The sequence below is a fragment of the Bufo bufo genome, chromosome 9 (assembly GCF_905171765.1).
Source record: "Bufo bufo chromosome 9, aBufBuf1.1, whole genome shotgun sequence".
Lineage (NCBI taxonomy): Eukaryota > Metazoa > Chordata > Amphibia > Anura > Bufonidae > Bufo > Bufo bufo.
In genome coordinates this window covers 228,466,237-228,610,415 of record NC_053397.1, presented here as the reverse complement: position 1 = coordinate 228,610,415, position 144,179 = coordinate 228,466,237, and the positions used below count along the sequence as shown (strand labels likewise).

Below are 144,179 nucleotides of genomic sequence, written 5' to 3'. Positions count from 1 at the left end.
TCCCTCTCTGTCCGCCTCCCTCTCTGTCCCCCTCCCTCTCTCGCTCTGTCCGCCTCCCTCGCTCTGTCCCCCTCCCTCTCTGTCCGCCTCCCTCTCTCTGTCCCCCTCCCTCTCTCGCTCTGTCCCCCCTCCCTCTCTCGCTCTGTCCCCCTCCCTCTCTGTCTCCCTCGCTCGCTCTGTCCCCCTCCCTCTCTGTCCCCCTCCCTCTCTGTCCCCCTCCTTCTCTGTCCCCCTCCCTCTCTGTCCCCCTCCCTCTCGCTCTGTCCCCCTCCCTCTCTGTCCGCCTCCCTCCCTCTCTCTGTCCCCCTCCCTCTCTCGCTCTGTCCCCCTCCCTCTCTGTCTCCCTCTCTCGCTCTGTCCCCCCCCTCTCTCGCTCTGTCCCCCTCCCTCTCCCTCTCTGTCCCCCTCCCTCTCCCTCTCTGTCCCCCTCCCTCTCTCTGTCCCCCTCCCTCTCTCTGTCCCCCTCCCTCTCTCTGTCCCCCTCCCTCTCTCTGTCCCCCTCCCTCTCTCTGTCCCCCTCCCTCGCTCCGCCTCCCTCCCTCCGCCTCTCTGTCCCCCTCCCTCTCTCGTTCTGTCCCCCTCCCTCTCTCTGTCCCCCTCCCTTGCCCTGTCCGCCTCCCTCGCTCTGTCCCCCTCCCTCTCTGTCCGCCTCCCTCTCGCTCTGTCCCCCTCCCTCTCTGTCCCCCTCCCTCTCTCGCTCTGTCCCCCTCCCTCGCTCTGTCCCCCTCCCTCCCTCTCTCTGTCCCCCTCCCTCTCTCGCTCTGTCCCCCTCCCTCTCTGTCTCCCTCGCTCGCTCTGTCCCCCTCCCTCTCTCACTCTGTCCCCCTCCCTTGCCCTGTCCGCCTCCCTCCCTTGCCCTGTCCGCCTCCCTCTCTCCGCCTCCCTCGCTCTGTCCCCCTCCCTCTCTGTCCGCCTCCCTCCCTCTCTGTCCCCCTCCCTCCCTCTCTGTCCCCCTCCCTCTCTCGCTCTGTCCGCCTCCCTCGCTCTGTCTGCCTCCCTCCCTCCCTCTGTCTTCCTCCCTCCCTCGCCCTGTCCCCCTCCCTCCCTCCCTCTGTCCCCCTCCCTCCCTCTGTCCCCCTCCCTCCCTCCCTCTGTCCCCCTCCCTCCCTCCCTCTGTCCCCCTCCCTCTGTCCCCCTCCCTCTCTCGCCCTGTCCCCCTCCCTCTCTCGCCCTGTCCCCCTCCCTCCCTCTCTGTCCGCCTCCCTCCCTCTCTCGCTCTGTCCGCCTCCCTCGCTCTGTCTGCCTCCCTCCCTCTGTCCCCCTCCCTCTCTCGCCCTGTCCCCCTCCCTCCCTCGCCCTGTCCCCCTCCCTCCCTCCCTCCCTCTGTCCCCCTCCCTCTCTCGCCCTGTCCCCCTCCCTCTCTCGCCCTGTCCCCCTCCCTCACCCTGTCCCCCTCCCTCTCTCGCCCTGTCCGCCTCTACATCCCCTTTTCTTTCTCATGCTTGAGAACAATCTTTCTTACCTGTATTGTATCAGTCATCTGTGGTGATCTTTCTCTTTATATTAAAATTGTGACGCGCTCCATTTTTGGGGCTTCCCGTTGTGGAATTGCCTTTTCTGTTGGTTTGTTTGTCTTTGTGGTAGTTGTGCCGATCCTTTCTCCGCTCTTAGGCCCCTTTCACACGGGCAAGTTTTCTGCGCGGGTACAATGCGTGAGGTGAACGCATTGCACCCGCAATGAATCCGGACCCATTCACTTCAATGGGGCTGTGCACATGAGCGGTGATTTTCACGCATGTTCTATATTCTGCATTTTTCATGCAACGCAGGCCCCATAGAAATGAATAGGGATGCTTGAAAATCGCAAGCAAGTGCGGATGCGGTGTGATTTTCACACATGGTTGCTAGGAGACGATGTAAGTAAATTGATAAAAGTCAATTCACTGTATTATTTTCCATGATATCATGGTTATAAAGGGACATAATAGCACTCTTAATACAGAACGCTTACTAAAATGTGGCTTTAGGGGTTCTGGAGGAGAGGTCATCTGCAGCTCATCTCATCCGACAGTAACCACTACTTATGTGTGTAATATACAAAATGACCACTAGAGGTCACGAGAGGAGTGCAGGATCTGCCACCGTGGGGCGTATTCACCATTGATGGCTCCTGTCTTTTGTACTGTTTTTCGGCAGCGCCTATGATGACCATAACACGTGAATACAGCGCGGTGTGCGTGAAGCTACAGGGCAGCACACATCCCCCCACAGGACATGCTATAGGCTCACTCTGGCGCTATGGCCCAGGGATATTTTCCATAATAGTAATGTTTTCTTAAAATTTGTCCTGGCCCAAACCAAGGACAACATCTGCAAGGAATTTGTATGTTCTCCCTGTGTTTGTATGCTTTACCTTAGCTTGTGAATTCCTGGGGGCAGAGTAATAAGAATATCTGTGGAATATGTCAGCGATATATAAGTGATGAGAATGTCTGTACAGCGCTGTGGAATATGTCAGTGATATATAAGTGATGAGAATGTCTGTACAGCGCTGTGGAATATGTCAGTGATATATAAGGGATGAGAATGTCTGTACAGCGCTGTGGAATATGTCAGTGATATATAAGGGATGAGAATGTCTGTACAGCGCTGTGGAATATGTCAGTGATATATAAGGGATGAGAATGTCTGTACAGCGCTGTGGAATATGTCAGTGATATATAAGTGATGAGAATGTCTGTACAGCGCTGTGGAATATGTCAGTGATATATAAGTGATGAGAATGTCTGTACAGCGCTGTGGAATATGTCAGTGATATATGGGTGATGAGAATGTCTGTACAGCGCTGTGGAATATGTCAGTGATATATAAGTGATAAGAATGTCTGTACAGCGCTGTGGAATATGTCAGTGATATATCAGTAATGAGAATGTCTGTACAGCGCTGTGGAATATGTCAGTGATATATCAGTAATGAGAATGTCTGTACAGCGCTGTGGAATATGTCAGTGATATATAAGGGATGAGAATGTCTGTACAGCGCTGTGGAATATGTCAGTGATATATAAGGGATGAGAATGTCTGTACAGCGCTGTGGAATATGTCAGCTCTATATAAGTAATGAGAATGTCTGTACAGCTCTGTGGAATATGTCAGTGATATATAAGGGATGAGAATGTCTGTACAGCGCTGTGGAATATGTCAGTGATATATAAGTGATGAGAATGTCTGTACAGCGCTGTGGAATATGTCAGTGATATATAAGTGATGAGAATGTCTGTACAGTGCTGTGGAATATGTCAGTGATATATAAGTGATGAGAATGTCTGTACAGCGCTGTGGAATATGTCAGTGATATATAAGTGATGAGAATGTCTGTACAGCGCTGTGGAATATGTCAGCTCTATATAAGTAATGAGAATGTCTGTACAGCTCTGTGGAATATGTCAGTGATATATAAGTAATGAGAATGTCTGTACAGCGCTGTGGAATATGTCAGTGATATATAAGTGATGAGAATGTCTGTACAGCGCTGTGGAATATGTCAGTGATATATAAGGGATGAGAATGTCTGTACAGCGCTGTGGAATATGTCAGTGATATATAAGGGATGAGAATGTCTGTACAGCGCTGTGGAATATGTCAGCTCTATATAAGTAATGAGAATGTCTGTACAGCTCTGTGGAATATGTCAGTGATATATAAGGGATGAGAATGTCTGTACAGCGCTGTGGAATATGTCAGTGATATATAAGTGATGAGAATGTCTGTACAGCGCTGTGGAATATGTCAGTGATATATAAGTGATGAGAATGTCTGTACAGTGCTGTGGAATATGTCAGTGATATATAAGTGATGAGAATGTCTGTACAGCGCTGTGGAATATGTCAGTGATATATAAGTGATAAGAATGTCTGTACAGCGCTGTGGAATATGTCAGTGATATATAAATGATATATAAGTGATGGGAAGGTCTGTACAGCGCTGTGGAATATGTCAGTGATATATAAGTGATGGGAATGTCTGTACAGCGCTGTGGAATATGTCAGTGATATATAAGGGATGAGAATGTCTGTACAGCGCTGTGGAATATGTCAGTGATATATAAGTGATGAGAATGTCTGTACAGCGCTGTGGAATATGTCAGTGATATATAAGTGATGAGAATGTCTGTACAGCGCTGTGGAATATGTCAGTGATATATAAGTGATGGGAATGTCTGTACAGCGCTGTGGAATATGTCAGTGATATATAAGTGATGGGAATGTCTGTACAGCGCTGTGGAATATGTCAGTGATATATAAGTGATGATAATGTCTGTACAGCGCTGTGGAATATGTCAGTGATATATAAGTGATAAGAATGTCTGTACAGCGCTGTGGAATATGTCAGTGATATATAAGGGATGAGAATGTCTGTACAGCGCTGTGGAATATGTCAGTGATATATAAGTGATGAGAATGTCTGTACAGCGCTGTGGAATATGTCAGTGATATACAGTCATGTGAAAAAATTAGGACACCCTTTGAAAGCATGTGGTTTTTTGTAACATTTTTAATAAATGGTTATTTCATCTCCGTTTCAACAATACAGAGAGATTAAAGTAATCCAACTAAACAAAGAAAACTGAAGAAAAGTCTTTTCAAGATCTTCTGTAAATGTCATTCTACAAAAATGCCTATTCTAACTGAGGAAAAAGATAGGACACCCTCACATGTATTCCCTCTTAAATTGGCTCAGATCTCACACAGGTATATCACACCAGGTGCACATAATTAGTAGATCATTACTCTGCATGTTGAATGAGGCTTGCCCTATTTAAACCTCAGACATTTAGTTTGGTGTGCTCCTGACTGTTGAAGTGAGAGTGAGCACCATGGTGAGAGCAAAAGAGCTGTCAGAGGACTTCAGAAAAAAGATTGTAGCAGCCTATGAGTCTGGGAAGGGATTTAAAAAGATCTCAAAAGATTTTGAAATCAGCCATTCCACTGTCCGGAAGATAGTCTACAAGTGGAGGGCTTTCAAAACAACTGCCAACATGCCCAGGACTGGTCGCCCCAGCAAGTTCACCCCAAGAGCAGACCGCAAGATGCTAAAAGAGGTATCCAAAAACCCTAAAGTGTCATCTCGAGAACTACAGCAGGCTCTGGCTACTGTTGATGTAGAAGTACATGCCTCTACAATCAGAAAGAGACTGTACAAGTTTAACTTGCATGGGAGGTGTGCAAGGAGGAAACCTTTGCTTTCCAAGAGAAACATCGAGGCCAGACTGACATTTGCCAGCGATAAAGTTGACAAAGACCAGGACTTCTGGAATAATGTTCTTTGGACAGATGAGTCCAAAATTGAATTATTTGGACACAACAGCAGAGGACATGTTTGGCGTAAACCAAACACAGCATTCCAAGAAAAGAACCTCATACCAACTGTGAAGCATGGAGGTGGAAGTGTCATGGTTTGGGGCTGCTTTGCTGCAGCAGGACCTGGTCAGCTCACCATCATAGAATCCACGATGAATTCTACTGTGTATCAGAAGGTGCTTGAAGAACATGTGAGACCATCAGTTAGAAAATTAAAGCTGAAGCGGAACTGGACCATGCAACATGACAATGACCCAAAACATACTAGTAAATCAACCAAAGATTGGCTGAAAAAGAAGAAATGGAGAGTCCTGGAATGGCCAAGTCAAAGTCCAGATTTGAATCCCATTGAGATGCTGTGGGGTGACTTGAAAAGGGCTGTACGTGCAAGAAACCCCTCAAACATCTCACAGCTGAAAAAGTTCTGCATTGAGGAGTGGGGTAAAATTTCCTCAGACCGATGTCGAAGACTGGTAGATGGCTACAAGAACCGTCTCACTGCAGTTATTTCAGCCAAAGGAGGTAACACTCGCTATTAGGGGCAAGGGTGTCCTATCTTTTTCCTCAGTTAGAATAGGCATTTTTGTAGAATGACATTTACAGAAGATCTTGAAAAGACTTTTCTTCAGTTTTCTTTGTTTAGTCGGATTACTTTAATCTCTCTGTATTGTTGAAACGGAGATGAAATAACCATTTATTAAAAATGTTACAAAAAACCACATGCTTTCAAAGGGTGTCCTAATTTTTTCACAGGACTGTATAAGTGATGAGAATGTCTGTACAGCGCTGTGGAATATGTCAGTGATATATAAGTGATGGGAATGTCTGTACAGCGCTGTGGAATATGTCAGTGATATATAAGTGATGAGAATGTCTGTACAGCGCTGTGGAATATGTCAGTGATATATAAGTGATGAGAATGTCTGTACAGCGCTGTGGAATATGTCAGTGATATATAAGTGATGAGAATGTCTGTACAGCGCTGTGGAATATGTCAGTGATATATAAGTGATGAGAATGTCTGTACAGCGCTGTGGAATATGTCAGTGATATATAAGTGATGGGAATGTCTGTACAGCGCTGTGGAATATGTCAGTGATATATAAGTGATGAGAATGTCTGTACAGCGCTGTGGAATATGTCAGTGATATATAAGTGATGAGAATGCCTGTACGGCGCTGTGGAATATGTCAGTGATATATAAGTGATGGGAATGTCTGTACAGCGCTGTGGAATATGTCAGTGATATATAAGTGATGAGAATGTCTGTACGGCGCTGTGGAATATGTCAGTGATATATCAGTGATGAGAATGTCTGTACGGCGCTGTGGAATATGTCAGTGATATATCAGTGATGAGAATGTCTGTACAGCACTGTGGAATATGTCAGTGATATATATGTGATGAGAATGTCTGTACAGCGCTGTGGAATATGTCAGTGATATATCAGTGATGAGAATGTCTGTACAGCGCTGTGGAATATGTCAGTGATATATCAGTGATGAGAATGTCTGTACAGCGCTGTGGAATATGTCAGTGATATATATGTGATGAGAATGTCTGTACAGCGCTGTGGAATATGTCAGTGATATATAAGGGATGAGAATGTCTGTACAGCGCTGTGGAATATGTCAGTGATATATAAGTGATGAGAATGTCTGTACAGCGCTGTGGAATATGTCAGTGATATATAAGGGATGAGAATGTCTGTACAGCGCTGTGGAATATGTCAGTGATATATAAGTGATGAGAATGTCTGTACAGCGCTGTGGAATATGTCAGTGATATATAAGTGATGGGAATGTCTGTACAGCGCTGTGGAATATGTCAGTGATATATAAGTGATGAGAATGTCTGTACGGCGCTGTGGAATATGTCAGTGATATATCAGTGATGAGAATGTCTGTACGGCACTGTGGAATATGTCAGTGATATATATGTGATGAGAATGTCTGTACGGCGCTGTGGAATATGTCAGTGATATATCAGTGATGAGAATGTCTGTACAGCACTGTGGAATATGTCAGTGATATATAAGTGATGAGAATGTCTGTACAGCGCTGTGGAATATGTCAGTGATATATCAGTGATGAGAATGTCTGTACAGCACTGTGGAATATGTCAGTGATATATATGTGATGAGAATGTCTGTACAGCGCTGTGGAATATGTCAGTGATATATAAGGGATGAGAATGTCTGTACAGCGCTGTGGAATATGTCAGTGATATATAAGTGATGAGAATGTCTGTACAGCGCTGTGGAATATGTCAGTGATATATAAGGGATGAGAATGTCTGTACAGCGCTGTGGAATATGTCAGTGATATATAAGTGATGAGAATGTCTGTACAGCGCTGTGGAATATGTCAGTGATATATAAGTGATGGGAATGTCTGTACAGCGCTGTGGAATATGTCAGTGATATACACTGCGTGCAGAATTATTAGGCAAATGAGTATTTTGACCACATCATCCTCTTTATGCATGTTGTCTTACTCCAAGCTGTATAGGCTCGAAAGCCTACTACCAATTAAGCATATTAGGTGATGTGCATCTCTGTAATGAGAAGGGGTGTGGTCTAATGACATCAACACCCTATATTAGGTGTGCATAATTATTAGGCAACTTCCTTTCCTTTGGCAAAATGGGTCAAAAGAAGGACTTGACAGGCTCAGAAAAGTCAAAAATAGTGAGATATCTTGCAGAGGGATGCAGCACTCTTAAAATTGCAAAGCTTCTGAAGCGTGATCATCGAACAATCAAGCGTTTCATTCAAAATAGTCAACAGGGTCGCAAGAAGCGTGTGGAAAAACCAAGGCGCAAAATAACTGCCCATGAACTGAGAAAAGTCAAGCGTGCAGCTGCCAAGATGCCACTTGCCACCAGTTTGGCCATATTTCAGAGCTGCAACATCACTGGAGTGCCCAAAAGCACAAGGTGTGCAATACTCAGAGACATGGCCAAGGTAAGAAAGGCTGAAAGACGACCACCACTGAACAAGACACACAAGCTGAAACGTCAAGACTGGGCCAAGAAATATCTCAAGACTGATTTTTCTAAGGTTTTATGGACTGATGAAATGAGAGTGAGTCTTGATGGGCCAGATGGATGGGCCCGTGGCTGGATTGGTAAAGGGCAGAGAGCTCCAGTCCGACTCAGACGCCAGCAAGGGGAGGTGGAGTACTGGTTTGGGCTGGTATCATCAAAGATGAGCTTGTGGGGCCTTTTCGGGTTGAGGATGGAGTCAAGCTCAACTCCCAGTTTCTGGAAGACACCTTCTTCAAGCAGTGGTACAGGAAGAAGTCTGCATCCTTCAAGAAAAACATGATTTTCATGCAGGACAATGCTCCATCACACGCGTCCAAGTACTCCACAGCGTGGCTGGCAAGAAAGGGTATAAAAGAAGAAAATCTAATGACATGGCCTCCTTGTTCACCTGATCTGAACCCCATTGAGAACCTGTGGTCCATTATCAAATGTGAGATTTACAAGGAGGGAAAACAGTACACCTCTCTGAACAGTGTCTGGGAGGCTGTGGTTGCTGCTGCACGCAATGTTGATGGTGAACAGATCAAAACACTGACAGAATCCATGGATGGCAGGCTTTTGAGTGTCCTTGCAAAGAAAGGTGGCTATATTGGTCACTGATTTGTTTTTGAATGTCAGAAATGTATATTTGTGAATGTTGAGATGTTATATTGGTTTCACTGGTAAAAATAAATAATTGAAATGGGTATATATTTGTTTTTTGTTAAGTTGCCTACTAATTATGCACAGTAATAGTCACCTGCACACACAGATATCCCCCTAAAATAGCTAAAACTAAAAACTACTTCCAAAAATATTCAGCTTTGATATTAATGAGTTTTTTGGGTTCATTGAGAACATGGTTGTTGTTCAATAATAAAATTAATCCTCAAAAATACAACTTGCCTAATAATTCTGCACTCCCTGTATAAGTGGTTAGAATGTCTGTACAGAGCTGTGGAATATGTCAGTGATATATAAGTGGTTAGAATGTCTGTACAGAGCTGTGGAATATGTCAGTGATATATAAGTGATGAGAATGTCTGTACAGTGCTGTGGAATATGTCAGTGATATATAAGTGATGAGAATGTCTGTACAGCGCTGTGGAATATGTCAGTGATATATCAGTGATGAGAATGTCTGTACAGCGCTGTGGAATATGTCAGTGATATATAAGTGATGAGAATGTCTGTACAGCGCTGTGGAATATGTCAGTGATATATAAGAGATGAGAATGTCTGTACAGCGCTGTGGAATATGTCAGTGATATATAAGTGATGAGAATGTCTGTACAGCGCTGTGGAATATGTCAGTGATATATAAGTGATGAGAATGTCTGTACAGCGCTGTGGAATATGTCAGTGATATATAAGTGATGAGAATGTCTGTACAGTGATGTGGAATATGTCAGTGATATATAAGTGATGAGAATGTCTGTACAGCGCTGTGGAATATGTCAGTGATATATCAGTGATGAGAATGTCTGTACAGCGCTGTGGAATATGTCAGTGATATATCAGTGATGAGAATGTCTGTACAGCGCTGTGGAATATGTCAGTGATATATAAGGGATGAGAATGTCTGTACAGCGCTGTGGAATATGTCAGTGATATATGGGTGATGAGAATGTCTGTACAGCGCTGTGGAATATGTCAGTGATATATAAGTGATGAGAATGTCTGTACAGCGCTGTGGAATATGTCAGTGATGTATAAGTGATGAGAATGTCTGTACAGAGCTGTGGAATATGTCAGTGATATATAAGTGATGAGAATGTCTGTACAGCGCTGTGGAATATGTCAGTGATATATAAGTGATGTGAATGTCTGTACAGAGCTGTGGAATATGTCAGTGATATATAAGTGATGAGAATGTCTGTACAGCGCTGTGGAATATGTCAGTGATATATAAGTGATGAGAATGTCTGTACAGCGCTGTGGAATATGTCAGTGATATATGAGTGATGAGAATGTCTGTACAGCGTTGTGGAATATGTCAGTGATGAGAATGTCTGTACAGCGTTGTGGAATATGTCAGTGATGAGAATGTCTGTACAGCGCTGTGGAATATGTCAGTGATATATCAGTGATGAGAATGTCTGTACAGCGTTGTGGAATATGTCAGTGATATACAGTTGTGTTCAAAATAATAGCAGTCAGACATCACTAACCTGATCAATCTCTGTTTTTGGTAGAAATTATATTTCTACATGGCAAATAATTTACTAGCAGGTGTAGTAGAGTAATAGAAACCCAACAGTCATGATATGCCTGCTGCTGATTCTGTGTAATTGAATCACTAATTGAAAGGGGCATGTTCAGAATAATAGCAGTGTGGGGTTCAATGAGTGAGGTCATTCATTCTTTGAAAAACAGGTGGCAATTATTGCCCTTATTTAAGGAAGGAAGGCAGCACATGTCGTACATGCCGGTTACAGTGCATTTCTCTCTGAAATTCTGAGGAATATGGGTCGTTCCAGACATTGTTCAGAAGAACAGCGTGCCTTGATTAAAAAGTTGATTGTAGAGGGGAAACATATAAAGTGCAGAAAATGATGGGCTGCTCAGCTAAAATGATCGCAAATGCTTTAAAATGGCAACCAAAACCTGAAAGACGTGGAAGAAAGCAAAAAACGAGAATTAGACTTACCAGTAATTTCAGTTTCCATGAATCCACCATGAAGACACATGAGAGATTGACCCCTGACCTCTGTAGGGGCAGGAACAGAGAAAGGTTAAATTGACCCCTCCCACCGCCATACACCAGTGAGTTTCAGATTACAGTGCTCCAACCCACTACGAGTGTAACATGCATATACATTTTTTATTTTTTTTGGTATTTCCTCATACCTTCTCTCATATTATATACACAGTACAGACCAAAAGTTTGGACACACCTTCTCATTCAAAGAGTTTTCTTTATTTTCATGACTATGAAAGCATCAAAACTATGAATTAACACATGTGGAATTATATACATGACAAACAAGTGTGAAACAACTGAAAATATGTCATATTCTAGGTTCTTCAAAGTAGCCACCTTTTGCTTTGATTACTGCTTTGCACACTCTTGGCATTCTCTTGATGAGCTTCAAGAGGTAGTCCCCTGAAATGGTCTTCACTTCACAGGTGTGCCCTGTCAGGTTTAATAAGTGGGATTTCTTGCCTTATAAATGGGGTTGGGACCATCAGTGGCGTTGAGGAGAAGTCAGGTGGATACACAGCTAATAGTCCTACTGAATAGACTGTTAGAATTTGTATTATGGCAAGAAAAAAGCAGCTAAGTAAAGAGAAACGAGTGGCCATCATTACTTTAAGAAATGAAGGTCAGTCAGTCAGCGGAAAAATTGGGAAGACTTTTAAAGTAAGGGTTATTTGACCATGAAAGAGAGTGATGGGGTGCTGCGCCAGATGACCTGGCCTCCACAGTCACCGGACCTGAACCCAATCGAGATGGTTTGGGGTGAGCTGGACCGCAGAGTGAAGGCAAAAGGGCCAACAAGTGCTAAGCATCTCTGGGAACTCCTTCAAGACTGTTGGAAGACCATTTCAGGGGACTACCTCTTGTAGCTCATCAAGAGAATGCCAAGAGTGTGCAAAGCAGTAATCAAAGCAAAAGGTGGCTACTTTGAAGAACCTAGAATATGACATATTTTCAGTTGTTTCACACTTGTTTGTTATGTATATAATTCCACATGTGTTAATTCATAGTTTTGATGCCTTCATAGTCATGAAAATAAAGAAAACTCTTTGAATGAGAAGGTGGGTCCAAACTTTTGGTCTGTACTGTATATATATATATATATATATATATATATATATTTATAAAATTTTTTTTTTTTTAGCGGAGGGGTTCCTTAAGAGAGCCTGGGAGTGCACTGGGGCAGCTTTTAAACCAAGCATAGCAGGTACCTCAGTGGCTAGGTCCACGATATTATGGATTGACCAGCTCTCACCAGACATCCAAAATGAGAGAGTTACTACTTGCCTCTCTTCCCACAATTAGGCAGGCAGCTGCTTTTTTGGCAGATTCTTCTTCTAATACCCTGATGCTGTCCGCTAGGGCTGCGGCCTTGGCTAACTCAGCTAGGCGGGCTCTATGGGTAAAGAACTGGCCAGAGGACCTCAGCTCCAAAAATAAATTGTGTGCCATACCATGTGAGGGCGAGTTACTTTTTGGTTCGGTCCTCACGGATTTATTAGAAAAAGCAGGGGATAAGAAGATAGATTTTCCTCTTCCTCAGTCCTCTAGGCAATATTGGTCCTTTCGTGCGAAGGGAAGGGGGCCAGGATAGAGGTAAAAGCCAGTCAGGCTTTAGATGGAGGGGTTCCCGAAAGGTAGCGGCTTTATGTTTAACCAGCCCTCCTCCTCCTCTAAAAAGCCCAGCCCCTAATGATAGGGGGGAACAGGGTCAGGGTTTCTATTCGACTCTCTTCCTTATAAAAAAAAGCCAAACGGGACTTTCAGAGTCATCATAAATCTGAAACCTCTGAATCGGTTTCTCACTTACCATCGGTTCAAGATGGAGACCCTGAAGTCAACAATAAATCTGTTAACAAAGTACTGTTATATGTCATTTCTAGACCTAAGAGACGCCTACCTCCATGTGACCATCCAAAGAGACTTCAAAAGTACCTAAGGTTGGCAGTTCATGTAAACTCCCATCTGTTGCACCTACAGTTCTGTGCCCTGCCATTCGGAATTGCCATCGCCCCAAGGATCTTCACAAAGATCATAGCCGAGGTGGCGGCCCACATCAGAGAGGGGGACGGCGTCTTCATCCCGTACTTCGACAACTTCCTGCTGGTGGCAGAGTCCAAGGGAAAGGTACAGGATTTCCTAGTTTATACACAAACAATTGTGGAAAAACTGGGTTGGGTAATTAACTGGGAAAAATTTTCTCCCCTTCCTACAAGACAGAAGTTTTTTTTGGGGAATCTTATTAGATTCTGGGGGTTCAAAAGTCCTTTTTTTCCCAGACAGAAATTTTTTTTTTTTTTTTTTCCTCTGCTCCCTTTATAACTATCAGGAAGGCTATGTCTCTGTTAGGTCTGTTTACTGCTGCTTTTCCTGCAGTTCCATGGGGTCAGCTGCATTCTAGGAGTTTACAATTACAGCTATTAGAGGATGGTTCTCAGTCAGACCTGGATAGGAAGATTAAGTTGTCTAAAGATGTTACCTCTTCCTTAGTTTGGTGGTTGCAGGAGGAAAACATATCCAGAGGTCTTGATTGGAACCCTCGATGTTCTGAGGTAAAAAACACAAATGCTAGCCCCCATGGGTGGGGGGCGCACATGGGGGAGATAAACTGCCAGGGGTCTTGGGAACCGGAGTTTCAGACTAGATCCTCAAATTACAAGGAAACTCTTGCAGTTTTTAAGGCCCTTCAATCCTTAGCTCCTTCTGGCAGGGGTGAAGATGTAAAAAATATTGTCCGATAATATTACTGTTTCCCTGATCAACAGACAAGGAACTACCAGATGTGCAAGTCTAATGTCATTGTCTTTTCAGTTTCTCTCTCTGGCAGAATCTCAACTAAATTTAATATCAGCGGTTCACTTAAGAGGAGACCTGAACCTGAGAACAGACTATCTCAGCAGACACCGGATTCGTCAAGGAGAGTGGAAGTTAAATCCAGAGGTGTTCCAGATCTTGGCCTTATGGTGCAAGCCTCAGGTAGATCTCTTTGCCATGAGAGCAAACAGGCAGGTCAGCAGATTCTACTCCCTATCTCCGGCAGACAGACCTCTAGCAGTGGACTCTATCTCAAAAATGGGATTGGGACCTAGCGTACGCTTTTCCCCCACTGGCGCTGGTCCCCAGAGTCATCAAGAACATAAAAGAAGAAAGGGCAAAAGTCATCCTGGTGGCTCCTTTTTGGCCTCGGAGGGCTTGGTTCTCCTAAGAGCCATGTCGCTGGGGGATCCCTGGGTCCTTCCGGAGCTTCCCAATCTACTCTTACAGGGCCCAGTATGTCGTCATCTGGAGGTTGGCTTTTGAGAGGTTAACTTTAAAAGCTAAGGGATTGTCTGATGCCATCATCTCCACTTTACAAGCCAGCAGGAAAGAGTTTACGTATAAGATTTGTCAGGATCTGGAGAAAATTTCTGTCCACGAATAACCTTGCTTCTTTTGACCCGGGAAAAACCAGCTTGGCGGACATTTTGGATTTTCTGCAGAAAGGTCTGGAGAAGGGTTTGAGAGTGGCCACTATCAAAGTTCAGGTTTCTGGCTTAGGGGCTTTGTTTGGCCAGAAGATTGCGGATCATCCCTGGATTATCAGATTCCTTAAGTCAGTCAAGAGACTACAGTTATCCGTACCGATACGATCACCGTCTTGGGACCTTTCAGTTGTTCTTCAGTCCTTATGTGTAGGTCCTTTTGAGCCCTTATCTGATGTTCTCTCAGACTGCTAGCTCAGAAGACCGCCCTCTTGGTCGCAGTAACATCGGCTCGTAGGGTAGGAGAATTAGAAGCCTTATCTGTCAGAGAGCCCTATACTCAGATCCTAGAAGACAGAATGATCTTTAAACCGGATCCAGCATTTCTGCCCAAAGTGGTCTCCGCTTTTCATATGTCCCAGGAGGTGGTGCTGCCCTCCTTCTGTGCTAATCCCTCTTCTGAGGGAGAAAGGCGTTTTCATATGTTGGATGTACGTAGATGTGTTCTGGAATACATAGACAGGACTAAGGACTCCAGGAAGTCCGATTGTCCCCTTTTATTTGGCCCTGACACCTGAATAAAGAGACTAAGTAAGAGGAGACACCATCTCTAGATGGATCAGGCAGGGCATTTATACGACTTTTGGCACAGGGAGACAGGGAAAGGAAAAACTCAGCGGCACTACGTGAGTACACTTTATATGCACATCCGTGTCAAATCCAGAGACAGCGGCCGTCTGTGGGGACCTTGCAGGTGGTGGTGCTCAGCGTGGTAAGTAATATAAGCAGTGAATATGTAGAGAGAGACGCGGCACTCACCAGAGGTCGTTGCTGGTTGCTTTTATTGCAAGTCGAGCGGCATGCTGCGCAGGCAGGGGAGCGGGATGGCCACAATGTGCGCCGCCAACGCACATTGTGGCCATCCCGCTCCCCTGCCTGCGCCGCTTGCTGCTCGACTTGCAATAAAAGCAACCAGCAACGACCTCTGGTGAGTGCCGCGTCTCTCTCTACATATTCACCATTTCTACGACTTATGTTTCTGCAGGTTTGTCTCCTCCGGATAATGTGAAGGCCTATTCTACTCGGGCGGTGATTTCTTCCTGGGCGGAAAGGAGAGGTGCCTCCATTGACCAGATTTGTAGGGCCGCTACCTGGTCGTCTCCACACACTTTCTTCCGTCACTATAGACTGGACGTGGGTTCCTTTTCTTCCTTAGCTTTTGGCCGTAAGGTGCTTCAGGCTGTGGTCCCACCCTCATTTCTTCTCTGGTAAAATCTCTAGTGGTGCTGTCATGACATGGTGGAAAGCCGGTAATTACTCACCGGTAATTCTGTTTCCTCATGGTCACGACAGCACCATGGGGCTTCCCACCCTTTTATCTTGATTGTGCACAATTGGTGTTCACAGGGTGTAGCAAAGAAAAAAAAGTGTTAACTTGTTCTTTAAGTTGTATGCATTATTTCAGATGTTAACTAACTGGAAGGCTTCCTAGATCTCTGTAATTCACGGATGTAGGGGACGGAAATGCTTCCTTTTGAGCTCTAGGTTTCCTGTCCCTGGGGGAGGAGTCCATCTCTCTGGTGGTGCTGTCGTGACCATGAGGAAACAGCATTACCGGTGAGTAATTACCGACTTTCTCCATATTTTGAGGTAAATAGAAGCGGTTACTTTTTTCCTACTTGCCTTGAGTGTAGATATAACCTTCTCAGAAAGGCCTTTGCGTCTTTGGATGTTGGATTCAGGATCCATGCCGTTAGCTTGAAGAGCTCCGGATGTGGATGTGAGATCGGGCCCTGGACCAAGGTATCCTTCCTGAGTGGAATTAATGGTTCCTGTGGAGATTCATTAGTATAGAGAACCAATTTCTCTTGGGCCAAAACAGGGTTATTAAGATTAGCCTTGCCCTCTCTTGCATGGCTTTCTGTAGAACTTTGGGTATTAGCTGGAATGGGGGAAAGGCGTAAGCGAGGTTTTGGGAAAACGCATTTATTGCCCATGGATTGTCTCTTGGGTTCAGGGAGCAAAATAATGGGACCTTTGCGTTTAGTTTGGATGTGAATAGGTCTATAGATGGAGGGCTCCACCTTTCTACCAACAGGTTGAATTTCTCTTTGTTTAAGGACCATTCTCCCTGATCTATGGTGGTCCTGCCCAGGAGAATATTTTTCCGGATAGATTCTGTAGTTTTACTGATATTGTATCCCCCTGATGTTTTAGGTAGGATACGGTTATTAGGTTGTCTGAGAAAAATTTTATGTGATTGTTCTCTATTTCTGCCGAGGCTGCCTTTAAGGTCTCCCAGACTGCTGAGTTCTCGATAGCTTGAGGACCGCTTTGCTATTTCTGTAGCCCAGATTCCCTGATAGAAGTTTGTGTTGACCTTTGCTCCCCATCTTGTGCCGCTTGAGTCGGTGTGGATAATTACCGATTGTGTTTTCTGCCAGTCTACACCTTTCATTAGATTTTTTGAATCCAACCACCAGAGAGTGGAGATTTTACGTGTCCTGGGATCTGAATCCTTTGGTCTAGTGATGTTTGGCGTTTGTCCCACTTCTTCAGAAGCCAAGCCTGGAGGGTTCTGTAGTGGACCGGACACCATGGAACTGCAACAATACAGGCTGTCATCTGCCCTAAGAGACTCATTGTCTCCCTGATAGAATAAAATCTCCTTTTTAAAAGAACTCTGATCGTTTTTTGTATAGTTCCTATCCTCTCTACTGGAAGGAAGGATGTTTGTTTTGTGGAATATAGAAGAACGCCCAGACGTTTCACCCTTGTTTTTGGTAATAGACAAGACTTGTTTAAGTTTATTACCCATCACAGATTTTTTAAAAGATCGCAAAACCTGTCCCGATCTGATTTTATCTGCTGTTCAGAGTCTGATATAATTAGGAAGTCGTCTAAGTAGGGGACAATAGTAAGGCCCCGAGTTCTCAAAAAGGCAATCATTTCTACTATTAATTTGGTAAATACCCTGGGGGCAGATGATATCCCGAAGGGGAGGGCGACCAATTGAAAATGGGCTAGGTTCCCCAGGGGGATCTTTTATGGCGAACCTTGGTATTTTTGAGACTGGGTTCGGATCGGGATGTGGTAGTACGCATCCTTTAGGTCGATTGTACACATCAGGGCGTTTCTTTTTATCAAAGGGATGGTGGAGCTCAGGGATTCCATTTAGAATTTCCTGTAGGTAACATGTTTGTTTGTTTGTTTATATCCTTTAAATGTATTATCATCCAATAAGCACCTCCAGTTTTTTTTTATTTTTTTACTAGGAACAGGTTTGAGTAGAAGCCCTGACCTTGTTGAGATGGGGAGACCAGAATTACTACTCCCAATTTTTGGAGGTCCTGAATCCCTTTCCAAGTTAAATTTAATTGCGCCGGATGATAAGAGATTCAGAATCCTTCTGGTGGGGAAGGGGGGAGGGGGTAAAACTCTATCCTGTAATCGTCCTTTATTGTGTTTAAAAGCCCAAGGATTTGAAGTTACAGAAACCCACTGATGGTAAAAGTTCTTTAGTCTTCCCCTATCCAGGACGGGCCCAAATACATACTCCCCAGAAAAGGCCATCGGACACAATTTCATTTTGGATGCTATATCTCGCGTCCAGAATTTCATCCAAAGGGCCCTTCTAGCAGCATTGGAAAAAGCAGCGTCTTTAGCTGAAAACCGGATAGTGTCTGCTGAGGTGTCTGCTAAGAAGCCTGTAGCTGATTTCAACAACGGAATTGAATCTAATATCTGTTCCTGAGAGGTTTCATTAATTAGAGGTTTCTCTAGTTCATTCAACCAGAGGTACATCGACCTAGCCACCGAGGTTGCCGTGATATTCGTCTTAAGGCTATACATTGCCGATTCCCAAGACTTCCTCAAAAGGCTATCTGCTTTCCTTTCGATGGTGTCTTTGAACTGGGAAGAGTCTTCAAAAAGGTAGCGAGTTTTTTTTATTTACCTTTGTTACCTGGATGTCAATTCTAGGTATCTCATCAAATACTTTAGATTCGGGGGGGGGGGGGGGGTGGGGGGATCGAATAATAACCTACTCTTAAATTCTCTAGAAATACCCAATTTCTTTTCGGGGTTCGCCCACTCATCCATAATCATTTCTCTAATGTTTGTTTATGGGAAACACTCCAGAGCATTTAGTTTTTAATCTCCCAAACATTTCCTCTTGTACCGAGTGAGATTTTTGGACATCTTCTACTCCCATAGTGTCTCTGACCGCCTTTAAAAGATCATTCATTTCCTCAGAGGAAAAAAAAGAATTTATTTGATTCATCTGTTATTTCCCCTTCAGATAAGGGACGCTCGTCTTCATCTCTTTTAGATGAAGAGGCCTCATCCTTTTAGATGAAGAGATGTCTCAGTTTTTGACGTTTTGGCGGGTGTACAGTAAGGCATTCTTTGCGAAATGACGGCTGTTCATCTCTCACAATTTTCGTAATACACTCTTTACAGAGTTTTTGTATATTTATCAGGAAGTTTAGCACAGCATTGGAGGCTTTTTATACTCTTCCTGGGCTTCTTCAAAGTCTGTTTAGAGACCTATTATAGAGAGCAGCTGTATCAATGCAGGATTCTATGTAGAGTACATCAAAATAGGTGCAGTATACATTAAAATGTGAGGTAACTTTGACCAAGGGGAGAACATTGCCATAGTAGGTATTCCTTCTAACACCTCCTATAGTCCCCAATATGGAACCTGAGTCTGCTGCCACTACAACAAATGTGGGCACTCACTGTTTGTAGCGCTGGAGCGTCATGCTCTTTCGGCTGCTGCGGCTCCGACATCCTGTCGGAGAGGCACAAAGTTTTAAGTCCGTGACGTGAGTTACAGAAGCAATTCCGGGTATACTCTTGACCCGGAAGTGACGTCAGGCGCCCGCAACATGTGTGGCCTCTTGCGTCTGGGCCAGCTGATCTCACTGGGAGATAGGAGGCCCATGGCAGCCTCCTGATTAAAAGGGAGCGTGACCCTGTTGTCTCCCTGTCAGCTTTGGCATGCACCTCCGGAGAGCAGAGGACGTACCCGGAACGAGTTCTCTGCAAGGGAAGCGCCGAACTCCCGATGTAGCTCCCAGGTACCGAAAAATAAAAGGGGTAGATATAAATAATACACTTCACCTCCCTGACTGGCAGAGGACTTTCTCTGTCCTGGCCACTGTAGGGGCAGGAACACACTGGTGTATGGCAGCAGGAGGGGTCAATTTAACCTTTCTCTGTTCCTGCCCCTACAGAGGTCAATCTCTCATGTGTGCCATCATGGTGGTGAAATGGAAAACTACCATTCGAATGGATAGAAGAATAGCCAAAATGGCGAGGACTCAGCCAACAATCAGCTCCAGGAAGATGAAAGAAGGTGTAAAGTTCCCTGTGAGTCCTGTTACAATGAGAAGACGCCGATGTGAGGCCGAGCGATCTGTAAGAAGCCCCCGCAAAGTCCCACCTGTTAAAAAAAAAAGACGTGTGCTGAAGAGATTACAATTTGCCTAAAGAGACATTTTGTGGACTGATGAAAGTAAGATGGTTCTTTTTGGGTCTAGTGGCCGGAGACAGTTTGTCAGACGACCCCCAAACACTGAATTCAGCCCCAGTAGACTGTGAAGACAGTAAAGCATGGTGGACAAGCATCATGATATGGGGATGTGTCTCAGACTACGGTGTTGGGCCTATTTATCGCAGACCAGGGATCATGGATCAGTCTGAATCCATCAGAAGACTGGAAGAGGTCATGCTGCCTTATGCTGAAGAGGAAATGCCCTTGAAATGGCTGTTCCAACAAGACAACGACCCCAAACACCAGTAAACGGGCAACATCTTGGCTCCAGACCAACAAGACTGACGTTATGGAGCGGCCGGCCCAATCCCCGGATCTTAATCCAATAGGAAACTTGTGGGTGACATCAAAAATGCAGTTTCTGAGGAAAAACCAAGAACTAGAGAAGAACAGTGGAATGTGGTCCGATCCTCCAGGGCTGGAGAACCTGGTCACAGGGGCCGAAGGTGGTGACTCCGAGCAGCACAGACGTCCAGCAGGTCTCAGAGACAGCGGTTATACAACTGAGTATTAGTGACGGGATTCAGAGGGAAGAAAAGCTTCAGACATTTCTCAGTTTATAGAGGGAATGTCTGAGTTTGTAAAGAAGAAGACAAACACTGCTATTTTTTTTTAACAGTCTAATATTCACTTTTCTTCAATGTGATATATTTTCCTTCATGTTTTGATTTGGAATAGAATGTGCAGTGTTCCCGATGCATCTGTGTGGATGGAAATAAAAGGTATTAGAAGGATTTTGAGCTTTATTTACTTCTTTAAACACTGCTATTATTTTGAACACAACTGTATAAGTGATGAGAGTGTTATTACAGCGCTGTGGAATATGTCAGTGATATATGAGTGCGGAAAATACATAACTGAACATGTCTATTGGAACAAAGCCAACAGAAAGCAGGACAAGAAATCACCCATAATATACCAAACTCTACTCACTGTCTCACCCATCTCACTCCTCCTGTGATGTCATCATCCTGACCATTGCTTAATCATTTACAGTGATTTCACTTGCAGTAGCCAGGTTTGGGGTGGCCCCAACGCTACACTGGGTCCCCCAGACACAGTCAAGGTGTCACTACGTGCTGCTGCTGCTCTCTGGAAGGTAAGGCTTGGTGCACGCCCATAGGAAATAAGCCCAGAGAGTCAGGGTCTGCAGTAACCAGGGGGCTTCTTTACTGGAGGGATTCAGGTTAAAAAATAAAATAAAAATTACAGGAGACACATAGGACCAGCTTCTCCAGTCTCCTCCGCTGAGACGAGGCATAGGGCCGGCTTCTCCAGTCTCCTCCCCTGAGACGAGGCATAGGGCCGGCTTCTCCAGTCTCCTCCCCTGAGACGAGGCATAGGGCCGGCTTCTCCAGTCTCCTCCCCTGAGACGAGGCATAGGGCCGGCTTCTCCAGTCTCCTCCCCTGAGACGAGGCATAGGGCTGGCTTCTCCAGTCTCCTCCCTGGCAGAATAAGCGTTTGATGCTGAGGAAAGGCCTGAGCTAGCTGTCCCTCTTTCTCTGAGGGCTGGTACCCTGGTCCAAGGCTGGTAATCCAGGGTCTGTGGCACAGTAGCCCTGTCCTCCTCTGGTCACTCAGTGGCAGAGTCCCCTCTTCCAAGCACTGGTCCCTAACTGCAGCACACTAGGGGCTCTGACTGCTCTCTTTATATACCAGTTTTTGCTGGACTAGAGCCTTCTAATGGGAGGGGTGGAGTGGAGAAACTCAGCACAAACAGATACAATGTTTCAGCTCCTGTCTGTCATAGACTTACATAAGACCTTCAATGATACTCAAGGGCAATGAGGCAGCAGTTTTTCCAGACAAAAACAAGTTTCCAGACATAATAAAAGAGCTAAAACCAGACATTCACAAGGTCAGTCTGTCTGGTTTTGATGCTCTTCTATAAACTCCATGGGAGCTATGGAAAATTACCAGCGTCTCATTCAAAGTCTCTCAGTATTCATTAACCCTTTCCACAGAGCTTTGCAAATACAGTGATAATGAACAGGGTATATATCACAACATACATACAAATACAGTAACAGTATTAAACATTGCAAGTTAAGCTTTTCAAGTGAAATAAAGTAAGAAGTTTGTCCACAAATGTCAAAGTACCCCCTGCTCCAGGGAACTACACACTCCTAATTTATGCTCAGAGAAGAACAAGGAGCCACCACCACAGTACAAGGAACATTCCTATAGTCAGTCACATTGAGCTATGGTTTAATATACACAGTGGAGTTCTATTATTCTAAACACTTTCTACTTTCAAGGACATCAGCATGTACCTCATGAAGGAAGTCACATGTGCTGGGCTCGAGGGGTGTAAAAGGTGTGTGATAGGCTGTCTGTACACATATCCCTCGGTGGTATATAAGGTGTGTGATAGGCTGTCTGTACACATATCCCTCGGTGGTATATAAGGTGTGATAAGCTGTCTGTACACATATCCCTCGGTGGTATATAAGGTGTGTGATAGGCTGTCTGTACACATATCCCTCGGTGGGTATACAAGGTGTGATAAGCTGTCTGTACACATATCCCTCAGTGGTATATAAGGTGTGTGATAGGCTGTCTGTACACATATCCCTCGGTGGGTATACCAGGTGTGATAAGCTGTCTGTACACATATCCCTCGGTGGTATATAAGGTGTGTGATAGGCTGTCTGTACACATATCCCTCGGTGGGTATACAAGGTGTGATAAGCTGTCTGTACACATATCCCTCAGTGGTATATAAGGTGTGTGATAGGCTGTCTGTACACATATCCCTCGGTGGGTATACCAGGTGTGATAAGCTGTCTGTACACATATCCCTCGGTGGTATATAAGGGGTGTGATAGGCTGTCTGCACACACATCCCTCGGTGGGTATACAAGGTGTGATAGGCTGTCTGCACACATATCCCTCGGTGGTATATAAGGGGTGTGATAGGCTGTCTGTACACATATCCCTCGGTGGGTATACAAGGTGTGATAAGCTGTCTGTACACATATCCCTCGGTGGTATATAAGGTGTGTGATAGGCTGTCTGTACACATATCCCTCGGTGGGTATACAAGGTGTGATAAGCTGTCTGTACACATATCCCTCAGTGGTATATAAGGTGTGTGATAGGCTGTCTGTACACATATCCCTCGGTGGGTATACCAGGTGTGATAAGCTGTCTGTACACATATCCCTCGGTGGTATATAAGGGGTGTGATAGGCTGTCTGCACACACATCCCTCGGTGGGTATACAAGGTGTGATAGGCTGTCTGCACACATATCCCTCGGTGGTATATAAGGGGTGTGATAGGCTACCTACACACATATCCCTCGGTGGGTATATAAGGTGTGATAGGCTGCCTGCACACATATCCCTCGGTGGTATATAAGGGGTGTGATAGGCTACCTACACACATATCCCTCGGTGGGTATATAAGGTGTGATAGGCTGTCTGCACACATATCCCTCGGTGGTATATAAGGGGTGTGATAGGCTACCTACACACATATCCCTCGGTGGGTATATAAGGTGTGATAGGCTGTCTGCACACATATCCCTCGGTGGTATATACGGGGTGCGATAGGCTGTCTGCACACATATCCATCCCTGCAGTCATGAGTAAAGGGGAGGATTTATCAGAGTTGCAGGAGGGATGATTGTTGGCTTTCGGCCCCAGCTGGCGGTATTTCTGACTGAGGGGAGGGACAGAAGAGGATTGGAAACAGCGAGGAAGAGGCAATAAATATCCTTCATATTCTATCCTCAGTCAGAAGGTGAACAGTGTGAACAGGTCATTCACATCGGCTACTTGTGCCAATGTAATAAGGTCAGACAACAGAGAGCAGAGGCAAAAATCAGTTTATTGGCTGCTGTAAATAGAGGCGATCACCAGAGGCCGGACATGACGCTTCCTCCACAGAATCCCCCTCAAAATAATTTCATCTTGGGTCTTTCTCAGGTGCCACATCTCTTGTGGGGGCTGTAACTGGGGGTGCTAGGACCTCATTCCACCCTCCCACCATCTCCCTGGTCTTGGCCAGATAAAGTGAATGAGAACTAACGAACGTCCAGATAGATGAGGGAGAAAACGATGCGACACCTGAAGGAAGACACGACCCGGAGGCCCATGAAGCTCTGGACCTTTATTGCCTTAGCATAGCCTGAGTGGTTTTCGGTGCCTCAGCTCCAGACCAGTCTCATCCACATGCTGTAAACATTAAATGGCGGAGGACAGAGATGGAACAGTGCAGCGTCCCGCTCTCCGGTGAAGGGTCTGAACACAAACACAGCAAACAGGTTAGGTACTATGCACATGAATATATTCTAATCATAGACATTTATCAGCAAGCTCCCGGGGTAATGAGACCTCCCGGCCGCACATGAAGACGTCACATGAGGAGCAGCGATCGTCACTCTATTAAATTGGAGAGTACCGTCTATATTAAAACCTTAAAAATGAGGCCAGGCTCTGGTGACCACACTGAACCATAAGAGGGCACCCTAGAGCTGAGCCCGGAACGTGTCGCAAGTCCTCGCATTCACAACAAATCGGGGTTCTCCAGACAATAAATCTATGAACATTTTCTACCTAGAAATGCTGAACCCAAACCCGCTGTGGTCCTCACAGGGAGCTGGGGTACGTACATCGCCCTAAATCTACACCAAACCTCAGGGGACTCGGACCCTGATCGCCCTGTGGCAGTAAACACCGAGTTATGCCTTCTTTGGAAAAAAAAATATAAAAAATTTTTTTTGCAAGAAGTTTTGAAATGTTCTGCTACAGGTGGCCCGGACACAGGGGCCCGCTGCTCTGTACCCTGTATCAACACAAGCAGCAGGTCAGAGCTGTAAACAGGGAGAATTGAGGCAAATGATCCTGGAAACACAGGAAAAGAAAGGTCCCAAGAGAAGTCTGACCAGAAGTCGAGAGAGTCCGGGAGTCCCCATGCTATGTTCTCCTCAGAGAGTCTGTATGCAAGGGTGGACAGTTCGGGGGGCTTCTTCTCTGGGCCTCACTCCCCTCTTTGTTCAGCCCGCTGCTAACAGACTGAGAGCAGGCTGCTGGCAGACTGTGGCCCTGGAACGGGCTTCTGACAGGTGGAGGACAGTCTATGTTCTGGGACACGGCAGCCATGGTACACTCATTCAGGGATGAGCATGTCCGGAACGTTCCCTCTGCACAAACCGACCTCATGTTCTCCTGCATGGACTCCGAGCGGGAAATCTCAGGCCTCTTCTGCCTTGCACGAACATCTCCACTTTCCTTTGTTCCAGGTATGTGTAGCTTTACTGGCCCCAAGACACTTTTGGCGACATTGCTGGGGCGAGAGGAGGCGGCAGCTTCTTCACTGAACCCTTTGGAGGAGGCGGCAGCTTCTTCACTGAGCCCTTTGGAGGAGGCGGCAGCTTCTTCACTGAACCCTTTGGAGGAGGCAGCAGCTTCTTCACTGAACCCTTTGGAGGAGGCAGCAGCTTCTTCACTGAGCCCTTTGGAGGAGGCGGCAGCTGCGCTGCCATTAGGACGAGCAGCTAAAGTGCATGGTGCGTGGTCGCTGACCGCAGAGTTATTCTGCACGTCGGCATCTGGAGCAGCTACAGGACAAAGGGCTGGCTGTGGTGGGGAGTGGCGGGTAGATCGCAGCACCTCTAAACTATCTGCACTGGATAGGTGGCAGCTGGTCCCAGGCTTGGCATCACCAGGCTGCTCACTGGCGCTTTCCTGGCTTCTCTCTTGGCTCAGTGCCAGGGCAGGTTTAGTGGGAGGCTCGGCTCCTTCACTTTTCACGTTATACTTTAGTGTTTGGAGGTGGGCAGCCGACTCAAAGCAAGTGTGAGAGAGTGTTCTAGACCTACAGGAGGCGGAGTCAGAAGAGAGTGCACAGGATGTAAATTTACTAGAGGCGGAGTCAGAGGCAGGCACACAGGAGGATAATTGACTGGAGGCGGGGCCTGGGATGAGTGCACAGGATGTAAAATTACTGGAGGCGGAGTCGGGGATGGGCACACAGGATAATTCACTGGAGGCGGGGTCTAGGATGAGTGCACAGGAAGTAAAATTACTGGAGGCGGGGTCAGGGATGGGCGCACACGGTGCTTTGGGTTCACTTCGACTCCTGGAGATGAGGGGCAGGAAGGAATAATCATCATCACTTCTGCTCTTGGGTCGTGCCTGGAAAGAGTCTTTCTCGTCACTAAAACCAGAACCAGAATCCTGGTCCCTTCTGAACTTAGACCTGTCCGGTCTCCTTCCTTCCTGACTGTCCTCGGAGCCATCATCGGTTTCATCCTCAGAAGAATCCACTTCTCGGATGGCCTCCTGTTTCTGCAAAGACTCGCGCCTCTCCACCCTGTCATGCCGGATGGCACCGAGTTTCCGAGAAGGTTTCTGCAAAGTTCCCTTTTCTGCAAGTCCGACCTTCCCCCCGGCACTCTCGCTCAGGGACTCCGGTAAACACTGCAGGTCTCTCTGGATCAGCTCCTTCTTGAAGTCTGAGTGGGAGATGTCCAGGCTGTGCTTACGAGAGGAAGGCAGCTTCTTCTCCGATGACAAAGAGCTGGACAGCTTCTCTGCAGACTGGACCCTCTTCAGCAGCGGAGACCGGGGTTCTGTGCTCTTTGGTCGGGAGATCTGTCGTGAAAGTGGTGGTGATGAATGCAGTTTAACTGGAAAGGACTGAAGGATGTTACAGCTGCCGAGGCCGTGTCCGGGTAATGGGGAGGGCGAGCGCTGAGGAGACGTGGACTGGGATGTAGGTGAAGGTGCATGTGCCAGAGGGGAGAGTGGTATATTACCGGCAGACTTCCTCCTCGGAGAGCGGTACTGCCGCTGAAGCTTTGGTGCCAGCCCATGCAGAGAGCTGGGCCGGATATGAGCCGAGCTGGCGGGGGAGTTGGGCACACTGGAGCTCGGAGAGCTGCTCTGGGAAGAATTTCCACCAACTGGAAAAAAAAAAAAAAAAAAAAGAAGTGTTATACTGGGAGAGGAACACTACACTGTGTACAACTGTTAGGCAGGCGAGTATTTTCACCATCTCTTCATATTTTCTAACGCCAAGCAGTATAAACATGAGGTGATGTGTAATGAGGGCTGCGGCCTAAGGTGATCAGGACTCTAGATCAAGGTGTGCCCACCATATTTAAAAGACCCTTCCAGAGCCATACATGTACAATGCTGGGAGCCTAAGGGTTAAAGGGGAGATTTACGGTCCACCTCTGGACAGCAGCTGGAGGTGGCGGTAACAGATGAGGAACCGGACAGGCTCCATGGATGGCAGTGAAAAGAAGGGCGGCGGTAGATGGGTGACAGAAACATTCTCCCGAGGAACCAAAACCTCACCTTTACTTCCTGAAATATTCAGGTTTGAGGTTTATTCACATTTTGGACTGACCGATGAATCCCCAAAGATACAACCTGCCTAATAATTGTGCACACGGAGAACAGCAGAGATAAGGAAGAAGACTTTATTTAGTCTATGATGTGGGAGCCCCCTAACCTCCAGCCCAATGGACCCCCCCCCCCTCCAGCCCAATGGACCCCCCCCCCCTCACCTCCAGCCCAATGGACCCCCCCCCCTCACCTCCAGCCCAATGGACCCCCCCCCCCCCTCACCTCCAGCCCAATGGACCCCCCCCCCCCTCACCTCCAGCCCAATGGACCCCCCCCCCCCCTCACCTCCAGCCCAATGGACCCCCCCCCCCTCACCTCCAGCCCAATGGACCCCCCCCCCCCCTCACCTCCAGCCCAATGGACCCCCCCCCCCCCCTCACCTCCAGCCCAATGGACCCCCCCCCCTCACCTCCAGCCCAATGGACCCCCCCCCCCCTCACCTCCAGCCCAATGGACCCCCCCCCCTCATCTCCAGCCCAATGGACCCCCCCCCCCCCTCACCTCCAGCCCAATGGCCCCCCCCCCCCTCACCTCCAGCCCAATGGACCCCCCCCCCTCACCTCCAGCCCAATGGCCCCCCCCCCCCTCACCTCCAGCCCAATGGATCCCCCCTCCCCCCGCAAAAATCAATCCCCCTAAACTCTAGAACAGGGTAGGCAACCTCCAGCAATCCAGCTGTTGTGAAACTACAACTCCTAGCATGCATTATTGCTCTGCTCAGAACTCCAATTAAATGGAGCATGCTGGGAATTGTAGTTTCACAACAGCTGGAGCGCTGAAGGTTGCCGACTCCGGCCCTAACCTCTAAAATAAAGCGTGGAGGTTTGGCACCAATATGGCTGCAGCACCAATACCCCTTTGGGCCTCATGCACACGGCAGTTGCCCGGCTGTGCCCGCAATATACGAGCACTGGCTGTGTGCACACTGCATCCACGCAGTGCTTCCCTGTGGGTTCTCTCTGTGCCTTTTTTGCAGTGCGGACGGATCACTAACCAATTCAAGATGAAAGGGTCTGGATCCGTCTGCGGCAGCCACACGGATGTTGCTTGTGCATTGGGGACTTGCAGAATGTCGGAGCAACGGCGGTGTGCATGGGACGTTCTGGGGCAGTCACCTCAGACTCGCACACCACCCATTTGTAAAGATGGCTGCACATGCGGAGTAGCTCACCTGAGTGTGCGGATTCTGGGGTGGACCTGTAGCTCTGGGTTGGAGAGCGGGGAGACAAGACGTGGGGGGGAGACCCCGGGACACTCTCACCAGACGACAGGGAGCGGTTGAGGGAGGACAGGCTGCGGCTGGTGTGGAGGAGCGATGCTTGTTTGGTGATCTTCCGGAACAAAGAACTCTTCTTCTTACTGCGAGACAAGTAGAAACTTCAGGACCCCCCCGTACGACCATCACTGGCTCCTGCCATGTGACGGACGGACGGCAGATTTATGCTTTTACTTACCTCTCCTGCCCGTCTTTGGTCTTGGTCTTTTTGTTGCGCCGCGCCATCTTCGACTTGTGACTCGCTTTTCGTGCCGGCCCAACTTTGATTGAAGTGTTTTCAAAAGGAGTGGTGGATATGGAGACCTTATTCCCGCTCTGTAAAGGAAACATGCATCATCCGACCACGAAGAAAAGAAAACCGCACAGAGCACTGCCAGAGGGCGAGAGAGAAACAGAGCGGGGATGTCCGGAGCAGCGCTATGTACTGCAACCTTCTGTCGCACCAGAACTCTAGGACTATTGCTCTTCCACTGCCCTATTCTTTACACTGCAGCTCTGCTTCTTGAGAGGGAGTACATGGAGAGCTGCATACGTTACAAGCTGACAAAGATTATAATTTACTACTGAGGGGAGAAAGACATTGGGGGGGGGGGGGGGCAATAATGGGGAGGAGGCTGAACAAGGGGGTGGGTCCTGGAGACCACCCTCAGGAAACACTTGTACGACAAAGGATTTTTACCAAGCCCAGTCCGCGAGAGCACGTTAACGATCAGAAGCAGGTGCGCCTCAACAGGTACCTTCAGGATGAGCTCCACCACCTCCGTATGGACCAGTCCATGGACAGCCTCTCCATTCACATGAGTGATCAGGTCGCCTTCCTGCAGGCCAGCCTCGTGAGCAGGACCATCCTCTTCCACATGCTGTGCAGCAGGGACAAGGTTTAGGAGTGAACATTCTGCAGACCATCATCTGCTAACCATAGAGAATACAACAGGCCGAGGACTTACCCAGACCATGTGGTGGACCGTGTAGACATCGCTCTCCCCCATGTAAACACGAATGGCTCTCAGAGTGAACCCGTACTTCTTTCCTGCCCGGAGAATGAGGATTGGCGGCTTCAGGTGGGAGATGGCAGGGGAGAAATCTCTGCTCGGAGAGGAGTCTCGGGATGATGGGTTGGAGGACATGGAGTGTGGAGACATGGGGCTGACCAGAGGGGAACACACATGGTGATCTGTGGAGAGTCACAAAGTGAACGCACTGGTAATAACACAGACGTAAAGCAAGCACACAGACATCTGCGCCATACCAGAGGGGATCATCAGCGACAGGGCCGTGGCTGAGGCCGACTTGATGACTTTATTGACCGGTCGAGAGGTCCGCTTTTCAATGGAGTCCCCTGAAAGCAGCCGGTGCCGGGCTCGCCTCACCGCCAAATCACTGATGGCTTTTGGAGTGCTGAAGTCGGAGGTGTCTGTGGTGGCGATGTGGCCGCTATGATCGGACACTGTGCTGCCAGCTGTGGATGAAAGCAGACAGTACTGTACCCGATGTGTGAACAGACACAGCTTACTGGAAATGCATGCGAGGGCGCAGCGGGGCTGCGAGAATTACCAGTCAATGTGGTGGAGCTGCTGGTGTTGCTGCTGGTGGATGACGGTGTAGTCGGCACTAACTCTTCATCCAGTTTCAGCTCCCTCTCCACCGGCTGCTGCAAAACGGATCCTTCCCGAAATAACGTTTGCGTGGATGAATTTTCCTGATGAAGTAGTTTCTTCTGTGCCAGTGGCTCCTCTTCTGTGGAGATGGCAAAGCGTGGCATGTCCACCAGACCTGAGCAGCGCCTGCGTACCGTGAGGGGGGGGCTGGAATCACTCTCTGTATGGGAGGACTCCGAGGCAGAGAGGCGCTTGCGGAGTCTGAATGAAGAAATTACGGTCATGGCTGGAAGAATGCAATCATCCATATTCAGAAGTGATCAGGAGAGCGGCGGCCACGTCATGAAGCCACACGCTCACAGCTGGGCTGAACAATCCGCCCCACCAGACACTTACATTTCGGGAGATCCGAGCACCCAGCTCCGGTCCCGGTTCTTCAGGCCTCCCAAGGCATCCAGTTTGTCATCCTTTTCGTCACTGAGACTGCGCTTGGCGGGCGGTGGGGTCTTCTCCTCGTGAATAGACAGCCGCTCCATGCTGCTGTAGACCTGGAGGAGAGCAAGGAGCCAGATTTCACCATTTGCAGCAGAAAGAAACTCATGTTACGTAAAAACAGATATGAGGGAAGTGAAACGGACGGATGTAGATGTCCTCAGATACACAAGCAAGCTCTAACCTGTGGCTCTACAGCTGTCGAGAACAACAACTCCCAACGTGTTCTGATAGCTAGACTTTGGAGACTATTCATCAGTGCCAAACATTAGGGTGCGTACCTTGCTGTATCTTGGGGAGCAGGAGGAGAACTGTCTGATCTCCACACAATCTTCATCATTGGTATCATCCTCCTCCTCCTCAGAGTCCACATGATGATAGCGCTCAGAGCGAGCTGCCGGAAGAAACACCAATCAGATTTCCTCAAAACATCTGATCAACAATATGGTGGAGCCCAGTGGAGGACACGGACCTCAGGTCAGACTCCAGAGACTATGAACATGAAGAAAGCAGGTCCTCATCCTATGGAGTCACATGGTTCGATCACATGACCCCTCTCAGCCAGTCTGAGGATGAGGATCATGTGACACACACACAGACACAGGACTGGCTGAGAGGCATCATGTGATTGCACAGAACCAGTGCTTTCCCAGTCCCCATGCTTGGCAGGCATTCCACCTGATGGGGGTATTACTCCCATCCTCTTACTTTGTCAGTTCCAGTTAATATGCAGAACTATTATAACTCATCCATTCTTCTTACTGTCAAAGTAACTGGTGTCGTCTTCAGATTCCAGCTGAGGAATGAATTCAGCCTTCTGCCGGAGCAGCCCATTCCAGTCCAGATCCTTGAAGAAGAGATGCTGCTTGACCTCGTACGCTCCTCCTGTAAAATGTCAGCGATCAGAGAGCAGGTCCATGCGTGCAGTTCTTATAAGGCACGAGCAGACGCATGCGCACCCGTTCCCATACGTTCCAGGGGGTTCTGGTGGAGAAGCTTGGAGATGAGATCCTGGGTGTCCGCTGGCAGAGCCTCCTCCCCGCCTGGCCATGCAATCTCATCTGGTGCCAGAAGAAAAGGGAAAAGTCACGTCAGTCTCTGCAGCAGGATGGGTCCGGGGGAAATGACCGCTCTGCTGTAAGGGACGCCCGGGACGTCTTGATCATGTGAAGCAGACACAGATTCACTAGTAACATGTGGCACTCCAGTTGTAGTTAAACTACAATTCCCAGCATGCTCCATTCACTTCCATGGGAGTGCAGAGAACAGGTGGGAGTTCTGGTTATACAACAGCTGGAGTGCCAGAGGAGGCCGACGACCCCTGCGCTGGTGTTTCAGATCACTCACTTGTAACACACCATGCACCAGTCAAGATGTAAACAAATTGTTCCATTCTGTGACAGCAAGAGGAGATGTTGAAGTGGTTGCAGAGCTTCTCAAAGTACAATGACTAAGGGGGTTCTCTCCCAAAATCTATGTACCCCCTATCCACAGGACATTTGCCCCCCCCATCCTGAGGACTAGGGGCTGTCATTGCATCGCTCCGTTCACTTCCACGGGATGGCAGGAGCACTGGCTGCTTCACACAATCGTTTTCCCGCAGTGTCCCTTACAGTTTGTCACTTTATGGCTGACCGCTACGTCACAACTTACCGCTGATCACCTGACCAAACAGCTCTTCTGGGGTATCCCCAAAGAAGGGGGCACAGCCAACCAAGAACTCATAGAGAATGATGCCCATTGCCCACCAGTCGACAGGTTTCCCATAGCCTTGCCTCAGGATGACCTCGGGGGCGATGTACTCCGGGGTACCACACACCTGCCGGGAAGACAAACTTGACACACATCACGAGTCATAAGAAGGGACGTCAGATGCGCGGTCTCCGCTCTACCCACCTGCTTGTCCAGAAACTCGCGGGTGTCCTTCTCAATGTGCCCCTCGTACAGATTAGTGGTCAGACTCATCAGCCCAATCTTCGAGAGACCAAAATCTGTTAGCTTGATGTGACCCATCGAGGTGATGAGAAGGCTGCAGGGAAGAAAGCAATTCTAAAAAGCTGTCCTCCCAAAAGCGCCATGCACATGCCCCCAGCTCAGTCACACATGATGGAGGGAGATAAGCGGGGGTGCAGGAGCAGCCCACCTCTGTGGACCCCGCAGTCTTCATATACAGCAGGGGCATCCTACAAACTACGACCTACTTGTCTGGCTTCAGGTCCCGATGGACAATCCCATAATTGTGGAGATATTCCAACGCCAGGACAGTTTCTGCAAAGTACATGCGTGCCATGTCCACAGGCAGAGCGCCAATATTCTTCAGGAGCGTGGCACAGTCCCCGCCTGAGGGGGAGAGCGTGTCATTAGGTGGAGATCGGCTGAGGAGGATACCCCCCGTGTAGTGTATGGGCAGCCACAGAGACTACAACACCCACCTTCCACATACTCCATGACCATGCACAAGTGGCGCTTGGTCTCAAATGAGCAGAACATGCTGACCACAAAAGGGTTCTCAGCGAAGGTGAGGATGTCCCTCTCCACAAACGCCTGCTGGATCTGGTTCCTCAAGATTAGGTTCTGCTTATTGATCTTCTTAATTGCGAACCTTTGCCGCGTTTCCTTGTGCCGGACTAAATAAACCGCCCTGGAGAAGACATGGCGCAGGATTTACAGCTCTGCAAGCGTCTGTGGGCGCGATCCATCAGCTCTGGCTTTTACACTCACCCGTAGGCTCCATTGCTGATCAGCTTGATGTTCTCAAACTCTTCTTCTGAGGGCGCCTTCTTAGCTGGTATGACAGCGGCGCTGCGTCCCTACAAGTACAGAGGGGTTTATCGGCTGCCCCCTAAACACTGGTAAAGAAGGATGAGGAGCGATTACCTCCACAGAGTCGTCCGTCTCGGGGGTGTCCGCGCTGCTGTCGTCATAGCTGTTCAGCTGGGCCATTTCTAAAGATGAAGTATCAGAGGGTGTCACAATGTTGTCGACAACTAGAACCATTAGGGGCGCATTACCGACCCCACAGCCCCCAGGGAGCCACTTACCCTCCAGGGGATCCCTATTGAGCCCCAGCTGGCTGATGATGTAGCGGGGGATGTCGGACTTAATGCCTTCTCCTTCCTTAGCATGGCCTTCTGCAGCCTCCAGGAGATGGTAGAACTCCTCGGGGTCAAATTCCTGGGGACAGAACACACATGATGGAAGCCGCCATCTACCGAGAGCTCTACCAGGCTGCACCCGTCAGTCAGGTTCTGGCAGAACCACAACTTCTCAACATTTATCACCGAGGTGCCGCTTTCATCAGTGTCTGCACTTTATAATACGTGCCCTTTGTCGGCCGACTCCCGCTCATTTTCAAGATCTCCGCTTTCTCTCACTGAACAAAAGCATCTATTGCTAAAACCCACCAAGTAGAAAAAAAAAATAACAGCTGAGGGTTTGTTACAATCTTTCAGTGTAGACCATACCTTGCGAGATAAGCACAGAACTTCCTAAATCTCTCCTGTCCTGATCACCTTTCCTACACCACTACACTGTGACGAAGTGATCAGCTGTGAGTGGAGGACAGAAGCTTTCAGATAAAATCTTCTCATTCTATGAGCATCACTTCCATTTAACCCTCCGAGCGCCACATTCCGAATTCTGCACTTTCCCCTATACAGCAGTCTCACACAGCAAGGTGACTACCATATAGTACAGCAGGTACGGCGATATAGGCTGTGTACACTGTATATATGTAGTACAGGTACGGCGATATAGGCTGTGTACACTGTATATATGTAGTACAGGTACGGCGATATAGGCTGTGTACACTGTATATATGCAGTACAGGTACGGCGATATAGGCTGTGTACACTGTATATATGTAGTACAGGTACGGCGATATAGGCTGTGTACACTGTATATATGTAGTACAGGTACGGCGATATAGGCTGTGTACACTGTATATATGTAGTACAGGTACGGTGATATAGGCTGTGTACACTGTAGATCTATGCGGTACAGGTACGGCGATATAGGCAGTGTACACTGTATATATGTAGTACAGGTACGGCGATATAGGCTGTGTACACTGTATATATGTAGTACAGGTACGGCGATATAGGCTGTGTACACTGTATATATGTAGTACAGGTACGGTGATATAGGCTGTGTACACTGTAGATCTATGCGGTACAGGTACGGTGATATAGGCTGTGTACACTGTATATATGTAGTACAGGTACGGCGATATAGGCTGTGTACACTGTATATATGTAGTACAGGTACGGCGATATAGGCTGTGTACACTGTATATATGTAGTACAGGTACGGCGATATAGGCTGTGTACACTGTATATATGTAGTACAGGTACGGCGATATAGGCAGTGTACACTGTATATATGTAGTACAGGTACGGCGATATAGGCTGTGTACACTGTATATATGTAGTACAGGTACGGCGATATAGGCTGTGTACACTGTATATATGTAGTACAGGTACGGCGATATAGGCTATGTACACTGTATATATGTAGTACAGGTACGGCGATATAGGCTGTGTACACTGTATATATGTAGTACAGGTACGGCGATATAGGCTGTGTACACTGTATATATGTAGTACAGGTACGGCGATATAGGCTGTGTACACTGTATATATGTAGTACAGGTACGGCGATATAGGCTGTGTACACTGTATATATGTAGTACAGGTACGGCGATATAGGCTGTGTACACTGTATATATGTAGTACAGGTACGGCGATATAGGCTGTGTACACTGTATATATGTAGTACAGGTACGGCGATATAGGCTGTGTACACTGTATATATGTAGTACAGGTACGGCGATATAGGCTGTGTACACTGTATATATGTAGTACAGGTACGGCGATATAGGCTGTGTACACTGTATATATGTAGTACAGGTACGGCGATATAGGCTGTGTACACTGTATATATGTAGTACAGGTACGGCGATATAGGCTGTGTACACTGTATATATGTAGTACAGGTACGGCGATATAGGCTGTGTACACTGTATATATGTAGTACAGGTACGGCGATATAGGCTGTGTACACTGTAGATATATGCAGTACAGGTACGGTGATATAGGCTGTGTACACTGTAGATATATGTGGTACAGGTACGGTGATATAGGCTGTGTACACTGTAGATATATGCAGTACAGGTACGGCGATATAGGCTGTGTACACTGTATATATGTAGTACAGGTACGGCGATATAGGCTGTGTACACTGTATATATGTAGTACAGGTACGGCGATATAGGCTGTGTACACTGTAGATATATGTAGTACAGGTACGGTGATATAGGCTGTGTACACTGTATATATGTAGTACAGGTACGGTGATATAGGCTGTGTACACTGTAGATCTATGCAGTACAGGTACAGTGATATAGGCTGTGTACACTGTAGATCTATGCAGTACAGGTACAGTGATATAGGCTGTGTACACTGTAGATCTATGCGGTACAGGTACGGTGATATAGGCTGTGTACACTGTATATATGTAGTACAGGTACGGCGATATAGGCTGTGTACACTGTAGAGATATGCAGTACAGGTACGGTGATATAGGCTGTGTACACTGTAGATCTATGCAGTACAGCAGGTATAGTACGGGTTATATAGGCTGTGTACACTGTAGATATATGCAGTACAGGTACGTTGATATAGGCTGTGTACACTGTAGATATATGCAGTACAGCACAGGTACGGTGATATAGGCTGTGTACACTGTAGATCTATGCAGTACAGCAGGTATAGTACGGGTTATATAGGCTGTGTACACTGTAGATATATGCAGTACAGGTACGTTGATATAGGCTGTGTACACTGTAGATATATGCAGTACAGCACAGGTACGGTGATATAGGCTGTGTACACTGTAGATATATGCAGCACAGGTACGGTGATATAGGCTGTGTACACTGTAGATCTATGCAGTACAGCCGGTATACTACGGGTTATGTAGGCTGTGTACACTTGCTGTATGTGCTCTTCACAGTTCATAGCCATGTTATTTTATGAGCAGGCTCATTTTCTGAGCTGTCACAATCAGCTGCGCAGTTCATTACTCAGGTGCCGACAGTGACAGGTGCGAGGACGCTCCACCGACTCCACTCACTTTTCTCTCAAGGCCAGAGATTCTGTAGTGAGCGGAACAATGACAAAATGACCCAATCGTTTGGGGGGAGGAACGAGATAAGGAAAAAGTGCGCTGTACTGGACAGAGTGGCAGTTTTTAGGTCAGAGACTGCAGAAGGACTATATAGATGCGGCAGCGATAGGGTCAGAGGTGCAGCGGTTTGTATAGAACGTTGTGTGCCCGTGGCCGTACTGCGGGTCCGCAATACATGGGCACCGGCCCATGTGCACTCAGCATCACGGATGCGGACCCATTCACCTGAATGGGTCCACAATCACAGAGATGCGGAACAGAAGCACGGATTGGAACCCCACGGAATCACTATGGAGTGCTTCCGTGGTGTTTGTCAGTGCCTCCGCACCGCAAAAAAGTAGAACTTTTTCTATTTTTTTGCGGTGCGGACGGATCACGGACTGTGGTGGAAATAACCTCGCCACTGGGTTTTGGAGGGGCCGGTTTGCCAGCCTCCTGCCTCAGGATTATGGCCCATATACTAACTTTGAAGGAGAAGGTAGACCGGCCGCACACCCTAAATCTGTGGAACTGTTTTGGGCAGGAAAGCCATGCTTGCAGTCGGTCAAATGTGACTTCCATGGAATTCGGGAACCCCTGCTCGGATCGGGGTGATTTTTGGATATGTTGTTCGCCCAGATCAGAGTTATCCAGGGATGTATAATTTATGGGGATATGTGGGGCGTTTTCTGCGTTTTGGGGAAAAATGTGTGTTTTCTGCTTGTGAGTGATTAAGTTAGCCCATTGTGTTTGTTAATTGTATCACAGGCAGAGCCCATTGTGTTTGTTAATTGTATCACAAGCAGGGAGGGGGGGGGGGGGTTGTGTACAATTGCTGGGAGTATTTTCTATACTGTAAATGCATGTGATTGGCTAATGTAAAAACTGTCTCAGTCTTCCACAAGGTCCCCTGGTGAAGCGTCCCTTGCTGGAAGACCTGTATATGCTGGATACTCCCCGGCTATAATCCCTGAGCTCTTTTAAGAGCTTGTTCCTGCATCGCTCTCTGAAGGAAGAGAGGTTCACCCACTGGAGCCTTGTAGTAGGTCCAGGGTGGGAAGGAGGCGGCGAGACCCCAACCAAGCTGCAGCGGTTCGTGGGGTCTGCAGTGCGTACGGTGTCAAGTGGAGTGCTTGGAGCTCTCAGAAAGCACTAGGAGCATACATCAACAGAGATACCCAGTCGGGGTGCCAGGAGATCCGTTACACAGACCCATTCAAGTCTCGATCCGTCCCGGACCACAAATTGCGGTCTGCAATGCACAGAACGGATGCACAACGTTCATGCGCAAGGGGCCTTATGGTCAGAGGTGCGGTGGTCTATAAAGAAGGACTGGACGGAGCGGCAGTGTTAGGGTCAGAGATGCGTCAGTCTGCAGAGGACTGGACGAAGCGGCATTGTTAGGGTCAGAGGTGCAGCAGTCTGCAGAGGACTAGACCGAGCGGTAGTGTTGGGGTCAGAGGCTGCGGGAGGAGGGATGGATGGATGGAGCGGCAGTGTTAGGGTTATAGGGGCTGCAGTCTGTAGAGGAGGACTGGATGGAGCGGCAGTGTTCGGGTCAGAGGCTGCGGGAGGAGGGATGGATGGATGGATGGAGCGGCAGTGTTAGGGTTATAGGGGCTGCAGTCTGCAGAGGACTGGACGGAGCGGCAGTGTTGGGGTCAGAGGCTGCGGGAGGAGGGATGGATGGATGGATGGAGCGGCAGTGTTAGGGTTATAGGGGCTGCAGTCTGTAGAGGAGGACTGGATGGAGCGGCAGAGGCACGGTGGTCTGTTGAGGAGTCGGGTATAATACATTGCTTTCCTTGGTAATTCTGTGGAAAAATTTTGCCTGAAAGATCCATATTACAGACATTGTGATCTGTGCACGCGCTCTTACCAAACACTCGAGGAGCCGGGCCGGCCGGGCGATAATGATCATCAGCTTCTTCACCAGCTGCGTGACAAATGCCACCTCAGAACTCTCCGAGCGCTCGTGGGCCTGTAAAATACAAACATGAAATACAAGTCTGTGCAGCGGGTGCCCTGCAGACTCCTACCCATCCTGACTCAGTCCCAGCCCTCCCTCCGGACCCTGTACCCACTCTGACCCAGCCCTCTCTACAGGCCTAATACCCATCCCAACCTGGTCCTAGATCTCCCTGCTGACCCCATACCCGTCCTAACCTGGTCCCAGTCCTCCCTGTAGATGCTGTATCCGTCCTAACCTGGTCCCAGTCCTCCCTGTAGATGCCGTATCCGTCCTAACCTGGTCCCAGTCCTCCCTGTAGATGCCGTATCCATCCTAACCTGGTCCCAGTCCTCCCTGTAGATGCCGTATCCGTCCTTACCTGGTCCCAGTCGTCCCTGTAGATGCCGTATCCGTCCTAACCTGGTCCCAGTCCTCCCTGTAGATGCCGTATCCATCCTTACCTGGTCCCAGTCCTCCCTGTAGATGCCGTATCCGTCCTAACCTGGTCCCAGTCGTCCCTGTAGATGCCGTATCCGTCCTAACCTGGTCCCAGTCCTCCCTGTAGATGCCGTATCCGTCCTTACCTGGTCCCAGCTCTCCCTGTAGATGCCGTATCCGTCCTAACCTGGTCCCAGTCCTCCCTGTAGATGCCGTATCCGTCCTAACCTGGTCCCAGTCCTCCCTGTAGATGCCGTATCCGTCCTAACCTGGTCCCAGTCCTCCCTGTAGATGCCGTATCCGTCCTAACCTGGTCCCAGTCGTCCCTGTAGATGCCGTATCCGTCCTAACCTGGTCCCAGTCCTCCCTGTAGATGCCGTATCCGTCCTTACCTGGTCCCAGCTCTCCCTGTAGATGCCGTATCCGTCCTAACCTGGTCCCAGTCCTCCCTGTAGATGCCGTATCCGTCCTAACCTGGTCCCAGTCCTCCCTGTAGATGCCGTATCCGTCCTAACCTGGTCCCAGTCCTCCCTGTAGATGCCGTATCCGTCCTAACCTGGTCCCAGTCCTCCCTGTAGATGCCGTATCCGTCCTAACCTGGTCCCAGTCCTCCCTGTAGATGCCGTATCCGTCCTAACCTGGTCCCAGTCCTCCCTGTAGATGCCGTATCCGTCCTTACCTGGTCCAAGTCCTCCCTGTAGATGCCGTATCCGTCCTAACCTGGTCCCAGTCCTCCCTGTAGATGCCGTATCCGTCCTAACCTGGTCCCAGTCCTCCCTGTAGATGCCGTATCCATCCTTACCTGGTCCCAGTCCTCCCTGTAGATGCCGTATCCGTCCTAACCTGGTCCCAGTCCTCCCTGTAGATGCCGTATCCGTCCTAACCTGGTCCTAGCTCTCCCTGTAGATGCCGTATCCGTCCTAACCTGGTCCCAGTCCTCCCTGTAGATGCCGTATCCGTCCTAACCTGGTCCTAGCTCTCCCTGTAGATGCCGTATCCGTCCTAACCTGGTCCCAGCTCTCCCTGTAGATGCCGTATCCGTCCTAACCTGGTCCCAGTCCTCCCTGTAGATGCCGTATCCGTCCTTACCTGGTCCCAGTCCTCCCTGTAGATGCCGTATCCGTCCTAACCTGGTCCTAGCTCTCCCTGTAGATGCCGTATCCGTCCTAACCTGGTCCCAGTCCTCCCTGTAGATGCCGTATCCGTCCTAACCTGGTCCCAGTCCTCCCTGTAGATGCCGTATCCGTCCTAACCTGGTCCCAGTCCTCCCTGTGGATGCCGTATCTATCCTAACCTGGTCCCAGTCCTCCCAGCGGACTCTGTACACAGAGGATGAAGATCCTCACAAGCTTCCTCCAGGAAAGTGTGAATACCGCCATGATTAGGGCATCAGGGGAGACATTCGGGGAGACCTGTGTGCAGCCTCAGGCACACTATTCCATCAGAGGGCTCATTAATCCCGCACGGCTTTATTTAACGTGCAGAAGGCGGCGGCGGCTTCAGCCGAGATTTCCCTTTTCTGCATAATTACTTGCTCTGGAGCCACTTGGGATTTAGCAGCTGCGTCTCCGGCCGAACTGCGAATCCATGAGAAACCGAAGTGCAGCAATAATGAGACGACGTCCAGGAGTCCGTATAGAGCGCTTACGAACGACTCACCGACTCACATTATGAGTAGGGCTGAGCGAATCAACTTCATATGAAACATCCGAAGTCGATTCGCCTATCCCCAATTATGAGCCCACACCCAGGAGGACGTAGAGACAACGTAAGGAGTCACAGGCTGGCACACCTGGCTAATCATGTGCCCCCTACACAGGTACATATAGACAATGTAAGGAGTCACAGGCTGGCACACCTGGCTAATCATGTGCCCCCTACACAGATACATATAGACAACGTAAGGAGTCACAGGCTGGCACACCTGGCTAATCATGTGCCCCCTACACAGGTACATATAGACAATGTAAGGAGTCACAGGCTGGCACACCTGGCTAATCATGTGCCCCCTACACAGATACATATAGACAACGTAAGGAGTCACAGGCTGGCACACCTGGCTAATCATGTGCCCCCTACACAGATACATATAGACAACGTAAGGAGTCACAGGCTGGCACACCTGGCTAATCATGTGCCCCCTACACAGATACATATAGACAACGTAAGGAGTCACAGGCTGGCACACCTGGCTAATCATGTGCCCCCTACACAGGTACATATAGACAACGTAAGGAGTCACAGGCTGGCACACCTGGCTAATCATGTGCCCCCTACACAGATACATATAGACAACGTAAGGAGTCACAGGCTGGCACACCTGGCTAATCATGTGCCCCCTACACAGATACATATAGACAACGTAAGGAGTCACAGGCTGGCACACCTGGGTAATCATGTGCCCCCTACACGGGTACATATAGACAATGTAAGGAGTCACAGGCTGGCACACCTGGTTAATCATGTGCCCCCTACAATGTAAGGCATCTTGCTTTCTATGGCGGAGCAGGAACCACATGTTCCACAGCCAAATACTAAATGAGACTGAAGCCTTAATGTGCAGCAGCTGGACGGAGCAGCAGAGCGCTGCAGCGGGCAGTTAATAATGCCGCCACTCACCTGCCCCCGATATCCTAGAAAATCAGAAAGACGACTAACTTGTAGAGGCCCCTCAGCCATAATCTGAGCGCAGCGCTGTGGATCCAACATCCTCAGGACACAGCTCCAGGACAGGACCAGCCGCCGGCAACAACCCTCCAACCACGACTAGTTTATGACGGTCCCACAAATTCAGCCTTATATAGTGAGCAGCCGCCACACGTGACGACCTGACACATGTCATCTAATTACCCATTCCTGGTGACGGCACGCCGCGCGGAGGGGGCTGCAGAGCACCTGCCATTCCTGCACATCGCAGAGCCCCATCACTCACTAATAGCAGCCACTGGGCCATGAAATTAATGTCAGCGCCCGCCCTCCAGGGATCGGTGCAGCCAACAACACAGGGAAACCGCCATAACACTGTAATCGAGCGAATACAGCCAGACACGGAGCAGAAGAATTCACACCCTGGTGCAGTACAGGGCAGCGGTCAGGGCTTAGGACGTCTCCAAAAGAAGAAATATATATACAAATGTCAAAAGGTCTGTAAAGTAACTACATTTATTGCATAAGTATTCATCTCCGCCATGCCTGCAGGTAGCAGGGGCTGCCGTCTGTGTGGAGCGGACATGCTGCACATTTTCCTCACTCTCCTTTGCTCGGTCCAGTTTCATGGAGTATGGGCATAAACAGACGGCGTGACCTGTCAGGATTCAGCCGCTCCGCATACACACGCCACCTTCCCAGGATCCCCAGACCCGATCTTATGGATGTCATGTGCACTGTACTACGGTGACCCTCCCAGAGACCCCACTGTGCCGACTGTCACTGCTACAAAGGATGAAGAGTCAGAAGACTCATGGCGGTGACGTCACATCGGCCACCACGGTCTACACTGGGAAATAAACAGGGAGATCGCCGACAGGTCCGCAGTCCCGCTCCTCCTCAGTCACACAGGTCGGCAGTCCCGCTCCTCCTCAGTCACACAGGTCGGCAGTCCCGCTCCTCCTCGCCCTGTCAGTCACACAGGTCGGCAGTCCCGCTCCTCCTCGCCCTGTCAGTCACACAGGTCGGCAGTCCCGCTCCTCCTCGCCCTGTCAGTCACACAGGTCGACAGTCCCGCTCCTCCTCGCCCTGTCAGTCACACAGGTCGGCAGTCCCGCTCCTCCTCGCCCTGTCAGTCACACAGGTCGGCAGTCCCGCTCCTCCTCGCCCTGTCAGTCACACAGGTCGGCAGTCCCGCTCCTCCTCGCCCTGTCAGTCACACAGGTCGGCAGTCCCGCTCCTCCTCGCCCTGTCAGTCACACAGGTCGGCAGTCCCGCTCCTCCTCGCCCTGTCAGTCACACAGGTCGGCAGTCCCGCTCCTCCTCGCCCTGTCAGTCACACAGGTCGGCAGTCACACAGGTCGGCAGTCACACAGGTCGGCAGTCACACAGGTCGGCAGTCACACAGGTCGGCAGTCACACAGGTCGGCAGTCACACAGGTCCGCAGTCACACAGGTCCGCAGTCACACAGGTCCGCAGTCACACAGGTCCGCAGTCACACAGGTCCGCAGTCACACAGGTCCGCAGTCCCGCTCCTCCTCGACCTGTCAGTCACACAGGTCCGCAGTCCCGCTCCTCCTTCCCCTGTCAGTCACACAGGTCCGCAGTCCCGCTCCTCCTCGCCCTGTCAGTCACACAGGTCGGCAGTCCCGCTCCTCCTCAGTCACACAGGTCGGCAGTCCCGCTCCTCCTCGCCCTGTCAGTCACACAGGTCGGCAGTCCCGCTCCTCCTCGCCCTGTCAGTCACACAGGTCGGCAGTCCCGCTCCTCCTCGCCCTGTCAGTCACACAGGTCGGCAGTCCCGCTCCTCCTCGCCCTGTCAGTCACACAGGTCGGCAGTCCCGCTCCTCCTCGCCCTGTCAGTCACACAGGTCGGCAGTCCCGCTCCTCCTCGCCCTGTCAGTCACACAGGTCGGCAGTCCCGCTCCTCCTCGCCCTGTCAGTCACACAGGTCGGCAGTCCCGCTCCTCCTCGCCCTGTCAGTCACACAGGTCGGCAGTCCCGCTCCTCCTCGCCCTGTCAGTCACACAGGTCCGCAGTCCCGCTCCTCCTCGCCCTGTCAGTCACACAGGTCGGCAGTCCCGCTCCTCCTCGCCCTGTCAGTCACACAGGTCGGCAGTCACACAGGTCGGCAGTCACACAGGTCGGCAGTCACACAGGTCGGCAGTCACACAGGTCGGCAGTCACACAGGTCGGCAGTCACACAGGTCGGCAGTCACACAGGTCCGCAGTCACACAGGTCCGCAGTCACACAGGTCCGCAGTCACACAGGTCCGCAGTCACACAGGTCCGCAGTCCCGCTCCTCCTCGACCTGTCAGTCACACAGGTCCGCAGTCCCGCTCCTCCTCGCCCTGTCAGTCACACAGGTCGGCAGTCCCGCTCCTCCTCGCCCTGTCAGTCACACAGGTCGGCAGTCCCGCTCCTCCTCCCCCTGTCAGTCACACAGGTCGGCAGTCCCGCTCCTCCTCGCCCTGTCAGTCACACAGGTCGGCAGTCCCGCTCCTCCTCGCCCTGTCAGTCACACAGGTCGGCAGTCCCGCTCCTCCTCGCCCTGTCAGTCACACAGGTCGGCAGTCCCGCTCCTCCTCGCCCTGTCAGTCACACAGGTCGGCAGTCCCGCTCCTCCTCGCCCTGTCAGTCACACAGGTCGGCAGTCCCGCTCCTCCTCGCCCTGTCAGTCACACAGGTCGGCAGTCCCGCTCCTCCTCGCCCTGTCAGTCACACAGGTCGGCAGTCCCGCTCCTCCTCGCCCTGTCAGTCACACAGGTCGGCAGTCCCGCTCCTCCTCGCCCTGTCAGTCACACAGGTCGGCAGTCCCGCTCCTCCTCGCCCTGTCAGTCACACAGGTCGGCAGTCCCGCTCCTCCTCGCCCTGTCAGTCACACAGGTCGGCAGTCACACAGGTCGGCAGTCACACAGGTCCGCAGTCACACAGGTCCGCAGTCCCGCTCCTCCTCGACCTGTCAGTCACACAGGTCGGCAGTCCCGCTCCTCCTCGCCCTGTCAGTCACACAGGTCGGCAGTCCCGCTCCTCCTCGCCCTGTCAGTCACACAGGTCGGCAGTCCCGCTCCTCCTCGCCCTGTCAGTCACACAGGTCGGCAGTCACACAGGTCGGCAGTCACACAGGTCGGCAGTCACACAGGTCCGCAGTCACACAGGTCCGCAGTCACACAGGTCCGCAGTCACACAGGTCCGCAGTCACACAGGTCCGCAGTCACACAGGTCCGCAGTCACACAGGTCCGCAGTCACACAGGTCCGCAGTCACACAGGTCCGCAGTCACACAGGTCGGCAGTCACACAGGTCGGCAGTCCCGCTCCTCCTCACCCTGTCAGTCACACAGGTCGGCAGTCCCGCTCCTCCTCGCCCTGTCAGTCACACAGGTCGGCAGTCCCGCTCCTCCTCCCCCTGTCAGTCACACAGGTCCGCAGTCCCGCTCCTCCTCCCCCTGTCAGTCACACAGGTCCGCAGTCCCGCTCCTCCTCGCCCTGTCAGTCACACAGGTCGGCAGTCCCGCTCCTCCTCGCCCTGTCAGTCACACAGGTCCGCAGTCCCGCTCCTCCTCCCCCTGTCAGTCACACAGGTCCGCAGTCCCGCTCCTCCTCGCCCTGTCAGTCACACAGGTCCGCAGTCCCGCTCCTCCTCGCCCTGTCAGTCACACAGGTCCGCAGTCCCGCTCCTCCTCGCCCTGTCAGTCACACAGGTCCGCAGTCCCGCTCCTCCTCGCCCTGTCAGTCACACAGGTCCGCAGTCCCGCTCCTCCTCGCCCTGTCAGTCACACAGGTTCGCAGTCCCGCTCCTCCTCGCCCTGTCAGTCACACAGGTCCGCAGTCCCGCTCCTCCTCGCCCTGTCAGTCACACAGGTTCGCAGTCCCGCTCCTCCTCGCCCTGTCAGTCACACAGGTCCGCAGTCCCGCTCCTCCTCGCCCTGTCAGTCACACAAGTCTCTGATTGCCATGTCCAGCACACACTACAACTTACGTTATAAACATACAGATGTGGAAAGAAACTGGATGAGATGGTGATGACTGAGGTGTGGCGGCAATGAGAACAGTCTGATCCTCTACACTAACAGACTCCGTGTCCTCACCATTTCAATACCTCTGCTTCCTGTGACATTGAGTATTCATACCCAGAGGATGTAGGATCTGATACAGTTATGTCCAGTCTGGACAATGCCCTGTGAGTCGAACGGCCTGGCCCCTTGACTGATACACTGTAACAAACTATTAGCACAGCAGAAACGGTTAAACTCAGAGGACTGCATGTATGTACCGACTGACTGAAAGCAAGCAGAGATTGTGAGCATGTTAAGTCCCCTAGAAAGTACTAGAGCTGCCCATTAATGGGGTAATGGTGCTGTACCCGGAGCGGCAGCGAGATACTCACATCCTGCAGCAGCTTCTCCAGGTTTTCCTGCAGCTCATAGAAGTAGCGGGAGGTGATCAGCCCATCCCGGGATTTGGCCAGGCAGTCACGAGCCAGCTCGATCACCTGGTGATGGATGAAGCTCAGGACCCCATCGCCCAGGGGCAGCACACTGTCAGGGGCATTGCCGTTGATGAAATCTGCCAGCCTCTCCTCCATCTGAGCGGTGGCCTTCAGGAAACAGACAAGAAGTAATACACACAGAAGGTACCGCCAAACATGGATGAAAAGCAGCCGCTCAAGCTGGCGGTTACAGACCCGCAATCACATAAGGGGCAAGATGCAGGAGGACGCCTCACCTTAGGGAACCGCTCCTTGTACACATGGTTCATCATTACAATCTCTCCATCGTATAAGACTGGCGATCGACCAGGACTGCAGGGAAGAAACCAGAAAGCTGCATCAGAGGAAGCACCCCGAGGAGGGGTACAGGGGGCGTACGGAGGGTCTAGGGAGTGCATGTGCAGGGGTACGGGGGGCACACAGAGAAGCGGACAGATCTACATCATGTCATCTATTTACACATCAGGCGCCCGCACACATTCTACTGCGGGGCATGTATTCCTATTTGCAGGTATACTCTGGCTGGACGGTGCGCTCAGCACTGCGCTGTTACTACACGTGTGCTGCACCGCTCGCTGGTGGCAGAATGAGCTCATCGCTGAGGGCACGCTCTTCATGTGCTGCAGATTAACCATCGCTCTGATGCAATCTAAGGGTAACACATGGGACTGACTGCTGGAACGGGTGCTGCATGCTAAGCAGAGGTGGCCATGTAATGCAATGACTCATCCCCCACTCCCAGAACCATGATGTCATCCAGACCATTACACCGCCGAGCAGATCCTACCCCTGAAATGATTTATGTGTAGAGGGGGAGAGTCGCTGAGGGCGCAGTGCGAGTGCTTCACTCCCAGAGACTCGGGGATGACCCCACTAATAAGCCATCACCAGAAACGGTGCCGTGAAGGATCCGAGTCATTTCTTCTGATAACGACGATTGCTCCAGTGGGGAAAGAAGACCCCAAAGACAAGCCTCTGCTGCCAGTTATTGTATACCCTGACTCTACACTGGGCAATTTGTGTAAAGAGCGGCATGACGCGTTTCACATGGTACGTGGATGTGTACATCTGGGTGGCGGGTGTCCAGCAGAAGATGACCCCCACCCCCAGCTCTTCAGTCCTGTGGATTATTAGGCTTATAATACTTTAATACAAACGAGCGTAGATAGCGGTGACGGCCGCACACGAGAAAAGCCTGTGGGAAAGCGTGTGTACCTCCTGAGGGGAGGCAATGTCTGCAGGCAGCGGGGCATGTGCGGGGTCCCGGGGGGCTCAGATTTACATGAATGAGCATGAGAGTAAATACGTCAAATGACTGCGTAATGCATGTCACCACGGCCGATGCTGCAGCCCAAGAAATTACACGGATAATCGGCTACCCATAAACATGGAGAGCGGCGGCGCCTGCGCTTATTAGGACGTTACAGGCAATGACACCGGGCGCAGCAGACGAGGATCCGTTAGCATCTCCGTAGCCTGACATCCTCTGTGGGTAAGACGCACGGATCCTGCACCCCGCAGTCACTAGGGGTACAGCCTCGGACATGAAAGATGGTGGGATCAGCGGAGCTCAGGCGGAGACCTCTACAGATCCTGTATCATTTCCGTTCTGGCCGGCTCATGAATTGGGATCATCTAGGATCAGAGGGGACCACAGGGTACTTGTGTGGTACCGCACCAGCGGGCAGTGACTCTTCCCCTTTATATCTGCAGTTTTCTTCATTTCCACAACATAGGGGGGTTTCCTATGGTAACACAGGGGGCATAATGGAAGGAAGGTGGTGGTGGAAGGAAGGTGCCGGCTCAAGGGGCGCTCTGTGTGATCGGGTATAACAGGCGGCACGTGCAGGTGAGGCTCACCTGAGGCTTCGGGATCGGGGGCGCATGGCTGGAGAGTGACGGCCTTCCTCGTCGGTGATGTTCTCGGTGCTGAAGTGCTTGGTCAGGAAGTGCAGCTCGTCGGCTGTCGGCTGAAATGGCAGCTGGTGCAGCTTCTCCTGAGATGAGCAGGATGACTGAGTGCAGAAAACACAGAAGAAAGAAAACACTGAAAGGCATGCATACGAGACAGAGCGACACGGGGGAGACACAGGGGCCACTGACCCGCCACTCGTACTGCAAACCATGGCGTCAACCATCTCAGGAAGTGACATCACGGTCTGTGACTAATACACCGGAACCAACGTGCGGCCATTACCTCAGAACACGTGGGGTGCGACCAGCTGCTGCACCATACCTGTCCGACATTAGGAGACGGCCGTGATCGGAGGCTCTCGCTCTGCCCCATTGACTCGTGGAGAACTGGATGGAGGGTTACACGTAGCCCTGACATTCCCGCCTCACGGAACGCACGAACCCGCAGGGAAGAGAAGCGCCCCTCTTCTCTGCTGTCTCACCAGGGCGGGGGTGGTCACTAAACATACAGACATCTCGGGGCCATGTCATGGGGGACACAGGGAGACAAAAGCCACACTTCTGGGGAGGATGCCACTCACACTTACGGAGACGGTTGAGCTCGGAGTGTTGGTTCCATATCCGGAAGATGGCAGCGATGCCAACGACCAGCGGCGCCCATCCGTCCTGAAACAAAGGAAAGAAACATTACAAACCCCATACCCAGGAGAGAAGATGACGCCTGACGTTAATGAGTGCAGACATATGTAGCACCACAGGGGGCGCCGCACTCACATACAGTGAAAAGCAGAGATGACCCCCAATCGCCTGATCAGACCCTGGCTGTACGTGGTGCACACGAGGAATCTACAGGGCGGGCCATTTATATGGGAATGGTTGGGGATATTAACTTCCTGTTTGTGGCACATTAGTATATGTGAGGGGGGAAACTTTTCAAAATGGCCGCCATGGTCACCACCCATCTTGAAAAGTTTCCCCCCTCACATATACTAATGTGCCACAAACAGGAAGTTAATATCACCAACCATTCCCATTTTATTAAGGTGTATCCATATAAATGGCCCACCCTGTAGTAGTGACCATGTGGTGGTGGGGGACGGGAAGAGTCCGAGGGGTCCGGCGGGGGACAACTGCTCCAGGCCATATACCCGCAGGTACGGCCGCAGAGGGTGTGACGCGGGCGTCTCCTTCCGTGCCTGCGATTCCCAGCCGTGATGATGAGCTGGACTGCACTGGGATTCCTGAAGGTCCTGGCCATCTAATGTCATGGGCAGAAGTGCCCGGGCACACCAGCTGCACACATGCTACTGGGAGGTGGCACTGCACAGTGTGTACAGCTTGCCATCACAGTCTGAGCCACAGCCGCCACCCCCAACACCTCCACCCCCGCTCATGTGCTATTCAGTGATCTGCTCCTGGGCTGACAACCTACAAGGCCACCATTACAGCGCCTACATGGGTTGTCACAGCCTGTGGTAACATACAGAGCACGTATAGCCCCACAACTCATGTGACACCTGCAGTCCTATGTAACACCACAGAGAACACAGTGATAACTCTCTGTGTACAGATAATGTAGTAGATGTCACCTGCAGTCCTATGTAACACCACAGAGAACACAGTGATAACTCTCTGAGCACAGATAATGTAGTAGATGTCACCTGCAGTCCTATGTAACACCACAGAGAACACAGTGATAACTCTCTGAGTACAGATAATGTAGTAGATGTCACCTGCAGTCCTATGTAACACCACAGAGAACACAGTGATAACTCTGTGTACAGATAATGTAATAGATGTCACCTGCAGTCCTATGTAACACCACAGATAACACAGTGATAACTCTCTGTGTACAGATAATGTAGTAGATGTCACCTGCAGTCCTATGTAACACCACAGAGAACACAGTGATAACTCTCTGAGCACAGATAATGTAGTAGATGTCACCTGCAGTCCTATGTAACACCACAGAGAACACAGTGATAACTCTCTGAGTACAGATAATGTAGTAGATGTCACCTGCAGTCCTATGTAACACCACAGAGAACACAGTGATAACTCTGTGTACAGATAATGTAATAGATGTCACCTGCAGTCCTATGTAACACCACAGATAACACAGTGATAACTCTCCGAGTACAGATAATGTAGTAGATGTCACCTGCAGTCCTATGTAACACCACAGATAACACAGTGATAACTCTCTGAGTACAGATAATGTAGTAGATGTCACCTGCAGTCCTATGTAACACCACAGAGAACACAGTGATAACTCTCTGAGTACAGATAATGTAGTAGATGTCTCCTGCAGTCCTATGTAACACCACAGATAACACAGTGATAACTGAGTACAGATAATGTAGTAGATGTCACCTGCAGTCCTATGTAACACCACAGATAACACAGTGATAACCCTCTGAGTACAGATAATGTAGTAGATGTCACCTGCAGTCCTATGTAACACCACAGAGAACACAGTGATAACTGAGTACAGATAATGTAGTAGATGTCACCTGCAGTCCTATGTAACACCACAGATAACACAGTGATAACCCTCTGAGTACAGATAATGTAGTAGATGTCACCTGCAGTCCTATGTAACACCACAGAGAACACACTGATAACCGAGTACAGATAATGTAGTAGATGTCACCTGCAGTCCTATGTAACACCACAGATAACACAGTGATAACCCTCTGAGTACAGATAATGTAGTAGATGTCACCTGCAGTCCTATGTAACACCACAGAGAACACACTGATAACCGAGTACAGATAATGTAGTAGATGTCACCTGCAGTCCTATGTAACACCACAGAGAACACACTGATAACTGAGTACAGATAATGTAGTAGATGTCACCTGCAGTCCTATGTAACACCACAGATAACACAGTGATAACTCTCTGAGTGCAGATAATGTAGTAGATGTCACCTGCAGTCCTATGTAACACCACAGATAACACAGTGATAACTGAGTACAGATAATGTAGTAGAAGTCACCTGCAGTCCTATGTAACACCACAGAGAACACAGTGATAACTCTCTGAGTACAGATAATGTGGTAGATGTCACCTGCAGTCCTATGTAACACATCAGAGAACACTGTGATAACTCTCTGTGTACAGATAATGTAGTAGATGTCACCTGCAGTCCTATGTAACACCACAGAGAACACACTGATAAGGCTACTTTCACACTGGTGTTTCTGGGTCGGCCTGTGAGATCCATTTCAGGGCTCCTCTCACAAGCGGCCCCAAACGGATCAGTTTAGCCCCAATGCATTCTGAATGGATAAGGATCCGTTCAGAATGCGTCAGTTCGCCTCCGTTCAGCCTCCATTCCGCTCTAGAGGCCGCTTGCAGCATTTCGGTGTCCACCTGACGAACCTGAGCCAAACAGATCCGTCCTGACTTAAGGTACTTTCACACTAGTGTTTTTCTTTTCCGGCATAGAGTTCATTTTGACTGATCAGGCAAAAGAGAAAACCGTAGCATGCTACGGTTTTATTTCCGTTGAAAAAAAACTGAACACTTGCCTGAATGCCAGAATTTTTTTCCATAGGGATGTCTTAGTGCCGGATCCGGCATTCAAATTGCCGCATTGACGGATCCGGTATTCCGGTCTGTGCATGCTCAGACCTTTAAAAATGTGAAAAAAATAAATACTGGATCCGTTTTGCCTGATGACACCGGAAAAACGGATCCGGTATTGCAATGCATTTTTCTGACTGATCAGGATCCTGATCCGTCTGAAAAATGTCTGGTCAGTCAGAAAAAATGACATGCGTTTGCATACAGTTCAGGCAACGGAACTGCCTGCCGGAATCAAACAACGCAAGTGTGAAAGTCAACGGGGACGGATCAGTTTTCGCTGACAATATGGCACAACAGAAAACGGATCCGTCCCCCATTGACTTTCAGTGTAAGTCAAAACGGATCCGTTTGCTTTTTTTTTTTGTTCATGGTAATGCAAACGGATCCGTTCTGAACGCAAGTGTGAAAGTAGCCTAATGTAGTAGAAGTCACCTGCAGTCCTATGTAACACCAGAGATAACAGAATACAGATAATGTAGTAGATGTCACCTGCAGTCCTATGTAACACCAGAGATAACAGAATACAGAAAATGTAGTAGATGTCACCTGCAGTCCTATGTAACACCAGAGATAACAGAATACAGATAATGTAGTAGATGTCACCTGCAGTCCTATGTAACACCAGAGATAACAGAATACAGATAATGTAGTAGATGTCACCTGCAGTCCTATGTAACACCAGAGATAACAGAATACAGATAATGTAGTGGATGTCACCTGCAGTCCTATGTAACGGCACAGAGAACACAGTGATAACAGAGTACAGACAATGTAGTGGATGTCACCTGCAGTCCTATGTAACACCAGAGATAACAGAATACAGATAATGTAGTGGATGTCACCTGCAGTCCTATGTAACACCAGAGATAACAGAATACAGATAATGTAGTAGATGTCACCTGCAGTCCTACGTAACACCACAGATACCAGTGATAAGTATATCAGTGACACACTCGGCTCTGCTACGTCAGCGCACTCACCTTCGCACAGGGACAAAGGAGAAGTGGGCGGCAGCATTAGGGGAGAAGTTGCGGGGCGAGTCCAGGGGGCTGCTTCCTGTGGAGGTAAAACGAGAAGTAAGATGAGAGATGTTAGAGGATAACCCCCACCATCCTCCTGAGCAGACACATTCTCAGTTTTTGGAGGCTTCTACGCCTCAGGATCCTAGAGATAAAGCTCCACCATACTCTAGTCACATCCAGAGCTGCAGCCCCTGGTCAGTAGCAGTGCAGGCAAGGCTACTTTCACACTAGCGTCCTTACTCGATCCGGCAGGGCTCAGCAGAACCGCTTCCGTTACCGATAATACGACCGTCTACATCCATCATGAACGATCCGGTTGCATTATCTGTAACATGGCCAAGACGGATCCGGCATTACCCCAATGCAAGTCAATGGGGACGGATCCGTTTTCTATTGTGTCAGAGAAAACGGATGCGTCCCCATTGACTTGCATTGGGGTAATGCCGGATCCGTTTTGCATCCACATCCCAGGACGGAAAGCAAAATACAACATGTTGCGGTTTGCTCTCCGGTCTGGGAACGCAACTAAACGGAGCGGAATGCATTTTGGAGCGCTCCGTTCAGTTCTGTCCCCATTGACAATGAACGGGGACAAAACGGAAGTGGAAAACGTAAACACTAGTGTGAAAGTCGCCTTACACGGTATTAGATGGATTGTCGGGTGATGGTTGTCAGATAACCGGCGCCTGTTCCATGTGTACGGAGACATAATACATCATACTCTAGTCACACCCAGAGCTGCAGCCTCAGTTACTAGAGAGCAGTGCATTGTGGGATGTCAAGTGAGACTGCAGCAGATCGTTACCTGTGGCTCTCACAAGATGAGATGCTCTGCAGAGCAGCCACCTCTAGGGGACCTGCAGCCTCCACACTGGGTGTTGCCCGAATAACCCAGAAATGGGGCGTAAAGAGAAGCGGCGCCTCCGGAGTAAAGCAGATGGGAGGCGCTGAGGGTCGGGGGTCTGCAGGCAGCAAGCAAAGATTTACATACTGATGGGATTTTCATATTAAGACTTAAAAGAATTAGGGCAGGAGCCGCAGCTCAGCCGTATCTCACCGGAAACAGGCGGCGGGGCCACGGGACACGGCTCCCTCCTCTAATCCAAGGGGTCCCAGCATTAGAAGGGTTAATGGGGTGACTTCTATTACAGCGTTCCATGAGCTGGCGCCGGTCTGGACCCTGCATGATATTTCGGTGTTTAGATCCTGGTGCAGATCCAGTATATGGCACTGAGCGCCAATATCAAGGCCCAGCACCCTGACCTCTGACCCCCCCCCCCCCCATTATTAATCTAAAGACCTGCCAGAGCAACATGGCGCCACATGAGCCTCACAGTGACCGCTCTACCCACAAAGGATCACGGCCAGGAGGCTCTGCACCGGGGACATGACAGGTCTCAGGAGAGAAGCGGCTGCCTGGGAGCAATGTCCACACCACTGGGGCTCTGCACCGGGGACATGACAGGTCTCAGGAGAGAAGCGGCTGCCCGGGAGCAATGTCCACACCACTGGGGCATGACAGGTCTCAGGAGAGAAGCGGCTGCTGGGGAGCAAAGTCCACACCACTGGGGCATGACAGGTCTCAGGAGAGAAGCGGCTGCCTGGGAGCAATGTCCACACCACTGGGGCTCTGCACCGGGGACATGACAGGTCTCAGGAGAGAAGCGGCTGCTCGGGAGCAATGTCCACACCACTGGGGCACTGCATCTGGGGGGGGCATGACTGGTCTCAGGAGAGAAGCGGCTGCTCGGGAGCAATGTCCACAACACTGGGGCACTGTACCGGGGGCATGACAGGTCTGAGGAGAGAAGCGGCTGCTCGGGAGCAATGTCCACAACACTGGGGATCTGCACCAAATGCATGACAGGTCTCAGGAGAGAAGCGGCTGCCTGGGAGCAATGTCCACACCACTGGGGCTCTGCACCGGGGGCATGACAGGTCTCAGGAGAGAAGCGGCTGCCTGGGAGCAATGTCCACACCACTGGGGCTCTGCACCGGGGGCATGACAGGTCTCAGGAGAGAAGCGGCTGCCTGGGAGCAATGTCCACACCACTGGGGATCTGCACCAAATGCATGACAGGTCTCAGGAGAGAAGCGGCTGCTGGGGAGCAATGTCCACACCACTGGGGATCTGCACCGGGGGCATGACAGGTCTCAGGAGAGAAGCGGCTGCCTGGGAGCAATGTCCACACCACTGGGGATCTGCACCGGGGGCATGACAGGTCTCAGGAGAGAAGCGGCTGCTGGGGAGCAATGTCCACACCCCTGGGGCTCTGCAGCGGGGATATGACAGGTCTCAGGAGAGAAGCAGCTGCCTGGGAGCAATGTCCACACCACTGGGGATCTGCACCAAATGCATGACAGGTCTCAGGAGAGAAGCCGTTGCTGGGGAGCAATGTCCACACCACTGGGGATCTGCACCGGGGGAATGATATACTGACGATTACTGGACCATACCATGAGCTGAACTGTGCTGGAGAATACTGGACCATACCATGAGCTCATCTCTGGGGGCCCGTACTCCCCGTACCTGTGTGTCCATGGAGCGGGGAGTGTGGCCGAGGCAGGGTGGGAGACGTGCTGGACGCTACGATCAGACTCTTGCGGTTGCTGGTGCGGCAGCTGCAGAAGAAATGAGAATAATTAGAGGGATGATGTGAGTTATAGGGGCACCACAGTGCTCAGCATGCAAGGTGGGGTCAGCGGGGGTCACAACAGGACCCATTCTACCCCTCTTCCCCTCCGCCAGGTCTGCACTGTATAGCTTCACCCTCATCACACACAGTGGGTCCACAACAAGCCCCCATATGGGGGTAAAACATATGGGGGGGGGGGGGGGATTAAAGGCTATGTACACCTTCAGAGGCAATTTTTGTTTATGACTGCAATTTACTCATTTTTGGGTAAAAATCATATTTTCAATTGGCCTTTATTAAAACTATTGAGTCGTTCTATCACAAAGGGTTAACAGTTTTTCTAGCCGTGTGACTGGTACTTTCACTTTATACCCCTGACCTCTAAACTACTGAGAGTCAAACACTTATCGGAGCCACATTCTTACCAGTAAGATGAGAACTGAGCTCTAATGATTGTGTATAATGTCAGAGAGCAGAGATAAGGAGCCCGTCAGCTCCCCAACTGACGGAAAAGAGAGAAAATCCACAGGCGGCTTCTACAGAATCTCAGCTCTGTACAGAGAAAAAGGCTCCATATTATTAATAAAGACCAATTGAAAAAATGATTTTTAGCTCAAAATAAGTACAACGCAATAAGAAAAAACTGCGCACAAAAGGTGAACAAAGCCTCTAATACAGACGGCGGGTGGCCTAGATTGTGGCATGTGGCACTGGTGGGATTTGTAGTCTAGTGTCAGGGGCAGATGCGGGGGTATCTGTCTGGTGCAATAGGCAGTGGGGTTCTCACAATTATCCCTGACTGAATCGCGCTGGCCATCTCCCGACACCAGCGTTCCGGACATGTGGACATCACTGGATAGAGGAGACGCGATACCGCAGGAGCTACACCTGAGGCCCCCGGCACAAGGGGAGCTAGACTCTGCACACTGGGCTCTTTCACTGCGGCAGTGCCAGTCAGCCTCCAGCAGGTGTCACCCTGGCTCAGAGCTTCCTTATAGAGTCACAGACTCAAATCTCTGTTTAACCATTTCTGATCTGGAGGCAGACTCTGGGGTCGTCATCCGGGTTTCCACACACCCTGAATAGTGGGTGAACCTGTACTGCTAAATCACGGTACATCTCCTACCCATGCTAATCGGCTTGGGTGTCAGTCTTTACTGTAGTTCTGATGTTGCATTCATGAAGCAGAAGTCTCAGGCTGCACAGGAGGACACAGATACAGTACACGCCGCACTGCATCTAATGTGTGCAACAGCAGGAGACCACATGGGAGAGGGGCCGCAGAGGCGGGAGCGATGCCAACAAATAAGCGGGCGGCTGCTCTGGTGGGTGCACAGTGATTGCAGCGGCCATATGGATTGTAAAATACTCCCCCAGGAGCAGGCGGCTGCACCGACACACGGGAACACTCCCCCAGGAGCGGGCGGCTGCACCGACACACGGGAACGCTCCCCCAGGAGCAGGCGGCTGCACCGAAACACGGGAACACTCCCCCAGGAGCAGGCGGCTGCACCGACACACGGGAACACTCCCCCAGGAGCAGGCGGCTGCACCGACACACGGGAACACTCCCCCAGGAGCAGGCGGCTGCACCGACACACGGGAACACTCCCCCAGGAGCAGGCGGCTGCACCGACACACGGGAACACTCCCCCAGGAGCAGGCGGCTGCACCGACACACGGGAACACTCCCCCAGGAGCAGGCGGCTGCACCGACACACGGGAACACTCCCCCAGGAGCAGGCGGCTGCACCGACACACGGGAACACTCCCCCAGGAGCAGGCGGCTGCACCGACACACGGGAACACTCCCCCAGGAGCAGGCGGCTGCACCGACACACGGGAACACTCCCCCAGGAGCAGGCGGCTGCACCGACACACGGGAACACTCCCCCAGGAGCAGGCGGCTGCACCGACACACGGGAACACTCCCCCAGGAGCAGGCGGCTGCACCGACACACGGGAACACTCCCCCAGGAGCAGGCGGCTGCACCGACACACGGGAACACTCCCCCAGGAGCAGGCGGCTGCACCGACACACGGGAACACTCCCCCAGGAGCAGGCGGCTGCACCGACACACGGGAACACTCCCCCAGGAGCAGGCGGCTGCACCGACACACGGGAACACTCCCCCAGGAGCAGGCGGCTGCACCGACACACGGGAACACTCCCCCAGGAGCAGGCGGCTGCACCGACACACGGGAACACTCCCCCAGGAGCAGGCGGCTGCACCGACACACGGGAACACTCCCCCAGGAGCAGGCGGCTGCACCGACACACGGGAACACTCCCCCAGGAGCAGGCGGCTGCACCGACACACGGGAACACTCCCCCAGGAGCAGGCGGCTGCACCGACACACTGGAACACTCGCCCAGGAGCAGGCGGCTGCACCGACACACGGGAACACTCCCCCAGGAGCAGGCGGCTGCACCGACACACGGGAACACTCCCCCAGGAGCAGGCGGCTGCACCGACACACGGGAACACTCCCCCAGGAGCAGGCGGCTGCACCGACACACGGGAACACTCCCCCAGGAGCAGGCGGCTGCACCGACACACGGGAACACTCCCCCAGGAGCAGGCGGCTGCACCGACACACGGGAACACTCCCCCAGGAGCAGGCGGCTGCACCGACACACGGGAACACTCCCCCAGGAGCAGGCGGCTGCACCGACACACGGGAACACTCCCCCAGGAGCAGGCGGCTGCACCGACACACGGGAACACTCCCCCAGGAGCAGGCGGCTGCACCGACACACGGGAACACTCCCCCAGGAGCAGGCGGCTGCACCGACACACGGGAACACTCCCCCAGGAGCAGGCGGCTGCACCGACACACGGGAACACTCCCCCAGGAGCAGGCGGCTGCACCGACACACGGGAACACTCCCCCAGGAGCAGGCGGCTGCACCGACACACGGGAACGCTCCCCCAGGAGCAGGCGGCTGCACCGACACACGGGAACACTCCCCCAGGAGCAGGCGGCTGCCGCATGGCGCTTCTTTTTTGAGGTTTCCCCCATTTCCATAATTTCATGAAAGAAGTTATTTTCATTGGAACGAGACTCAATGAGGAAGAAACAAACATTCGGGAGACGCTCGTCTGACAATCGCTGCGCTCACAATGGCGGCAGCTGCGCGGACAGCGACACAGGAGAGCTGGCGCTCTAATTACAGTCATTAGGAGATGATGTGAAAGGCGGAAAACAAAATGAGGCGACAATTAACTCCTGAAAGAGATGAGCGCCAACAAGCATCTGCTGCGCCATTATCAGCCCTGAGGAGCGGAGATACCGTGTCACATGACTGCGGAGCAGAGAAGCAGCAGTTTATCGGGGCCCCGCGCTCATCATGTATTACAACTGAAGTGAATAAAGCAGGAAGCGGTGGTGTACTGCTGGGACCGGCAGGGGCTGCAGAGGCCACCCCCCGGGGTCCACGGGCCGATCCTTTCTTCCTTCTCCGGTCACACTTGCGATGTAATTAAAGCTTTCACAGGACAGAGGCAGCTGAGGATCCCTCAATTATTAATACAGGAAGAGTCAGAAGGCACGCACCCAGAATCTCCAAGCTCATGTTCTCAGATAACCGCACCAGGCACAGCATGCCGAGATGATGGGAGTGATGCACAGTGTGAGAGGAGATTAGATTGTCAGCTTCTGCCAATGGCGTGTAAAGCGTAGCCCCGGCCAGACGACGTGTCAAAGGAGCGGATGATGGGTGTGATGTTGAGCGTCCGTCCCCGGATACATTCTGACTTGAGAAATACCCAAGACCCCGACCATGCTCAGCACATCAGCCGAGCCTCAGGCTGCCACAGGCACGTCACCCTCTGCCCCGGGGGTGGCCCATAGCACACAGACCTCCACCATCCTGGGGTCAGTATGGCACACGATGCAGCAGTGCTGGTGCCGGCGGGGTCAGTGTGTAGCGCTATGTGCCGTGTTGAGGGAAGTTTGGATTTAAATATATATATGTATATATGCCCTTACATATATGCATGTATATTGGCCCTTTTGCATGGGCCGGTCCAGGTGGTATGGGTGTATACATAGAGATGTATGTATGCCCCCTTGTCAGCATACATCTCTATGTATAATATATCCATATGTAGGTGGGCTTATTACTGCCCATTTATGATATTGTGTATATGTACATGCATGTAGATGTGCCCCAAACATCTATATGGATGAATATACCTAAGTGCCCCCAGGTTGGGTAGTGTATATATATATATATATATATATATATATATATATATATTATATATTATATATTGATCAGCCTGGTTCGTTTATGACGTGGGAGTGGGTGTTGTTATGTGGCAGCAGCTGGGGGCTTACAGCTTGTGCAGGAAGTCCTTTGTTTCAGCTCTAGCATTCCGTCACACGACCCCACGATGATGTCATCACCCTCCTGTTGAAAAAGGAGGAGGGGGGGGCTGCTTTTGTGCTATAAAACCCCCAGCATGGCAGACATGCTCCCTCTTGGATTCCTGGACTGCAATGACAAACATGGGAGCTGCACCCTGAAGAGAGGCCACATGGCCCTGAAAAATGGCTGAGTACCAACCATCCCCTAACCCCTGGCTGCTGACTTCATGTCTCAGCATTAATCCTTGATGAGCCTGTACCCTGGAAGCAGCCCAGTCACCCCCTGTATAACCCTTGGTTACCCTTACCCTCTCCTGCCCTGAGTCCCCCTATAATCCTAATATCCCCTGTGTTCCCCCAGGATTGTAGATCCCTCATATCCCCTGTTCCGTAATAACCCCTGGTTATTCCCCGTAGGGATAGTATATTGTCAGGATTGGGGGGGCTGCTGGTAAAGTGTATGATGTTGGGGAGGACTTGGGACCGAAATAGTGTATTGTTACTTATATTGTTGTGTGCTGCTATAAATATATATATCTATTCCATTGATATAGATATATATAATTATAAGCAAATATTAGAACATATAGTGGGTGAATAAATCCCTGCAGAACATTAACCTCTGCATTGCCCTGTCCCTGCAGAGTCCTGACCATTAACCTCTTCAATGCCTGATCCCTGCTACCACTGTCCTGATAACTCATAACCCTGTGTACCCCATAGGGACAGTGATTAGTCAGGCGGGTGGGTTGCTGATATTTGTGTGTATGCGAATGTATTATTGTATTATATAGATAGTGTGTGGGGTGGAATTTGGGATTGTGCTGTGTAGTGTAGTTAGGTTTGTATTGTGTTTATTGTAGTACCGTTTCTATACTGCGGTGTGTACGTCTGTATGTATATATATTCATATCCATTGATCTATGAATATATATAGATATAGTGTATTGTTAGACTTGTATAATTGTATTGTGTAATAAATATTCCTTATTGTTCATAATACAGTGTCTGGTGTTTTTCGCCGCCGTAGTATAGTGATAGTAAGTCGCACGTAGTGTAGTTCAGTGTAGTGTATAGGCAATCAGAGGTAATCAGTAGTGTTTTATGTTTATTTAGGTATAAATGGGCGGAGTCATCAATAGACGGCTCCTCCCATTTATGAATATTAATTATCGATATTTGCATAAATATTGGTGATTAATATTCCCCCTTAACATGCCGACACTGCCGCTCCCCACTCCAGAGGCAGAAAGCCCCCGCCCTACAAGACGACAGCAAACCTGACGCCTCATGCCCGCAGCACACCTGGCTGGGCGCGCCGCCATCAGGACCCAAAAACAACAGCCACATGGAGTGGGTGAAAACAGTACCAGCAAAAACAGGAGTACTAACCGTACTAGAGCCACAAATACAGGAGTACTAACCGTACCAGCTCAAATAACTGGCGAAAAAGGAAAGAATATCCACAAACACACGAGTATTAACATTAACATATCAACAAATACATGAATAATAAAAGTACCAGCGAAAAACTGTATATCCACAAACACAGGAGTAATAAAAGTACTAGAGCCAAAAATACAGGGGTAACGACAGTATCATTTAAAAAAATAACAGGGTAAAACTGCAAATACACAAGTAATAACAGTACTAGCAGAAAAAAAAACAACGCTGATCTACAGGAGTAATAAGATCAGTAAAAAAAACTAAAAAACTAAACAAAACAGAGCTGATCTGTAAATACACCAGTAATAACAGTAGCAGTAGTAGAAGACGAGTAATAACAGTACCAGCGAAATAACAGCAGATCCACAAATACAGGAATAGTACCAGAGGGAAAAAAACAGAACATACACAAATACACGAGTAATAACAGTACCAGAGAAACATCAGAGCGGATCCTCAAATACAAGAGTACTAATAGTGTGAGACGCCTTTACCTCCTGGATCTCCTCAGCGTCTCAGTCTCCAGGAGGGAGAAATTGGACAGAACAGTCCAGGAAGAGTCAGACATGACCCCGCAGAGTCCTCATAGTCGGCACAGCCCACGCCAAGCTCTCAGCCTCCCCGATGTGGCTGCGTCCCCTGGGACCGTACAGACGAGGAGGCAGGACTCATTGTGCCGCCTCCACTGCTCCAGATCCATTTCATGAGGAGCAGCATCCTGTGAGGGTGAAGTGACGGCTCCTTTAATCCCCTCATGCCATCAAAGGGTTAATCTCCGAGGCCGTACGTGGAGGCGTCTCCCACTGCGGCTCGAGAGCCCAGGACCAAGTAATGATACCAACGGCTCCGACACCTTACTATTCACAACAAACGCCACTGGACCCACGAAGAAATAAACGCACCCCAAAGACCCCAAAAATACCCACTGAACGCACCCCAAAAATACCCACTGAACGCACCCCAAAAACACTTACTGAACACACCCCAAAAACACTTACTGAACACACCCCAAAAACACCCACTGAACGCACCCCAAAAATGCCCACTGAACGCACCCCAAAGACCGCAAAAATGCCCACTGAACGCACTCCCCAAATAGCACATACTATGTAGAACGGATGAAGCTGCCATCGATAAGACAAAGGGACGACCCCCTGACTGACCGCATTTGAAGGATTTTATTTTTTAATTTAAATCACAGGTTTTTATAAACCACATAACAGATCCGTCGACAGCAGCTTGTTGACAGTTTTCAGGTAGAATCAAAGTTAAAGGAAACTGAATAAAAAGTGAAATTACCAAGAAAAGTGATGAAGATGGACGACCAATGCTAATCAGACTAATACTCTGGGGAGCGTGGCGGGCGTGGGACGGGGGGGCACATCATTTACATATAATGCGCCCAAGTTAACTAATTCCCTAACAATGGAGATTATACTAGGGAATCCGAAGAAATGACAGCAAGGGAAATTAAAGTTCCTGCACTGACTGTGATGCAGATTGTCAGGATAGATGCTCTGCAGGACAGACGCAGATCTACTCTCATCATCCTTGTAAAGTTAAGTTCACACTCGACAGATTTACAGCAGAAATCATCCACTCGCATGTATGCAAAAGGATATTTACTTGAAGATCCCCTCCCCCGCAAAGAGAGGAGATGCTCTACTGGCGACTTTCATCTAAGATTATATTCACCCATCACAGCCGCTCTAAGCCGAGGCACGAGCCTTCATCAGAGCGCCCACTAATCCAAATTAAAAAGTGCCCCCCATCGGCAGAACGGAGATACAGCCGAGCTGGACACCTGTATCTGGATCGCTGTACAGACATTCCCATCACTTATATATCACTGACATATTCCACAGCGCTGTACAGACATTCTCATCACTTATATATCACTGACATATTCCACATCACTGTACAGACATTCTCATCACTTATATATCACTGACATATTCCACAGCTCTGTACAGACATTCTCATCCCTTCTATATCACTGACATATTCCACAGCGCTGTACAGACATTCTCATCACTTATATATCACTGACATATTCCACAGCGCTGTACAGACATTCTCATCACTTATATATCACTGACATATTCCACAGCGCTGTACAGACATTCTCATCACTTATATATCACTGACATATTCCACAGCGCTGTACAGACATTCTCATCCCTTCTATATCACTGACATATTCCACAGCGCTGTACAGACATTCTCATCCCTTCTATATCACTGACATATTCCACAGCGCTGTACAGACGTTCTCATCACTATATATCACTGACATATTCCACAGCGCTGTACAGACATTCTCATCACTGATATATCACTGACATATTCCACAGCGCTGTACAGACATTCTCATCACTTATATATCACTGACATATTCCACAGCGCTGTACAGACATTCTCATCCCTTATATATCACTGACATATTCCACAGAGCTGTACAGACATTCTCATCACTTATATATCACTGACATATTCCACAGCGCTGTACAGACATTGTCATCCCTTATATATCACTGACATATTCCACAGTGCTGTACAGACATTCTCATCACTCATATCACTGACATATTCCACAGCGCTGTACAGACATTGTCATCCCTTATATATCACTGACATATTCCACAGCGCTGTACAGACATTCTCATCTCTTATATATCACTGACATATTCCACAGCGCTGTACAGACATTCTCATCCCTTATATATCACTGACATATTCCACAGCGCTGTACAGACATTCTCATCACTTATATATCACTGACATATTCCACAGCGCTGTACAGACATTCTCATCACTTATATATCACTGACATATTCCACAGCGCTGTACAGACATTCTCATCACTTATATATCACTGACATATTCCACAGCGCTGTACAGACATTCTCATCCCTTATATATCACTGACATATTCCACAGCGCTGTACAGACATTCTAATCACTTATATATCACTGACATATTCCACAGCGCTGTACAGACATTCTCATCCCTTATATATCACTGACATATTCCACAGCGCTGTACAGACATTCTCATCACTTATATAGAGCTGACATATTCCACAGCGCTGTACAGACACTCTCATCCCTTATATAGAGCTGACATATTCCACAGCGCTGTACAGACATTCTCATCACGCTGTCCCCAATGGGGCTCACAATCTATATTCCCCATCAGTATGTCTTTGGAGTGCAGGAGAAACCCCAGCAAACACTTCTCCATCTGTTGTGCAGTCCAGCAGGTGTCCTCGTCTGTCTCCACACCTTATATTCAGCCTATACCTGTGTCTGGGAAAGCTGGGTGATGACCACTATGGCTGTTATGATACACCCCCAGCCTTCCCAGTTCAGCAGTCACATACTGATGCACAGGATTATCTACCATGCAGGATTAGAGGAAATCGGGTGACAACCCTATCAAAACTTTACTGGCAGCCATACTGGTTGGCTACCAGATCAAGTTACTGGAAAAGACAATTCCAGAAGTAGCAGTCACTGGGGACCCCAGAAGGACACAGGGCCCAGAGCATGCTGGGAAGGAGGTGACCAGCTGCGTTATTCATTATAGATGAAGGATAAGAGAGCCGAGTGCTGGAGAGTCAGGAGCCAGGGGACGGCTGGGCACAGAGGGGTCACAGGATCAAAACCTAGGTCAATCCCCTGCTGGCAGAGGACGCTCCAGACCCAGAGATGGACACACCGACCACATGAGTCTGCCTGGAGCCAGATCCTGATGATAATCCTCTGCTGGCAGAGGACGCTCCAGACCCAGAGATGGACACACCGACCACATGAGTCTGCCTGGAGTCAGGTCCTGATGATAATCCTCTGCCGGGAGAGGACGCTCCAGACCCAGAGATGGACACACCGACCACATGAGTCTGCCTGGAGCCAGGTCCTGATGATAATCCTCTGCCGGGAGAGGACGCTCCAGACCCAGAGATGGACACACCGACCACATGAGTCTGCCTGGAGTCAGGTCCTGATGATAATCCTCTGCCGGGAGAGGACGCTCCAGACCCAGAGATGGACACACCGACCACATGAGTCTGCCTGGAGCCAGATCCTGATGATAATCCTCTGCCGGCACAGGACGCTCCAGACCCAGAGATGGACACACCGACCACATGAGTCTGCCTGGAGCCAGGTCCTGATGATAATCCTCTGCCGGCACAGGACGCTCCAGACCCAGAGATGGACACACCGACCACATGAGTCTGCCTGGAGTCAGATCCTGATGATAATCCTCTGCCGGGAGAGGACGCTCCAGACCCAGAGATGGACACACCGACCACATGAGTCTGCCTGGAGTCAGGTCCTGATGATAATCCTCTGCCGGGAGAGGACGCTCCAGACCCAGAGATGGACACACCGACCACATGAGTCTGCCTGGAGCCAGATCCTGATGATAATCCTCTGCCGGGAGAGGACGCTCCAGACCCAGAGATGGACACACCGACCACATGGGTCTGCCTGGAGCCAGATCCTGATGATAATCCTCTGCCAGGAGAGGACTCTCCAGACCCAGAGATGGACACACCGACCACATGAGTCTGCCTGGAGCCAGGTCCTGATAATCCTCTGCCGGGAGAGGACGCTCCAGACCCAGAGATGGACACACCGACCACATGAGTCTGCCTGGAGCCAGGTCCTGATGATAATCCTCTGCCGGGAGAGGACGCTCTAGACCCAGAGATGGACACACCGACCACATGAGTCTGCCTGGAGCCAGATCCTGATGATAATCCTCTGCCGGCACAGGACGCTCCAGACCCAGAGATGGACACACCGACCACATGAGTCTGCCTGGAGCCAGGTCCTGATAATCCTCTGCCGGGAGAGGACGCTCCAGACCCAGAGATGGACACACCGACCACATGAGTCTGCCTGGAGCCAGATCCTGATGATAATCCTCTGCCGGGAGAGGACGCTCCAGACCCAGAGATGGACACACCGACCACATGAGTCTGCCTGGAGCCAGATCCTGATGATAATCCTCTGCCGGCACAGGACGCTCCAGACCCAGAGATGGACACACCGACCACATGAGTCTGCCTGGAGCCAGGTCCTGATGATAATCCTCTGCCGGGAGAGGACGCTCCAGACCCAGAGATGGACACCCCGACCACATGAGTCTGCCTGGAGCCAGATCCTGATGATAATCCTCTGCCAGGAGAGGATGCTCCAGACCCAGAGATGGACACATCAAAGCATTATCAGTAGACACACAAAGCAGAGGGTGAACACCACGGACACCCCCTTTAAACACTAGAGGCCACTAAGACTCCTCCTCATTGAGACTAATAATCCTGGAACAGATCCCTGGCCACGAGGAGCCGCTGATTATTTGCTGATTTTTAACATTTATCCCATCAGTGTTTATTTTATTATTGAGTGTAAAAATAATTTTATACATTTTTTATTGTCCCCAACATGGCTGCCCATAGAGGCCGTCACCCAGCCTGAGTGTCAGCCACCGCTCTGCCTGTGTGGGTGCCAGTCTTATTGTTTTAATGCAAAATATTTCCGGATCCGCGCAGATTCTCTCTGCAGTGGCCTCTACAAGGTGTACTCCCTTCTCCGCGAATCCCGCGTCCCGGTCTGATCCTCCTTCCAAGGTTGTTCTGTCCCTCCATCAATGGTGCGCCATCAATGGCGGAAAATCCTGAATAAGAAAACTATAGAGTGAAGGTCGGGCACATAAGAGGTGACGAGGACACCGACTCGGTCACCAAACGTCCAGATATGACCGACAAGGGCTTCGCTACAGCTTCTTCAGGGGCAATATTAACCCTCGTCGGTCTTACTTTGTGACCGAGTCGGTGTCCTCGTCACCTCTTATGTGCCCGACCTTCACTCTATAGTTTACTTATTCAGGATTTTCCGCCGTTGATGGCGCACCATTGATGGAGGGACAGAACAACCTTGGAAGGAGGATCAGACCGGGACGCGGGATTCGCGGAGAAGGGAGTACACCTTGTAGAGGCCGCTGCAGAGATCCAGTAATATTTTGTACTGTGACTCCGACAGGGGTTTGTGGCCTATCCCCAGCTGGATCCTGCAGCCAACGTGTACACTCAGGAAGGACAGAAAACCGGGGAGATATTACCGTTTTAGGATTCTACTCAAGAAGAAGGGAGATCAGGATGAACATCAGGGAAGTGATGCAGAGCAGAGGATGAGTACATGATATATACTAAAGCTGTGAAAATAATACCACATCTCAGGCTGGGATCTATGGGGGTCCTGGAAAAGAAGGGGCTGAGATACAGGAGAGCTCGTGGCAGAAGCGGGGCCAGGATCTAAAGGGGGTCTGAGGGAACAGGGTCTATGGGGGCTCTGAGGAAAGGACAGGCCGGGAACTAAGGGGGTCCAAGGAGATGAGGGGTTGGGATCCATGGGGGCTCTGAGGGAAAGAGGGGCCAGGAACTATGGGGGTCCTGAAGTGAGAATATGCCAGGGTCTATGGGGGTGCAATGGGAGGAGGGTCTGGGATCTACATTGGTTCTGAGGGGCGGAGGGGGTCTTTAACAGTGTGTGTGTGTTCTCCCACCTGCGGACCCTCTTATATCAGCAGCCGCAGGGTGTAAGGTGCGTTTACTGACGTTTATGCCCCACACAGGAGCGGACACCGACGCCCCCTACGGTCCGGGCTCGGAATGCCCCACACAGGAGCGGACACCGACGCCCCCTATGGTCCGGGCTCGGAATGCCCCACACAGGAGCGGACACCGACGCCCCCTATGGTCCGGGCTCGGAATGCCCCACACAGGAGCGGACATAGACGCCCCCTATGGTCCGGGCTCGGAATGCCCCACACAGGAGCGGATACCGACGCCCCCTATGGTCCGGGCTCGGAATGCCCCACACAGGAGCGGATACCGACGCCCCCTATGGTCCGGGCTCGGAATGCCCCACACAGGAGCGGATACCGACGCCCCCTATGGTCCGGGCTTGGAATGCCCCAGACAGGAGCGGACACCGACGCCCCCTATGGTCCGGGCTTGGAATGCCCCAGACAGGAGCGGACACCGACGCCCCCTATGGTCCGGTCTCGGAATGCCCCAGACAGGAGCGGACACCGATGCCCCCTATGGTCCGGGCTCGGAATGCCCCACACAGGAGCGGATACCGACGCCCCCTATGGTCCGGGCTCGGAATGCCGCACACACTTTCATGCACACATGCTGTAAGGCAAACGTCAGAACATGCGGGTGTTATACATGGTGACCCCACAACACTGTCACTCGCCCCCTTAGTCCTTACCTCCATTGTAGCGGGTTGCTGGCGTTACTCTGCATCTGAGAAGAGGTGAAAAAGGGAGCGGCATTGAGCGCACAATCTGCGCTGTACGGCACCGTGAGATGCTGGAGGTTAGGTGCGGATGATGGGGATAGAAGGCGGTGCTGCCCGTCACCTCCTCGGCCATGGAGATGCAGCGGGCAGAAGATTCTGACAGAACACCACAGAAAGGCAGAATTAGACAGGGATGAGGAGATGGGGGACAGCACATGGGGTCCGCTGCAGGACTGGATCCTGGGGGCCCCCCAAATATCACCCAAGTAAGGGGAGACATTTGTAGTTAATGCTTCACTAAACCCACAAGATGCGGTTAAAGGCGGCGCCGTACTACGGTGCGATGAACTTACAGACAACTAGAGAGCGCCATGTCTGCAGCCAGGAACACGTCAGACGCCGCCTCATCCGCCAATCACAGCGCCACGATGCACGACCACCCAGAAAATAACTAAACCAGGACCTAACCGGAGCCGCAGCGGCACTTACTGGAGTCGGAGATTGGGGGCTCCAAGCCGCTCTCTCCTGCGCTTCATCATGGTGGCGTCTACACAGACAACGATGCAGCAAACGCCCAAGAATCCAATGTCAGTGGAAGAAAGTGGACAGAGCTGCAGTCATGCTCCGGAGCAGCGATCCTCTGGGAGCCGTGTCTGCTCCTTGTGTGGATGTCTGCGAGGCCGGCCGCCCCCAGCACGGTCCACCTGGGACTCAGCAGACATATAAATAGCAGTGCACGCCTGATATGGGTGACAGCAAGTCACCGACACCCAGCCAAATCTTCACCTCGGCCTCAGAGGGTGGAGGAGGGGCGCGGGCACCATGCAGGAGGGTGCAGCTGTTCCTCTCACACAGCGAGCGCTCCTCTCCACGTCTGAGCTAGGTCAGTCCTGAGGTAAATGCACTCTCCAATCTGCACCCTGCCCAGTCGGATCCATACCCCGTGACCTCGGAGACACCGGACCGCTCCAGGGAGCCGCCTCTATGGTCGCGAGATCTGGACTATACTACCAGATACCGGGCATCAGGTAAGTAGGACTACGACGAGACTCCGCCCACATGTCCTTTTTAGCTGGACTGCAGAGCCAATGAACAGTCCCCAAACTGTGGCGCCCACAGCGGCGTCACCGCTCAGCAATGGCGCCCACAGCGGCGTCACCGCTCAGCAATGGCGCCCACAGCGGCGTCACCGCTCAGCAATGGCGCCCACAGCGGCGTCACGGCACAGCAATGGCGCCCACAGCGGCGTCACAGCACAGCAATACAGCTCACAGCGACGTCACGGCACAGCAATACCGCCCACAGCGACGTCACAGCATAGCAATACCGCTCACAGCGACGTCACGGCACAGCAATACAGCTCACAGCGACGTCACGGCACAGCAATACAGCTCACAGCGACGTCACGGCACAGCAATACCGCCCACAGCGACGTCACGGCACAGCAATACCGCCCACAGCGACGTCACGGCACAGCAATACCGCCCACAGCGACGTCACAGCACAGCAATACAGCTCACAGCGACGTCACAGCACAGCAATACAGCTCACAGCGACGTCACGGCACAGCAATACAGCTCACAGCGACGTCACGGCACAGCAATACCGCCCACAGCGACGTCACGGCACAGCAATACCGCCCACAGCGACGTCACGGCACAGCAATACCGCCCACAGCGACGTCACGGCACAGCAATACCGCCCACAGCGACGTCACGGCACAGCAATACCGCCCACAGCGACGTCACGGCACAGCAATACCGCCCACAGCGACGTCACGGCACAGCAATACAGCTCACAGCGACGTCACGGCACAGCAATACAGCTCACAGCGACGTCACGGCACAGCAATACCGCCCACAGCGACGTCACGGCACAGCAATACAGCTCACAGCGACGTCACGGCACAGCAATACAGCTCACAGCGACGTCACGGCACAGCAATACAGCTCACAGCGACGTCACGGCACAGCAATACCGCCCACAGCGACGTCACGGCACAGCAATACCGCCCACAGCGACGTCACGGCACAGCAATACCGCCCACAGCGACGTCACGGCACAGCAATACCGCCCACAGCGACGTCACGGCACAGCAATACCGCCCACAGCGACGTCACAGTACAGTAATGACACTACAGATATTTGCCGTCCTGCGTTATTCAGCTTTGTGAAAATTTCTGCTGAATTTGTTTCATTCCTGAAAACTTGTCTAGAACCGCTGCAAAACGTAGGGAACGTCAGTCCTCTGCCACGATAACTAGGGGGCGGCAGACAGCGCCATCTACGTGGCATGGGGTCACCCGCACCGATACAGGGGGCAGCCATAGGAAATGTGAAGAGACTCCAGTGGCACCTGCAGGTGAAGCGCAGTACTGCAGCCATGAGAGCCCAGGCCTCAATGTCTGACCTGTGGGGGCCCCGGAGCAGCAGGTCGGCCCCCACCGCAGCCCTCGTAACTAATTGTAGATCGTAAGCTCTGGCGGCCAGGGTCCGCTCCCCTCTGTAGCAGTACAATCACAGTTTGATATTTCTCATACTTGTATTTTACATTAAGTATGTGAACCCCTCCTGACGTACAGGGAATTAATGGGGCTTTCAAATAAATATTTCAGTAAATCTGCCACAAGGCCTTCTCATTATTTTATTCCTCGCCATTTTCAAGTTGACTGCTTGCAGTCAGTGAATGAGAATATTCTAGCTTCAGAGGCATCAACATAGCTTGCCCTGTATACAGCTGAGGGTTCGTTACAATTATATCCAGTCTAGACAATCCTCTGTGAGCTCCAGACTGACACATTGTAACAGATTTGTACAGAGTGTGGTCTGGGCTGGACACAACTGTAACAAACCCCCAGCTTGGGGGAGGGGGGGGGGGGGGGGGTCCTACACTTTCTTATGGAGAGCCCCTTCATCGGTCCTATAGGCTGTGCAATGTTCCTCTGGAATTATGGGAGGAGGGCATGCAAATGAGCTCTTAACAAGCTCCGCCTCCGATGCCACCACCTATAAGAGGAGCACTGCCCGGCCTATGAGCCAGATCTAGCACTCCCCAAATCCTGACCTAGGCCTCTTCTCTCTACTCTGCAGATGGGACGCTGGCTTAACTAGCATGGTGTCTCTAGGCCTGAGCAGTGACTTACATCTGGTGGCACCAGAGGCGGAGTTTGCTCGCAGCTCATTTGCATACATTAAACCCTCAGCTGTATAGAGCTCCTCCTCCACTTTGTGTAGTCCCTCACCATGTTCAATAACTCTGCTTGCAATCAAAGAACAGAACATCTCAATTACCTTTAGGCTAGAATAAGCCCTGCTCACAGAACTGAGGGTTTCTTACAATTGGACTTGGTTGTAGACAATCCTCAAGCAAGCAGAGATCTTGAAAATGGTGAAGTACTGAGATGGGCACCCTTTAATGCCTGCGCTCACAATGGAGCCCCCACAATATCCTCAGCAGGAGGCGAGGCCTTGAGACCCCCAGTGATCCTCTGTGAAATGGCCACCATTTACGAACGCACCATCTGCATTATTAAAATTGCTGGGCACATGGCGCAGATATGCGAGAGAGCCCTGCCCGCGCTCCATGCCCATCATGGCAGCACACAGGGAACGCAGAGGTGTGACCAACTCAGGGATGGGGCTTATGGTGTGGCAGGTGACCGGCGACGGCTCCTAGGACACACGTGGATGAGAGGTGCCACACACATTAGCTCTCGCTGGCCAGGAGTCCAGTGCCAGGACCAAGCCTGTAACGGGCGGTGAGCTCAGGCCGCCATACTGGGAGATACCGCGCTGTGTGCACGAGGCCGCGTCTCCTACGTGAGAAGATACAATGACAACGACGGGATCTCACCACGAGATCCTGCACCCAGAACACATCTCACTCACACACAATATGGCCACCAGAGGGCGCCACACCCTGCAGTCACACCCTGATGGTTCAGCAGTCTGGCCCGGTCCGGCCCCCTCTGAATCAGGGTCTGTCATTCACATCCGGACCCCCTAAACAGAGGAGAGCGACTCCCAGGAAGCTCCGCACCCCACCACAAGCAGGATACCAGGGATGTGACACAGGGGAAGCAGCCGCTCTCATCTGCAATGCATCTAAAGGGTTAAAATTACCCAGGCTTCATAGGGGCAATTAACTGCATGTAAATGAACAGTATTTCTGCCTTCACTGACTGCTAATTACCATCTCATTAGAAGCAGCAGGACGCCCATCAGCCGGCTACAAGAAACGACAGAAGAGGGAGCTCCACCACACCGCCGGGACAAGCCCCCCCCCCCCCCCGGCTCCACCGCACCACTGGGGCGCCCCCCCCCAGGCTATACTATAATAATTTAACCCATAATAGACCCTGCATTTATCTCACTGCACACAAGATACAGGGGAGGCACGAAAACAGCTCAGGGCACAAGCTGGCCGGGGAGACCCCACGCCCGCTCTACTGAGGCCTTGTTCAGGAAGGAGGTTGGGCTGCCGCCTGCCGCTCTCCTCTGGATCGTCATGTCTGCACAGTGCGAATGAGGAAGAGGCAGACTCACTATCCGTCCATCACACCGCGCCTCAGCACTACACAAGGTGACAACTTACAAAGTCTTCAGGGGCTGCAGTCTGACAACTCTGACACCTCAAGAGGTTGCACAGCTCCATGCGAGGCAGGTCACATCGCGGCTGCTCCAGAATGTGGGCGTCCTGCGAGATGCCAGCGCGACGGCCTCTGCCCCCACGTTGTAAGCGCCTTAGCGGCTCAGCGGCCACAAGCAGGACGTTTGTTCTCATTAATCCCGGCTAATTTCCTCCTCGGCCTCGTGTGACCTGCAGGCGTCCTCCTCGCAGTTATTACCGCACTGCAGTCCGGTAATTGGCGCAGCGTAGGCCTCATCACCGTCCGCGGGACCATCACACAAAATAAACAAACCGTCTTCAGGGTGACAGATGTCTAATGGAGGTGACAAGAGAAGATAATCCTCCTGCCACAGCCGAGAGCGCCGCGGACGCCCCCCATGACACCCCGAAGACGGCAGAGAACAAGATGATTATAGAAATCCCCTCCAATCCCTGAACCGTAATGATTATTGCACCGTGCGATTACAGTCAAAGCCTTATTACACACCGTACACGAGAACGGACTGCAAAACCCAGCAGCAGCCTTCAATCACAGGGGCATGATAATGCAGCCAACAAATGTTACCCCCCCAAGAGCTGCACTCACTATTCTGCTGGTGCAGTCACTGTGTACATACATTACTTATCATGTACTGATCCTGAGTTACATCCTGTATTATACTCCAGAGCTGCACTCACTATTCTGCTGGTGCAGTCACTGTGTACATACATTACTTATCCTGTACTGATCCTGAGTTACATCCTGTATTATACTCCAGAGCTGCGCTCACTATTCTGCTGGTGCAGTCACTGGGTACATACATTACTTATCCTGTACTGATCCTGAGTTACATCCTGTATTATACTCCAGAGCTGCACTCACTATTCTGCTGGTACAGTCACTGTGTACATACATTACTTATCCTGTACTGATCCTGAGTTACATCCTGTATTATACTCCAGAGCTGCACTCACTATTCTGCTGGTGCAGTCACTGTGTACATACATTACTTATCATGTACTGATCCTGAGTTACATCCTGTATTATACTCCAGAGCTGCACTCACTATTCTGCTGGTGCAGTCACTGTGTACATACATTACTTATCCTGTACTGATCCTGAGTTACATCCTGTATTATACTCCAGAGCTGCACTCACTATTCTGCTGGTGCAGTCACTGTGTACATACATTACTTATCCTGTACTGATCCTGAGTTACATCCTGTATTATACTCCAGAGCTGCACTCACTATTCTGCTGGTACAGTCACTGTGTACATACATTACTTATCCTGTACTGATCCTGAGTTACATCCTGTATTATACTCCAGAGCTGCACTCACTATTCTGCTGGTGCAGTCACTGTGTACATACATTACTTATCCTGTACTGATCCTGAGTTACATCCTGTATTATACTCCAGAGCTGCACTCACTATTCTGCTGGTGCAGTCACTGTGTACATACATTACTTATCATGTACTGATCCTGAGTTACATCCTGTATTATACTCCAGAGCTGCACTCACTATTCTGCTGGTGCAGTCACTGTGTACATACATTACTTATCCTGTACTGATCCTGAGTTACATCCTGTATTATACTCCAGAGCTGCACTCACTATTCTGCTGGTACAGTCACTGTGTACATACATTACTTATCCTGTACTGATCCTGAGTTACATCCTGTATTATACTCCAGAGCTGCACTCACTATTCTGCTGGTGCAGTCACTGTGTACATACATTACTTATCATGTACTGATCCTGAGTTACATCCTGTATTATACTCCAGAGCTGCACTCACTATTCTGCTGGTGCAGTCACTGTGTACATACATTACTTATCCTGTACTGATCCTGAGTTACATCCTGTATTATACTCCAGAGCTGCACTCACTATTCTGCTGGTGCAGTCACTGTGTACATACATTACTTATCCTGTACTGATCCTGAGTTACATCCTGTATTATACTCCAGAGCTGCACTCACTATTCTGCTGGTACAGTCACTGTGTACATACATTACTTATCCTGTACTGATCCTGAGTTACATCCTGTATTATACTCCAGAGCTGCACTCACTATTCTGCTGGTGCAGTCACTGTGTACATACATTACTTATCCTGTACGGATCCTGAGTTACATCCTATATTATACTCCAGAGCTGCACTCACTATTCTGCTGGTGCAGTCACTGTGTACATACATTACTTATCCTGTACTGATCCTGAGTTACATCCTGTATTATACCCCAGAGCTGCACTCACTATTCTGCTGGTGCAGTCACTGTGTACATACATTACTTATCCTGTACTGATCCTGAGTTACATCCTGTATTATACTCCAGAGCTGCACTCACTATTCTGCTGGTGCAGTCACTGTGTACATACATTACTTATCCTGTACTGATCCTGGGTCACATCCTGTATTACACCCCAGAGCTGCACTCACTATTCTGCTGGTGCTGTCACTGTGTACATACATTACTTATCCTGTACTGATCCTGAGTTACATCCTGTATTATTCTCCAGAGCTGCACTCACTATTCTGCTGGTGCAGTCACTGTGTACATACATTACTTATCCTGCACTGATCCTGAGTTACATCCTGTATTATACTCCAGAGCTGCACTCACTATTCTGCTGGTGCAGTCACTGTGTACATACATTACTTATCCTGTACTGATCCTGAGTTACATCCTGTATAATACCCCAGAGCTGCACTCACTATTCTGCTGGTGCAGTCACTGTGCACATACATTACTTATCCTGTACTGATCCTGAGTTACATCCTGTATTATACTCCGGAGCTGCACTCACTATTCTGCTGGTGCAGTGACTGTGTACATACAGTACTTATCCTGTACTGATCCTGAGTTACATCCTGTATTATACTCCAGAGCTGCACTCACTATTCTGCTGGTGCAGTCACTGTGTACATACATTACTTATCCTGTACTGATCCTGAGTTACATCCTGTATTATACTCCAGAGCTGCACTCACTATTCTGCTGGTGCAGTCACTGTGTACATACATTACTTATCCTGTACTGATCCTGGGTCACATCCTGTATTATACTCCAGAGCTGCACTCACTATTCTGCTGGTGCAGTCACTGTGTACATACATTACTTATCCTGTACTGATCCTGAGTTACATCCTGTATTATACTCCAGAGCTGCACTCACTATTCTGCTGGTGCAGTCACTGTGTACATACATTACTTATCCTGTACTGATCCTGAGTTACATCCTGTATTATACTCCAGAGCTGCACTCACTATTCTGCTGGTGCAGTCACTGTGTACATACATTACTTATCCTGTACTGATCCTGGGTCACATCCTGTATTATACTCCAGAGCTGCACTCACTATTCTGCTGGTGCAGTCACTGTGTGTTGGAGGCTGATGTGATGGGTGAAGCTGCACAGTGTGAACTGAACCCTATACGTGACAGAACATGCAGGAGGAGGTGGTCAGGACGGGTACTTACAAGCTTCCTCTTCGGGGGAGGCTCAGTTCCTTCTGGAAGAGAAAGAAGCGTCAGATCAGCAAAATGAAAACAAGAGGCAGAAGAGGATCCTCCTGAGCACAGACAGGACCCTGAGGCCACCCTCCGGCCTCTGCAGCCACCATTGCCCCTGCCATCTGTTATACACCAGGGCCGTTTCACACGAGCGGGTGCCGTGCGGGTAAATCGCAGCGTGAATGACAGCCAAGCCCCGCTCCGGACAGCAGAGACACGGAGCAGTCACCTGACTGATGAGGCTCCGTGCCTCTGTGACCGCTTCATCCCGCTGTGATTCTGGCATTATTTCATGCAGCGGATGACACGCATGGCATCCGCTCGTGTGAGACAGCCCTAACCCTCCTGTATCAAACTCCAGAGCAGCAATCACCATACTGCAGAGTCAACAAGCTTATGGACAGCTACCCTAAACAGTGTGAATGAGCTCCTGTAACCCGGCGGACACGTCACATGTACAGACCCTGGGGTAAAGGGCCACTTCCAGAATGCAAATCACCAGCGCACGCTGTGTGCAGACCCTGAACATGCAGGGAGATTTCAGCTCTGAAGCTGCTGTAATGTATGTCCATACGGTCACCTTGGGGAACGAGGTGTTCAGTATCTGGACGCTTGTGTTGGCTTACAACAGGGTGGCCCCCTACAGGCAGTTAGGGGGGCTTGTAGTACCTGATCTATGGCAGTACAGACACACGTGACATGCTGACGGCTGCGATGTGCTGCAGATCGTTTCCTTGAAGTAGAGTTGAACTTAATTTCACTCCTTCTCTGCTTTCCAGCTAGAAGTGAGGTGCACGGAGGCACCACAGGTACCAGCCGCCCTAGGCGACACAGACATGGCGCCATCTGCCGCTCCGAGAGCAGAGCGATGGAGGCGGCCCACCCTACAGGTCAAAAGTGGGGTGCACCAGTCTGTGGACACATGCAACTGTAACAAACCCGCAGCAGTGTGTGAACAGGACAAACCAAAACTGCTCTTCAGCCTCTAGATGTAAACAATCACTGACAGCAAGCAGAGATATTGAAATAATGCAACTGAGAAAGTTGAATTTTTTTTTTTTTTAACTCCTTCCTTAGCAGTGAGGTGCAATCCCAAGATGCGAGGCACAGACTAGAATATGGCCGAATCTCAGACAGGAGAATACAGTCTATTGCCCCCTGTTATCAGCCATTTCAGGGGAAAGGATGACTGTAGGACAGGAGAATACAGTCTATTGCCCCCTGTTATCAGCCATTTCAGAGGAGAGGATGACTGTAGGACAGGAGAATACAGTCTATTGCTCCCTGTTATCAGACATTTCAGGGGAGAGGATGACTGTAGGACAGGAGAATACAGTCTATTGCCCCCTGTTATCAGCCATTTCAGGGGAGAGGATGACTGTAGGACAGGAGAATACAGTCTATTGCTCCCTGTTATCAGCCATTTCAGAGGAGAGGATGACTGTAGGACAGGAGAATACAGTCTATTGCCCCCTGTTATCAGCCATTTCAGGGGAGAGGATGACTGTAGGACAGGAGAATACAGTCTATTGCCCCCTGTTATCAGCCATTTCAGAGGAGAGGATGACTGTAGGACAGGAGAATACAGTCTATTGCCCTCTGTTATCAGCCATTTCAGGGGAGAGGATGACTGTAGGACAGGAGTATACAGTCTATTGCCCCCTGTTATCAGCCATTTCAGGGGAGAGGATGACTGTAGGACAGGAGAATACAGTCTATTGCCCCCTGTTATCAGCCATTTCAGGGGAGAGGACTGTAGGACAGGAGAATACAGTCTATTGCCCCCTGTTATCAGCCATTTCAGAGGAGAGGATGACTGTAGGACAGGAGAATACAATCTATTGCCCCCTGTTATCAGCCATTTCAGGGGAGAGGATGACTGTAGGACAGGAGAATACAGTCTATTGCCCCCTGTTATCAGCCATTTCAGGGGAGAGGATGACTGTAGGACAGGAGAATACAGTCTATTGCCCCCTGTTATCAGCCATTTCAGGGGAGAGGACTGTAGGACAGGAGAATACAGTCTATTGCTCCCTGTTATCAGCCATTTCAGAGGAGAGGATGACTGTAGGACAGGAGAATACAATCTATTGCTCCCTGTTATCAGCCATTTCAGGGGGGAGGATGACTGTAGGACAGGAGAATACAGTCTATTGCCCCTGTTATCAGCCATTTCAGGGGGAGAGGATGACTGTAGGACAGGAGAATACAGTCTATTGCCCCCTGTTATCAGCCATTTCAGAGGAGAGGATGACTGTAGGACAGGAGAATACAGTCTATTGCCCCCTGTTATCAGCCATTTCAGAGGAGAGGATGACTGTAGGACAGGAGAATACAGTCTATTGCTCCCTGTTATCAGCCATTTCAGGGGAGTGAATGACTGTAGGACAGGAGAATACAGTCTATTGCTCCCTGTTATCAGCCATTTCAGGGGAGAGGATGACTGTACGACAGGAGAATACAGTCTATTGCTCCCTGTTATCAGCCATTTCAGGGGGGAGGATGACTGTAGGACAGGAGAATACAGTCTATTGCCCCCTGTTATCAGCCATTTCAGGGGAGAGGATGACTGTAGGACAGGAGAATACAATCTATTGCCTCCTGTTATCAGCCATTTCAGGGGAGAGGATGACTGTAGGACAGGAGAATACAGTCTATTGCCCCTGTTATCAGCCATTTCAGGGGAGAGGATGACTGTAGGACAGGAGAATACAGTCTATTGCTCCCTGTTATCAGCCATTTCAGGGGAGAGGATGACTGTAGGACATGAGAATACAGTCTATTGCCCCCTGTTATCAGCCATTTCAGAGGAGAGGATGACTGTAGGACAGGAGAATACAGTATATTGCCCCCTGTTATCTGCCATTTCAGAGGAGAGGATGACTGTAGGACAGGAGAATACAGTCTATTGCTCCCTGTTATCAGCCATTTCAGGGGAGAGGATGACTGTAGGACAGGAGAATACAGTCTATTGCCCCCTGTTATCAGCCATTTCAGGGGAGAGGATGACTGTAGGACAGGAGAATACAGTTTATTGCCCCCTGTTATCAGCCATTTCAGGGGAGAGGATGACTGTAGGACAGGAGAATACAGTCTATTGCCCCCTGTTATCAGCCATTTCAGGGGAGAGGATGACTGTAGGACAGGAGAATACAGTCTATTGCTCTCTGTTATCAGCCATTTCAGGGGAGAGGATGACTGTAGGACAGGAGAATACAGTCTATTGCTCTCTGTTATCAGCCATTTCAGGGGAGAGGATGACTGTAGGACAGGAGAATACAATCTATTGCTGCCTGTTATCAGACATTTCAGGGGAGAGGATGACTGTAGGACAGGAGAATACAGTCTATTGCTCCCTGTTATCAGCCATTTCAGAGGAGAGGATGACTGTAGGACAGGAGAATACAGTCTATTGCCCCCCTGTTATCAGCCATTTCAGGGGAGAGGATGACTGTAGGACAGGAGAATACAGTCTATTGCCCCCTGTTATCAGCCATTTCAGGGGAGAGGACGACTGTAGGACAGGAGAATACAGTCTATTGCCCCCTGTTATCAGCCATTTCAGGGGAGAGGATGACTGTAGGACAGGAGAATACAGTCTATTGCCCCCCTGTTATCAGCCATTTCAGGGGAGAGGATGACTGTAGGACAGGAGAATACAGTCTATTGCCCCCTGTTATCAGCCATTTCAGGGGAGAGGATGACTGTAGGACAGGAGAATACAGTCTATTGCCCCCTGTTATCAGCCATTTCAGGGGAGAGGATGACTGTAGGACAGGAGAATAGTCTATTGCCCCCTGTTATCAGCCATTTCAGGGGGGAGGATGACTGTAGGACAGGAGAATACAGTCTATTGCCCCCTGTTATCAGACATTTCAGGGGAGAGGATGACTGTAGGACAGGGGAATACAATCTATTGCCCCCTGTTATCAGCCATTTCAGAGGAGAGGATGACTGTAGGACAGGAGAATACAGTCTATTGCCCCCTGTTATCAGACATTTCAGGGGAGAGGATGACTGTAGGACAGGGGAATACAATCTATTGCCCCCTGTTATCAGCCATTTCAGAGGAGAGGATGACTGTAGGACAGGAGAATACAGTCTATTGCTCCCTGTTATCAGCCATTTCAGAGGAGAGGATGACTGTAGGACAGGAGAATACAATCTATTGCCCCCTGTTATCAGCCATTTCAGGGGAGAGGATGACTGTAGGACAGGAGAATACAGTCTATTGCCCCCTGTTATCAGCCATTTCAGAGGAGAGGATGACTGTAGGACAGGAGAATACAGTCTATTGCTCCCTGTTATCAGCCATTTCAGGGGAGAGGATGACTGTAGGACAGGAGAATACAATCTATTGCCCTCTGTTATCAGACATTTCAGGGGAGAGGATGACTGTAGGACAGGAGAATACAATCTATTGCCCCCTGTTATCAGCCATTTCAGGGAGAGGATGACTGTAGGACAGGAGAATACAATCTATTGCCCTCTGTTATCAGACATTTCAGGGGAGAGGATGACTGTAGGACAGGAGAATACAATCTATTGCCCCCTGTTATCAGCCATTTCAGGGGAGAGGATGACTGTAGGACAGGAGAATACAGTCTATTGCCGCCTGTTATCAGCCATTTCAGGGGAGAGGACTGTAGGACAGGAGAATACAGTCTATTGCTCCCTGTTATCAGACATTTCAGGGGAGAGGATGACTGTAGGACAGGAGAATACAGTCTATTGCCCCCTGTTATCAGCCATTTCAGGGGAGAGGATGACTGTAGGACAGGAGAATACAGTCTATTGCCCCCTGTTATCAGCCATTTCAGGGGAGAGGATGACTGTAGGACAGGAGAATACAGTCTATTGCTCCCTGTTATCAGCCATTTCAGGGGGGAGGATGACTGTAGGACAGGAACGTGGAGCGTGGCAGTATGGCGGACACCCCAGGCCCACATGACGTCTCCGGCGCTGGGAATCTTCTATATGACTGGGATCAGCCGCTCCTGCTCTGGTATACTCTAGACTGTGAGGGTGACTGGCATTTTAAGCAATCTCTGACATCCCGTCTAAGACTACATTGACACGTCCGATGAGTGATGGATGTTTTATTTGACGACCTTCGCACATCGGTTTTATGAACAATTATGTTATGGGGTTAGTCACAGGGCGGTTTTTATGATGATCAGTGAATAACGGACGTCAGCCCCGTATAATGTCAGAGAGGTATCAATGAACAATAAGGGGGTCATTTATGACCAGATACATCTGCCGCAGATTCTGTCAGACGCTATAGTGCGGCAGAATCTGTGACGACTTCTCTGCTTGCGCCAGGTCTAAAAAAGTGGACGTGGCGCGGATGGGGAAGGGGACGGGAAGGCAAGGAAGCCGCCTTAGATTTAGAATCCGCATTGGATGCGATTAATAAATGTGCCCAACTGAAAAATGGACAATTTATCTATTTTTAACAGACGTTGTGTGAATGTGGCCTAAAGGAAACACTTTGGCAGATAACAGGTTAATGTTGGGGGGGGGGGGGGGGTACAGCCGCCTCCTGTCTGTCATTAGCAGGTGCACATGGTGCGGTCACCCGACTATTCCATGTAGACAGGGGTAGAGCGCCCACTGTGCCCGCTGCACATTATACACTGGCACAGGATTCCCAACCTCATTCCTGGGCGTATAGCGCCCCCCACAGGACACCGCCCCAGTAACAGGTGTCATCCTGAGCTGCAGCTTTGTTTCTGTGTGTGAGGAGAGAGTAGAATTCCGGACCTATGAGTCAGAAGCAATCACGCGCTCGTCATACCCACTGATCGCTGTAACTGAAGGCCGAGCCGGGCAGCGGTCTACAGGGTTTAAAGGGCCGGCACAGTCAGCATTACGCTCAGATTTAAAGGGCCGGCGCAGTCAGCATAATGTTGAGATTTAAAGGGATATCGCAACCAGCATTGTGCTGATACTTAAAGGGTCAGTGAAGGCATTACGTTGATATTTAAAGGGCCGGTGTCCACATCACTAAATATTCTCAATTTAGAATTGAAGGGTTTTAAAATTTTCTAATTTTTTAAGATCTCTCCTAGCTGTAAGTGAATGGAAACCTCCTGGCTTGGTTTAGAATTTGTCCATGTGACACAGGTGCAGGGCTGGTTAGGGTTGTTCTGCCATAGTTAAACCTGCGTGTGAACAGAACCTCCCCTATCTTCCTGTCTGGGATATACGAGGCTCCTGTGCTGCCTGGTGGTGGAGTAGTCCGTGGTTCTCCAGAAGCCTTGTGGTACTGCCCTCTATGTGCGCCCGGAGCCGGCGGCCATGTCTGTTCTCCTAATTGCTATCAGAAAGTATAAAGATGCCGGCCTTCAGCCTCACGGACACCATGTTCTGCACCGGCACTCGGGAATGAGAGAGACGGCAGAACCGGAGCCCATCAGGAGGAATCCTCCCCGCAGCAGGTCGGCGGTATGCCGCCATACTGTGCTCGTTATAAACCTCCATGAGTAGGCTGCCGCCTCGGGGGCATGTGCACGGTGTTATAAACCCCCCATGACACGTGCAGGTGGAGCGGCGCTCTTGCTGCTCCTCTCCCCCGTGACAGATTTTTCAGACAACACCTTCGGTTTAGTCAGAGACGAGTGAACGCGGCGCAGATAACGAGTCTATGGTATACAAGACACAGAGAACCTACTAACGAGGGGGGGCAGGGACCCCCAGGACCTCCTACTTCCAGGGTACACAGATCCCCTACCAATCAATGACGAGAAGATTGACTTGTAATGAAGTAGTCACTCTCATGTAGACCCCCGGGCTACGGCCGACTCATACAGGGAAGGGGGGGGGGGGGGACTCAATCAGATGACGGGAGGAAATGTTCTGGAAACTAAAAACAGAATGATCCCCCGCAAATGACCCCTGGAAACGTCCCCGCTGTGGCCCCGGCACAGAACACGGGGCTTCAGGCCTCAATGAGCCGCCTTTGTGTCCGCAGAATAAACTATTGTCCGGTAGGCACAACGCGCCCTCACTGACGCCAGATGTGATGGAGCAGCGCCAGCGTCTCACCAGAGGGTACTGCGGGGCCCCAGAAAATAGGGCCCAAACAGCTAAACCACAGGTGATGTGAGAGGCCACCCAAAACAAACAGCTGGGTCCACAGAGTCAGAGGAGGACCCCCCACACGTGAGACCGGGGGTCTACACACCAGTCAGAGGAGGACCCCACACACGTGAGACCGGGGGTCTACAGACCAGTCAGAGGAGGACCCCACACACGTGAGACCGGGGGTCTACAGACCAGTCAGAGGAGGACCCCACACACGTGAGACCGGGGGTCTACACACCAGTCAGAGGAGGACCCCACACACGTGAGACCGGGGGTCTACAGACCAGTCAGAGGAGGACCCCACACACACGTGAGACCGGGGGTCTACACACCAGTCAGAGGAGGACCCCACACAGGTGGCATCGGGGGGTCTACACACCAGTCAGAGGAGGACCCCACACAGGTGGCATCGGGGGGGGGGGTCTACAGACCAGTCAGAGGACCCCACACACGTGAGACCAGGGGTCTACACACCAGTCAGAGGAGGACCCCACACAGGTGGCATCAGGGGTCTACAGACCAGTCAGAGGAGGACCCCACACACACGTGAGACCGGGGGTCTACACACCAGTCAGAGGAGGACCCCACACAGGTGGCATCGGGGGGGGGGGGTCTACAGACCAGTCAGAGGAGGACCCCACACACGTGAGACCGGGGGTCTACACACCAGTCAGAGGAGGACCCCACACAGGTGGCATCGGGGGGTCTACACACCAGTCAGAGGAGGACCCCACACACGTGAGACCGGGGGTCTACAGACCAGTCAGAGGAGGACCCCACACACGTGAGACCGGGGGTCTACACACCAGTCAGAGGAGGACCCCACACACGTGAGACCGGGGGTCTACAGACCAGTCAGAGGAGGACCCCACACACACGTGAGACCGGGGGTCTACACACCAGTCAGAGGAGGACCCCACACAGGTGGCATCGGGGGGTCTACACACCAGTCAGAGGAGGACCCCACACAGGTGGCATCGGGGGGGGGGGTCTACAGACCAGTCAGAGGACCCCACACACACGTGAGACCGGGGGTCTACACACCAGTCAGAGGAGGACCCCACACAGGTGGCATCAGGGGTCTACAGACCAGTCAGAGGAGGACCCCACACACACGTGAGACCGGGGGTCTACACACCAGTCAGAGGAGGACCCCACACAGGTGGCATCGGGGGGGGGGGGGGGGGTGTACAGACCAGTCAGAGGACCCCACACACGTGAGACCGGGGGTCTACACACCAGTCAGAGGAGGACCCCACACACGTGAGACCGGGGGTCTACAGACAAGTCAGAGGAGAACCCCACACACGTGAGACCGGGGGTCTACAGACCAGTCAGAGGAGGACCACACACACGTGGCACCAGGGGTCTACACACCAGTCAGAGGAGGACCCCACACACGTGAGACCGGGGGTCTACAGACCAGTCAGAGGAGGACCACACACACACGTGGCACCAGGGGTCTACAGACCAGTTTGAGGAGGACCACACACACGTGAGACTGGGGGTCTACACACCAGTCAGAGGAGGACCCCACACACGTGGCACCAGGGGTCTACACACCAGTCAGAGGAGGACCCCACACACGTGAGACTGGGGGTCTACAGACCAGTCAGAGGAGGACCCCACACACACACGTGAGACCGAGGGTCTACAGACCAGTCAGAGGAGGACCACACACACACACACACACACACACGTGAGACCGGGGGTCACACACACACACACCCCATACCAGGGTCTACACCCTTATAACAGCCCGGCGCCATACACACCGTTATAACCACCACTCCTGATATGAGAGTGCTGATCAGGGACACGGAGCACCCGAGGTTCCCGCACAGCACCTACCTGCAGCCCCCTCCGGCGTAAGATGCTTGCATCCTCCATCCTGCGCTCACAGCTTCGCTTCCCTGACTCACCGTCCACAAAGTTGTCAGAGGCTGCCGGGTCTGGTCACACGGCAGATGCCGGATCCAGGGTGGAGGGGACCTTGGGACACACGGCGCTCAGGCGGCACATCATACAACGCTACCTGTTACTCCTCCAGGCGACAGAAAACAACAGACACCTCTAATGGAGAAGAATCCTATAGATTGGCAGCCCCCGGGGCGTCACCTCGCCCGCTGCCTGCTCCCATCTGTGCGGAGAAAAGTGACATCACATCAGGGAAGAGAGCCGCTGATTTACATAGCACAGCGCTTAAAGGCACAGCACACCAGTGTCAGGCGGGAGCTCAGCTGACACCAGACAATAGCAGAAAGTGAGCGCTGCTCCAGAGGCAATGAATTATTAATGACAGGGACCAGGTACAACAACCCACACATTAGCATGACGGTGTTAACCCTGCAGGCACCGGAGGCAGAGAGTTAATAAACAAGAGGGGCTGACTGGAGCATTATAGCACATGGGCGCCAGGGCCCCGTCACTACGGCACATGGGCGCCAGGGCCCCGACACTACGGCCCATGGGCGCCAGGGCCCCGACACTACGGCCCATGCCCGCCAGGGCCCCGACACTACGGCCCATGCCCGCCAGGGCCCCGTCACTACGGCCCATGCCCGCCAGGGCCCCGTCACTACGGCCCATGCCCGCCAGGGCCCCGTCACTACGGCCCATGCCCGCCAGGGCCCCGTCACTACGGCCCATGCCCGCCAGGGCCCCGTCACTACGGCCCATGCCCGCCAGGGCCCCGTCACTACGGCCCATGCCCGCCAGGGCCCCGTCACTACGGCCCATGCCCGCCAGGGCCCCGTCACTACGGCCCATGCCCGCCAGGGCCCCGTCACTACGGCCCATGCCCGCCAGGGCCCCGTCACTACGGCCCATGCCCGCCAGGGCCCCGTCACTACGGCCCATGCCCGCCAGGGCCCCGTCACTACGGCACATGCCCGCATCTGTCAGCAGTTTTGTCCCTCTGACACCAGCTGACCTGTTACATGTGCGCTCGGCAGTGGAAGGCGTCCGTGTTGGTCCCTGTTCACATGTGCAGCATTGCTGAGAAAAATTATGTTTTACTACATCCAAAAGAGACTCTAGGAGCAACTGGGGCGGCACTCCAGTTGTGGTGAAACTACGACTCCCAGCATGCTCCATACATTTCTATGGAGTTCTGAGAACAGCATCTTGGGAGTGGTAGTTTTAGCACAGCTGGGGAGGCGGAGGTCAGCCATCACAGACTCCGCTCTCTCTAACGCTCAGGCGTGAGGAGGTTTTCACTGCCGGGGATGTCAAAGTGCAGGGGACGCGGCAGCTGCAGAGAGAACACAGCTTCTAGGTGTAAAGGTAACTCCCTCTTTCAGATATGAACAGGGACCAACACAGACGCCTTCCGCTGCAGAGCGCACATGTAACAGGTCAGCCGGTGTCAAAAAGGACAGAACTGCTGACAGATGCCACTTAAAGGGGTTGTGCCCCCGCCCAACACCCATCACTTTCCCTAAACACCACCATGTACCAAACCTGGCTTATTCCATGGTTAGTGCTCCCACAGCTTGGGGTGCAGCTGCTGCTGGTTCCGACCTGCAGTGCGGCCTTGGAGTACAGGTCGCACATGCTCACTGCGCCGCTTCTCCCGTCCTTTATTAAGCGCCCCTCTGTGTGCAGCGCCGCATACGGACGGACATTTTACTCTAACACATATTGGAGGTCTGTTATAAATTCAGTGACCGGGAGAACACGACGTGGATAGTGTCACGCAGGGCTCATCCCACTGCCCTAAGGCATGCTGGGACTGCAGTCACATGACAAACCAGGAAGTAGGGTTCAAGCAAGGGGGGTACAAGAAAACAGTCAGTGGAGGAATGGGAGCGGGAGATGAAAACGAACTGAGATTACTCTTCTAATAGACCAGCAAATAACGGAGGCGTTATTTGTCAGGGTGTCAGCCCCTCTCCTCGACAGCCGGAGGGTACGGTCCTCCTAGACCCCCTCCTCTACAAGATTTAAGGAGATAGGCAAGATAGTGAAGCACCCTTGAGAATGTTATAATAAAAGATCTTATTCTACTTACAACAGGTCAGTAGACAAAAGGCATAAAATTACAAAATGATCGTCACGTTCCTGCCCGACCTTGAAGAAGCGAGGTAGCGAAACCCGGGTCGGGCAGGAACGTGACGATCATTTTGTAATTTTATGCCTTTTGTCTACTGACCTGTTGTAAGTAGAATAAGATCTTTTATTATAACATTCTCAAGGGTGCTTCACTATCTTGCCTATCTCCTTAAATCTTGTAGAGGAGGGGGTCTAGGAGGACCGTACCCTCCGGCTGTCGAGGAGAGGGGCTGACACCCTTGTATCATCCACCTGGGACCGGAATACATATTTTCCTGCAGCGCGGTTCCAAAACCTATTGCCTGGGACAACACAAGCCACCATGAGATTACAACTCACCAAGTATTACTTTCCTGTCAAAAATAACTACTTCCTAGGGAGGAAGGCACAGGACAGCCCATCAGTGTGTGCAAGTGTCAGTCTTCACTGGAATTCTATTCATAAACAGAATTTACCTACAGGAGAGCGCTGCAGGGACTATAACATCTGTGATAAGTAATAACTATGCTGCATCTCACTGATGTCACCCTCATACATATCCGGTATTATACTCCAGAGCTGCACTCACTATTCTGCTGGTGCAGTCACTGTGTACATAGATTACTTATCCTGTACTGATCCTGAGTTACATCCTGCATTATACTCCAGAGCTGCACTCACTATTCTGCTGGTGCAGTCACTGTGTACAGTACATTACTTATCCTGTACTGATCCTGAGTTACATCCTGTATTATACTCCAGAGCTGCACTCACTATTCTGCTGGTGCAGTCACTGTGTACATACATTACTTATCCTGTACTGATCCTGAGTTACATCCTGTATTATACTCCAGAGCTGCACTCACTATTCTGCTGGTGCAGTCACTGTGTACATACATTACTTATCCTGTACTGATCCTGAGTTACATCCTGTATTATACTCCAGAGCTGCACTCACTATTCTGCTGGTGCAGTCACTGTGCACATACATTACTTATCCTGTACTGATCCTGAGTTACATCCTGTATTATACCCCAGAGCTGCACTCACTATTCTGCTGGTGCAGTCACTGTGTACATACATTACTTATCCTGTACTGATCCTGAGTTACATCCTGTATTATACCCCAGAGCTGCACTCACTATTCTGCTGGTGCAGTCACTGTGTACATACATTACTTATCCTGTACTGATCCTGAGTTACATCCTGTATTATACTCCAGAGCTGCACTCACTATTCTGCTGGTGCAGTCACTGTGTACATACATTACTTATCCTGTACTGATCCTGAGTTACATCCTGTATTATACTCCAGAGCTGCACTCACTATTCTGCTGGTGCAGTCACTGTGTACATACATTACTTATCCTGTACTGATCCTGAGTTACATCCTGTATTATACTCCAGAGCTGCACTCACTATTCTGCTGGTGCAGTCACTGTGTACATACATTACTTATCCTGTACTGATCCTGAGTTACATCCTGTATTATACTCCAGAGCTGCACTCACTATTCTGCTGGTGCAGTCACTGTGTACATACATTACTTCTCCTGTACTGATCCTGAGTTACATCCTGTATTATACTCCAGAGCTGCACTCACTATTCTGCTGGTGCAGTCACTGTGTACATACATTACTTATCCTGTACTGATCCTCAGTTACATCCTGTATTATACTCCAGAGCTGCACTCACTATTCTGCTGGTGCAGTCACTGTGTACATACATTACTTCTCCTGTACTAATCCTGAGTTACATCCTGTATTATACTCCTGAGCTGCACTCACTATTCTGCTGGTCACTGTGTCCCTATCGGAGGTTACAGAGGAGACGCTGAGCAGTTCTGCAGGCGATCACCACAAGCGGCGCACTATGGTGGCACTCTACAGCAGCTGCTCCGACACTTTAGATAGTCACTTGTTTGATGATGACCCAGAAATCAGACGCCAGAGAAAAGCCAATCAGATACTGCGCTCGTTTGTGCACCGGACACTCATTTCTGGGGATGTCGGGGGGCATCTCGTCCGCCTCGTCTTTCCAGACAGATCGCTTTCCGGAGCCTAATCGGGTAAAGTGCGCGGCTCCTGCGACATGTCAGTAAAACAGAAGGCATGAGTTATGAATGAAGGGGACGCTCGTCACTGGACACCAGGGCGCTGCTAATCTCTCCTGGTGTAGTAAGCTCAAGTATCAGGGATGATGGGGGTGGTAGTTGTGGGTTTAAGGCGAAATATTCTGAGCATCCATTGCTGCACCCCAGAATTACATACAGTGCAGACAAGTGGAAGTGGGACCCACTGACGGGGGAGGGGTCGGTTTCTGACGGCTGTGTCTGCCCTGCCAGTGGCGGGGGTGACATCACAGAGCTTCACCTCAGGTTACCAGGGTCAGCGTATGGCACCATGACCGCCGGGGTCTACTCTAGAGGAGCTGCTTCACTGGGGCCCCTGCTCTCCATCTACACAGGAGGATCAGGCGCCTCATTCCTGCCGGATTAATTACCGCCCTCTGGACCTTCACCGCTTTAATCCACTTTGCCGGGAGAGAAGTTACGCAAGATTTCACTAGAAGAAAGGAAATGAGGGATTGCAGGGTCGGAGCAGCGGCATGGTACCGAGCGCCCCCTGGTGGCAGCAGAGGGTCCTGATCATCCGTTCAAGTTCTGAGGTTCTGTTTACTGCATACTGTACGCCGGGAGTAGTGGACCCCCCCCCCCCGCTACTGTACGCCGGGAGTAGTGGACCCCCCCCCCCGCTACTGTACACCGGGAGTAGTGGACCCCCCCCCCCCCCGCTACTGTACGCCGGGAGTAGTGGACCCCCCCGCTACTGTACGCTGGGAGTAGTGGACCCCCCCCGCTACTGCACGCCGGGAGTAGTGGACCCCCCCCCCCCCCCCCCCCGCTACTGCACGCCAGGAGTAGTGGACCCCCCCCCCCCGCTACTGTACGCCGGGAGTAGTGGACCCCCCCCCCGCTACTGTACGCCGGGAGTAGTGGACCCCCCCCGCTACTGTACGCCGGGGGTAGTGGCCCCCCCCCCGCTACTGTACGCCGGGAGTAGTGGACCCCCCCCCCGCTACTGTACGCCGGGAGTAGTGGACCCCCCCCGCTACTGTACGCCGGGAGTAGTGGACCCCCCCCCGCTACTGTACGCCGGGAGTAGTGGACCCCCCCCCCCCCCGCTACTGTACGCCGGGAGTAGTGGACCCCCCCCCGCTACTGTACGCCGGGAGTAGTGGGCCCCCCCCCCCCCGCTACTGTACGCCGGGAGTAGTGGACCCCCCCCCCCCCCCCCCGCTACTGTACGCCGGGAGTAGTGGACCCCCCCCCGCTACTGTACGCCGGGAGTAGTGGACCCCCCCCCCCCCCCGCTACTGTACGCCGGGAGTAGTGGATCCCCCCGCTACTGTACGCCGGGAGTAGTGGACCGACCCCCCCCCCCCCCGCTACTGCACGCCAGGAGTAGTGGACCCCCCCCCCCACTGCTGTACGCCAGGAGTAGTGGACCCCCCCCCCCCCCCCCCTGCTGTACGCCAGGAGTAGTGGACCCCCCCCCCCCTCCACTGCTGTACGCCAGGAGTAGTGGACCCCCCCCCCCCCCCACTACTGTACGCCGGGAGTAGTCGCAATAACGCCTGTATAAGCCTCATTGGGGTGGGCTATGAGTTTGGGCGCACGTTCTGCACTGGAGGGGACGCTGTGAGCACATGGAGAAAGTGACCCGCAGCCCGACCGCCCAGAACATGGAGTGAATGGGACCAGTGGAAGACGTTTAGGATTGGGGAGCACATTAAATGAATTTCTCCCAATTAGACGGCACAATATGTGATTGGTGCAATGTTCTATGTGTCCTGCTGGGATCTAAGAGGGCGACTCCAGGAAAACCCAGGAGGCTGGCAAATGGGCAATAGATTGTCCCAGATATAGGGGGCGCCATTTTGCCTCCATTAGGTCTCATGTACACGACTGCATCCATTGTGAGGTCTGCAAATCCAGATCCACAAAATATGGACATCCATGTGCTATCCACATCTCCACGCTGCAAAAGATAGAGCATGTCCTGTTCTGGCGGAACCACTGAAGCCAACGGGTCCGCAAGAAAATGCAGATTACACCCAGACCGCATCCGTGATTTGCGTACCGCAAAATGGATCCAGTCGTGTGCTTGAGACCTTATAGTGAAAGCCACAGTGCAGAGACGTCAAGTGCACTGTACTGTGCAATATACTGTGTACGAGACTGTCCTATAACTGCCTCCTGCGCATTCAGCCCAGACCCCACCCACTGCCACAGCCGCCAGACCGCTGCTGCTCCCTGCCACAGCCGCCAGACCGCTGCTCCCTGCCACGGCCGCCAGACCGCCGCTGCTGCTCCCTGCCACGGCCGCCAGACCGCCGCTGCTGCTCCCTGCCACGGCCGCCAGACCGCCGCTGCTGCTCCCTGCCACGGCCGCCAGACCGCCGCTGCTGCTCCCTGCCACGGCCGCCAGAAATAACATCTTAACATTATTTAGGCCTACACATTATATGTATGAATTACTGCACATTTCGTACTCCTCCTCGGCTAAAAATACTCCTTAAAAATGGTATAAGGAGTATTTTTGCTCTTCCAGAAAAAATGTAGTGCGACCCCTGACCACTAGTGGACGCCGGGAGTAGTGCGACCCCTGACCACTAGTGGACGCCGGGAGTAGTGCGACCCCTGACCACTAGTGGACGCCGGGAGTAGTGCGACCCCTGACCACTAGTGGACGCCGGGAGTAGTGCGACCCCTGACCACTAGTGGACGCCGGGAGTAGTGCGACCCCTGACCACTAGTGGACGCCGGGAGTAGTGCGACCCCTGACCACTAGTGGACGCCGGGAGTAGTGCGACCCCTGACCACTAGTGGACGCCGGGAGTAGTGCGACCCCTGACCACTAGTGGACGCCGGGAGTAGTGCGACCCCTGACCACTAGTGGACGCCGGGAGTAGTGCGACCCCTGACCACTAGTGGACGCCGGGAGTAGTGCGACCCCTGACCACTAGTGGACGCCGGGAGTAGTGCGACCCCTGACCACTAGTGGACGCCGGGAGTAGTGCGACCCCTGACCACTAGTGGACGCCGGGAGTAGTGCGACCCCTGACCACTAGTGGACGCCGGGAGTAGTGCGACCCCTGACCACTAGTGGACGCCGGGAGTAGTGCGACCCCTGACCACTAGTGGACGCCGGGAGTAGTGCGACCCCTGACCACTAGTGGACGCCGGGAGTAGTGCGACCCCTGACCACTAGTGGACGCCGGGAGTAGTGCGACCCCTGACCACTAGTGGACGCCGGGAGTAGTGCGACCCCTGACCACTAGTGGACGCCGGGAGTAGTGCGACCCCTGACCACTAGTGGACGCCGGGAGTAGTGCGACCCCTGACCACTAGTGGACGCCGGGAGTAGTGCGACCCCTGACCACTAGTGGACGCCGGGAGTAGTGCGACCCCTGACCACTAGTGGACGCCGGGAGTAGTGCGACCCCTGACCACTAGTGGACGCCGGGAGTAGTGCGACCCCTGACCACTAGTGGACGCCGGGAGTAGTGCGACCCCTGACCACTAGTGGACGCCGGGAGTAGTGCGACCCCTGACCACTAGTGGACGCCGGGAGTAGTGCGACCCCTGACCACTAGTGGACGCCGGGAGTAGTGCGACCCCTGACCACTAGTGGACGCCGGGAGTAGTGCGACCCCTGACCACTAGTGGACGCCGGGAGTAGTGCGACCCCTGACCACTAGTGGACGCCGGGAGTAGTGCGACCCCTGACCACTAGTGGACGCCGGGAGTAGTGCGACCCCTGACCACTAGTGGACGCCGGGAGTAGTGCGACCCCTGACCACTAGTGGACGCCGGGAGTAGTGCGACCCCTGACCACTAGTGGACGCCGGGAGTAGTGCGACCCCTGACCACTAGTGGACGCCGGGAGTAGTGCGACCCCTGACCACTAGTGGACGCCGGGAGTAGTGCGACCCCTGACCACTAGTGGACGCCGGGAGTAGTGCGACCCCTGACCACTAGTGGACGCCGGGAGTAGTGCGACCCCTGACCACTAGTGGACGCCGGGAGTAGTGCGACCCCTGACCACTAGTGGACGCCGGGAGTAGTGCGACCCCTGACCACTAGTGGACGCCGGGAGTAGTGCGACCCCTGACCACTAGTGGACGCCGGGAGTAGTGCGACCCCTGACCACTAGTGGACGCCGGGAGTAGTGCGACCCCTGACCACTAGTGGACGCCGGGAGTAGTGCGACCCCTGACCACTAGTGGACGCCGGGAGTAGTGCGACCCCTGACCACTAGTGGACGCCGGGAGTAGTGCGACCCCTGACCACTAGTGGACGCCGGGAGTAGTGCGACCCCTGACCACTAGTGGACGCCGGGAGTAGTGCGACCCCTGACCACTAGTGGACGCCGGGAGTAGTGCGACCCCTGACCACTAGTGGACGCCGGGAGTAGTGCGACCCCTGACCACTAGTGGACGCCGGGAGTAGTGCGACCCCTGACCACTAGTGGACGCCGGGAGTAGTGCGACCCCTGACCACTAGTGGACGCCGGGAGTAGTGCGACCCCTGACCACTAGTGGACGCCGGGAGTAGTGCGACCCCTGACCACTAGTGGACGCCGGGAGTAGTGCGACCCCTGACCACTAGTGGACGCCGGGAGTAGTGCGACCCCTGACCACTAGTGGACGCCGGGAGTAGTGCGACCCCTGACCACTAGTGGACGCCGGGAGTAGTGCGACCCCTGACCACTAGTGGACGCCGGGAGTAGTGCGACCCCTGACCACTAGTGGACGCCGGGAGTAGTGCGACCCCTGACCACTAGTGGACGCCGGGAGTAGTGCGACCCCTGACCACTAGTGGACGCCGGGAGTAGTGCGACCCCTGACCACTAGTGGACGCCGGGAGTAGTGCGACCCCTGACCACTAGTGGACGCCGGGAGTAGTGCGACCTCTGACCACTAGTGGACGCCGGGAGTAGTGCGACCTCTGACCACTAGTGGACGCCGGGAGTAGTGCGACCTCTGACCACTAGTGGACGCCGGGAGTAGTGCGACCTCTGACCACTAGTGGACGCCGGGAGTAGTGCGACCCCTGACCACTAGTGGACGCCGGGAGTAGTGCGACCCCTGACCACTAGTGGACGCCCGGAGTAGTGGACCCCCGCTAGTGGACGCCCGCTAATGTATAGAGGCTTCTGAAAGCCCTTTGGAGATTCCTCATCAGATCTTTGTATGAAGGGCTGCAGCGCGGTGTGAACAGATCCCAAGGCTCACACACTCTCACACACGAGACCCGGGCACATACAGTTCCAGCTTAGAAATGAAAGCACCAGTAACATCTGTCGTCACACCAACATCAGCGGTTTTCATGCAGGCACCATCAGCGGTAACTTAGACCAGACGATTGGGGATGAGATGTCAGACGAGAGCCGCCCTTCACCCCACCTGTGACCTGCAGCCTCGCCATCTATCCCTCCATGGCGAGGTCAGTAACACGGTGTCACCATGGACGACATATCCATAGCAGAAAACCACCTTAAAGGGAACCGGTCATCAACTTTATACTGACCTCACTGAGGGCGGTATACAATAGTGACAGACATGCTGACCTCACTGAGGGCGGTATACAATAGTGACAGACATGCTGAGGGCGGTATACAATAGTGACCTCACTGAGGGCGGTATACAATAGTGACAGACGTGCTGACCTCACTGAGGGCGGTATACAATAGTGACAGACATGGTGACATCACTGAGGGCGGTATACAATAGTGACAGACATGCTGACATCACTGAGGGCGGTATACAATAGTGACAGACATGCTGACATCACTGAGGGAGGTATACAATAGTGACAGACATGCTGACCTCACTGAGGGCGGTATACAATAGTGACAGACGTGCTGACATTACTGAGGGCGGTATACAATAGTGACAGACATGGTGACATCACTGAGGGCGGTATACAATAGTGACAGACATGGTGACATCACTGAGGGCGGTATACAATAGTGACAGACATGGTGATGTCATCGGTGTGTCACTCGTCAGCTAATAGTAAGTGGTGGCCGAGAACCGCCATCAATCACTGCAGCCCGGGCCTGGAAGAGTCACATCTGCCTGAGAAGAGTCCTGGTCATTATAATCTCCCGCTGATGACAGATCTCTCCTAGAGAAAACTAGGTAGAAGCCGGTCAGTCATCAGCGGGAATAACCAGGACTCTTCTCAGGAGGCCGGGACTCTTATCCAGTCTGCACCGATTGTGATGTCGGCTCTCGGCAACCACTTACTTATATATCTTATAAATGACCGACCGCTGAAATCCACTCACCTCTCTACTTTATACTGCAGTTACTATGGGCAGCATAAAGGCGAGGACAGGTTCCCTTTAGTCCCTGCGCACTTCCCTGTATGATCCCCAGGGGGCGCCTGTGTGCGGAGGGGGGAAACTGCAACTCACTGAAGGAGGGCGACAAGGCCAAACATCATTAGCGATGAGAAGACTGGAGACCCACCAGGGGCTCTGGAGGGATCAGAGACAGGAGATGCCCGGTACACGGTGAGGAGGGTGGACTATACTTCTATCGGTGACCTCCAGGGACCTGGTCCGGCTCAGCGTCAGCACTCCCTGGTGACCTTCCAGTGTGCGGCCAGCTGATGGGTGGTCCAGATCAGAGCGGGGGTGCAGACATCCATGTGAGGGGATCGCTCGGCCGTCGGCAATCACCCAGTCATAAGTAGGCCGTGATACTGAATAATGAGCACAACACATTTCCACTAGAGGGCAGCCATCTCCCACTGACCGTCACATCCTCCTGAACCTTCCCAGGGCGCGATGTTCTGCACTGAGCACAGCACGAGATTGGCTACTAGTCAGGAGGGTGACAGAGCTGGACCCCGCAGCAGGACACAGGACGACTACAGCACCCAGGGGTTCAGGGAAATCAAAGGAAACCCATCACCGTGTAATCTGCAGACAGTGTGTTATAGAGCAGGAGGAGCTGAGCAGATTATATATAAAGAGAACCTGTTACCGTGTAATCTGCAGGCAGTGTGTTATAGAGCAGGAGGAGCTGAGCAGATTATATATAAAGAGAACCTGTCACCATGTAATCTGCAGGCAGTGTGTTATAGAGCAGGAGGAGCTGAGCAGATTATATATAGAGAGAACCTGTCACCATGTAATCTGCAGGCAGTGCGTTATAGGGCAGGAGGAGCTGAGCAGATTATATATAGAGAGAACCTGTCACCATGTAATCTGCAGGCAGTGTGATATAGAGCAGGAGGAGCTGAGCAGATTATATATAAAGAGAACCTGTCACCATGTAATCTGCAGGAGGAGCTGAGCAGAGTATATATGCAGAGAACCTGTCACCGTGTAATCTGCAGGCAGTGTGTTATAGAGCAGGAGGAGCTGAGCAGATTATAAATAAAGAGAACCTGTCACCGTGTAATAAGCAGGCAGAGTGTTATAGAGCAGGAGGAGCTGAGCAGATTATATATACAGAGAACCTGTCACCATGTAATCTGCAGGCAGTGTGTTATAGAGCAGGAGGAGCTGAGCAGATTATATATAAAGAGAACCTGTTACCGTGTAATCTGCAGGCAGCGTGTTATAGAGCAGGAGGAGCTGAGCAGATTATATATACAGAGAACCTGTCACCATGTAATCTGCAGGCAGCGTGTTATAGAGCAGGAGGAGCTGAGCAGATTATATATAAAAAGAGAACCTGACACCATGTAATCTGCAGGCAGTGTGTTATAGAGCAGGAGGATCTGAGCAGATTATATATAAAGAGAACCTGTCACCATGTAATCTGCAGGCAGCGTGTTATAGAGCAGGAGGAGCTGAACAGATTATATATAAAGAGAACCTGTCACCATGTAATCTGCAGGCAGTGTGTTATAGAGCAGGAGGAGCTGAACAGATTATATATAAAGAGAACCTGTCACCATGTAATCTGCAGGCAGTGTGTTATAGAGCAGGAGGAGCTGAGCAGATTATATATAGAGAGAACCTGTCACCATGTAATCTGCAGGCAGTGCGTTATAGGGCAGGAGGAGCTGAGCAGATTATATATAGAGAGAACCTGTCACCATGTAATCTGCAGGCAGTGTGATATAGAGCAGGAGGAGCTGAGCAGATTATATATAAAGAGAACCTGTCACCATGTAATCTGCAGGAGGAGCTGAGCAGATTATATATAAAGAGAACCTGTCACCGTGTAATCTGCAGGCAGCGTGTTATAGAGCAGGAGGAGCTGAGCAGATTATATATACAGAGAACCTGTCGTCACCATGTAATCTGCAGGCAGCGTGTTATAGAGCAGGAGGAGCTGAGCAGATTATATATACAGAGATCCTGTCACCATGTAATCTGCAGGCAGCGTGTTATAGAGCAGGAGGAGCTGAGCAGATTATATATAAAGAGAACCTGTCACCGTGTAATCTGCAGGTACCGTGTTATAGAGCAGGAGGAGCTGAGCAGATTATATATACAGAGAACCTGTCACCATGTAATCTGCAGGTAGCGTGTTATAGAGCAGGAGGAGCTGAGCAGGTTATATATACAGAGAACCTGTCGTCACCATGTAATCTGCAGGCAGCGTGTTATAGAGCAGGAGGAGCTGAGCAGATTATATATAAGAGAACCTGTCACCATGTAATCTGCAGGCAGCGTGTTATAGAGCAGGAGGAGCTGAGCAGATTATATATACAGAGATCCTGTCACCATGTAATCTGCAGGCAGCGTGTTATAGAGCAGGAGGAGCTGAGCAGATTATATATAAAGAGAACCTGTCACCGTGTAATCTGCAGGCAGTGTGTTATAGAGCAGGAGGAACTGAGCAGAATCTACTATATTTTTTTATTTATTTCTTTAACATTCGATTACCAGAAATAAGACTGTTTGCGGTAGATTGGGGGAAGTAACGATACAGGGATTGCAGCCTTCAGCCCGTTCTATGGTTAAACAGTCAATTGTGATGTGCACCCCATGCCCCATACGTTCCAGATTTTTTTGGGGACATCCTCTGTTTTTGAAGACCACATTTTCATAAAGATTAGGGTCCATTTACACGTCCGTAGTGCATTGCGGATCCGCAATACACCCGGCCGACACCCCCATAGAAATGCCTATTCTTGTCCGCAATTGTGGACAAGAATATGACATGTTCTATTTTTTTTCGGGAGCCACGGACCGGAAGATCGGTGGTGCGCTCCGGAAATGCTGATGCAGAGAGCACATAGTGTGCATCCATTCCGTCCCCATAGAGAATGAGCGAGTCCGCTCGGATGCGCACCCGTTATTACAGACGGAGCCTTAATCTGTTGAACAAGAGCGGAGGGCGATCCCACATCCAGCGCCTCGGATTTCCTAACCAGAAATAAGGCGTCCCTTAGGAGATGTGTGTTCTGATGCGGCCTCCGCTCTTCAGGTAGGGGGCGCTCTAGGCAGAAGAAGGCACAATCCCACGTTCGCCCCAGCGCTTATGCCCCTCCAGCACTCATTTTGTTTAGACTGGTAGGTGATCATGAACATCGGTTACTCGCAGAGGGGGAAATGCCGTCCTCGCCGTCGCAGGATACAGGGCCTCGGTAGATGAAGTGGTCCCTGCGGCCCCTCTCAGCGAGTACACGGACATTTTGCCATAGCGATGTGCACCACATACAGGTTGTGCTGGCTGAACCCCCCACATTTTTCTTTGCAGTATATATTGGAGGTGTGGCGATCTCCTTGGAGTCATGCGCACCTGACCAGTCAGTCTGTCCTGGAGGCTGGTTTTAAAGTCAGTATAAAACGGAGACTGCTTATATAGAACCTACCAGTAGCCATTTGGCTCCAGGAGAAGTATATGGTGGGCTCAGCATGCATGTTGGTACTTGCATCCCTGGATCCGATGAAAGCTGTAACGGCACCGGACGGGGTTAAAAGCAGAGTGTGCTTGGCGTGCATGCTGTACCTGCACTCCCTGGACTTTGTGTGGCTGTCATGGCCCATAACAGGTAGGAACAAGTGTTAGGGACCACTCAAATAGAGGCGACCTTGACGTGGTGAGTGGCTTATTACGCTTTGGCCAAAATGTACACCAATGCCTCATCCAGCATGGAGGCAGGGCAGAATGCTGGATGCAGAGTGCTATCACATTTGTATTTTTCGTGAGTACACGGACATGCTGTCCTGATCTCCGGTGAACTGTGGGCGAAGCACGTGCCGCAATTGCACAAATCTACAAAAGTGGTCACTGGAACCGCTGAATCGGTCCTGAAGCAATACTCCGTATACAAAAACATCAGGAGAACAAACCCTCTCCAGAACTCTGAACCCTCCAAAGTCAACAAGTGCAGGAACATCGGTCTGACCCGCGACCCCTCATCAACCGGAAACGAGTCTGTAAAACTTCTGCATCATCAAAATGGTTGCTCTAATTATGGAGTCCTGGGGGCGGTCCTACCAGTGATTGACAGCCAGGCCTGTATCACCGAAAACACAGAGGTAGCTGTCAGTCACCAAGTAGAACCGCCCCCAGGACTCCTGAGCAAAGCAAGAGAAAGGATAGCAATGAATAGGTTTACAGATTTACTGAATCTTTTCCCATAAAACTATCATTCTGCTCAGCTCCTCCTGCTCTATAACACTCTGCCTGCAGATTACATGGTGACAGGTTCTCTGTATATATAATCTGCTCAGCTCCTCCTGCTCTATAACACGCTGCCTGCAGATTACATGGTGACACGTTCTCTTTATATATAATCTGCTCAGCTCCTCCTGCTCTATAACACTCTGCCTGCAGATTACATGGTGACAGGTTCTCTTTATATATAATCTGCTCAGCTCCTCCTGCTCTATAACACGCTGCCTGCAGATTACATGGTGACAGGTTCTCTGTATATATAATCTGCTCAGCTCCTCCTGCTCTATAACACGCTGCCTGCAGATTACATGGTGACAGGTTCTCTGTATATATAATCTGCTCAGCTCCTCCTGCTCTATAACACGCTGCCTGCAGATTACATGGTGACAGGTTCTCTGTATATATAATCTGCTCAGCTCCTCCTGCTCTATAACACGCTGCCTGCAGATTACATGGTGACAGGTTCTCTGTATATATAATCTGCTCAGCTCCTCCTGCTCTATAACACGCTGCCTGCAGATTACATGGTGACAGGTTCTCTGTATATATAATCTGCTCAGCTCCTCCTGCTCTATAACACGCTGCCTGCAGATTACATGGTGACAGGTTCTCTGTATATATAATCTGCTCAGCTCCTCCTGCTCTATAACACGCTGCCTGCAGATTACATGGTGACGACAGGTTCTCTGTATATATAATCTGCTCAGCTCCTCCTGCTCTATAACACGCTGCCTGCAGATTACATGGTGACAGGTTCTCTGTATATATAATCTGCTCAACTCCTCCTGCAGATTACATGGTGACAGGTTCTCTGTATATATAATCTGCTCAGCTCCTCCTGCTCTATAACACACTGCCTGCAGATTACATGGTGACAGGATCTCTGTATATATAATCTGCTCAGCTCCTCCTGCTCTATTACACGCTGCCTGCAGATTACATGGTGACAGGTTCTCTGTATATATAATCTGCTCAGCTCCTCCTGCTCTATAACACGCTGCCTGCAGATTACATGGTGACAGGTTCTCTGTATATATAATCTGCTCAGCTCCTCCTGCTCTATAACACACTGCCTGCAGATTACATGGTGACAGGATCTCTGTATATATAATCTGCTCAGCTCCTCCTGCTCTATAACACGCTGCCTGCAGATTACATGGTGACAGGTTCTCTTTATATATAATCTGCTCAGCTCCTCCTGCTCTATAACACGCTGCCTGCAGATTACACGGTGACAGGTTCTCTTTATATATAATCTGCTCAGCTCCCCCTGCTCTATAACACGCTGCCTGCAGATTACATGGTGACAGGTTCTCTTTATATATATATATATATATATATATAATATCTGCTCAGCTCCTCCTGCTCTATAACACACTGCCTGCAGATTACATGGTGACAGGTTCTCTTTATATATAATCTGCTCAGCTCCTCCTGCTCTATAACACACTGCCTGCAGATTACATGGTGACAGGTTCTCTTTATATATAATCTGCTCAGCTCCTCCTGCTCTATAACACGATGCCTGCAGATTACATGGTGACAGGTTCTCTTTATATACAATCTGCTCAGCTCCTCCTGCTCTATAACACGCTGCCTGCAGATTACATGGTGACAGGTTCTCTCTATATATAATCTGCTCAGCTCCTCCTGCTCTATAACACGCTGCCTGCAGATTACATGGTGACAGGTTCTCTTTATATACAATCTGCTCAGCTCCTCCTGCTCTATAACACACTGCCTGCAGATTACATGGTGACAGGTTCTCTTTATATATATAATCTGCTCAGCTCCTCCTGCTCTATAACACGCTGCCTGCAGATTACATGGTGAAAGGTTCTCTCTATATATAATCTGCTCAGCTCCTCCTGCTCTATAACACGCTGCCTTTAATAGCCGGACACCAGAAAAGCTTAGAGTTAATGCAGCAGAAGGATCTGGAAAGACCCTCAGTGCCTCCCTTGGCTCGGAGGAGACGCTGCGGCAGGACTTGTTTTCCTGAACTTTCCCGTGTCCTGACAACCGGCGCACAGCTGCTGCTCACATCACGTCAGCCCCACACCCAACACTCCCAGCCTCGTACGAGCCGTGTCAGAGCCAAACATCTGGAACACGCCATCAAATTTGTATCCTCATGTACGAGGGGCTCCAGGAGGCCTCAATACCTCACCACCGACAACACAAGCCATGTGGAGGAGAGCTGCGAGCCTGACAACCTCCCGCCACACTATGGGACCATGTGAAGACCTGACAACCGCAGCATGTAAAACACTCAAACAGCTGCATGGACGCTACACTACACTCCCCCCGCAGCCACGATGCCATCGTCAGAGCTCCCCATCTACTGCAAGCGCGGGCAGTGAGCGGGCACTTACCAGGCCGGCAGTCAGAGATGGCGCAGACTGGCCCAGCGACTGATTCCTCATCCGGACCAGGTTGGACGACTCTCCTGGTGGCTGCCATGTTAGCTGACCCACGCCACTGTGCACACTGCTGGATAGCGGAAGCAGCTGTTTCCCTAGTGGAGAAGAAGAAAGCACTGAAACCCAGAGGGTGGTAAGGAGGCGCCCAGGAGGCACTAATAACTGGTAGCAGGGAGGGTGCAGAGGTAACGAGGCGATCGGGGGGAGCTAATAACTGGTAGCAGGTAGGGTGCAGAGGTAACGAGGCGATCGGGGGGAGCTAATAACTGGTAGCAGGGGAGTGCAGAGGTAACGAGGCGATCGGGGGGAGCTAATAACTGGTAGCAGGGGAGTGCAGAGGTAACGAGGCGACCAGGGGGAGCTAATAACTGGTAGCAGGGGAGTGCAGAGGTAACGAGGCGATCGGGGGGAGCTAATAACTGGTAGCAGGGGAGTGCAGAGGTAACGAGGCGACCAGGGGGAGCTAATAACTGGTAGCAGGGAGGGTGCAGAGGTAACGAGGCGACCAGGGGGAGCTAATAACTGGTAGCATGGAGGGTGCAGAGGTAACGAGGCGACCAGGGGGAGCTAATAACTGGTAGCAGGGAGGGTGCAGAGGTAACGAGGCGCCCAGGAGGCACTAATAACTGGTAGCAGGGAGGGTGCAGAGGTAACGAGGCGATCGGGGGGAGCTAATAACTGGTAGCAGGGAGGGTGCAGAGGTAACGAGGCGACCGGGGGGAGCTAATAACTGGTAGCAGGTAGGGTGCAGAGGTAACGAGGCGATCGGGGGGAGCTAATAACTGGTAGCAGGGGAGTGCAGAGGTAACGAGGCGCCCAGGAGGAGCTAATAACTGGTAGCAGGGGAGTGCAGAGGTAACGAGGCGATCGGGGGGAGCTAATAACTGGTAGCAGGGGAGTGCAGAGGTAACGAGGCGACCAGGGGGAGCTAATAACTGGTAGCAGGGAGGGTGCAGAGGTAACGAGGCGACCAGGGGGAGCTAATAACTGGTAGCAGGGAGGGTGCAGAGGTAACGAGGCGACCAGGGGGAGCTAATAACTGGTAGCAGGGAGGGTGCAGAGGTAACGAGGCGCCCAGGAGGCACTAATAACTGGTAGCAGGGAGGGTGCAGAGGTAACGAGGCGATCGGGGGGAGCTAATAACTGGTAGCAGGGAGGGTGCAGAGGTAACGAGGCGACCGGGGGGAGCTAATAACTGGTAGCAGGTAGGGTGCAGAGGTAACAAGGCGATCGGGGGGAGCTAATAACTGGTAGCAGGGGAGTGCAGAGGTAACGAGGCGATCGGGGGGAGCTAATAACTGGTAGCAGGGAGGGTGCAGAGGTAACGAGGCGATCGGGGGGAGCTAATAACTGGTAGCAGGGAGGGTGCAGAGGTAACGAGGCGCCCAGGAGGCACTAATAACTGGTAGCAGGGAGGGTGCAGAGGTAACGAGGCGCCCAGGAGGCACTAATAACTGGTAGCAGGGAGGGTGCAGAGGTAACGAGGCGATCGGAGGGAGCTAATAACTGGTAGCAGGTAGGGTGCAGAGGTAACGAGGCGACCGGGGGGAGCTAATAACTGGTAGCAGGGGAGTGCAGAGGTAACGAGGCGACCAGGGGGAGCTAATAACTGGTAGCAGGGAGGGTGCAGAGGTAACGAGGCGACCAGGGGGAGCTAATAACTGGTAGCAGGGAGGGTGCAGAGGTAACGAGGCGACCAGGGGGAGCTAATAACTGGTAGCAGGGAGGGTGCAGAGGTAACGAGGCGCCCAGGAGGCACTAATAACTGGTAGCAGGGAGGGTGCAGAGGTAACGAGGCGATCGGGGGGAGCTAATAACTGGTAGCAGGGGAGTGCAGAGGTAACGAGGCGACCAGGGGGAGCTAATAACTGGTAGCAGGGAGGGTGCAGAGGTAACGAGGCGACCAGGGGGAGCTAATAACTGGTAGCAGGGAGGGTGCAGAGGTAACGAGGCGCCCAGGGGGAGCTAATAACTGGTAGCAGGGAGGGTGCAAAGGTAACGAGGCGATCGGGGGGAGCTAATAACTGGTAGCAGGGGAGTGCAGAGGTAACAAGGCGACCAGGGGGAGCTAATAACTGGTAGCAGGGAGGGTGCAGAGGTAACGAGGCGATCGGGGGGAGCTAATAAATGGACGGTGGGGAGGGTGTGGAGGTAACAAGGCGCCCAGGAGGCACTAATAACTGGACGGTGTGGAGGTACAGAGGTGACCAGGAGGCACTAATAACTGGACGGTGTGGAGGTACAGAGGTGACCAGGAGGCACTAATAACTGGACGGTGTGGAGGTACAGAGGTGATTAGGAGGCACTAATAACTGGACGGTGTGGAGGTACCGAGGCGCCCAGGAGGCACTAATAACTGGACGGTGTGGAGGTACAGAGGTGACCAGGAGGCACTAATAACTGGACGGTGTGGAGGTACAGAGGTGACCAGGAGGCACTAATAACTGGACGGTGTGGAGGTACCGAGGCGACCAGGAGGCACTAATAACTGGACGGTGTGGAGGTACCGAGGTGACCAGGAGGCACTAATAACTGGACGGTGTGGAGGGTGCAGAGGTAACGAGGCGACCAGGGGGAGCTAATAAATGGACGGTGGGGAGGGTGTGGAGGTAACAAGGCGCCCAGGGGGCACTAATAACTGGACGGTGTGGAGGGTGCAGAGGTACAGAGGCGACCAGGAGGCACTAATAACTGGTAGCTGGGAGGGTGCAGAAGGTAACGAGGCGCTCAGGGGGGCCCAAATAATAGGACGACAGGGAGGGGGCAGGTGTAAGAGGCGTGCACACACTGAAATAATGCAGCGCACCAGGTTTGCAGTAACACAGTTAGGGCTCATGCACTTTACCATGCCGTTTTTTGCGGTCCGCAAATTGCGAATCCGCAAAAAACGGATGCCGCAATTTGCGGAACGGAACAGGAGGTCCATTATAGAGATGCCTATTCTTGTCCACAAAACGGACAAGAATAGGACAGGTCTCATAATTTTTGCGGGGTCACAGAACGGAGCAACGGATGAGGAAAGCACACAGAGTGCTGACCGCATCTTTTGCGGACCCATTGAAATTAATGGTTCTGTATACGGAATCAAAATATGGTCCGTGTACGGAACGCAAAAAATGTTAGTGTGCATGAGCCCTTAAAGGTGCAAACACGTACGATCCAAAGAATGCGGAATAAAACGGAAGCAGCTGTGGTAACCGTTTTCTGGCCTCTGCCCCCGACAGACGGGCAGAGAGGGTGCAGCAAAGGAGAGGCGAGACTGCTGGGGGTAACCATGGAGACACTGCAGCCGGAGAAGCCCGACAAAAGGCAGCTGGATTTTTATTTTATAAGCACTGGATGAAAAACATGGCTGCAAAAGTCTACATACCCTTTAAGGCCTCTTTCACACGGGCGTTGCAGGAAAATGTGCGGGTGCGTTGCGGGAACACCCGCGATTTTTCCACGCGAGTGCAAAACATTGTAATGCGTTTTGCACTCGCGTGAGAAAAATAGTGCATGTTTGGTACCCAAACCCAAACTTCTTCACAGAAGTTCAGGCTTGGGATCGTTGTTCTGTAGATTGTATTATTTTCCCTTATAACATGGTTACACGGGAAAATAATAGCATTGTGAATACAGAAATAGCACTGGAGGGGTTAAAAAAATAATAATAATAATTTAACTCACCTTAATCCACTTGCTGGCGCTGCCGCCCTCTCCTTGTGTCTCCTCCTTTGCTGAACAGGACCTGTGGTGAGCATTCATTCCAGGACCTGTGGTGACGTTCCTCCGGTCATCACATGATCCATTACCATGGTAAAAGATCATGTGATGACGTCACCACAGGTCCTGGAATGAATGCTCACCACAGGTCCTGTTCAGCAAAGAAGGAGACATAAGGAGAGGCCGGCAGCGCCAGCAAGTGGATTAAGGCGAGTTAAATTTTTATTATTTTTTTTTTTTAACCCCTCCAGCGCTATTTTACTAAGCATTCTGTATTCAGAATGCTATTATTTTCCCTTATAACCATGTTATAAGGGAAAATAATAATGATCGGGTCTCCATCCCGATAGTCTCCTAGCAACAGTGCGTGAAAATCGCACCGCATCCGCATTTGCGGATGCTTGCGATTTTCACGCAACCCCATTCACTTCTATGGGGCCTGCGTTGCGTGAAAAACGCAAAATATAGAGCATGTAGCGATTTTCACGCAACGCACAAGTGATGCGTGAAAATCACCGCTCATGTGAACAGCCCCATAGAAATGAATGGGTCCGGATTCAGTGCGGGTGCAATGCGTTCACCTCCCGCATCGCATCCGCGCGGAAATCTCACCCGTGTGAAAGGGGCCTAAGAGGATCTCCAGACTTTTATCACTGTATAAGGCCTCATGCACACAGTTGTTTTTTCATCGGTCCGCAAAACGGGGTTCCGTTGTTCCATGATACGTTTCCGTTTTTGTTTCGAGTGCCTTCCTTTATTTTTGGAGGACCACCAGACAAAGGAAAGTAAAAAAAAAGTCTAAGACAGGTTTGCCATGCAAATGATAGGAACAAAAACGGACGCGGATGACACTCTTGTGTGCCTCCGCGTTTTTTAGCAGTCCCATTGACTTGAATGGGTCCGCGAACCGTTTTCCGCAAAAATAATAGGACAGGTCATATTTTTTTGACGGACTGGAACCACGGATCACGGACGGCAAACGGTGCATTAGCCAAGTTTTCAACTGACCCATTGAAAGTCAATGGGCCTGCAGAAAAATCACGAAAAATGGCACAACGGACACAGAATAAAACAACGGTCGTGTGCATGAGGCCTAACACTAACTGACCTCTGCCTCTTGTCAATGAATGGAAAATCTGCCCTGGCCAAACACTTCTCACAGCTGAGGGTTTGTTACAATGTATCAGCGCAGGTGGTTTGTGCCAGTCTGGAGTCCACTGAGGATTGCCTAGGCTGGATATAATTGTGACAAACCCTCAGCTGTTTCAGCAGAACAAGGTCCGGACAAATTTCCAACCTCTCGATGAAGGAGGAAGAAATAAAACTGACGAGAGGACGCTGCAGGACGAAGGAGGCGGCCCTGGAGTGACATGGACTCTCATCATCCCCATCACTCACCTGCTAGTGCAGAGGTCAGGCTTCCGCGCCGCAGCTTACAGTCGTCCTGGCTCAGCTGGCGGTGCAGCTTCACTTTGCCCGTGGAGGAGAAGAGATCGGGGTTACTCAATTTTCTGAAGAGCAGAGAAGCCGGCGGAGGGGCCACATCCTGAAAAACAAGCACACAGGGGCTTATTACACAACGGGCGCAAAATTCACCGCGTGTTCCAGACAAGTTCTACACAGGGAATACAAAAGGGTCGGAAAACAACCAAACCTAAGAACTGACGCCATTCGCCAACAAATTCCGGGGTACGGACACCAGGAGGTGGCAGGGGTTGTGTTCTCATCAAACACAAAGGATTTTAGTAAATCTGTGCTCCCTTAGGGTCCATTCACACATCCGTATGTGTTTTTTTTACGAATCCGCAAAACACGGACACCGGCAATGTGCGTTCCGCATTTTGCAGACCGCACTCATAGAAAATGCCTTTTCTTGTCCGCAATTGCCGACAAGAATAGGACATGTTCTATTTTTTTCGGGAACGGAATGGCGGATCCAGAAGAGCGGATGTGGACAGCACATTCCTGCCCCATTGAAAAGGAATCTGTTCTGCAAAATTGTGGAATGGATGCAGACCCGTTCTGCGGACTGTGAATGACTCCAGCACCAGAGGACGGGCCTGACGACATGTGTGGACACGTGGCAATGCAGGAGGTGCCATCACCCCGGCCACCGGACTATCCTCCGCTCACCAGCATATAATCTGTATGCAGGGAGAGAACGGCTGACCCCCCGGGAGGTGCCATCACCCCGGCCACCGGACTATCCTCCGCTCACCAGCATATAATCTGTATATAGGGAGAGAACGGCTGACCCCCCGGGAGCTGCCATCACCCCGGCCACCGGACTATCCTCCGCTCACCAGCATATAATCTGAATACAGAAACCGAACGGCTGACCCCCCGGGAGCTGCCATCACCCCGGCCACCGGACTATCCTCCGCTCACCAGCATATAATCTGTATACAGGGAGAGAACGGCTGACCCCCCGGGAGGTGCCATCACCCCTGCCACCGGACTATCCTCCGCTCACCAGCATATAATCTGTATATAGGGAGAGAACGGCTGACCCCCCGGGAGCTGCCATCACCCCGGCCACCGGACTATCCTCCGCTCACCAGCATATAATCTGAATACAGGGAGAGAACGGCTGACCCCCCGGGAGGTGCCATCACCCCTGCCACCGGACTATCCTCCGCTCACCAGCATATAATCTGTATATAGGGAGAGAACGGCTGACCCCCCGGGAGCTGCCATCACCCCGGCCACCGGACTATCCTCCGCTCACCAGCATATAATCTGAATACAGAAACCGAACGGCTGACCCCCCGGGAGCTGCCATCACCCTGGCCACTGGACTATCCTCCGCTCACCACCATATAATCTGTATACAGAGAGAGAACGGCTGACCCCCCGGGAGCTGCCATCACCCTGGCAACCGGACTATCCTCCGCTCACCAGCATATAATCTGTATACAGAGAGAGAACGGCTGACCCCCCGGGAGCTGCCATCACCCTGGCAACCGGACTATCCTCCGCTCACCAGCATATAATCTGAATACAGAGAGAGAACGGCTGACCCCCCGGGAGGTGCCATCACCCCGGCCACTGGACTATCCTCCGCTCACCAGCATATAATCTGAATACAGAAACCGAACGGCTGACCCCCCGGGAGCTGCCATCACCCCTGCCACCGGACTATCCTCCGCTCACCAGCATATAATCTGTATACAGAGAGAGAACGGCTGACCCCCCGGGAGCTGCCATCACCCCGGCAACCGGACTATCCTCCGCTCACCAGCATATAATCTGTATACAGAGAGAGAACGGCTGACCCCCCGGGAGCTGCCATCACCCCTGCCACCGGACTATCCTCCGCTCACCAGCATATAATCTGTATACAGGGAGAGAACGGCTGACCCCCCGGGAGGTGCCATCACCCCGGCCACCGGACTATCCTCCGCTCACCAGCATATCATCTGTATATAGGGAGAGAACGGCTGACCCCCCGGGAGCTGCCATCACCCCGGCCACCGGACTATCCTCCGCTCACCAGCATATAATCTGTATACAGAGAGAGAACGGCTGACCCCCCGGGAGCTGCCATCACCCTGGCCACTGGACTATCCTCCGCTCACCACCATATAATCTGTATATAGGGAGAGAACGGCTGACCCCCCGGGAGGTGCCATCACCCCTGCCACCGGACTATCCTCCGCTCACCAGCATATAATCTGAATACAGAAACCGAACGGCTGACCCCCCGGGAGCTGCCATCACCCCGGCCACCGGACTATCCTCCGCTCACCAGCATATCATCTGTATACAGAGAGAGAACGGCTGACCCCCCGGGAGCTGCCATCACCCTGGCCACTGGACTATCCTCCGCTCACCACCATATCATCTGTATACAGGGAGAGAACGGCTGACCCCCCGGGAGCTGCCATCACCCCGGCCACCGGACTATCCTCCGCTCACCAGCATATAATCTGAATACAGAAACCGAACGGCTGACCCCCCGGGAGCTGCCATCACCCCGGCCACCGGACTATCCTCCGCTCACCAGCATATCATCTGTATATAGGGAGAGAACGGCTGACCCCCCGGGAGCTGCCATCACCCCGGCCAGCGGACTATCCTCCGCTCACCAGCATATCATCTGAATACAGGGACCGAATGGCTGACCCCCCCGGGAGCTGCCATCACCCCGGCCACGGGACTATCCTCCGCTCACCAGCATATAATCTGAATACAGAAACCGAACGGCTGACCCCCCGGGAGCTGCCATCACCCCGGCCACGGGACTATCCTCCGCTCACCAGCATATAATCTGAATACAGAGAGAGAATGGCTGACCCCCCGGGAGCTGCCATCACCCCGGCCACTGGACTATCCTCCGCTCACCACCATATAATCTGTATATAGGGAGAGAACGGCTGACCCCCCGGGAGCTGCCATCACCCCGGCCACGGGACCATCCTCCGCTCACCAGCATATAATCTGAATACAGAAACCGAACGGCTGACCCCCCGGGAGCTGCCATCACCCCGGCCACGGGACTATCCTCCGCTCACCAGCATATAATCTGAATACAGAAACCGAACGGCTGACCCCCCGGGAGCTGCCATCACCCCGGCCACGGGACCATCCTCCGCTCACCAGCATATCATCTGAATAGAGGGAGAGAACGGCTGACCCCCCGGCAGGTGCCATCACCCCGGCCACTGGACTATCCTCCGCTCACCAGCATATCATCTGAATACAGAAACCGAACGGCTGACCCCCCGGGAGCTGCCATCACCCCGGCCACGGGACTATCCTCCGCTCACCAGCATATCATCTGAATAGAGGGAGAGAACGGCTGACCCCCCGGCAGGTGCCATCACCCCGGCCCCTGGACTATCCTCCGCTCACCAGCATATCATCTGAATAGAGGGAGAGAACGGCTGACCCCCCGGCAGGTGCCATCACCCCGGCCACTGGACTATCCTCCGCTCACCAGCATATAATCTGAATACAGGGACAGAACGGCTAACCCCCCGGGAGCTGCCATCACCCCGGCCACGGGACTATCCTCCGCTCACCAGCATATCATCTGAATACAGGGAGAGAACGGCTGACCCCCCGGCCACTGGACTATCCTCCGCTCACCAGCATATCATCTGAATACAGGGAGAGAACGGCTGACCCCCCGGCAGGTGCCATCACCCCGGCCACTGGACTATCCTCCGCTCACCAGCATATCATCTGAATACAGGGAGAGAACGGCTGACCCCCCGGCCACTGGACTATCCTCCGCTCACCAGCATATCATCTGAATACAGGGAGAGAACGGCTGACCCCCCCGGCAGGTGCCATCACCCCGGCCACTGGACTATCCTCCGCTCACCAGCATATAATCTGAATACAGGGACAGAACGGCTAACCCCCCGGGAGCTGCCATCACCCCGGCCACGGGACTATCCTCCGCTCACCAGCATATCATCTGTATACAGGGAGAGAACGGCTGACCCCCCGGGAGGTGCCATCACCACAGCCACCGGACTATCCTCCGCTCACCAGCATATCATCTGTATACAGGGAGAGAACGGCTGACCCCCCGGGAGCTGCCATCACCCCGGCCACGGGACTATCCTCCGCTCACCAGCATATCATCTGTATACAGGGAGAGAACGGCTGACCCCCCGGGAGGTGCCATCACCCCGGCCACTGGACTATCCTCCGCTCACCAGCATATCATCTGTATACAGGGAGAGAACGGCTGACCCCCCGGGAGGTGCCATCACCCCTGCCACCGGACTATCCTCCGCTCACCAGCATATCATCTGTATACAGGGAGAGAACGGCTGACCCCCCCGGGAGCTGCCATCACCCCGGCCACGGGACTATCCTCCGCTCACCAGCATATCATCTGTATACAGGGAGAGAACGGCTGACCCCCCGGGAGGTGCCATCACCCCGGCCACGGGACTATCCTCCGCTCACCAGCATATCATCTGAATACAGGGAGAGAACGGCTGACCCCCCGGGAGCTGCCATCACCCTGGCCACCGGACTATCCTCCGCTCACCAGCATATCATCTGTATACAGGGAGAGAACGGCTGACCCCCCGGGAGGTGCCATCACCACAGCCACGGGACTATCCTCCGCTCACCAGCATATCATCTGTATACAGGGAGAGAACGGCTGACCCCCCGGGAGCTGCCATCACCCCGGCCACAGACATGACGGGCATCGGACTATCCTCTGCTCACCAGTATATCATTCCCACCCCCCCCCCCCCCCCCCCCCCCCCCGAGGTCTGTCCAACCCTCACACCACCCATTGCCGGACAGCTGCACCAACTACACCTGCCAATGCCCAATAATTTAACCCTAGCTGCCACCCAACTTCCCCAGAACTGCCTCGTCTCTTGCACTTTCGTAGACCTGCCATGGACTACAATCTTCCGGAGAGATGGGACCCTGGTGCATTAGGTGCAGCGCTCCCGGACCGTTCACCATAAACAGGGGGCATGACCTGGGAAATACCCCCAATAACAGCACCCTAAATAGGTTCTTGGAGGCGCCGTCTGCCAACATGGAAATAACGAGGTATAAATGTCAGCTTATAGTATAATTTGGCGCCTTTCATGTTGTAATCTCTTAATACCCCACAACCGCCAGTCATCCATCACTAAAACAAGTCACACGTGGCTGCCGGGCGTGGAGCATGGTAATATACTCCTCCACCCTGCGCAGGGAAAAAAATCCCAGTAACTAAAGTGTCACCGAAATATCACAGCAGGTAATCTGAAGCAGACCACACATCTGAGCGTCGTTAGGGGGCATCCTGGGGGGGGGGGGGGGGGGGGGGAACACAACCTAACACAGAGGCCACGTCACCCATGACATGGTGGTGACATCAGGACCAGGGAGCACCCCACCCATGACATGGTGGCCACGTCTACACTAGCGAGCACCCCAGAAAAGGCCACATCTACAGTATAGCGTGGAGCACCCCACCCATGACAGTGGCCACATCTACACTAGTGAGCACCCCACACACAGTATAGCGTGGAAGACCCCACCCATTACACAATACTAAGTTAGGCTGAATTCACATGTCCGTGGAACACGGTCCGCGAGATACCGGACTGGCATCCTGAGCGCACGGCGTCGTTGGTTGCTATGACGCCGTGCGCTTTGTGCCGCCGCCGCAGAACAGCAACACACACTTATGATCTATACGAGTGTATTACTGTGGTGGTGGCACAAAGCGCACGGCATCATAGCAACCAACGACGCCGTGCGCTCAGGATGCCAGTCCGGTATCTCACGGACCGTGTTCCACGACCTCAAGAAAACCAGAAGGATAAGCAGCTAGAAACAGGAAGTAGTGGAGAAAAGCGGCAGCAGAATCTTCCCACCCCCTGCATGAGACTGCACTCCTTCCACCTCTGACCCCAGTATAAACCCTTAACCATTTCCTGCCCTGAGCAGCTGCGCTATAAGGAGCGGACATACTGGGTATTTTACGTTCCACAACTCCCTGCTCCATCAGTGGAAACTAGAACTGCTCATCCTGTGCCTCCTGGTTCATGACTAAGATGCCAGAACTAAGGTGAACACAGGCACAACGGCCAACAATGCTGCGTCCGCTCAGCCGGGGTGCGAGGACACCGGTAATGGAAGCCGCTAGTGACCCAGGTAGGAACATGGAGGAGGCCACAGACCGCAGGAAGAACTTGAAGGACGACAGGCGGATGATCAGTAAAGTCGCTGTTAACGCTTCTGCCATATAACAGGGCGGCCATACTGCTCTCCTCCCGCAGCCTCCTATGAAGGTGACCCACATCTGTACCGTGGAATTTTCCGTTCTGGTGTTTACCGGCAGATGCGATGAGGTCAATGACACACGTTCCAGAGTCCACGTTTTGAAAGGACAAAGAGTGAAAGCAAACAGAAAGCCAGCGGCCCACCGTGCGACCGCAGACAGCACGCAGCTCAAGTGACCCACCTGAAGGAAACGTGGCCTTGTGCAACATATAAAACAACCCCTTCGTGTCTGGTAGATCAGTGCACCTGGGGCAAAACAGGGGGTGTCCTGTGATAGAGAAGCCCGCCACCCCGAGCAGGGGGCCCGGACATCCGCGCGGAGCCGCCACAGGGGCCCAGAGAGCAGAACAGTGTGGGATATTGATGAGAATGGAGTCGCTGCCAATTTGACCCCCGCGCACCCCACTACTCCTCAGCGACCCCCGCGCACCCCACTACTCCTCAGCGACCCCCGCGCACCCCACTACTCCTCAGCGACCCCCGCGCACCCCACTACTCCCCTCAGCGACCCCCGCGCACCCCACTACTCCCCTCAGCGACCCCCGCGCACCCCACTACTCCCCTCAGCGACCCCCGCGCACCCCACTACTCCCCTCAGCGACCCCCGCGCACCCCACTACTCCCCTCAGCGACCCCCGCGCACCCCACTACTCCCCTCAGCGACCCCCGCGCACCCCACTACTCCCCTCAGCGACCCCCGCGCACCCCACTACTCCCCTCAGCGACCCCCGCGCACCCCACTACTCCCCTCAGCGACCCCCGCGCACCCCACTACTCCCCTCAGCGACCCCCGCGCACCCCACTACTCCCCTCAGCGACCCCCGCGCACCCCACTACTCCCCTCAGCGACCCCCGCGCACCCCACTACTCCCCTCAGCGACCCCCGCGCACCCCACTACGATGGTGAATAAACCTGCAGCGATCAGAAGGTTGGCCACAGACGCCACGTCTCATAATGGCGCAGCCGTGACCAATTTGCAATCTTGTTTTTATTGGTCGTTACACACAAGCATTTCATTGCTTTGTAACGATGAAGAGTATGGTGGCTGCCAGTAACACATAGCGGCCATATTGTTGCCTCTCATCCAAATCCAGTACTTTAACAATGACGAGCAGCGCTAGAGAAAACGTCAAAGATTCACCGAGATTTTATAAACCGCACAAAGTACGAAATACCAACCCTGCACAGTAACTGGGGGGGGAGGGGTTCTGTGTCTATGGGTATAATAATACAGACGAGTGTCAGCTCCTGGGGTCCTGTGTCTATGGGTATAATAATACAGACGAGTGTCAGCTCCTGGGGTCCTGTGTCTATGGGTATAATAATACAGACGAGTGTCAGCTCCTGTGGTCCTGTGTCTATGGGTATAATAATACGGACGAGTGTCAGCTCCTGGGGTCCTGTATAATAATACGGACGAGTGTCAGCTCCTGGGGTCCTGTATAATAATACGGACGAGTGTCAGCTCCTGGGGTCCTGTATAATAATACGGACGAGTGTCAGCTCCTGGGGTCCTGTATAATAATACGGACGAGTGTCAGCTCCTGGGGTCCTGTATAATAATACGGACGAGTGTCAGCTCCTGGGGTCCTGTATAATAATACGGACGAGTGTCAGCTCCTGGGGTCCTGTATAATAATACGGACGAGTGTCAGCTCCTGGGGTCCTGTATAATAATACGGACGAGTGTCAGCTCCTGGGGTCCTGTATAATAATACGGACGAGTGTCAGCTCCTGGGGTCCTGTATAATAATACGGACGAGTGTCAGCTCCTGGGGTCCTGTATAATAATACGGACGAGTGTCAGCTCCTGGGGTCCTGTATAATAATACGGACGAGTGTCAGCTCCTGGGGTCCTGTATAATAATACGGACGAGTGTCAGCTCCTGGGGTCCTGTATAATAATACGGACGAGTGTCAGCTCCTGGGGTCCTGTATAATAATACGGACGAGTGTCAGCTCCTGGGGTCCTGTATAATAATACGGACGAGTGTCAGCTCCTGGGGTCCTGTATAATAATACGGACGAGTGTCAGCTCCTGGGGTCCTGTATAATAATACGGACGAGTGTCAGCTCCTGGGGTCCTGTATAATAATACGGACGAGTGTCAGCTCCTGGGGTCCTGTATAATAATACGGACGAGTGTCAGCTCCTGGGGTCCTGTATAATAATACGGACGAGTGTCAGCTCCTGGGGTCCTGTATAATAATACGGACGAGTGTCAGCTCCTGGGGTCCTGTATAATAATACGGACGAGTGTCAGCTCCTGGGGTCCTGTACAATAATACGGACGAGTGTCAGCTCCTGGGGTCCTGTACAATAATACGGACGAGTGTCAGCTCCTGGGGTCCTGTATAATAATACGGACGAGTGTCAGCTCCTGGGGTCCTGTATAATAATACGGACGAGTGTCAGCTCCTGGGGTCCTGTATAATAATACGGACGAGTGTCAGCTCCTGGGGTCCTGTATAATAATACGGACGAGTGTCAGCTCCTGGGGTCCTGTATAATAATACGGACGAGTGTCAGCTCCTGGGGTCCTGTATAATAATACGGACGAGTGTCAGCTCCTGGGGTCCTGTATAATAATACGGACGAGTGTCAGCTCCTGGGGTCCTGTATAATAATACGGACGAGTGTCAGCTCCTGGGGTCCTGTGTCTATAGGTATAATAATACAGACGAGTGTCAGCTCCTGGGGTCCTGTGTCTATGGGTATAATAATACAGACGAGTGTCAGCTCCTGGGGTCCTGTGTCTATGGGTATAATAATACAGACGAGTGTCAGCTCCTGGGGTCCTGTATAATAATACGGACGAGTGTCAGCTCCTGGGGTCCTGTATAATAATACGGACGAGTGTCAGCTCCTGGGGTCCTGTATAATAATACGGACGAGTGTCAGCTCCTGGGGTCCTGTATAATAATACGGACGAGTGTCAGCTCCTGGGGTCCTGTATAATAATACGGACGAGTGTCAGCTCCTGGGGTCCTGTGTCTATGGGTATAATAATACAGGTGAGTGTCAGCTCCTGGGGTCCTGTGTCTATAGGTATAATAATACAGGTGAGTGTCAGCTCCTGGGGTCCTGTGTCTATAGGTATAATAATACAGACGAGTGTCAGCTCCTGGGGTCCTGTGTCTATGGCAGGGCTCGACAAATCCCGGGCGCCAGGTCGCCATGGCGACCAGGAATTTGGTCCTGGCGCTTGGGTATTTGTCAGCCCGTTTTCAAAGATGCGCTCTCGGCGCGCACCATGGTTTCCTGAGCGGCACAGTGGAGGAGAGGAGTCCCTCCCTCCCCACTGTGCGCGGCTGCCGCTGGCCACTAAGAACAGGGTAGGAGGAGGAGGGGAGGGACTGTGGCCACTGCGCCACCAATGAATGTGCCGGCCATATCCCGGCCCCTATGACTGCACGCTGTGATCCGCGCGATTAACCCCTCAGTTGAGGGGTTATTCGCGCGGATCACAGCGTCCTGTCAGAGGTCGGGGGCCGGGTTCTTCAGTTTCGACTCTCTGCATTGGTGGCAGTGGGCAGTTCCGATCGGAGTCCCAGCAGTGTAATGCTGGGGCTCCGATCGGTTACCATGGCAGCCAGGAGTCACGCTACTGAAGTCCTGGCTGCGATGGTATGTTAGTGAGCAGCATTATACTCACGTGCGCCGTGGCCACCGGGCGCTCTTTCTTCTGTCTGTGCGGCTCATTGCTATGCTTATAGCATTAGCAATGCGCCGCACAGACCTATGAGAAGAAGGAGCTCCCGGCGATCACGGCGCACGTGAGTATAATGCTGCTTACTAACATACCATCGCAGCCAGGACTTCAGTAGCGTGACTCCTGGCTGCCATGGTAACCGATCGGAGCCCCAGTATTACACTGCTGGGACTCCGATCGGAACTGCCCACTGCCAGTGCCACCAATGATGGGGGAGGAGGAGGAGGGGGACCCTGTGGCCACTGCCACCAATGATTAATACTGGGGAGGGAGGCAGGGTGGGTTTGTTACCAGAGGGGGCTGATAAGAGGGGGGGGAGGGGCTGATAAGAGGAAGGCTGGAGGGGCTGATAAGAGGGAGGCTGGAGGGGCTGATAAGAGGGAGGCTGATAAGAGGGAGGCTGGAGGGGCTGATAAGAGGGAGGCTGGAGGGGCTGATAAGAGGGAGGCTGGAGGGGCTGATAAGAGGGAGGCTGGAGGGGCTGATAAGAGGGAGGCTGGAGGGGCTGATAAGAGGGAGGCTGGAGGGGCTGATAAGAGGGAGGCTGGAGGGGCTGATAAGAGGGAGGCTGGAGGGGCTGATAAGAGGGAGGCTGGAGGGGCTGATAAGAGGGAGGCTGGAGGGGCTGATAAGAGGGAGGCTGGAGGGGCTGATAAGAGGGGGGCTGGAGGGGCTGATAAGAGGGGGGCTGGAGGGGCTGATAAGAGGGAGGCTGGAGGGGCTGATAAGAGGGAGGCTGGAGGGGCTGATAAGAGGGAGGCTGGAGGGGCTGATAAGAGGGAGGCTGGAGGGGCTGATAAGAGGGAGGCTGGAGGGGCTGATAAGAGGGAGGCTGGAGGGGCTGATAAGAGGGAGGCTGGAGGGGGGCTGATCAGAGGCTGGAGGGGGGCTGATCAGAGGCTGGAGGGGGGCTGATCAGAGGCTGGAGGGGGGCTGATCAGAGGCTGGAGGGGGGCTGATCAGAGGCTGGAGGGGGGCTGATCAGAGGCTGGAGGGGGGCTGATCAGAGGCTGGAGGGGGGCTGATCAGAGGCTGGAGGGGGGCTGATCAGAGGCTGGAGGGGGGCTGATCAGAGGCTGGAGGGGGGCTGATCAGAGGCTGGAGGGGGGCTGATCAGAGGCTGGAGGGGGGCTGATCAGAGGCTGGAGGGGGGCTGATCAGAGGCTGGAGGGGGGCTGATCAGAGGCTGGAGGGGGGCTGATCAGAGGCTGGAGGGGGGCTGATCAGAGGCTGGAGGGGGGCTGATCAGAGGCTGGAGGGGGGCTGATCAGAGGCTGGAGGGGGGCTGATCAGAGGCTGGAGGGGGGCTGATCAGAGGCTGGAGGGGGGCTGATCAGAGGCTGGAGGGGGGCTGATCAGAGGCTGGAGGGGGGCTGATCAGAGGCTGGAGGGGGGCTGATCAGAGGCTGGAGGGGGGCTGATCAGAGGCTGGAGGGGGGCTGATCAGAGGCTGGAGGGGGGCTGATCAGAGGCTGGGGGGGGGCTGATCAGAGGCTGGGGGGGGGCTGATCAGAGGCTGGGGGGGGGGCTGATCAGAGGCTGGGGGGGGGGCTGATCAGAGGCTGGGGGGGGGGCTGATCAGAGGCTGGGGGGGGGCTGATCAGAGGCTGGGGGGGCTGATCAGAGGCTGGGGGGGCTGATCAGAGGCTGGGGGGGCTGATCAGAGGCTGGGGGGGCTGATCAGAGGCTGGGGGGGCTGATCAGAGGCTGGGGGGGCTGATCAGAGGCTGGGGGGGCTGATCAGAGGCTGGGGGGGCTGATCAGAGGCTGGAGGGGCTGATCAGAGGCTGGAGGGGCTGATCAGAGGCTGGAGGGGCTGATCAGAGGCTGGGGGGGGGGCTGATCAGAGGCTGGGGGGGGGGCTGATCAGAGGCTGGGGGGGGGCTGATCAGAGGCTGGGGGGGGGCTGATCAGAGGCTGGGGGGGCTGATCAGAGGCTGGGGGGGGCTGATCAGAGGCTGGGGGGGCTGATCAGAGGCTGGGGGGGCTGATCAGAGGCTGGGGGGGCTGATCAGAGGCTGGGGGGGCTGATCAGAGGCTGGGGGGGCTGATCAGAGGCTGGGGGGGCTGATCAGAGGCTGGAGGGGCTGATCAGAGGCTGGAGGGGCTGATCAGAGGCTGGAGGGGCTGATCAGAGGCTAGAGGGGCTGATCAGAGGCTGGAGGGGCTGATCAGAGGCTGGAGGGGCTGATCAGAGGCTGGAGGGGCTGATCAGAGGCTGGAGGGGCTGATCAGAGGCTGGGGGGGGGCTGATCAGAGGCTGGGGGGGGGGCTGATCAGAGGCTGGGGGGGGGGCTGATCAGAGGCTGGGGGGGGCTGATCAGAGGCTGGGGGGGGGCTGATCAGAGGCTGGGGGGGGCTGATCAGAGGCTGGGGGGGCTGATCAGAGGCTGGGGGGGCTGATCAGAGGCTGGGGGGGCTGATCAGAGGCGGGGGGGGCGGATCAGGGGCGGGGGGGGCTGATCAGAGGCTGGGGGGGCTGATCAGAGGCTGGGGGGGCTGATCAGAGGCTGGAGGGGCTGATCAGAGGCTGGAGGGGCTGATCAGAGGCTGGAGGGGCTGATCAGAGGCTAGAGGGGCTGATCAGAGGCTGGAGGGGCTGATCAGAGGCTGGAGGGGCTGATCAGAGGCTGGAGGGGCTGATCAGAGGCTGGAGGGGCTGATCAGAGGCTGGAGGGGCTGATCAGAGGCTGGGGGGGGGGGCTGATCAGAGGCTGGCTGCCATGGTCAGCTCCCTGCTGTTGTGTGCACAAAGCACAGGACAGCAGGGAGAGTGTAAAGTCCTATTCACCCAATAGAGCTCTATTAGGGTGAATATGACAAGGGTTCTAGCCCTTAAGGAGGCTAATAGTTATTAAATAAAGTAAAAAAAAAAAAAGTTTGAACACCCCCCCACCCCCCCCCCAAATATAGAAAACGATATATTGCGATATACATGCTTAAAATTATATCGCAATATAGATTTTATTAGGCGGCTCCGCCTGGCTTTTAACTTTTTTAGCTGGCTCCTAGATTCCAAGGAAATTTGTCAAGCCCTGGTCTATGGGTATAATAGGACAGGTGAGTGTCAGCTCCTGGGGTCCTGTGTCTATGGGTATAATAATACAGATGAGTGTCAGCTCCTGGGGTCCTGTATAATAATACGGACGAGTGTCAGCTCCTGGGGTCCTGCGTCTATGGGTATAATAATACAGACGAGTGTCAGCTCCTGGGGTTCTGTGTCTATAGGTATAATAATACAGACGAGTGTCAGCTCCTGGGGTCCTGTGTCTATGGGTATAATAATACAGACGAGTGTCAGCTCCTGGGGTCCTGTGTCTATGGGTATAATAATACGGACGAGTGTCAGCTCCTGGGGTCCTGTGTCTATGGGTATAATAATACAGATGAGTGTCAGCTCCTGGGGTCCTGTGTCTATGGGTATAATAGGACAGGTGAGTGTCAGCTCCTGGGGTCCTGTGTCTATAGGTATAATAATACAGACGAGTGTCAGCTCCTGGGGTCCTGTATAATAAGACAGGTGAGTGTCAGCTCCTGGGGTCCTGTGTAATAATACAGATGAGTGTCAGCTCCTGGGGTCCTGTGTCTATAGGTATAATAATACAGACGAGTGTCAGCTCCTGGGGTCCTGTATAATAAGACAGGTGAGTGTCAGCTCCTGGGGTCCTGTGTCTATGGGTATAATAATACAGACGAGTGTCAGCTCCTGGGGGTCCTGTGTCTATAGGTATAATAATACAGATGAGTATCAGCTCCTGGGGTTCTGTGTCTATGGGTATAATAATACAGACGAGTGTCAGCTCCTGGGGTCCTGTATAATAATACGGACGAGTGTCAGCTCCTGGGGTCCTGTGTCTATAGGTATAATAATACAGGTGAGTGTCAGCTCCTGGGGTCCTGTGTATATGGGTATAATAATACAGGTGAGTGTCAGCTCCTGGGGTCCTGTGTCTATGGGTATAATAATACGGACGAGTGTCAGCTCCTGGGGTCCTGTGTCTATAGGTATAATAATACGGACGAGTGTCAGCTCCTGGGGTCCTGTATAATAATACAGATGAGTGTCAGCTCCTGGGGTCCTGTGTCTATGGGTATAATAATACAGATGAGTGTCAGCTCCTGGGGTCCTGTATAATAATACGGACGAGTGTCAGCTCCTGGGGTCCTGTGTCTATGGGTATAATAATACGGACGAGTGTCAGCTCCTGGGGTCCTGTGTCTATGGGTATAATAATACAGACGAGTGTCAGCTCCTGGGGTCCTGTGTCTATGGGTATAATAATACGGACGAGTGTCAGCTCCTGGGGTCCTGTATAATAGGACAGGTGAGTGTCAGCTCCTGGGGTCCTGTATAATAGGACAGGTGAGTGTCAGCTCCTGGGGTCCTGTATAATAGGACAGGTGAGTGTCAGCTCCTGGGGTCCTGTGTAATAATACAGATGAGTGTCAGCTCCTGGGGTCCTGTGTCTATAGGTATAATAGGACAGGTGAGTGTCAGCTCCTGGGGTCCTGTATAATAATACGGACGAGTGTCAGCTCCTGGGGTCCTGTGTCTATGGGTATAATAATACGGACGAGTGTCAGCTCCTGGGGTCCTGTGTCTATGGGTATAATAATACAGACGAGTGTCAGCTCCTGGGGTCCTGTGTCTATGGGTATAATAATACAGACGAGTGTCAGCTCCTGGGGTCCTGTGTCTATGGGTATAATAATACAGACGAGTGTCAGCTCCTGGGGTCAGCTCCTGGGGTCCTGTGTCTATAGGTATAATAATACGGACGAGTGGCAGCTCCTGGGGTCCTGTATAATAATACAGACGAGTGTCAGCTCCTGGGGTCCTGTGTCTATGGGTATAATAATACAGACGAGTGTCAGCTCCTGGGGTCCTGTGTCTATGGGTATAATAATACAGATGAGTGTCAGCTCCTGGGGTCCTGTATAATAGGACAGGTGAGTGTCAGCTCCTGGGGTCCTGTGTAATAGGACAGGTGAGTGTCAGCTCCTGGGGTCCTGTGTAATAGGACAGGTGAGTGTCAGCTCCTGGGGTCCTGTGTAATAGGACAGGTGAGTGTCAGCTCCTGGGGTCCTGTGTAATAGGACAGGTGAGTGTCAGCTCCTGGGGTCCTGTGTAATAGGACAGGTGAGTGTCAGCTCCTGGGGTCCTGTGTAATAGGACAGGTGAGTGTCAGCTCCTGGGGTCCTGTGTAATAGGACAGGTGAGTGTCAGCTCCTGGGGTCCTGTGTAATAGGACAGGTGAGTGTCAGCTCCTGGGGTCCTGTGTAATAGGACAGGTGAGTGTCAGCTCCTGGGGTCCTGTGTAATAGGACAGGTGAGTGTCAGCTCCTGGGGTCCTGTGTAATAATACAGGTGAGTGTCAGCTCCTGGGGTCCTGTGTCTATAGGTATAATAATACGGACGAGTGGCAGCTCCTGGGGTCCTGTGTCTATAGGTATAATAGGACAGGTGAGTGTCAGCTCCTGGTGTCCTGTGTAATAATACAGATGAGTGTCAGCTCCTGGTGTCCTGTGTAATAATACAGACGAGTGTCAGCTCCTGGGGTCCTGTGTCAATGGGTATAATAATACAGATGAGTGTCAGCTCCTTGGGTCCTGTGTAATAGGACAGGTGAGTGTCAGCTCCTGGGGTCCTGTGTAATAATACAGATGAGTGTCAGCTCCTGGGGGTCCTGTGTCTATAGGTATAATAATACGGACGAGTGGCAGCTCCTGGGGTCCTGTGTAATAATACAGACGAGTGTCAGCTCCTGGGGTCCTGTGTCTATGGGTATAATAATACAGACGAGTGTCAGCTCCTTGGGTCCTGTGTCTATAGGTATAATAATAGAGACGAGTGTCAGCTCCTGGGGTCCTGTGTCTATGGGTATAATAATACAGACGAGTGTCAGCTCCTGGGGTCCTGTGTCTATGGGTATAATAATACGGACGAGTGGCAGCTCCTGGGGTCCTGTGTCTATAGGTATAATAATACAGACGAGTGTCAGCTCCTGGGGTCCTGTGTCTATGGGTATAATAATACAGATGAGTGTCAGCTCCTGGGGTCCTGTGTCTATAGGTATAATAATACAGACGAGTGTCAGCTCCTTGGGTCCTGTGTAATAGGACAGGTGAGTGTCAGCTCCTGGGGTCCTGTGTAATAATACAGATGAGTGTCAGCTCCTGGGGGTCCTGTGTCTATAGGTATAATAGGACAGGTGAGTGTCAGCTCCTGGGGGTCCTGTGTCTATAGGTATAATAATACGGACGAGTGTCAGCTCCTGGGGTCCTGTGTAATAATACAGACGAGTGTCAGCTCCTGGGGTCCTGTGTCTATGGGTATAATAATACAGACGAGTGTCAGCTCCTTGGGTCCTGTGTCTATAGGTATAATAATACAGACGAGTGTCAGCTCCTGGGGTCCTGTGTCTATGGGTATAATAATACAGACGAGTGTCAGCTCCTGGGGTGCTGTGTCTATGGGTATAATAATACAGACGAGTGTCAGCTCCTGGGGTCCTGTGTCTATGGGTATAATAATACAGACGAGTGTCAGCTCCTGGGGTCCTGTGTCTATAGGTATAATAATACAGACGAGTGTCAGCTCCTGGGGTCCTGTGTCTATGGGTATAATAATACAGACGAGTGTCAGCTCCTGGGGTCCTGTGTCTATGGGTATAATAATACAGAAGAGTGTCAGCTCCTGGGGTCCTGTGTCTATGGGTATAATAATACAGAAGAGTGTCAGCTCCTGGGGTCCTGTGTCTATAGGTATAATAATACAGACGAGTGTCAGCTCCTGGGGTCCTGTGTAATAGGACAGGTGAGTGTCAGCTCCTGGGGTCCTGTGTAATAATACAGACGAGTGTCAGCTCCTGGGGTCCTGTGTCTATGGGTATAATAATACAGATGAGTGTCAGCTCCTGGGGTCCTGTGTCTATAGGTATAATAATACAGACGAGTGTCAGCTCCTGGGGTCCTGTGTCTATAGGTATAATAATACAGACGAGTGTCAGCTCCTGGGGTCCTGTGTAATAATACAGACGAGTGTCAGCTCCTGGGGTCCTGTGTCTATGGGTATAATAATACAGATGAGTGTCAGCTCCTGGGGTCCTGTGTCTATAGGTATAATAATACAGACGAGTGTCAGCTCCTGGGGTCCTGTGTAATAGGACAGGTGAGTGTCAGCTCCTGGGGTCCTGTGTAATAGGACAGGTGAGTGTCAGCTCCTGGGGTCCTGTGTAATAGGACAGGTGAGTGTCAGCTCCTGGGGTCCTGTGTCTATGGGTATAATAATACAGATGAGTGTCAGCTCCTGGGGTCCTGTGTCTATAGGTATAATAATACAGACGAGTGTCAGCTCCTGGGGTCCTGTGTCTATAGGTATAATAATACAGACGAGTGTCAGCTCCTGGGGTCCTGTGTCTATAGGTATAATAATACAGACGAGTGTCAGCTCCTGGGGTCCTGTGTAATAGGACAGGTGAGTGTCAGCTCCTGGGGTCCTGTGTAATAGGACAGGTGAGTGTCAGCTCCTGGGGTCCTGTGTAATAGGACAGGTGAGTGTCAGCTCCTGGGGTCCTGTGTAATAGGACAGGTGAGTGTCAGCTCCTGGGGTCCTGTGTAATAGGACAGGTGAGTGTCAGCTCCTGGGGTCCTGTGTAATAGGACAGGTGAGTGTCAGCTCCTGGGGTCCTGTGTAATAGGACAGGTGAGTGTCAGCTCCTGGGGTCCTGTGTAATAGGACAGGTGAGTGTCAGCTCCTGGGGTCCTGTGTAATAGGACAGGTGAGTGTCAGCTCCTGGGGTCCTGTGTAATAGGACAGGTGAGTGTCAGCTCCTGGGGTCCTGTGTAATAGGACAGGTGAGTGTCAGCTCCTGGGGTCCTGTGTAATAGGACAGGTGAGTGTCAGCTCCTGGGGTCCTGTGTAATAGGACAGGTGAGTGTCAGCTCCTGGGGTCCTGTGTAATAGGACAGGTGAGTGTCAGCTCCTGGGGTCCTGTGTAATAGGACAGGTGAGTGTCAGCTCCTGGGGTCCTGTGTAATAGGACAGGTGAGTGTCAGCTCCTGGGGTCCTGTGTAATAGGACAGGTGAGTGTCAGCTCCTGGGGTCCTGTGTAATAGGACAGGTGAGTGTCAGCTCCTGGGGTCCTGTGTAATAGGACAGGTGAGTGTCAGCTCCTGGGGTCCTGTGTAATAGGACAGGTGAGTGTCAGCTCCTGGGGTCCTGTGTAATAGGACAGGTGAGTGTCAGCTCCTGGGGTCCTGTGTAATAGGACAGGTGAGTGTCAGCTCCTGGGGTCCTGTGTAATAGGACAGGTGAGTGTCAGCTCCTGGGGTCCTGTGTAATAGGACAGGTGAGTGTCAGCTCCTGGGGTCCTGTGTAATAGGACAGGTGAGTGTCAGCTCCTGGGGTCCTGTGTAATAGGACAGGTGAGTGTCAGCTCCTGGGGTCCTGTGTAATAGGACAGGTGAGTGTCAGCTCCTGGGGTCCTGTGTAATAGGACAGGTGAGTGTCAGCTCCTGGGGTCCTGTGTAATAGGACAGGTGAGTGTCAGCTCCTGGGGTCCTGTGTAATAGGACAGGTGAGTGTCAGCTCCTGGGGTCCTGTGTAATAGGACAGGTGAGTGTCAGCTCCTGGGGTCCTGTGTAATAGGACAGGTGAGTGTCAGCTCCTGGGGTCCTGTGTAATAGGACAGGTGAGTGTCAGCTCCTGGGGTCCTGTGTAATAGGACAGGTGAGTGTCAGCTCCTGGGGTCCTGTGTAATAGGACAGGTGAGTGTCAGCTCCTGGGGTCCTGTGTAATAGGACAGGTGAGTGTCAGCTCCTGGGGTCCTGTGTAATAGGACAGGTGAGTGTCAGCTCCTGGGGTCCTGTGTAATAGGACAGGTGAGTGTCAGCTCCTGGGGTCCTGTGTAATAGGACAGGTGAGTGTCAGCTCCTGGGGTCCTGTGTAATAGGACAGGTGAGTGTCAGCTCCTGGGGTCCTGTGTAATAGGACAGGTGAGTGTCAGCTCCTGGGGTCCTGTGTAATAGGACAGGTGAGTGTCAGCTCCTGGGGTCCTGTGTAATAGGACAGGTGAGTGTCAGCTCCTGGGGTCCTGTGTAATAGGACAGGTGAGTGTCAGCTCCTGGGGTCCTGTGTAATAGGACAGGTGAGTGTCAGCTCCTGGGGTCCTGTGTAATAGGACAGGTGAGTGTCAGCTCCTGGGGTCCTGTGTAATAGGACAGGTGAGTGTCAGCTCCTGGGGTCCTGTGTAATAGGACAGGTGAGTGTCAGCTCCTGGGGTCCTGTGTAATAGGACAGGTGAGTGTCAGCTCCTGGGGTCCTGTGTAATAGGACAGGTGAGTGTCAGCTCCTGGGGTCCTGTGTAATAGGACAGGTGAGTGTCAGCTCCTGGGGTCCTGTGTAATAGGACAGGTGAGTGTCAGCTCCTGGGGTCCTGTGTAATAGGACAGGTGAGTGTCAGCTCCTGGGGTCCTGTGTAATAGGACAGGTGAGTGTCAGCTCCTGGGGTCCTGTGTAATAGGACAGGTGAGTGTCAGCTCCTGGGGTCCTGTGTAATAGGACAGGTGAGTGTCAGCTCCTGGGGTCCTGTGTAATAGGACAGGTGAGTGTCAGCTCCTGGGGTCCTGTGTAATAGGACAGGTGAGTGTCAGCTCCTGGGGTCCTGTGTAATAGGACAGGTGAGTGTCAGCTCCTGGGGTCCTGTGTAATAGGACAGGTGAGTGTCAGCTCCTGGGGTCCTGTGTAATAGGACAGGTGAGTGTCAGCTCCTGGGGTCCTGTGTAATAGGACAGGTGAGTGTCAGCTCCTGGGGTCCTGTGTAATAGGACAGGTGAGTGTCAGCTCCTGGGGTCCTGTGTAATAGGACAGGTGAGTGTCAGCTCCTGGGGTCCTGTGTAATAGGACAGGTGAGTGTCAGCTCCTGGGGTCCTGTGTAATAGGACAGGTGAGTGTCAGCTCCTGGGGTCCTGTGTAATAGGACAGGTGAGTGTCAGCTCCTGGGGTCCTGTGTAATAGGACAGGTGAGTGTCAGCTCCTGGGGTCCTGTGTAATAGGACAGGTGAGTGTCAGCTCCTGGGGTCCTGTGTAATAGGACAGGTGAGTGTCAGCTCCTGGGGTCCTGTGTAATAGGACAGGTGAGTGTCAGCTCCTGGGGTCCTGTGTAATAGGACAGGTGAGTGTCAGCTCCTGGGGTCCTGTGTAATAATACAGGTGAGTGTCAGCTCCTGGGGTCCTGTGTCTATAGGTATAATAGGACAGGTGAGTGTCAGCTCCTGGGGGTCCTGTGTCTATAGGTATAATAGGACAGGTGAGTGTCAGCTCCTGGGGTCACTGCAGTCCGGTAATGAGGGCCCTCAGGAGGATAAAGGCGGGAGGGGAGGACAACTCCTGTCAGACTCGGGGTACACGCTGGGAGTTACCTGCTCTCTGGCGCCCGCTCTTTCCTCCGGTCCCACTGTCCTCCGCCGCAGTGTTCGGTTCTCCTCCACGGTGCCAGGGCCTGCCCGGGGCTTTACTTGGCTCCCCTGGGCTCTATTCATGGCTAGTAACGGGTGCGCGGTTCTCAGCCGGGGGCCACCATTTCTCTGCCCGGATCCTGAGCAATCAATCCGCCGCCCGCCAGCCGGAACTACATACAGCTCCTGTCAGACTGCTGCAGGGGCGGAGCCTCACAGCCTAGCAACAAGACTAAGTCGGCAGATACTGGCACTTATTGGCTGGCTTGTCTTGTCAATCACATCGATGTCGACCCCGCCCATGTCACGTATTAATGGGCAGAGCGGTGTCACGTGACTCGTCCTCAAGCTTCCCTGTGGGCAGCTGCTGGGCCCTACCTGGAAAGTCTGTCACTGTTAGCGTTGTTGCTATGGGCTATGGTTGACCCCGTTGCCATGGGCTACTGTTGACCCCCTTATGGTGCTCATGTACCTGTTTTATTACAATAGATGGCAGGTGTGCCTATACCTCATGTACTGTGCCTGAGGCAGATTTACCATCGCCCTGCAGCGTTCACAGCGTCATAAATGAGGCGCAGAATATGACATTCCATGCGTCTGCGCTGTGATTCACCGTGTAGAAGTGATCAGTGGCACCCTGGAAAAATCTGGTGGCAGGCCCTCACGTCCCAGCGCTAATACATCACATGTGACTGGAACCACCAAGCCACATGCCCAATAGGAGACTGGCACCACCAAGCCACATGCCCAATAGGAGACTGGAACCACCAAGCCACATGCCCAATAGGAGACTGGAACCACCAAGCCACATGCCCAATAGGAGACTGGAACCACCAAGCCACATGCCCAATAGGAGACTGGAACCACCAAGCCACATGCCCAATAGGAGACTGGAACCACCAAGCCACATGCCCAATAGGAGACTGGAACCACCAAGCCACATGCCCAATAGAAGACTGGAACCACCAAGCCACATGCCCAATAGGAGACTGGAACCACCAAGCCACATGCCCAATAGGAGACTGGAACCACCAAGCCACATGCCCAATAGGAGACTGGAACCACCAAGCCACATGCACAATAGGAGACTGGAACCACCAAGCCACATGCCCAATAGGAGACTGGAACCACCAAGCCACATGCCCAATAGGAGACTGGAACCACCAAGCCACATGCCCAATAGGAGACTGGAACCACCAAGCCACATGCCCAATAGAAGACTGGAACCACCAAGCCACATGCCCAATAGAAGACTGGAACCACCAAGCCACATGCCCAATAGGAGACTGGCACCACCAAGCCACATGCCCAATAGGAGACTGGAACCACCAAGCCACATGCCCAATAGGAGACTGGCACCACCAAGCCACATGCCCAATAGGAGACTGGCACCACCAAGCCACATGCCCAATAGGAGACTGGAACCACCAAGCCACATGCCCAATAGGAGACTGGAACCACCAAGCCACATGCCCAATAGGAGACTGGAACCACCAAGCCACATGCCCAATAGGAGACTGGAACCACCAAGCCACATGCCCAATAGGAGACTGGCACCACCAAGCCACATGCCCAATAGGAGACTGGCACCACCAAGCCACATGCCCAATAGAAGACTGGAACCACCAAGCCACATGCCCAATAGGCGACTGGAACCACCAAGCCACATACCCAATAGGAGACTGGAACCCCCAAGCCTCATGTCCAATAGGAGACTGGAACCCCCAAGCCTCATGCCCAATAGGAGACTGGAACCACCAAGCCTCATGCCCAATAGGACACTGGAACCACCAAGCCACATGCCCAATAGAAGACTGGAACCACCAAGCCACATGCCCAATAGAAGACTGGAACCACCAAGCCACATGCCCAATAGGAGACTGGAACCACCAAGCCACATGCCCAATAGGAGACTGGAACCACCAAGCCACATGCCCAATAGGAGACTGGAACCACCAAGCCACATGCCCAATAGGAGACTGGAACCACCAAGCCACATGCCCAATAGGAGACTGGAACCACCAAGCCACATACCCAATAGGAGACTGGCACCACCAAGCCACATGCCCAATAGGAGACTGGAACCACCAAGCCACATGCCCAATAGGAGACTGGAACCACCAAGCCACATGCCCAATAGAAGACCGTAAACATCAAGTGTAATGCCCCATCGGAGACTAACCATCAAGCCTTATGCTCCAGGGGAGACTAGAACCATCAAGCCTATTGCCCCATGGTAGACTGTAAACTTTAAGCGTAATGCCACATGGGAGACTAACCACCAAGCCTCATGCCCAACGGGAGACTGGAACCACCAAGCCTAACGCCCCATGTGAGACTAGAACCACCAAGCCTGATGCCCAATGGTAGACTGTAAACATGAAGCATAAAGCCCTATAGGAGACTGTAACCATCACGAGTCATGCCCCATTGGTGTCTAACCACTAAGCGTAATTCCCCATGGGAGATAGTAACCAAAAAGCCTGATCTCCCTAAGGAGATAGTAACCATCAAGCATAATGTCCAATGGGAGAGTGTAACCAACCTTGCCAGATGGCCTATTGAAGACTGTAACCACCATGCCTCATGGGAGTCTGTAACCACAAGCCTCATGGCCTATGGTGGACTTTGACAACCAAGCCTGATGCCCCATGGGACACTGTAACCGCCAAGATTGGTGCCTACTGGGAGACTGTAACCACCAAGCCTGATGTCTCAAACTTTATGACCTACATAACACTGTAACCATAAAGCCTTATGCCAAACATGGCACTGTAGCCACCAAGCCTGATGCCTCATAAGAAACTGTAACCACCAAGCCTCATAGCCTAACATAACACTGTAATCACCAAATCTGATGCCCAATGGGAGACTATAAACATCAAGCCTAATGGCCCATGGAAGACTGTAACCACCAAAGGGAGAGTGTAACCATCAAGTCTCATGTAAGCACCAAGCGTGAATCCCCTTTGGAGACTGTAACCACCAAGCCAGATGCCTCATGGGAGACTGTAACCACAAAACCTAATGCCCCATTGGAGACTGTAACCACCAAGCTTGATTCTCCACATGATTCTGTAACCACCAAGCACAATGCCCCACATGAGACTGTTAGCACAAGCCTGATGCCCCATGGGAGACTGTAACCACCAAGACTGATGCCCAATGAGATACTGTAACCACAAAGCCTAATGCCCCATAGAAGTCTGTAACCGCCACGCCTGATTCCCCATGGGAGACTGTAACCACCAAGCCAGAAGCCCCTTGGATGACTGTAATCACCAAGCTTGATTCCCTACATGAGACTGTAATCACCAAGCCTGATGGCTCATCTCATTCTGCAGCCACTAAGTCCAATGCCCCAGATTAGACTGTAACCACCAAGCCTGATGCCCCATTGGAGACTGGAACCACCAAGTAGGATGCCACATGGGAGACTGGAACCACAAAGTCTAACGGCTCATGGGAGATTGTAACCACCAAGACTGATGGTCCATCAGAGACTGTAACAACCAAGCCTGATGGCCTGTGTGAGACAGTAACCACCAAGCCTTGTGCCCCTTGGAAGACTGTAAACACACAGCCTGATGCCGCATGAGAAACTGTAACCACTAAGCCTGATACCGCATGGGAGACTGTAACAAACAAGCCTGATGCCCCAGGGGAGACTGTAACCACCAAGTCTAATGTCCCAAGGGAGACTGTAAATGCCAAGCAAAATGCCCAATAGCAGACTGTAACCATGAAGCCTAATAGCACATTAGAGACTTTAACCATAACCACCAAGCCCAATGTAAGACTGTAGCCAACAAGAGTAATGTCCCGTGTAAGACTGTTACCACCAAGCCTGATGGCCCGTATGAGAATGTAACCACCAACACTGATGGCCCACATGAGAGTGGAACCACCAAACCTGATGTGCCGTTTGAAACTGTAACCACTAGGACGTATGCACAATGGGATACTGTAAGCATCACGGCTGATGCCCCATGGACTGTAACTACTAAGCCTAATGCCCAATGGGAGACTGTAACCACCAAGCTTGATGCCCAATGGGAGACTATAACCAACAAGCCTGATGCCCTATGGGAGAGTGTAACCACCAAGCCTGATGCCCAATTGAAGACTGTAACCACTAAGCCTGATACCCTGTGGGAGAAATTAATCACCAATCCTGATGGCCTTAGACAGACTGTAACCACCAAGCCTGATGCCTAATGGGAGAGTGTATCACGGTAGGCTGTCACCTGTGTATGCTGGTTGCTTGGGGCTCCGTGCTGGCTGCAGTTTTGTGTGTGAACTGTGGCCTGTGTTTGTGGCTCCCGTGTCCATATCTCTGTGGTTCCTGTCACTGGTGCCGTGCAGGCTGGCTGCATGCACTTTGTGTACTTGCTATGGGTGTTCCCATATATGCTGGTTCTGCGATGCGTGCTGGCTGCAGCTTTGTGTGTGAACAGGGTCTGACTATGGATGCATTTCTGTTTGTGTCACGGGTTGTTTGTGCTCTGGTGTACTGGCTGCGGGGGTCTCCGTGTATGCTGGTTGCCAGGGGCAACACCCAGTACAATATGAAGCACTTCAGTCACCTGTAGCAATTACAAGTCCACACCGGGAGCTCTGCTTCCCCCAGCACTGACAGGCTTGCAGACTTGTGTGTTCTGTTACCTCACTGGGCCAATATTGTATGTGGGTGAGCAATAGACGTCAGACTCACAAGTCGCTGGTACAAAACCTTTTGTTTCTTTTATTTCTTTACTTCATTCCAATATAAAATGGTACATCATGAGGGTCGCTGAGACAGACATCGTTCACATCTCCTCCCCTCCAGGACGTCTATTGCTCACTCACATACAATATTGGCACAATGAGGTAAAAGAAGTCTGAAAGCCTGGCAAGGTCCGGTACTGCAGTCTGTGTGTTCACCTCTCTCTTCATGCAGGCTCCCCTCCCCGTTCGGTTCTTATGGGTTAACATTCCCTGATCTGTTGTGATGATGTTGATGTGTTATCCTTGTCCATGCCTTGCCTGATCTTCTGTACCTGCTTTGTGTCTAATCCTGCCTGTCCTATGTCCAGCCTGGCAGTGCTAAACTGCTTCTGATCCTGCCTGTCCTATGTCCAGCCTGGCAGTGCTAAACTGCTTCTGATCCTGCCTGTCCTATGTCCTGCCTGGCAGTGCTAAACTGATTCTGATCCTGCCTGTCCTATGTCCAGCCTGGCAGTGCTAAACTGCTTCTGATCCTGCCTGTCCTATGTCCTGCCTGGCAGTGCTAAACTGCTTCTGATCCTGCCTGTCCTATGTCCTGCCAGGCAGTGCTAAACTGCTTCTGATCCTGCCTGTCCTATGTCCAGCCTGGCAGTGCTAAACTGCTTCTGATCCTGCCTGTCCTATGTCCAGCCTGGCAGTGCTAAACTGCTTCTGATCCTGCCTGTCCTATGTCCTGCCTGGCAGTGCTAAACTGCTTCTGATCCTGCCTGTCCTATGTCCTGCCTGGCAGTGCTAAACTGCTTCTGATCCTGCCTGTCCTATGTCCAGCCTGGCAGTGCTAAACTGCTTCTGATCCTGCCTGTCCTATGTCCAGCCTGGCAGTGCTAAACTGCTTCTGATCCTGCCTGTCCTATGTCCTGCCTGGCAGTGCTAAACTGCTTCTGATCCTGCCTGTCCTATGTCCAGCCTGGCAGTGCTAAACTGCTTCTGATCCTGCCTGTCCTATGTCCTGCCTGGCAGTGCTAAACTGCTTCTGATCCTGCCTGTCCTATGTCCTGCCTGGCAGTGCTAAACTGCTTCTGATCCTGCCTGTCCTATGTCCAGCCTGGCAGTGCTAAACTGCTTCTGATCCTGCCTGTCCTATGTCCAGTGCTAAACTGCTTCTGATCCTGCCTGTCCTATGTCCAGCCTGGCAGTGCTAAACTGCTTCTGATCCTGCCTGTCCTATGTCCAGTGCTAAACTGCTTCTGATCCTGCCTGTCCTATGTCCAGCCTGGCAGTGCTAAACTGCTTCTGATCCTGCCTGTCCTATGTCCAGCCTGGCAGTGCTAAACTGCTTCTGATCCTGCCTGTCCTATGTCCAGCCTGGCAGTGCTAAACTGCTTCTGATCCTGCCTGTCCTCTGTCCTGCCTGGCAGTGCTAAACTGCTTCTGATCCTGCCTGTCCTATGTCCTGCCTGGCAGTGCTAAACTGCTTCTGATCCTGCCTGTCCTATGTCCAGCCTGGCAGTGCTAAACTGCTTCTGATCCTGCCTGTCCTATGTCCAGCCTGGCAGTGCTAAACTGCTTCTGATCCTGCCTGTCCTATGTCCAGCCTGGCAGTGCTAAACTGCTTCTGATCCTGCCTGTCCTATGTCCTGCCTGGCAGTGCTAAACTGCTTCTGATCCTGCCTGTCCTATGTCCAGCCTGGCAGTGCTAAACTGCTTCTGATCCTGCCTGTCCTATGTCCAGCCTGGCAGTGCTAAACTGCTTCTGATCCTGCCTGTCCTATGTCCTGCCTGGCAGTGCTAAACTGCTTCTGATCCTGCCTGTCCTATGTCCTGCCTGGCAGTGCTAAACTGCTTCTGATCCTGCCTGTCCTATGTCCAGTCTGGCAGTGCTAAACTGCTTCTGATCCTGCCTGTCCTATGTCCTGCCTGGCAGTGCTAAACTGCTTCTGATCCTGCCTGTCCTATGTCCTGCCTGGCAGTGCTAAACTGCTTCTGATCCTGCCTGTCCTATGTCCTGCCTGGCAGTGCTAAACTGCTTCTGATCCTGCCTGTCCTATGTCCAGCCTGGCAGTGCTAAACTGCTTCTGATCCTGCCTGTCCTATGTCCAGCCTGGCAGTGCTAAACTGCTTCTGATCCTGCCTGTCCTATCTCCAGCCTGGCAGTGCTAAACTGCTTCTGCTCCTGCCTGTCCTATGTCCAGCCTGGCAGTGCTAAACTGCTTCTGATCCTGCCTGTCCTATGTCCTGCCTGGCAGTGCTAAACTGCTTCTGATCCTGCCTGTCCTATGTCCTGCCTGGCAGTGCTAAACTGCTTCTGATCCTGCCTGTCCTATGTCCAGCCTGGCAGTGCTAAACTGCTTCTGATCCTGCCTGTCCTATGTCCAGTGCTAAACTGCTTCTGATCCTGCCTGTCCTATGTCCAGCCTGGCAGTGCTAAACTCCTTTTGATCCTGCCTGTCCTATGTCCAGCCTGGCAGTGCTAAACTGCTTCTGATCCTGCCTGTCCTATGTCCAGCCTGGCAGTGCTAAACTGCTTCTGATCCTGCCTGTCCTATGTCCTGCCTGGCAGTGCTAAACTGCTTCTGATCCTGCCTGTCCTCTGTCCAGCCTGGCAGTGCTAAACTGCTTCTGATCCTGCCTGTCCTATGTCCAGCCTGGCAGTGCTAAACTCCTTTTGATCCTGCCTGTCCTATCTCCAGCCTGGCAGTGCTAAACTGCTTCTGATCCTGCCTGTCCTATGTCCAGCCTGGCAGTGCTAAACTGCTTCTGATCCTGCCTGTCCTATGTCCAGCCTGGCAGTGCTAAACTGCTTCTGATCCTGCCTGTCCTATGTCCAGCCTGGCAGTGCTAAACTGCTTCTGATCCTGCCTGTCCTATGTCCAGCCTGGCAGTGCTAAACTGCTTCTGATCCTGCCTGTCCTATGTCCTGCCTGGCAGTGCTAAACTGCTTCTGATCCTGCCTGTCCTATGTCCTGCCTGGCAGTGCTAAACTGCTTCTGATCCAGTCTGTCCTATGTCCTGCCTGGCAGTGCTAAACTGCTTCTGATCCTGCATGTCCTATGTCGAGCCTGGCAGTGCTAAACTGCTTCTGCTCCTGCCTGTCCTATGTCCTGCCTGGCAGTGCTAAACTGCTTCTGATCCTGCCTGTCCTATGTCCAGCCTGGCAGTGCTAAACTGCTTCTGATCCTGCCTGTCCTATGTCCTGCCTGGCAGTGCTAAACTGCTTCTGATCCTGCCTGTCCTATGTCCTGCCTGGCAGTGCTAAACTGCTTCTGATCCAGTCTGTCCTATGTCCTGCCTGGCAGTGCTAAACTGCTTCTGATCCTGCCTGTCCTATGTCCTGCCTGGCAGTGCTAAACTGCTTCTGATCCTGCCTGTCCTATGTCCAGCCTGGCAGTGCTAAACTGCTTCTGATCCAGTCTGTCCTATGTCCTGCCTGGCAGTGCTAAACTGCTTCTGATCCTGCCTGTCCTATGTCCTGCCTGGCAGTGCTAAACTGCTTCTGATCCTGCCTGTCCTATCTCCAGCCTGGCAGTGCTAAACTGCTTCTGATCCTGCCTGTCCTATGTCCAGCCTGGCAGTGCTAAACTGCTTCTGATCCTGCCTGTCCTATGTCCAGTGCTAAACTGCTTCTGATCCTGCCTGTCCTATGTCCTGCCTGGCAGTGCTAAACTGCTTCTGATCCTGCCTGTCCTATGTCCAGCCTGGCAGTGCTAAACTGCTTCTGATCCTGCCTGTCCTATGTCCTGCCTGGCAGTGCTAAACTGCTTCTGATCCAGTCTGTCCTATGTCCTGCCTGGCAGTGCTAAACTGCTTCTGATCCTGCCTGTCCTATGTCCTGCCTGGCAGTGCTAAACTGCTTCTGATCCTGCCTGTCCTATGTCCAGCCTGGCAGTACTAAACTGCTTCTGATCCTGCCTGTCCTATGTCCTGCCTGGCAGTGCTAAACTGCTTCTGATCCTGCCTGTCCTATGTCCAGCCTGGCAGTGCTAAACTGCTTCTGATCCAGTCTGTCCTATGTCCTGCCTGGCAGTGCTAAACTGCTTCTGATCCTGCCTGTCCTATGTCCTGCCTGGCAGTGCTAAACTGCTTCTGATCCTGCCTGTCCTATCTCCAGCCTGGCAGTGCTAAACTGCTTCTGATCCTGCCTGTCCTATGTCCAGCCTGGCAGTGCTAAACTGCTTCTGATCCTGCCTGTCCTATGTCCTGCCTGGCAGTGCTAAACTGCTTCTGATCCTGCCTGTCCTATGTCCTGCCTGGCAGTGCTAAACTGCTTCTGATCCTGCCTGTCCTATCTCCAGCCTGGCAGTGCTAAACTGCTTCTGCTCCTGCCTGTCCTATGTCCAGCCTGGCAGTGCTAAACTGCTTCTGATCCTGCCTGTCCTATGTCCAGCCTGGCAGTGCTAAACTGCTTCTGATCCTGCCTGTCCTATGTCCTGCCTGGCAGTGCTAAACTGCTTCTGATCCTGCCTGTCCTATCTCCAGCCTGGCAGTGCTAAACTGCTTCTGATCCTGCCTGTCCTATGTCCAGCCTGGCAGTGCTAAACTGCTTCTGATCCTGCCTGTCCTATGTCCTGCCTGGCAGTGCTAAACTGATTCTGTTCCTGTGTTTGTCCTGCCCCCGTGAGAGGGCCCCTGGCAGAGGTCGCACTACATTTTTTCTGGAAGAGAAAAAAAACTGCTTCTGATCCTGCCTGTCCTATGTCCAGCCTGGCAGTGCTAAACTGCTTCTGATCCTGCCTGTCCTCTGTCCAGTGCTAAACTGCTTCTGATCCTGCCTGTCCTATGTCCTGCCTGGCAGTGCTAAACTGCTTCTGATCCTGCCTGTCCTATGTCCTGCCTGGCAGTGCTAAACTGCTTCTGATCCTGCCTGTCCTATCTCCAGCCTGGCAGTGCTAAACTGCTTCTGATCCTGCCTGTCCTATGTCCTGCCTGGCAGTGCTAAACTGCTTCTGATCCTGCCTGTCCTATCTCCAGCCTGGCAGTGCTAAACTGCTTCTGATCCTGCCTGTCCTATGTCCTGCCTGGCAGTGCTAAACTGCTTCTGATCCTGCCTGTCCTATGTCCTGCCTGGCAGTGCTAAACTGCTTCTGATCCTGCCTGTCCTATGTCCAGCCTGGCAGTGCTAAACTGCTTCTGATCCTGCCTGTCCTATGTCCTGCCTGGCAGTGCTAAACTGCTTCTGATCCTGCCTGTCCTATCTCCAGCCTGGCAGTGCTAAACTGCTTCTGATCCTGCCTGTCCTATCTCCAGCCTGGCAGTGCTAAACTGCTTCTGATCCTGCCTGTCCTATCTCCAGCCTGGCAGTGCTAAACTGCTTCTGATCCTGCCTGTCCTATGTCCTGCCTGGCAGTGCTAAACTGCTTCTGATCCTGCCTGTCCTATGTCCTGCCTGGCAGTGCTAAACTGCTTCTGATCCTGCCTGTCCTATGTCCAGCCTGGCAGTGCTAAACTGCTTCTGATCCTGCCTGTCCTATGTCCTGCCTGGCAGTGCTAAACTGATTCTGTTCCTGTGTTTGTCCTGCCCTCGTGAGAGGGCCCCTGGCAGAGGTCGCACTACATTTTTTCTGGAAGAGAAAAAATACTCCTTATACCATTTTCAAGGAGTATTTTTAGCCGAGGAGGAGTACGAAATTTGCAGTAATTCATACATATAATACGTAGGCCTAAATAATGTTAAGATGTTGTTATTTCTGCAAGGAAACCATTACCAGTCTCCTCTATAATGTCTTCTATGCAGGAATAGCAAATTTTGACCATTTTAAATTTCTCTCTCAGAAGACTGAATCCTACCTTTCTTGAAGCATCAAATCTGTCACGTAGAGATCGGAGCGGTAGACTGTGCAAAACTCAATGCAATAAGAATTCAACAGGGACGTCTGGTGGCTGTGACAGGGAGCAGCAGCAGTCTGTCAGTTGTGGCAGGGAGCAGCAGCGGTCTGGTGGCTGTGGCAGGGAGCAGCAGTGGTCTGGTGGTTGTGGCAGGGAGCAGCAGCGGTCTGGCGGCTGTGGCAGGGAGCAGCAGCGGTCTGGCGGTTGTGGAAGGGAGCGGCAGTGGTCTGGCGGTTGTGGAAGGGAGCAGCAGCGGTCTGGCGGCTGTGGCAGGGAGCAGCAGCGGTCTGGCGGTTGTGGAAGGGAGCAGCAGTGGTCTGGTGGCTGTGGCAGGGAGCAGCAGCGGTCTGGTGGCTGTGGCAGGGAGCAGCAGTGGTCTGGTGGTTGTGGCAGGGAGCAGCAGCGGTCTGGCGGCTGTGGCAGGGAGCAGCAGCGGTCTGGCGGTTGTGGAAGGGAGCGGCAGTGGTCTGGCGGTTGTGGAAGGGAGCAGCAGCGGTCTGGCGGCTGTGGCAGGGAGCAGCAGCGGTCTGGCGGTTGTGGAAGGGAGCAGCAGTGGTCTGGTGGCTGTGGCAGGGAGCAGCAGTGGTCTGGTGGCTGTGGCAGGGAGCATCAGTGGTCTGGTGGTTGTGGCAGGGAGCAGCAGCAGTCTGGCGGCTGTGGCAGGGAGCAGCAGCGGTCTGGCGGTTGTGGAAAGGAGCAGCAGCGGTCTGGTGGTTGTGGCAGGGAGCAGCAGCGGTCTGGTGGCTGTGGCAGGGAGCAGCAGTGGTCTGGCGGTTGTGGCAGGGAGCAGCAGCAGCGGACTGGCGGTTGTGGCAGGGAACAGCAGCAGCGGTCTGGCGGCTGTGGCAGGGAGCAGCAGCGGTCTGGCGGCTGTGGCAGGGAGCAGCAGCGGTCTGGCGGCTGTGGCAGGGAGCAGCAGCGGTCTGGCGGCTGTGGCAGGGAGCAGCAGCGGTCTGGCGGTTGTGGAAGGGAGCAGCAGCGGTCTGGCGGCTGTTGCAGGGAACAGCAGCAGAGGTCTGGCGGTTGTGGCAGGGAGCAGCAGCGGTCTGGTGGCTGTGGCAGGGAGCAGCAGTGGCCTGGTGGCTGTGGCAGGGAGCAGCAGTGGTCTGGTGGTTGTGGCAGGGAGCAGCAGCGGACTGGCGGCTGTGGCAGGGAGCAGCAGCGGTCTGGCGGTTGTGGAAGGGAGCAGCAGCGGTCTGGCGGCTGTGGCAGGGAGCAGCAGCAGCGGACTGGCGGTTGTGGCAGGGAGCAGCAGCAGCGGACTGGCGGTTGTGGCAGGGAGCAGCAGCAGCGGACTGGCGGCTGTGGCAGGGAACAGCAGTGGTCTGGTGGCTGTGGCAGGGAGCAGCAGTGGTCTGGTGGCTGTGGCAGGGAGCAGCAGTGGTCTGGTGGCTGTGGCAGGGAGCAGCAGTGGTCTGGTGGTTGTGGCAGGGAGCAGCAGCGGACTGGCGGTTGTGGCAGGGAGCAGCAGCGGTCTGGCGGTTGTGGCAGGGAGCAGCAGCGGTCTGGCGGCTGTGGCAGGGAACAGCAGCAGCGGTCTGGCGGCTGTGGCAGGGAACAGCAGCAGCGGTCTGGCGGCTGTGGCAGGGAACAGCAGCAGCGGACTGGCGGTTGTGGCAGGGAGCAGCAGCGGTCTGGCGGCTGTGGCAGGGAGCAGCAGCGGTCTGGCGGCTGTGGCAGGGAGCAGCAGCAGTCTGGCGGCTGTGGCAGTGGGTGGGGTCTGGGCTGAATGCGCAGGAGGCAGTTATAGGACAGTCTCGTACACAGTATATTGCACAGTACAGTGCACTTGACGTCTCTGCACTGTGGCTTTCACTATAAGGTCTCAAGCACACGACTGGATCCATTTTGCGGTACGCAAATCACGGATGCGGTCTGGGTGTAATCTGCATTTTCTTGCGGACCCGTTGGCTTCAGTGGTTCCGCCAGAACAGGACATGCTCTATCTTTTGCAGCGTGGAGATGTGGATAGCACATGGATGTCCATATTTTGTGGATCTGGATTTGCAGACCTCACAATGGATGCAGTCGTGTACATGAGACCTAATGGAGGCAAAATGGCGCCCCCTATATCTGGGACAATCTATTGCCCATTTGCCAGCCTCCTGGGTTTTCCTGGAGTCGCCCTCTTAGATCCCAGCAGGACACATAGAACATTGCACCAATCACATATTGTGCCGTCTAATTGGGAGAAATTCATTTAATGTGCTCCCCAATCCTAAACGTCTTCCACTGGTCCCATTCACTCCATGTTCTGGGCGGTCGGGCTGCGGGTCACTTTCTCCATGTGCTCACAGCGTCCCCTCCAGTGCAGAACGTGCGCCCAAACTCATAGCCCACCCCAACACCTCACCATCAGCCCCCCCAGTCTCCATGTCAACATGCGCCCGACTGGCCTGGCACGGACCCGATCCTTCTATTCATCTGACCAGGGCAAGCATGCTCCGGCACATAGTGCCCCGGGGGGAGTCTGTTGGTATCTGGTTACTGTGGAGTTTGGGCGCACATTCTTCACTGGAGAGGACGCCGTCAGCACATGGAGGAAGTGACCCACAGCCCAAGACCGCTTACCCCGCCAGGCGCCACCCGGTGAGAATCTCGCACCGCTGCAGGACTTCAGAGCGGTGTGCAGAATGGTCCGGCTGCCGCTCAAACCGACCAATAACAAAGCTCCTTGATGTAAGGAGCATTGTTATTGGTCAGTTCAGGCACAGGCAGCATCGCTGCGCTGCGCTGCCCATGCCGTTCACAGCGCTCACTGCGCTGATGAAAGGCAGGGAAAAGTCTAAGGCCTATTGGTACGCCTTAGACATTTTTAAAGTAGTAAAATCACCTGAACAGGCGTCTATGACACTTGTACAGGCGTTATTGCGACCTCTGGCCCCTGGGTTCTCCGGAGGGAGGATCTCATGTCTGTGTGCAGCTCTGCCTGAGACGCCATGCTTCCGTTCTGCTTGGGCTCCAGGCATCTGCCTCTGTGCTGGTTCCCTTTTGTTGTCCATCTCCTGAGTCTGGTTGGGTTCCAGTCCTGTTTCCGCTGGTGCTTGCACCAGTATGGTTCTCTGTAGGTACCGGGACCTTCCTGCAGGTGCGACCAGTGAGCCCTCGGCCCAGTTCATCCCTACCTCCAGGGGCTCACTGGCTCTCCGCCCTCTGGGTTTTGCCTCTGGTCTGCCGGTGCACTTGGTTCTGTGGTGTCACTACTGTCATGTGCCTTTATTGCATTGTAATAAAGGACTCTGTTGGTCCCTGGTCTGTTTCTGCCTGTTTCCTGTTTGCAAGACGTCCTGGAGGTCTGCCTTGAGCCTCCGGAACGTGACAGACTGGAACCACCAAACCTGATGCCCCATGGGAGACTGTAACCATCAAGCCTGATGCTGCATGGGAGACTGTTACCACCAAGCCTGACTCCCAATAGAAGACTGTAACTTCCAAGCCTAATGGCCTATGGGAGGCTGTAACCACCAAGCCGGATGGCCCATGGGAGAGTGTAACAACCAAGCCTGAGGCCTAACATGAGACTGGAACCACCAAGCCTGATTCCCAATAGGAGACTGTAACTTCCAAGGGCTGATGGCCTATGGGAGGCTGGAACCACCAAGCCGGATGGCCCATGGGAGAGTGTAACAACCAAGCCTGAGGCCTAACATGAGACTGGAACCACCAAGCCTGATTCCCAATAGGAGACTGTAACTTCCAAGGGCTGATGGCCCATGTGAGACTGGAACCACCAAGCCGGATGGCCCATGGGAGAATGTAACAACCAAGCCTGAGGCCTAACATGAGACTGGAACCACCAAGCCTGATTCCCAATAGGAGACTGTAACTTCCAAGGGCTGATGGCCCATGTGAGAATGTAAACACCAAGCCTGATTCTCTACATGAGTCTTACATACCATACAGTGCCCAAATAACACCACCATACAGTGCCCAAATAACACCACCATACAGTGCCCAAATAACACCACCATACAGTGCCCAAATAACACCACCATACAGTGCCCACATAATAGCACCATACAGTGCCCACATAATAGCACCATACAGTGCCCACATAATAGCACCATACAGTGCCCACATAATACCACCATACAGTGCCCACATAATAGCACCATACAGTGCCCACATAATAGCACCATACGGTGCCCACATAATACCACCATACAGTGCTCTAATAATACCACCATACAGTGCTCTAATAATACCACCATACAGTGCCCACATAATAGCACCATACAGTGCCCACATAATAGCACCATACAGTGCCCACATAATAGCACCATACAGTGCCCACATAATAGCACCATACAGTGCCCACATAATAGCACCATACAGTGCCCACATAATAGCACCATACAGTGCCCACATAATACCACCATACAGTGCCCACATAATAGCACCATACAGTGCCCACATAATACCACCATACAGTGCTCTAATAATACCACCATGCAGTGCTCTAATAATACCACCATACAGTGCTCTAATAATACCACCATACGGTGCTCTAATAATACCACCATGCAGTGTTCTAATAATACCACCATGCAGTGCTCTAATAATACCACCATGCAGTGCTCTAATAATACCACCATGCAGTGCTCTAATAATACCACCATACAGTGCTCTAAATACCACCATACAGTGCTCTAATAATACCACCATACAGTGCTCTAATAATACCACCATGCAGTGCTCTAATAATACCACCATACAGTGCCCAAATAACACCACCATACAGTGCCCAAATAACACCACCATACAGTGCCCAAATAACACCACCATACAGTGCCCACATAATAGCACCATACAGTGCCCACATAATAGCACCATACAGTGCCCACATAATACCACCATACAGTGCCCACATAATAGCACCATACAGTGCCCACATAATAGCACCATACGGTGC

The 144,179-nt window shown here is 52.2% G+C and overlaps 1 protein-coding gene and 1 long non-coding RNA gene across 8 annotated transcripts; one reads left to right on the top strand and one right to left on the bottom strand.

Annotated features, from left to right (window-relative positions):
• Positions 1–23,863: 23,863 nt before the first annotated feature.
• Positions 23,864–129,106, bottom strand: MAST2 (microtubule associated serine/threonine kinase 2). Of its 7 annotated transcripts, XM_040407510.1 has the most exons (30): positions 128,702–129,106; positions 108,207–108,354; positions 103,056–103,198; positions 76,868–76,899; positions 55,528–55,619; positions 52,956–53,031; positions 48,963–49,047; positions 48,328–48,482; positions 46,704–46,779; positions 46,366–46,575; positions 38,820–38,921; positions 33,817–33,949; positions 33,653–33,720; positions 33,497–33,585; positions 33,208–33,416; positions 32,977–33,115; positions 32,672–32,804; positions 32,429–32,594; positions 31,735–31,836; positions 31,538–31,660; positions 31,057–31,169; positions 30,680–30,831; positions 30,240–30,544; positions 29,935–30,144; positions 29,633–29,859; positions 29,423–29,545; positions 28,864–29,000; positions 28,581–28,768; positions 25,961–26,961; positions 23,864–25,918 (listed from the first exon to the last, which is right to left on the bottom strand). In XM_040407510.1, exons 1-30 carry the CDS (start codon positions 128,819–128,821, stop codon positions 24,971–24,973), a joined length of 5,805 nt encoding a protein of 1,934 aa, XP_040263444.1. In that variant the 5' UTR covers positions 128,822–129,106; the 3' UTR covers positions 23,864–24,970. The 7 variants fall into 7 exon arrangements, with proteins under 7 accessions (XP_040263444.1, XP_040263442.1, XP_040263443.1 ...); XM_040407508.1 differs by having other exon boundaries at positions 23,864–26,961; positions 128,702–129,105; XM_040407509.1 differs by having other exon boundaries at positions 23,864–26,961; positions 48,969–49,047; positions 128,702–129,104.
• Positions 43,525–44,383, top strand: LOC120979015. The gene is made up of 3 exons (XR_005774224.1): positions 43,525–43,615; positions 43,648–44,087; positions 44,344–44,383. It is a non-coding gene; the product is annotated as an uncharacterized LOC120979015 (long non-coding RNA).
• Positions 129,107–144,179: the final 15,073 nt, after the last annotated feature.

What these genes read in the sequence shown, in the direction of transcription:
- MAST2 (XM_040407508.1), bottom strand. Translation starts at nt 128,821, where the DNA reads ATGAATAGAGCCCAGGGGAGCCAAGTAAAGCCCCGGGCAGGCCCTGGC. An exon ending in GGTCATGGAGTATGTGGAAG is followed by an intron (nt 33,116 to 33,207) that starts GTGGGTGTTGTA and finishes TCTCCCCCTCAG; the next exon opens with GCGGGGACTGTGCCACGCTC. An exon ending in CAGCTCCACCACATTGACTG is followed by an intron (nt 30,145 to 30,239) that starts GTAATTCTCGCA and finishes TTTCATCCACAG; the next exon opens with CTGGCAGCACAGTGTCCGAT.